Source organism: Sinohyriopsis cumingii, chromosome 16 (genome assembly GCF_028554795.1).
Source record: "Sinohyriopsis cumingii isolate HCF-2022 chromosome 16, ASM2855479v2, whole genome shotgun sequence".
In the NCBI taxonomy this organism is placed as follows: Eukaryota; Metazoa; Mollusca; class Bivalvia; order Unionida; family Unionidae; genus Sinohyriopsis; species Sinohyriopsis cumingii.
Window position 1 is genome coordinate 32,834,010 of NC_142976.1, and position 139,677 is coordinate 32,973,686.

A 139,677-nucleotide genomic window follows, 5' to 3' on the forward strand; every position below is an offset into this window, starting at 1 on the left:
TGACTACAGTATAAGTCATTGCCTTCCATTTTGAATTTTCGTCGTGACTCGAACTCAAATTCATTAGAACATTTTATTAATAGGACTTCTAATTATTATTTCTGGGATTATTCTTGGATTATTTTTGGATTTGATTCTTAAAACCGTAAGTTCTTTTCCTCATTTTTACTTTGTGTTTCTAGGGAAATAAATTATTTGTTACATTTTTTCAAAGCTTGTTCTCTTCACTCTTTTCTTGTTGCATTTATTAAAAGCTTAAACGTAACACTTCGTGTGTTTAACATTGTAATAACGATCACGTGTAGGTTGGAGATCCAAAGAATATATGATGAAAAATTTCATAGTGAAAGTTTCATTGCAAGACACTTACTGGGGCCCCGAGTGACCGAGTGGTCTAAAGCGCTCACCGTTCCGGATCACTGCCATCTCACCTCTGTCTGCGTGGGTTCAAGTCCAAGGCTCGGCTAGCGTGGGTACGTGGGAAAGCCTGCCAGTAGCTTCTCGTGGGTCGGTGGTTCTTCCCTGAGTTTTCCAGGGTTTTTCCTCCACCATTTATACTGGCCGCCATGTATAGCCTATCTTGTGCTGAAAAATGGCGTTAAACCCTACAACAGCAGCAACAGCAACAGCAAGACACTTACTCTGGTGGGTCTGAACCGGTTGATATGTATGAGTGGGTTAAATACGTATGACAAATGCTATTCTTGCAATGACTACCACGTTCGTACGCAACATTCTGCTCTTTCTTTAGAGGATTAAATGTTCTTGGCTGCGTATTTATCATGTGCAAAATTTACTTAATCGCTCACAAATTAAATTAAGTCTGAAGGACTCGATGTTTACTTTGTGAGCGATTAGGGAACAGTTTACACGTCGATAATTAACCAATCATGATCATTTAATCCTTATAATTCAATTTTATTTCCTTACTGTCATCATGTAGGCGGATATCATCAACAAAACATTCTCTTTTACGTAACTCATAGTTTTCTTTCATTATTATCTTCACTGCACCAGAATACATAGCCCCATCTTCGCTAGCCAAGTATCGTCGACTCATATAGGATTACTGGGTAGAATATCAGAGCGAGTCATACCAGATCTAAGGAACTTGGTATGGTCATATTTTTAAAATTAGTTGGATGGTGTTGTTTAAACCAGATTCTACCTTTTTTCAACATTACACTTGCAGATGGCACGAGTAGTTGTAGCATTCGTAGTTATTGCTTTCTACGCATTTCGATCTTTCATTGTGTCAATTTTCAGTGAGATCGCATGCTCGTCATTTGACCATGACCTTTAATAACAGCTGCTGGAATATATTGTCGAAGCAAAATGCAACGATTTCTAAAGATTAGCTTGTAAAACCTGCCATTTGCTTTCTTTGTGTAAAGGGAATGTGTTTTGGAATGCAGTAATGACTATTCGATTACACTGTTGTAACTTCTAATGAGCGATTTTACTCAGGGGGTTGCAAATTTTGATCGGAAATCACGGAAGAGGGCGGGTGGTAGCTTGTTGTTATTATTACTATAAGGTGTTGGTATTGATAAAGCTTCACATAAAATTACCTGGAAATGGGGAACCAAATGTAGTCCACAGAATTTACCGAATTTTCAAGCAATCCAGACCAGTATCACATGACTATGTATGTCCAATCTGATTGCAGAAAACTCAGTCGATTCTTCACAAATGGAATTTTTACCTTTAATACCGACATAGCTGGGTAACCAGCAGTATATTATATTGTGAGAGGTGCATAATTCGGTATGTTTAATGACAATATTGGTCAATAATTGGTTTTCCAACTCCAACGGAAGATCTGATAGTGAATCAAAGAAGTCAGTCACTTTTCTTACTGCAATCCCCTGACCAGCATCCTTCAGAAGCTCCAATGAAATGACCACCACTAATATGCTGTTCATGATATGTTGTTTATACAGACAAGTAGCAAAGTATCGAATCAGAAAGTTACTTACCTCTTGTCATACAATAGAACAATCCAGCATGAACAGTAATCAGGGTAGCTTCGTTGCTCAGAGTGAACAAAACTCGAACAGGTAATCCTGGTTGAAGGTTGCCTAAATGGCTAAATATGTGTAAGATGCGAATAACACAATAACTGCAACTGATAACTTTATCTCACTCATCAACGAACATTAATGACATGAAAAATAGCATGCCTACTTCTGACTAATTAAAACATGAATATATAAAATTATAAAATATATGATCCTATGTTTGATTTCGATACATTTCAGGGCATGGACTATTACCCTGATTTCGGCTGAAAATATTGATAAACCATCTGGCAAGCGAACGTTTTTTTAGTGTGATTTACATTCGTGAAGGTTGTAGAAACTTCTTCTCCCTCATTGAGCTGACAGAGTAAATTATTGTGTAGTTCTTAAAATTGGGGAGACGTTTCTTATAAGAGTTATGAAAGCTGGAAAGATTTGCTTTGGATTTCTTTCGGTCGTGCAGCGCAAAAAAAGCTTTTCGGGATGTTTTAGACGCCAGAGAGGTGATACAAATACAAACAACATTTGGATTTTTTTAAAGGTCACTTTTTGTATTGTCGAGGCTGAAATATATTCTAGTGCCGGAAAATGGAATGGCATTTGCTTTATTTGCTTTATTTCGGTATAATGTTTTGTATTAGGGTTGGAAAACAAATGCGAATGCAGCATGAAAGTATTACATCTTAATTGTATCGTATTTTGCTAAGATAATGTTTCTGTACCATGTGGGTCTAATAAACGTTCTGTATAGGTTGGAAACAGCTGTACTATCAGCACCCCAATCAGTGTGCATTACTACTTTGAGTAAATAAAAGGCTGTCAAGCATTTAGCTTTTAGTTTCCTAATGTGTGGACTGAAAGTGAGTTTTCTGTCAAAGACAATACCTAAACGCTTTCTTTCCTCCACAACCGATATAGTTGGTCCGTCCAACGTGAGTTTAGGATCATTATGTTGTCTTTGTAACTAACATAAACGCATGAATAACCACGCGATTAGAAATGTTACTAATTTGTATGTTAGAAAACGTATTAGATAAAATACTGTTCCCTGAGGCACACTCATCTAGAAAATAAAGCTACTACCACTCATTCTATCAAACGATGTATTCTGTAAAACAATAAGAGGGTTCAAAAAAAATTGATTTGCACAAATTCCTGTCAAAGACATATTCTACGTTCTATCATACACGTAAGAAAATCGTTAAAAAGTTTGTAAATTTAAGAGCTGGCATTCGGTTCTTAAGATGGATTATCAGCAGTATTATAATTGACAGAAATAACATTGTGACATAGTATGAGCAAATAAATACCATTAAGAAGATTTGTTCTGCATAGATTACTCTTGATGCATTGTCACTTCTTGTATCCTTTTTCACAAAAGAAAATGTTTTTTTAAAGCGTCGTTTTTGTCATCACTTTGATATGGCTCATTATTCTAAAATGGCGCAAAGCTTTCATAGCTCGGCGGCAGATCTGGGCATAGTTACTTTGTTATACTTAATGTTGATGTGGTCGAGTAGTTGTATTGACCCAACTTAAATTAATAATTGTTGTTCTAAGATTTAATTTTGACATTGTTTAACCAAAGTCTATTCAATCATGATTGTAACTGATATGTACCTTAAATGTCATCAAAACGTATCCAAACGAAAATTATTGATCGCAGTGGACTTTTACACTGGTGGTCGGACACTAAGATGGGTCATGAAAAGAGGACGTGGGGGTCTATCATAATAAATAACAGGTAGAATGAAGTTTTGTTAAAACTCGTGGAGTTTACATTGTGACATCGCAGAGTGCGACTTTCAGTCCGACTTGTATAGAATCTAACCTTTAGGTGGATCTCGTCAGAAAATGTATTTTAACATTGAAAACGTCCACATTGATTTTGTCGTATGTATTTATCAGGGCGTGTATATAATGATTATCCAAGGAATATCGCTGTATTAAGTTTGAAATAAAGTGAATAATCGCCATTTAGATTTATCTGTAATAAGATGCTTAAAAGTTACACCCACCACTGAAGTAGTCGGCATGAACGCATGCTTGACCTCTATGACTTATCCTTTAGTTGTAGTCAGTAGGACAAACACAGTACAGAATCTGCAGGCGCATTATGCGCAGTTGGACACCATTTATAAGCGAGTTTATGTAATATTACCGTTCGATTCTGTAATACACCATTTACAGATTTGCCGTGAATAAAGAAAGGAAAAGAACTCTGCCAGTCTTATCGTAAAGGTATTTCTTCTGGGGTGTGATGGGATTTTTAACAAGCTGTATTTGTTGAAACATTTGATGCCTTGTTGGTATCATTTATTTACTCCTTGTTTTATAGAGCGTGTGGGATACACGTAATCGTGATCATAAAACTTGTATTATAATTATTTAGTTTCGATGTTATTGTTGTAGCTGGTGCGTCATTTGGCACTGTGAACCAAAAGTTTGTTTCACTTGGAATTGTTATTCTAGGTCGGGCTTTGTATACTACTAGGACAAGATGCGGTTACATCTTGTGCATCTTATTGCGCTGTGACCAGAATATTTGCTTCACTGAGAACTGCTGTTCGAGTGTGTTGTTGACTGTGGTTAAAATTAGAAGAAACAGCCTCACGTTTACAATTCAGCTGAACCAAGGACATCACAACATGTGTTAGGTGTCTTAGGTGGAACCATCATTCTTGCCGAAAGTTCCATATAAATCTTCTTCTGTTTATAGGTACATGATGTGGAGCTGAACGACTGACTCGATATGTCATTATGTGCTTAGTTTAGTATGATGTTGGACGTTGTAGAAATTAATGCTTGACCTGAGTTGCAGCATTTGTTTGAAATTATATGTATATATTTCGATGCTACATTGATTTAAATCTTACACGAATGTCTTCAACGTATAACTGAAAACTGGAGCATATTCGTAAGATGCATCAAAATTGTTCAGTTTAGTTTTCAGACTATGCTGACACGAGATTTTAAAATGCTAAAGTTTATACAACGTCCATGTCAAATTGTCATGAAGCATGTAGTTTAGACAGTGCGTGTCTATAATGAATATACGTATTGGGTCGTAAGCGCTCGGCGAGAAAAGGGTCTGCACATGAAGGGGTTCAATCAATGATAAAGTAAGAACATTTGTAGTTATTCAGATTCTTTAATAAGTGAAGACCAAATTCATTCTAATTCTCGTACAAGTTACGATACCAATGGCAGTGCCGTTGTTGTCCTTGAGCTCTCAATGGCGATGACATACAGAATGGTCAGGACCTTTAAAAAACACACAAAAACGTATTTTCTCCATCATTCATTACCTCCAGCTCCCTCCCCCCGTTTCCAACATGCAACGCAGACAACACACAATTCTAGCCACTAGCCCACTCTTTCTCCCCTTCTTGGGTGCATAGAATATTCTGAAACCCTTACGCGTTCTGCTGATCACTTACAAACGTCAATATCTGTAGTGCGAGAGGAGGAAGCATAATCTCTCAATTGATTATTTGATTTGTGTCACACAACGTTCACCTTTACGACAGTCATTACGTAAGGTCATAAATATTTTACGACACCCAGTGATATATAGACACACAGTGATTATATATATATATATATATATATATATATATATATATATATATATATATATATATATATATATATATATATATATATATAGATGGATAGATAGATATAGCAATGCCCATATTGCAACATTTTTGAATAATGCATAATATTGAATGCTGTATGATAAACAGATTGGCTAGCTCGGGTTCATTTAACACGGAATCAAAAACTATTTAAATAATGTAACCTTCAGCTACCTGAAGGCACTTTGTGGCACATAATTTCATTGAACATTATTCATAAATTGCATATTGTTATGTGTATTTAATTTGAATTATGTGATCGACCTGTGTCCATAATTGAGGGTAGGGGTTTGGACCTACATGACTAATGACATGCTTTGTAAACATGTCTACTTGGTTTTGAGCTCTAGATGCAGCCTTGATTCTGACTCAAGAAGATATCAAAAACGAAGTTTCTTTACAGTTTGATGGAAATTTCCATTAATATCATAGTCCGCTCGTCAGAGGTTTTTATATCAAGGGGAATTATTCGTTTACTTGGGTTCATTTTTAGCTTGGGAAGATTTATTTATTTAAATAATTCATTACAATTACAAAGTGCCCATTGATCCTCTTCGTACAAAATTACTATTTTCGAATTGTTGCGAATTTATTAAAGGACACTTTATATTTTATCATTGTGAAAGATCAAGACTGTTAGTACGTTAACACTAATCCAATGTGTTGGTACATCAGCACATTCAAGATTGGAATCCTTTCCGAACATCACTGGAATTCATTCGGAATGCTCTATACCTTCAAACTTGCTAGAGAACGTGTAGGGTAAACACACACACACACACACACACACACACACACATATACAGAGGAGTCATAATTGGAAAATGTAATCATATTGATACCATAATTTTACACCGTAGAAACATAAATAAAATAGTTGCGTTAATGTAATACAGTGGGCATGTTCTGGGAGACCACCCATTCTGCCCAAAATAACATGGCCTCTCAAAACATGGCCTCTCAAAACTTGTCTCTCATCTTAGTGGTCTCCAAAACAGGTCTTAATGTCAAACTACTAATGCTACTGCAGATACTACTACTACTATTATTATTACTACTACTACGACTAATAATAATAGCAATAATAATAATGATAATAATAATAATAATATAAAATAACTCGACTTTCAAAGTAAAAACTGTTTGATAGACAAGGACCTACCTCTGTGAAGTATGCCTTGAACTCCGTTTCGTCAACAAGGTGATCGTCTGGAGAAAAAAAAAAGCAAATTCACCAGACCATAATTAAGCATAAATGTTGAAGTTCTTTTCTTTTTAAAAACTACTTTAATTTCCTTCGCACTAATCATAATCTCAGTTACATTGGCAAAATATCAAGGATTTAAAATGGTTTTGAATATTCTTATCGTTGGAGTAGAAAATCGCGTCTGATCGTTATGGTTTGATTTATATGCTTTATCGAACACGTATCGTCTTTTTCAACGTGTGAAAAGATTTTTCTGCTATTTTTAATTAACGTTTATTTTATTCCAGGAATGCCAAACTCGTTAGCGTATTCATGTGAGACAATGATATTATTGTGATATTTCTCCTAACCATTGAAATACCATCATTATAAATTCTGAATTGGAATTTTATTTCTATTCAAATTTATCCATGAAAAGACTGTTTCAGAGACTGGCGTGTTGTATTTATTCCAGTGGCGTAGCTATGAATTATACCCTGATTCACAAACACTTTATTCTGGGGCCTCTTCCCAATATAAAAAGGTCGTTTGATGAAAGTTTTGGCCCGTAACCAAATCACCATGCAGTTGTGGCGGTTGTTTGTGCATTGATACACCGCTGTATTATTTCCTATATGTTGAATTCATTTTGTGTGTATAATTTGTAATCTGTTCTTCGTAATGTTTTTATACAATAAAGTGACCAACTGATTTATTGATATCCCAAACACCTTTAAATTTGGATATTAATGTCATGTTCATAATTTCACGCTCGGCAATAATAATAATAATAATAATAATAATAAGTATTAGTAGCATTGATTCCGAAACAATATTGTCTAATTAGTTACGATCGGTTCACACATTTCTGAATCTCTTTCGAAAATATCGTGAGAACTTGTAACCTGATCATTTTTTGCATAATTTAGTGAATAAAATATGCTTAAATCAGTTCATATCACACAAAGAGGTAATGAATATGATACACTTTACGTTATACGTTGTATCTATGAAATATTAATGCTATATAATTGTCAGGTTAGTTAGAATTGGCACATTCGTTATACGTTGTGTATATAAAGTTTAATCCTAGCTGTCGACATTTTAGTTAGAAATGGTATTAGTGTATCTGCGTTAAACTTTGAAAGTGAACAAAAGTATCACGAGGCGTTCTGTTTAAACATCAACAAGAGAAGATCTGTGTTACCATTTGTGTCAATCTTGTTATAGTAAAGTTGCAGGTCGTGCTGATTGATACATCCACTTCTATCCATGTCCAATTCTAAGAAGAGTCCCTTTGCAACCAGATTCAGACCTGGCTCATTGTGTGTAAACTGCGACACAAACTCATTCTCACAAACTTGGTGGTTATCTAGAACAACAGAGGTCAAAACACGTCTGAATGCACAAAAAAAATGTATTATCTGACGTCAAGTATATAACGTTCGGGCAACTTTGGTCTGGATAAGTTGCAAAATCTCAGCCTATCTTGGCTGAGCTCGCTATAACGCTTCAAATAGCGTAACATTTATATGAATTAACAAATCTGGCGTGGAAATAATTAAGGGAAACTTTACAGAGAGTGTGCACTTCTGAGACAATGACAGGTGTAAGGTAAAATTGTCTTTGTGGATATTGTAATTCTGGAAATTGTACCTGCTCTAAACACACGGCTAACCAATATGCCCACCCCCATGTGCACGAAATATCAGCCGGTGTTTGTCTAAAGTACAATATATTTAGATTTATTAAAATATTGAAAGTTTTGCCCGACTAGACAATACCAGCTTCTGAAAGTGCAATGAATGAATTACCAGATATGTAAAACGTTTGAAAAAAGTTATTGCCCCTTTTTTTTACACTTTACATCTAATGTCCAGGAAGTGAAAACGAGCAAGCGGAGCTAGTAGTTTTTGGAAAGATCTACATCTGAAGTAAGGCCATGCTGTATACTCTATAATCCAAATAACACCCATCAATCATACACCAAAAGAAAGAAAATTAAAAGTTCTTTTAACAATACCTAATGTATGAAATGTGTTTTTTTTTTAAATACAGTCTTTATAACCAGTTAGAAATATCTGGAAAAAATTTTTTCTTTAAAAATCTAACTATATGCAAAATACAAAACTGTAGAGATCTGCTAATAAGCATTTCTGAGAGTTTGTTTGAGCTTGAGATTTTGTGAAAGCCAGTGAAAAGAAATTTCATTTGCTACGTCATTTCTGATTGGATGCCAATGAAAATTCAATCTCAGGTTCAAGCTCAGTTTCTATGATTTCCAGGTCAGGACATTTTGTTAACCTTAAACAACTCAAAATTGTGTAAAGATTCAACAAAAGTGTCAAGGTATTTCGCTTGAAAAAAACTTATATTCGAGATAAAATTTTGCTTATTGAATTAGACGAATAATCCTTTGCCTAGATAGGAAGAGATACTGCGAATAAATGAAGTACACTTCATAGATATGAGTTCCAGCTTTAGCACTCTAATCCCGAATATCTGCAATGACTCTACGTTATCCCTCACATTAAATCAAACAAAAGTTTCTAGTTCATGTTAGCCTGACACCTTTGTCCAACATACTATCGTCATTGCGGATAGTATATCCAGAATGATAGGTCCTGGGTGGATTCATTCGTTTCTAGAAAAGATTATCTACTGCGTGTTTCTCCTTTTATATCATTGAATGTTGCGACTAATACAATCCATTTATAGCACAACAACTGTGTTAAGACTAAAATGTATAGATCAAAAGCAGTCGAAAATTGGTTTTAAACTCAAATGTATAGATCAAAGCAATCAAATATTGATCTTTTACTCAAATGTATAGACCAAAGCGGGTCAAAAATTGGTTTTATACTCAGATGTATAGACCAAAGCAGTCAATAATTGGTTTTAGATTAAATTGCATGGACCAATACAGTTAAAGATTGGTTTTAGACTTAAATGAATAGACCAAAGCAGTCACAAATTGGTTTTAGACCAAAATGTACAGATCAAAGCAGTCAAAGATTGGTTTTAGACTAAAATGCATAGACCAAAGCAGTCAAAGATTGGTTTTAGACTAAATTGTATGGACCAATACAGATAAAGATTGGTTTTAGACTTAAATGTATAGACCAAAGCAGTCAAAAATTGGTTTAGACAAAAATGCATAGACCAAAGGAGTCAAAAAGTGGTTTTAGACACACCCATATAGACCAAAGCAGTCACAGTTTGGTTTTAGACTAAATGTATAGACCAAAGCAGTCAAAGATTGGTTTTAGACTAAAATGTATAGACCAAAGCAGTCAAAGATTGGTTTTAGACTAAAATGCATAGACCAATGCAGTGAAAGATTGATATTAGACTAAAAGGGATAGACCAATGTAGTCAAAATTGATTTTAGACTGTTTTAGCCTAAAATATATCGACCAAAGCAGCCAAATATTGGTTTTAGACTAAATTGTAAAGACCAATGCAGTGAAACATTTGTGTTATCAAGCTTCTTGAAGATTAATTTTTGTGATTCTCTGATTAAAGCATTTGATAATATGTGTCACGGAATTTTATAAATCCTTTTATTTATTAAATACATGTACTCGGGTTTAGTTTCTCGTGTACAACGATACCCGAGGGTGATTTATGTATATTGTGCAATATTTAGAAACAGTGGGTTCGGTTTATCCTATGCCACACGTGCGAAGTGCTTTCGATGGAAAAAAACCGAATGCTTCCAGCGTACAGACGATGTATAGCTGCATCGTCTGTGTATAAATGCCTAACCTTAAGGGTAAATTTACACATTACGGAACGTCTTGTCAGTGAGCGCTCTATTGTAAGGATTTGCACATCTTCAGCTGTAGGGTTATGTGAGTTATTTGTTAATTTCTTGTGTATTAGTTATAATTAGTGTACTACCACGTTTAGTTTTGTATATTCTCTATGTAACTTCGATTTACGTAGTGTAATGCAAATATTTTCCATTCTTGTTTGTGATTTAGCAAGATATTTATATTAGCAATATAAAGTTGCATCTTTAAGAAACGTTTAGTACCGTATGATTCTTATCGGGCACGGGTATCTTCACTTCTGAACCTGTGTATTGTTTTGTAATTATTGTGCCGATAATGCAATCTATAGAGCTTATTGTATATAACGTCATTACGTTTTATCGTATATGTCCGTGTCATGCATAGTACAGTGTTAGATGTATTTTTAGCTGATCGGAGTCGACGTGGTACCAGCTGTAGAGCTAACCATAGAAGCTGACCATAGCAGCTGTAAAGCTGAACCGTAGCAGCCGTAGAGCTGAGTGAACAGTGTTGCTGGACGAGTAGCAGGTGATTGGGCGTTGCTGATCAATTGCTTGGTGCTGATTGCTTGATTGGCCAAGGAACTGAGTGGTGGTCGGTGACTATCTGGAATACAGACTGATTGATTTACCAGTGTGACTGGTAGCCAAGTGTGCTGGTGACGGAATATGTAACTCCATACATGTACTCTTTTAGCCGTGGTCTAATTTTGGGGTTTATAATACCCAGTGTTTTTCGGATTGTAAAGATATTTTGTACTATATCTGTCCTTTTGTTTTCATCATTTTACTATTTAAGTAAAATACCTCATTTTTCACTATTTGAGTGAATTTATTATTACTTTTTGAGTAAAACACATCATTCTTTTCGTCGTGTGAAATTAATGTGAATCATTCACTTTCGTCCTTGTACTATGTAAGGTTATTTATTTGTAATATAATTTGTTTCATTATTTAATTTGTGCGGATTATGTTAATTAATCCAATATTTGGATATTGTACGCACGTATTAATCATAATTATTTAGTCATTCAAGTCATTCATCACTAAACATTGTAATTTTATCACCATCAAACGTGTTATGATATCAATCTGAAATCCAAACCAGTTATCTTGTTATAATATGGACTTGCTGAATGGTCACACATTTTTTCGACCAAGGAAATGGAACTCTAGCCTACATGGAAGGGTTGTGAATATAATTTGTGTAATGATATTTTTACGACCCCTTCTTCAGAGGGATTTAATATTCTTTGCAATGCTTTCTACAGACACATTTTTCATTGAGGAATGTATATATTCATGTAATGTTTCTACAGACCCTTTTTCAGAGAGGATGTTAGATACTTTTGTAATTAATTCTACAGACTCCTTATTCAGATAGGATGTTAGATCCTTTGGTAATGCTTTACCCTGACCCTTCTTTAAAGGGGATGCTATATCATTTTGTCTGACATGTAGGAAGCACTCAGAATTAGATTGAAACAAATTTTCGAAGCATTATTTCAAGATTTTAGAAATAAAGCTACCACTTATATCAAATAGTTCATGCAGCACTAAACGCCAACGCACAGATATTTCGTCTTTGCATAAAGCTACATGTATATTGTTGTTCCAGACTCTCGAGAAAAAGAAAACCACTTTGATATGATCAGAGGTAGTGTTAGACCCAGATATTACGTTGCTTTAACCATTTCAAGCAAATGTTTATTAAAAAACAACAAAAACAAATAAAATCTTTATTGTTTAGTATTTATATGATACCTGTTTACTAATCTAAACAAAATACGTACAGTCTGAATGGAATATAGCTGAGTATATTCGGGATTTGTAAAAGTCATTTATGTGGGAGTGAACATACCCAACCATGGACTTAAGCTGTATTACATTAGTTATTTTTCTAGACCATAATCAAAGTTAATAATACTCACCTGTGTTGACAAAGCAAACAGAACAAATGGATCAAACGAAAGGACCATCACTGATCTCTTATATGTAAACTCAATTTGTATTATGTTGAATACCATCCAACTCAATTTGAATGATGTTGAGTGCCATTAAACTCAATTTGTATGATGCAAAATACCATTCAACTCACTTTGTATATGTTAGATACCATTAAACTCAATTTATTTGATGTCAAACATCATTTAACTCAATTTTTATGATCTCAGATATATTGTCATTGTTGTTACAGGGTGCCAAATATGTTGTCTTTGTAGGTGTAACTAGTGCCTATATTAGTCAACTAAATTTATAGGAAGCCAAATATGTGTTCGTCATGGTTGCAACAAGTGCTATTATTATTCAATTTATGGGATGTCGAATACCATTGAACTCAGTTTGTAAGATTACAAAAATGTCTTCCTTGTTGTAGCTAATTCCATAAATTGCACATGCCCTCCCACCCACCCCGAATTTCACCTCTAAGCATGTCTTGACGTACATCCGTAAAACTTAATAGCTGACTTCTACGTGATTCCACCCACCAACAACCGCCCCCCGGAAAACTCTGTGTGTGTGCCCTTGACACTGGAAACGATATCAAAAATTAAATGAGCATATCAAGTGAACTCAATCCGATTTTGACATCACTGCTGCTTGAGTGCTTAGATTCAATATAGCCTTCACTAACCGATGTTATCAACACTTCCCTTTTATCTGGGGAATTCCCATCCTTTGTCAAAACTGTCATTGTTTAGCCCCTGTTGAAGAAATTGACACCTGACCAGAACGATGTAAAGAATTACCTATCTGTTTCTAACCTTTCATTTGTTAAAAACAAATCTTAGCAAATGTTGTTCTATCCCAACTATAAGCTATCTGAATTCCAATAGTCTGCATATCAATGTACAGTCTGCATAGCAATGTACAGTCTGCATATCAATGTACGGTCTGCATATCTCCCTTGTCATAGTGATGAAACGGCCTTTCTGAGAATAGCTTCTGTTTTTCTGTCTGCTTTGGACAGGGTAAAGATTACAATCCTAGCCCTCTTTGACTTGTCTGCGGTATTTAACACAATAGATCATGATATATTACTTCACTGTTTCGAGCATATATTTGGTATTCAAAATACAGCCTTAACTCTAGGTTCAAGTCCTAATCAGTCAACAAGATACAAACTGTGTCCATAAATAGTAAACATTCCAGCCTGTTGGTCAATGTTTGGGCGTTCCACAAGGCTATGTTCTTTGCCCCATTCTCTAAGTTCTATACACTCAGCCACTCTCAAGTGCCATAGATCGACATCTGGTGTCGCACCAATCGTAAATAATATACAGATCTAGCGGCCAAGCTGAAGTTGCGGGTAGCATCCAAGGCGTAGAGAGATGCGTTTTTAATGTGAAGTTATGGATGACGCATAACAAGCTGCAGACGATAGATGACAAAACTGAAGCCATCATATCACAACGCAAAGACGATTTAATTCATATTTCTAAATCAAACAGTCAGTGTCAGCAATGCCAACACCACATTTACATAGTCAGTATCAACCTAGGTGTCACCCTCGACAATAAGCATTATTTACACAAACATTTAATGAACATATGCAAGGCTGTATATCTGTAATTGAGACAACATTTTCTTCCGGTTAATGTCATTAAAGAACATTTGTGTTCGTTAATATTTTCAAGACTGGACTACTTTAATTAACCTCTATCTAGTTCTTCTCGGTATCTACTACAGAAACTTGAAAAATTTTAAAATATGGGTGCTTGGGTCATCCTTATAGTATGAAGAACTGAGCACAACTTCACCCTACACTGTAACCTACCATGGCTACCTGTTCAATCCCGAATAATAAAAAAAAACTGTTCACTATGCTATATTTCGCTGACTGGTTCTAATCCAACAGTCTTATCGGACCTCACACATGTGTTCATTCCATCTAGAAATTTAAGCACATCTTCCAAAACACGCATTATCATTGTGTCCAGTTTTCGAACGATGTCATATGTACAACGTTTTGTTTTTTTTGCGTGCCAGGGACTGCCCATAGATATTAGACACTAGGACACTGTGATTTCATTCAAGACTGCTCATAAAAATCACTTATTCGACTGCAAGAACAGACGTAAAGTCTTAATGTTTTCTTCCTTATGTATCGTCAGCATGTTTTTGTTTTGTAATTTCATGGCGTTTGTTTGTTTGTTTTTTGTTATCTTGCCACTGTATATACTTTTAAATGTTGTATGATATTATAATGTGCTTTGCGATTCAAGCGATTAGGTGCTGTACTAAGTCCACATTAATAATAATAAAAATAATTATAATAATAATAAGATTGTTATTATTATTATTATTTTTTATTATTATTATTATGTGCTAAACGTAAAGATATATATATGGTGAAACAAGAAATTATGTGGACAATGGGAACACTGCATCAAATGTACTATTTGTGTAAAGGGTCTAATGTATTATATTATTTAATGGACCTGCGAAAATAATACGGTATAAATGTACATACGATCTTTGTCATAATCAGTGAAAATGGAGTTCATGTCATCAACGTCAAATCGGTGATTATGGTTTGTATCCGCTCTAGTAAATAGGGTAACCACCTCTTGAGCAATCAGACTGCGGAACTGCGCTAATTGTGCATCCACGCTGTTCGTTGTTTGAGAAGCGCATGCACTGTATAACATAAAATAAGACATTACCAGGAATGCAAAAACGTGTTTTATAACTGGACGCGTTTTCCATTGTCACAACATCATATTAAATTACATTAATTCAATAAAGACCACAAAAGTAACTCTCATTTGAACTAACTTGACCGTTAGATGCCTCGATCCTAGCAGCAGAGGGGGCGAATCGGACATTTTGTCCAATCGTTATTTGGCTTAATTATTACTTTCTGCACTCAACGATCTAGTGTCGTCAGCGCCTGGTAAAAAAAAAACGACGACGTCGTTGGGGGATCGTCGCGTCGTCATTTGGTTTAATTAACACCTTCTGCGCGTAGAATCCCCAGCGTCGTCAGCGTCCGGTAAGCACATCGACGACCGCGTCGATGTCATCGCCCCCTCTGCTGCTAAGAGGTTATTTACAATGATCTTACAAACAGAGTGATCACTAACTCCTCCTCCTGTAGATCAATTAGGTTATTTGACTGATCGGTGAGTTTAAAATTAATTCTCGTTAAAAACCGATCATGGCATCGCATATAGACCGGATTAATCGGATTCTCAACGATTAAAAATCCCGGAGGGGCTGTTGGTGAAAATGAATAAAGGATATATCCCTGTTGAGCTTGATTTGATTGATTGGTATCTACCTGGTAACTCCCTTCGATAACATCACACACTAGATTGATTGCTATCACCGATGCGATATTTACGTTGTATGGAGCAATATGCCTACCATCATCCCCGTTATCGTGTCTGAGGATATAAGTTGATGGACCGATAAAATCATTAAGAGACTTTCTTAGTTCTGGCGTGTTGTATCTTGGAAACTTAAAATCGGGTAAATCGGCTTCTGCGATATTATACTCGGTTAGGAATTTTTGTTTATTATCAATTCTGCTAGTGGATATTACCCCGATGATTCTTTCATTGATATATTCCATGTCTGATATAAGTTGATTTAACACCTCAACGTGTTTTTGTGCTTTTGTTTCCCGTAGCTGTTCTAGTTGTGATTGGTAAATACGATTAATCTCGATAAAAAACCTATCGATATCATTTAAATTAACTTCGGCCTCGACGACCGATCCAGGAGTTTTCTCGTACCTAAAATACCAATACATGGTATTCCTGTCTTGAAATGTAAACCAGTCGGGGGGTGACGAGTTTTTCATAACAAACAAAACATCTCGATAATTGGGATTAATCTCATGATACGATTGTTTGCCCTCGGGGTTTTCATAAGGTGGATTCTTAGGCCAACCTAGTATGGTTCTTATTGAACTGTTATAGATATCAACCATATACCCCGGTGTGCTTATTTCAATCGTCGACGATAACGTCGGTTCATGAACCGTAATAGCGATTTTTGATTCTTTTCCTGTGATCGATTTTATCCTGCGTTGAAATTCTTTATTGATTTGTTCTATTTGGTATGACCCAGTTGGTATTGTAACCTCCTCCCAGTTTGGGGTTCCATCGGGTTTATTTGTCCGTGCAAAAACCAGCGAGTTATTAGGTTGTTGTCCGTTAAATGCGTCCGCTCGAATATTAGGCCAACTGTGATATACTCGCAATTTTGCCAGCGCTATTTCCTTCACTGGAACCGGCGACGGGAAGTTCACACTGAATTCGGGTTTCGTTGACGTTATTGATATCATATTTGTTTGTACCGGAGTGGTGTTCTCCGCGATCCGCTGAAGTAATTGAAACCCTTCGGGGTTCAGCGACATTATTATTATTCGTTGTTTTTAGTGTCTAATTTTAACAACCAGGTGGTTTCGGCTTCCAGTTGAAAATCCTCGATTTTTGACATCGCGGAGCTATATAACTGGACCATCGTGGAGAATTCAACATCGGATACGAACAAATTATCAATCGATAACGAGATCAACCCGGATAATTTCGAGTATGCGTCGGATACTATTTGATGTTTTACTGTATACTCGTTGAGTTTTTTCTGAAAACACGATGATATCTTCCTAGTGATTGCGTTGGCAACTCCAGCAACTGTTGTCATTGCGGAGACAGCGATTGGAACAGCGATCGGGGTTATCGTGGTCACCGTGGATAAAATAACACCGGCGCCAGCTACTATACCCGACACCGAGTACACGACCGCGTCGATGGCGGTTATTTTTCGGCGGTATTTTTTTATTTTTGCACGGTATTGTTCGGAAAGCGTTTTCAAGTTCGCGGAAAATTCTTTTGCGGTATCGAATCGATATTGATGTGACGTCGGTGATACCTCTGATTCAATTTCCTTGGTGGTCATTTTTATTTTAAAAGAGCTAGTGTTTTTAATTACTTAGATTCGCTACAAATTCCACATACCATGTAATGTTTGCCCGGGTTAGATTTCTATCAACGGCATAAATTGTAAACTGTTCAGTTGCGTTCCTGTCTATAATTGTTGATATTGTATTGTTAAACCCGGATGAACTCGACGATAATATATTAAACTGCATCATTGAAACCAGTGTCAGTCGATAAATGCCCTTAACAGTTGCGGTAATATTTACTGTATTCTGTGTAGGAGTCCAATCGAATGATCCATGCCGAATTGTGTATACTGTGTTGATGATGTTCTCATGAGGGATTTTTATTTTTTCGAATTGCTCTGCTACTCTCGGTAGTCCGTCTTTAATCGCTTCAACATCAGTTTTAATCGTTCCTATTTCCTGTATATGCGTGTCCACATCTTTTTTGTTCGCTGCAACCCTAGTAATGAGTGTATTTATTTCCTGTATATGCGTGTCTATACTTTTTTTGTTCGCTATAACATTAATTTTGAGTACTTCTATTTCCCCTTCATGCACGTCTATACTTTTTTTGCTCGCTATAGCATTAGTGTTAATTGTTTCTATTCTCTGTCCATGCGCGTCTACATTATTTATGATCGTTACAACATTAGTTTTGATTGTTTCTATTTCCCGTGTATTCTCGGTCATACTTTTTTTGTTCGCCGCAACATCAAGTTTGATTGTTCCTATTTCATATGTATGCACGTCTATGCTTTTTTTGTTCGCTGCAACATCAGTTTTGATTATTCCTATTCCCCGCCAATACGCGTCTACATTTTTTTTGTTCGCTTCAACATCAGTTTTGATTGTTCCTATTTCCTGTGTATGCGCGTCTACACTCTTTTTGTTCGCTTCAATATCAGTTTTGATTGTTCCTATTTCCTGTGTATGCGCGTCCATATTATTTATGATCGTTGTAACATCAGTTCTGATTGTTTCTATTTTCCGTCCATGCGAGTCTACATTATTTATGATCGTTGCAACATTAGCGCCGATTATTTCTATTTCCCGTTCATGCGCGTCTACACTCTTTTTGTTCGTTGCAACATCAGTTTTGATTGTTTCTATTTCCTGTCTATACGCAGTGATATCATTTATAGTTATTGTGATTTCATCCGGTTTGGTATTTTTTTTACCAAGGAATTTATCAACGGCGCTATCAACCCTGTTAAAATTTTTTCGTAACGTGTAAAATTGGCCCGACAGCGTCGTAAACTCCGAAATAGTATTTTTTATTGTTGCAAGATTTGGTTCGGTTACCGTCGGGGTTCCAAAAAAACTAGCGGTAGTGAGTTGTATATCGGCGACAGATTTTTTCACCTGCGCGTCAAGTTCGGTCACCGATCTATCTAACCTTGTAAAACCGTTCTGGACTAATGTTACCCTATCCTCTATCTCCAATATATGTTTACCCGGTTTGAGTCGTCCGTCGCTGGTATACAGCGCGATAGTGCCATCGTCGGCATCACGCTGTCGTGTTAAAACGTCATTCAGTGACATATTACTGGATTTCAATTTACCCTGGCGGTCTTGAAATACAACTATTTCGCCTGGGTCAACACTTGTTAAATTCAACATATCAGCGATTTCATCCTCAATTAGTTTTTTTATGTCGGCGTCGGCCGTTTCCGTGGATTCTTTCAGCGCCGAAACCGGTCGTCCCCAAATATCAATCATCGTTATTGTAAATGTTATTCTCTAAAATCCGTTGAGCTTCTACGACCCCACTAGTGTATTCGTTTACAACCACATGAGGTGGTTTCCGCGATGATGAAATCGCCGCGAGTACGTTCAATACCTCACGGCCACATATCGGTGGGTCACTTAATCGCTGCGTTGGCAGCGTGGAATAAAAAACCCGGGCTGAACACGCCCGGGCTAAACACGCCCGGATATACCGCATAAACTCTTTCGGCGGAGCTAACCCGTATGAATCAAAATAGACGATTGCACGCGGATCAATCGCGTATGCAACCCAATGAGTTCCCGCTCCGGAGGACCCATCGAGGTTAATTATGCCGGTTTCAATATTCCTTGGTGCCGCCGGTAATTGATCCCTCATAAAAACACCTCTGAAGTTTTTTATCGCTAACGCGTTTGCGGCGTCTATTAAATCAAAATTAGACATTGGAGTCATAGACTCAGGAGTCATTGACTCCCGAGTCAATAAACGGTTCCCGGTAGTCTTAGACCCTTTCCCGAATACCATGAATACGGGGTTCCCGGTAGTCTTAGACCCTTTCCGGCTACGGGTCGTTTTTTTTTGTAGCCTTTCCCGGTTGCCTTCTTCAATGCCATCCCCGCCGCGGTACCAACGGCTCCTAACGCCGCCGCCTTAGCCACTGCTGGTGCGGCCGCGGCAATTAATGCCGGAATCGCAGCTAACAGCGGAAATATCCCACCGGTCTTTTCCATGTTTTTAATTGCTGCGGCGGAAAAATCTATTTGAACACCCTTTTTATTCTTCATCGCATCATTGAAATGTTTTATTTGACGCGCCGTCAACGATATCTTATGATTACCACCCGCCATCTGCGACGGCTTCAGCGTTATTGTGGTTCCGCATTGTTTAGCCGACTTTGATCGTAATTTCTTGACTTGACCATCAGTCAACTCTACACTGACGACACTATACGACATTTATTGTAAACGCGTTTTGTGCTTTCAATTACATGTTTTCCACTGGCGCATCAACGATTCTCATTCGTCCACCAACACCTTCTAGCAGCATTGATTTATCGCTGAGAATGACAGCAACCGCTCTATAATTAACACCACCCGGGGCTATACGAGCTCGGAAGTGTATATCAACGACGGATTGTCTCGTTAAATCAAGATGTTCCAGTGAAAAATAATAAATCGGATACAGGTTTTTAAAATCAAGTTGTGATATTTGCAAACCAGTGTCGACGTTTTGATCACGACCCATATACGACAGCAATCGATGGTACACACGTGCGATATGGTTGTCGCCGTAATTAAGCTGTATATCCTCGGATGGTTCCTGTTGTCCGTTTATTCTCAGCGAAACATCCCTGACTCCTAATTGATCAAATATCATATGGCTGCGTTCTTGACTGCCCAATCGTTCCCTATTCTGTAGCGCTATGAATATATGACGCGGGGCTGAAACACCCTGTTTTGATGCCAGGTGCCATGTAAACGTATCGGCGACGTTATCCTCTTTAGCATCAGTTGTTACCGCTAGCCAACTCAACAACGATTTCCCTCCCTGTTCCATAAATGCTAACAATCGTGCTTCCGTGGTAACTGATGGAGTCAGCACCGGCATCCACAATGCCATTTTAGTTAAAATGACTTTACCGGCAGCGACGCCAGCAGCACGCCATATTGCATTGTTATCATCGCCCCTTCGCGTCAGCGCGATTGTATGCTTAGCCCCATAGACAACTTTTCTGACATTTCTGCAGAATCCAAATATGTGATGGAGTGGAATCGCGCATGAAAACTGTCGGCGTGGTCCTTGCAACATTCCTACTCGTGCTGCGAATCCTAGATTGTAATCATTGTTGGTGCTTTTTATAATATTAAAATTAGCACCTGGTCTTGCTCTGCGGTCTGGATTGGCTGCTTCAGCCTGTGGGTCAGTTGCGGTATCTCTTTCCGCCAGCACGTTGATGTACTGAATATGGTCAGCGTTATTGGTGGTGTCCTTCGCAAACATCATAGATGGGCCCGCCGATCTTGTATAATCATCCGAGTATCTCGCCAACCCAATTATCGTCGTTGCAACATCAACCTCGCGTTCTATTGATTCAATTTCTCGCCCGTCAATAAGATATCTGGCGCTCTCAAATAACGCCATGATACCGTTGTTGACGAAGCCAACTCGAACACGATGGTCATCTGCGTATGGTGCATTATCGGCGGCATTTGTCACGAGTTCTCCCTCGATTTCGATAAACGCTTCACACGGCAAAAAATATTTACTGGTATCTTGGACTTGAAGTTCAATTCGCGATCGTAGGTCAGGTTGCGCTGCATAATAAGAATAATATTGATAATCACGGACAGAATCATCCCTGCGTACTGGGGCGTCCATATCAAACGCGGGATCAGCGGTACGCGCAAACATTCTATTATTTATCATGTTGATGTTTTCAATTGCGATTTTTTCGTCGTAAATTCTTTGAATTTAAACCACTCCCCGCTATCGCGTTCATGAGCGCGTTGGTTGCCGCATCGGCGGATGGCTCAGCCATTGATGGCTTCGTCGCCAACGACTGAGTCGTCGCCAACGACTCTAATTTTTCTTCCACGGCGTTATTTATTACTTTACTGACATTTGCAGGCATCACTGTCGTTGATGGCATCTGTTTTCTTTTTGAAAATCTCTTAGATTTCACCAATGACATTAGTTTGTCTCGTGCGGCAGAAAACGCCCTTCCGGCAACATCTCCAATGGCACTAATACCCTTATCACGAATAACATCAATAGCCTTCATTCCTAATTGTTTGGCTAACGGCGCTACTTTTGGAGCCATTCTTGTAAATAACCCCGCAATGGTGCTACCAAGACCATCTCCATAGTACGCGCGGTAAACAGGCAATCGCGAGTTTACCACGTAGACGAGTACTGGTTTATCGTGGTTGTAGTGTATGATCATCCTTATTAAAAACACCAGTTTTCCAATTAATCATCCACGAGCTCGTCTATGAGCGTTCGATATGCATTAATGTCCATAATACCGCCTGCAAATAAACGCTTGCAAATATCAGCAGCCTCATTGATTATTTCCGGAGAGTTATTTCCGGCTCGTTTTCCTCCAATTAGTACCTCTAGCCGTGATATATCACTGAGAACACTATTAGGGCAGGTAACGCCGTAGGATTCTTTACCAACAGGGTATCCTTTTCCTTTTTTTGGTGTTATACTCTTAACTTCCTTGTGGAATGCGTCGTAATCGGATTTACTACGATGTGGTAATGCATCTTTATGTTTACTTGCTAAATACACTATTCTTGCCCAGTCCTTTAACGACTTTATATTTTTCTCGTAACCGCTATTGATATGCTTCTTATCTCGTATGTTCTTAGCAAAATTGTTGGCAGTAAAATTAATTAATTCTTCCCTGTTGCTGAAGCCTCTAATTTGATCTATTGTGCTCTTCTTGAGTACAATACGGGGTATATTCCCCTCTTTTTCTTCCGGTATTTCTTCTTCTGGTATTTCTTCTTCCGGTATTTCTTCTTCTGGTTCTCTTGCGGTGGCGCCTAGTTCTTCTTCATCGGCCATTGTAACATAGGGTTCTTGTGGTTCGGTTATAGCGAGTGGTGGTGGCCTCCGTGTTGTAGCAGCCGCTATTTTTGCAGGGAGTGTTTCAATAGACCTTTTTGTTTGTTTTGTCTCTGCCGCTATCTTTTCAAGCGCACCAAGAACGGGTACAGTTGCCGCCGTAACATCCTTAGTCGCTTTAGTTACCGGGGCAAATAACTGTTCACTTCCAACAGCAAAATCAGTTTGCATTTGTTGTCGCGTTTGAAGTTTCTCTCTCACTCTATCTCGTAACGGTATAAACTTTTTAAGCGCCGCTAGCCGCTCTCTGGCTAGCCGAGTAGTAAGTGATTCGCCTACCATTATTGTAAATTGATCCGCAATTTTCTAATTTTCCGCCGAGTGTACCATCGGGAGCTCCACGGAGTTTTCGTCTATAATCCTTCTAATGTTTTTGATCTTACTAGAAATCTCCCGGCGTCGTTCATAAACACGTCCGAGTTTTTTTCGTATTATTTCAACGGCAGTAAATAGTCCAATGAATGCATTTGCGTCATTGTGGTACAGGTTCTCATTAATCGTATGTTGTAATCGTTTTATAAAAAAATACTCGCGGGCCAGGGTAAAACGCCCCCGTTTCGACTGTTCGTTAATAATCTCATAATCGGATAATATTTTTTCACTGTCGAGACCATCAGATAATTCAATTCCTTGATTTTTTAATTTTGAAATCTCAGTTAATATATTATTGATGTCTTCGATATTCATTATTCTTATAAAACATCTTATTTCTAATATCAAAAATTTTAATAAAATTATTGGGGCCATTTTTGACCCCGTTTTTTGTATGGACAGTACAATGCCGTAGATCTCCACTCGAGTGTTGTGGCAGATTGCAGGCATACATGGACAGTACAATGCCGTAGATCTCCACTCGAGTGTTGTGGCAGATTACAGGCATATACATATACTTAATTAAGGACATTCACATCTTGGAACCCCAAAGCATACATCTCCGGGAGGGAGGCCTAGGGTGACAAACGTCATCGTAGACCGCCCAGAAGATATGCTTGGGGGACATCACTACATGTACTTAATTAAGGATGAATATATTTACAATGAAATGATTGATGGATGATGGGACGGCACAAGACAGCACAAACATAAAACGGCGGGGCGGAACTCTACGGCCAATTCAACCAATCAAAAGCAACCCAATTAAATTAACCCGGTTGCATGATTGTGAACAAAAGACAACCACACGCCCGGGTCAAGAGCGTGGGTTAGTTTTGATTAGTTGAATTGGCTTTCGAAAGCCCCAGGCTTATAACGAGTCATCTTGTATATAAAGTGACTAATACAGCGGCGTCAGTCACAAGGTGTGTGTTAATTTGAATTCCCTTGAATCGTTTGAATCCTTAAATACTTATTAATGGTGTTTCACGGCATTTAAATGAAACCAAATACTCAAATAAAACATTAAAAAAAAGAATACAGCTGTTAGATAATAGCGTGTATTTCATTAGTTTTCATCGTAAAATGATTAATTAATCGCAACATTAATTGGACTTGAAGGGACGCAACATTAATTAGACTTCAAGGGACGTAACTCTTGTCATGCGACGCTATCACAAAACGAGTTATCTCCCTTTGATGTTATATATGAAAATAGAATTCTATGACCCGTCTTTTTTGAGATCGCTGTTTGATATATTCGTTCTGCAACAAATTGTATTGAGGCGATACAAATGTCAAAATATTTTCCTGCCTCATTCATCGACTGAAATATTTTTTCCTCGTGAGTTGTTGTATCAAATGACTTTACGGGTTTTACTTTCTTTGAGTATTTACCAGTTTGGCCTTTTTTACTATTTTCACTCTGAGAGATGGCTTGCAGATTACACAGTCTATTATTTTGATAATTAGAATCAATGTGATCAATAACGAGAGTATCTTTGATCAATCCGTGGAAACATTCATAGATGATTCTGTGACAGAGATATTTTTTCCCTCCAGCAGTAAACATTAAATACCCGTGATTGTTTTTCCATCCAACCGGCTTCTTCAGTCTACGATTTCTAACAATACCGTCGCGAGATGCCTCGTAATTGACGAGCAGGGGATGCGGCTGAAATTCTTGGTCCATTTGTATAATAATACTACTTGTCTAATTTATTATTTGGTTTAATTATGAATCTTTCAACGTAGTCTTGGGGGGTTTTGATGACGAAGTCGGCGGTGGGGTTAATGACGGCGTTTTTAATTCGCTTGTCATAATAGCGTTTTAGTTCCCTGTATCGCTTTCCGCCACAATTGATACACAACTGTGATTTTCCTCTTACACCGACGTGGCAAACCAAGCACGGGAGGGGGCCAAGAGAACCATTACGAACGCTTTGTAAATGATACCCGCAGAATTCACCTCTACATGATTTATTGCACGGGGTTGTCGACCCAATCATCAACCATTTGCAGTGATTCATTATACTATATTCTTTCATTTAAATACTTGTTTTAATTATATGGATGAGTTCGAGAGATTGGCAGCAATTAAGCCCCGGAAAAATATTAGGTTTAATCTCGATAGAGTCCTCAAGGACACACCAAAAGCGTTAATAAACGATAAAACCCTGTTGAGTAAAATACGCGATTGTATCAATGAATTCAAGCGTGATGGCGCATCTCACAGTTGGTCAACATTTCGAATTGATGGCATTGTTGATGCTACCATGAACGACAACCGCGCAGCAATGATAATATCACAACTTGACGGTAAAAGGTATTTCTTCAGAGTAAAATTCATTGTCCGGGTGGAATCAGGCGATTGGATCATGCGTGATAAATTTGAACCAGTTCTCAGCGACAAGAAAACAGTCACTGTCAGCCGCGACTCCAAGCCGGGGTTGTTAACCGGAATTGACAAACCATACTATGAACGAGCGTATCCTGAAACAGCAGTTGTTTATGGAATATACCCGTTAAATAAGAAACCTGATATCGGAAAACTGAAACCGATGAAACAGTCAACTGGGATAAATTGTGTAGCAGAACGAATAATAGAGCATTTTACAAATGCATGTCGAGGAAACAAATTGACTGATTTACGACGTAGCAAAATCAACCAGTGGGAACTAACCGTAAAAGAGCGTGGAGCAACCATCAGCGACATAGCGAGATTAGAAACATCGCTGAGATTTCCAATAACCGTTACAACGATAACCGGTGAAGTATTATACGAATCGAAGTATAAATCGAAGGGAGCCCCAATCAAAATTATTGATCATAACGAACACGCATGGACGCCCGTGATCACAATATTTCCACGGGATAGAACAGTAAAGTATATCCCGGGGGAATTTTTAGGAGAAGAATTCTCCCGGGATGGTTTTCTCGCGGAGAGGAAACTATTTGATGCTATTGCCTACTTGTGTAAAAACGACCCTGTATCAGTGTGGTTACTTCGCAGCGCTGAAAACGACATGGATACCTTTGATCAGTTTGTAAGACCAAACGGCGAATTATATCGCACTGAAGCATTTCACAACAGGATGAAAAAAACCGCCATAGAATTTGAGGAGCATGATGAACAACTGCTAACAAATTGTTTTACGATTACATCGGTTGTAGCTCATGTTGCAGCAAGGAAAAATGCGTGGAGACCAACGCGCAGGGAATTTCTACCGGATATACAATCCAGTTGTTTGGAATACTATCACGGTGGACTATGGAACACTGAATACAGCCGCGACGCTATGATCTCAGTTGATATGGTTGCCTGTTATCCAGCGAGTTTTCTCGGGTATGGATCCACCGCTGAGTACTTTAGACGATTTGGACACCCTAGTCATGAAATGACTCGTGTTGCTATTAATGGACCACTGCCTGATTTTGATTTAACCGGATTCGCTCGCATAGTATCATTTGAATTCGCGGCAGGACTTCATCGCTGTTGTTATATTTGGATCGGTAGACACATGGCTGAAAAGAAGTGGCTGCCAATAGCGCTGCTACGGTATATGATTGATTGTAGCATGCTAGTTTCGTTGATTGTCAGTGACGCGATTATATCATACCGGGCACAGACTGAAGTCTGGTTACCAGAACCGGAGCGTCTAGATAGCATAATTGACGAGTCCAGAAAAAACATTGATGCCGACGAGGAATATATCATCGAATGGTCCAGGAGGATATTCAACCAACGAAACCACGAGGCAAAAGATCTCGGTAGAAGAATAATTGGTAAGTTTACACAAGGTGGAAAAAACCACGACTACAAACGATATTGCTCACGGCTGATTATAGATGACGCAGAATATGATTTCGTAATCAAGGACGCAGTGGTAAAAAATAGATACGTGAACTGCAAAACAGCTCTGCTGTCCAATGGAACAAAGTTGGGTACAGTTGTTACCTACAGCGACGGAGACAGCCCGGCGTATCCACATTTGAGGGCGTCTATGCTGGGTTATGCCGCTATCAATTTATTCTCGATGATAAATAGATTCCCCGATACCGCGGTTAGAGTAGCCGTTGATTCATTTTATATAGACGTAGCGTATAAGGAAAACGTAGCCGAGTTTACTAGTCCGGACGAGAGTTGGGGTACATGGAGAATTAAAAATGAAATACGACGCGATTATTCCCCGTCAGCAGATGTCACCGTTGAGAACAACTACTTACGCGGTGATAAATTGTCAGAATGGTCTAATGCACCACCGTGTTCTGATCCAATTTGTAGATATAAAACAGTTTATTTAAGCGGCTGTGGCGGGTCAGGAAAGACGACTCGGGCAATTGAATTATTTCGAACGCGGGCAAGTATAATCGTGCTTACACCGACCCATAGACTAGCGCGAGAGATAAAACAACGAAATGTTGACGCCGTTACTTATCACAGCTTTTTTCGATACAGCGGCGGTGAGTGGACTCCTGATCGAATGGGTGAAAAATTTATTCCTGGGGTTATCATTTGGGATGAGATATGTACTGTTTCGTTAGATACTTTACAAATGTTTCTTGATTGGTTGCTGCGCGCGAATACAGCGGTAATCATGTGTGGCGACCATGGCCAACCACCACCATTTGTCGGCGAGGGTCCACATGATTGGTTAAGGGGTTTTGTGGACTATTATGAAGAAACCGATACTGATTACCGAGCACTTGATGAACAACTGCGCGAGGTTAAAAAATTAATCAGATTACAGCCGGATAGAATTCAGTGTGAAATAATCCGCGAGGTGATTCCGGAAACGCCGTTAAATGAATTCTGGGAAACATGGAGACCAAACGATTTGATTGTAGCGAGTAGAAAGATAGTCAGAGACACACTTCAGCGGAGGTTGTTTACTTTGCATAAGGAAAAGTTTCCAACGCGTCCAGTGCCGTTATGTTATAGACCCGCGGACACACGGCGGCAGAACATTGAAGTTGAAATCCCGGGCCGGACAGAAAAACAAATTCTCGTGCTGAATGATATTGTGCTCGTTGATATCAGCGTCGTTGAGGACGCGCTACGTGCTGATAAATCCCCGTGGACGCTAGGATACGCAACAACAATACATTCCTCGCAGGGACTAACCATCACGGACACAATTGTTTGGATGGTTGATAATCGCATCGAATGGTCAAATCTAGTCTATCTTGCAGTGTCCCGAGTACGGAGAATAAATCAGCTTCGAAGAATTGTTATTGACGAAGCCGGTGACGGAGTCACTGACGGAGTCACCAACGACAACGACATTATCGATGCAAGCGTCATTAATAGAAAACTCTCGGGTTACCGCCAACAGGATAAAAAAAAACAGCGGCGTTTTGATATTGATGCCGAATTAATAATTGCGTTACGACAACAACAGAATAATCACTGCGCGAGTTGCAATTGTATAATGAGTTGGCGTTATTCGGATAAAGACGCTCGCCAATTTACCGTGGACAGGATCGATAACAGTCTCGGTCATGTCAAAAACAATGTGAGGTTGACCTGTCTTGAGTGCAATAGACGCAACGGCGCTAGTTAAGGCCACGCGGGGGCAATTGAGTATCGTCAGGTATCACTTGTAGTTGCTCGCGTGTAAATCCGCGCCGAGGAGCAGTTGAATCCAGTCTGTAGATCGGTGGTCTACCAGTTGATCGTGTTATCGTTGATATGTTATGTGTGGTAACACTCCAAATAGGATCGGTAGCCCTTTTTTTACCGCCTTCAAGCTCTCCTGGTTCATATAGATATCTCACGGTGACATTGCCGAGAATCGGCTTGGAAACGCTATTTATTTTTGATTTTCCGGGTATATACTCGTATTTAATCGCGTCGCTGGGCTTCATGTTGATTACTCGGGTAATCTCGTTATTTAACGCTGCAATTACACCTGGCAACCTTTTAACCCATTCACGAGATCGTTTTTCTTGGATGAATTCCTTCGCGTATTGATATCCAAATAACCGTTCAGCGAGAGTCCGATTGAATCGTTCAACAATTGCCTGATCACGATGTAGCGCAGTATGACCTCGTCGTATCGCGACGCTATGATGTTTCAGCGTTGATAAAACAGCGCCGCGAAATTCACTACCAGGATCAACTTGTAATAGATTTGGCCAGCGCAGAGGACCTCTTCGATAAATCCGCTCAAACGCATCGGCTACTTCAGTTGCTGACTTTGTTTTCAATGGTTCCGCTTGTTTGTATCGACTCGCAACATCAACTACGGTTAGCGCGTATTTGTAACCGTTGTCATGCGGCAGAAATAGTATATCAGCCTGATGAACTTCATTAGGTACGCTGACATCAAAGCGCGAGAAGTTGATTTGTTTAGGCGGTGGTAGATAGATTTGCCATATAGCCTGTTTGGATAACCAATTAGCCGCAGTGGTCTTTGTTACCTTTGCAGCGCTTGCAAGCTTACCAATTGCGGCCTTCCCCTTCCAGTATCCTCTCGGAGAATAATAGATGGAATCCATCGTTTTTCTTGGATGATTGTTATTAATTACCAGCGCCAATCATTAATTTACCTTTCATAGCCGATTTTACCAACCATGAGGCCAATTTTTCTTTGACGGATTTATCAGGAATAGCATTTAGCGCGTGAATTAATTTTACATCCGCGATATGACGCTGTTGCAGATCGCTACTTTTGTAAGCAACATCATGAGCATGACACGCCTTATCGATAGCGTTTATTGGATACTCACCGGGTTTGGGCTGATTTTGATCATCGAGTCTAATATCTAATCGTGTTCCGGGGCCACAGTAGTTATATCCTGGGAGGTGTTTTTCTCCTGGATACTTTGCCCACGGTGTTCCGGGGAGTTTTGCCAATTTGGCTGCGATGTCACCTCCTCGCTTTTTTTTAAAACATCTCCGGGTCTAATAGAAATAAATCTAAATTTCTTTGTACCGCATTGTACACACTTACCAGTAAGCGCCGATCTGTTATTTCTTGTCGTAACGGTTGTCATATCATTTGTGCCAGTACGCACTCTACACTTCACACAATATAGATCCATAATTTATGTATAGAGATATGAATATAATTGATTTTTCGGCGACTAAAACAAGAGAACCAGTTAAGCATGTTGCAGCGTTACCAAACTCGATCCGGATGATTATCATCGGACCATCTGGATCCGGCAAGACGCAATTGTTACTCAATTTAATAATGAGATGGATGAAGTGGGATAAGTTGTATTTGGTTGCTCCTAGCGTAGATGATCAACGATGCTACGAGGTGTTGAAAGATTTCAACGAGAATGCATCAGCGATCGCTAAAAAGAATGTTATTGAGTTTATTACGGATATCAATGATGCACCGGGTATTGATGATATTGATGGCGACGTTAACAATCTAGTCGTGTACGATGATGTTATGTTAGACAATCAAAAGAACCCAGCTAGGATATTTTCCAGAGGCAGGCATAAAAACACTGACGTGATATATGTCACTCAACGATACACTCAGATTCCAAAAGTAATCAGAGATAACTGCAATATTCTTGCTGTATTCAACGGCGTTGATACACACACGCTACGAAATATTTGGCAGACATGGTGCGGCGGTGACATGGACTTTAATGTTTTTCGAAACTTTTTTAGTCATGCTCAGTCGACCCCACATGGATTCGTAACGATAAATTTACATGATCCTCGGACACGATATCGTATCGGACTTGACCAAATATTCGGTTAGTTGTAAATAATTTTCATTGTAAATAACCACTTAGCAGCAGAGGGGGCGATGACATCGACGCGGTCGTCGATGTGCTTACCGGACGCTGACGACGCTGGGGATTCTACGCGCAGAAGGTGTTAATTAAACCAAATGACGACGCGACGATCCCCCAACGACGTCGTCGTTTTTTTTTTACCAGGCGCTGACGACACTAGATCGTTGAGTGCAGAAAGTAATAATTAAGCCAAATAACGATTGGACAAAATGTCCGATTCGCCCCCTCTGCTGCTATCCTAATGCCTTTCCGTGCATGACGTTATGACGTCATGGGGTGTTGATACCGTGCTATTATACTTTTTACATATATGAAAATTATGATATGGGCATATAAATGTAAATAACACGGTACTTGTATGATAATTTGGCATATCAATGTAATGAACACGGCAGTGATCGGATAAATTGGCATATTTAACAAGAAGATGCATTTGTAAATGCAAAAAATTTCTTTTCTTACGATAACCTGGCTTTTTGTCCAATGTACATGTGTAACGTTTCGGAAACCCAACCACAACTTTTACTTTCTAGCGATGTCTAAAAATGCAACAACCAAATGAAAATAGCCAATACATATCTTAAACATATTTATTTGTTAAAATTAGCCCCCTGACAGTAAGAAGTGGTGTCTAAGGAGGAGAGTTTTGCATTCGTCACTTGACAAAAGAACATACAATTGAATTAAAGATTATTTGCATTCTATTAAACAAGCATTATAATTTTTTAACAATATTCATTATATAGAGATTAAGAGTATAGGACACGACTATGAATTCTTTTATTTTATTTTTTAATATTTTACTCATAGGTCTTACGAGATTGATGGAGGATATTCAAATCCTAGCAATCAAAATGCTTCATTTGAGCAGCCCTCTTAACTTAAAAGAGATATTGTTTTAAAGAGGTATTTAATCGTTATCACACACACACACATACACACACACACAAAAACTCCTTTGTGTAAACGTGTATCAAGAAATGTTTTCGTTTCGTTATCAGACAGCAAACATGTTCAGTTTGGGACTCTGCCTAAGTGACTAAACTCATTTCCACTGCCCACCCAGGCAACTTCTCGTGCACCCACAATTCGTGCAAGCCATCTGAATAACTGACATGAAGGTGAAATTACCAACAGTTCAGGCAAAGCCATCTGAATAACTGATACGAAGGTGAAATTACCAACAGTTCAGGCAAACCATCTGAATAACTGATATGAAGGTCAAATTACCTTAACGTTATAAATATATGCTATGACGCAACTGTTAAAGCAGATAGAGGGTAGATGATTCATTTCAGCGCACTCCAATCAGTAAACACGATCCAGTACTTTATCCAGTAGAATGTTATGAATTAGGTGAGGCCGGTTGTTTCGAGAATACATGTGACCGGAAATAACATCAACCTGTTTACACGGAGTTCTTGAAACTACGCACTGTTTTTAAGAATATGATCTCATCTTAAGGTACAATCATAAAAAATATTAGCATTTAATATGTTAATTATTAATTGATCCTTGCAATCCATAAACACGAAATTTAGCACACATAATATAGATATACATAACAAAATATAATACGCATAGTCATATGCCATATAATTTAAGGAAAATACGTTTCGAACACAATGCTATTTTTCAATAATACTAAGAACAAAGAAAAGCTCATATCGACAAATTATTCTGTATGTATTTGCTCATGTATCATACACAAAGTTATCAAAGAATTCTATTAGATTTATATATGCCATCCACCTTCTGTTCAATCCATGGATTATAGAAATCTTATTGATGAGAACCCTAAAACTAACCTTACATGCTAACTGCTAACGCATGTTTCGCATTATATATATATATATATATATATATATATATATATATATATATATATATATATATATATATATATATATATATATATATTGAGAGAGAAAGAGAGATAGAGGGAGATTGCAAAACTATAAATTGGGTCAGGAATGAGGATGTAAAATTATTGTTAGGGTTCTCAATATTTTTTTCTCAGCGGTAAACACGAAACTTAGACGACCAAAAACACACAAAAGAGCATTTGAATTATAAACGTTTACATGAGTATGTGGTAGATTAGTTGGTATTGACCTACAAAGGGAGGAACTATAGCACCATCAGTTCTATATGTAAAGTGGAAATTTGTTAAGTCTGGCTACGCCTGCTACAGAATGAAACTGTAGACGGTACCGCCTCTGAATGTTGATCCAGCATGAACAAGTACACTTGGTTTCATCCGGAAAGTACTTTCCGGTGGAACAGGTGGTCAAGCAGATAAATTCATATACCTATTCTAAAAGCAAATGGCAAGAGATGTGTAGATAGCGCAAGGCATCAGGTCATGTACAGTAGGAACTGATGACAATCCACTGCATTCCGACTTCTCTCCAACGTCTCGACATTATATTGCAACTAAGTTCAGACATGCATGTATAAGACAGTGGTGGATAATGGGTGCACCAGTCAATGTGGACCCCAGGATTGGGAGTAGAAGGATGCATCCACATTCGTTTGTACAAACGGAATGGCAACAGACAGAAAATTAACACCATCATGTCATCACCCTGCTGTCAATAGCCAAGAACAATCGGCGACAGAATTATGCAGAATCGTTTTGTGCATCACAATGATCAAGAGCTAATGCCTGAGACTCATTTGGGCTTCACTAACGGACGAGGGACCGTGGACATTATATTTCCAGCTCTTCAACTCGAGGAGAAATACCCCAGGAATACAACTCTAACCTGTACACAATATTCATTAATCTGACAACCTGCCAAAAGACTTTGACACAGTCAGCCGTAGAGTGCTTTTGAAAATCACGGTAAAATTTGGTGGACTAGAAAAATTCATAATGATGGCTCGGCAATGCTATAACGGTATGCATGCTCGTGTCGTGGACGACGGCGACTAATTCTAATCATTCCTATTCACCAATGGTGAGAGAAAAGGCTATGTGTTGGCCCCGATCCTCTTCAGTATGATGTTCACTGCAATGCTAACTCATTCCTTACGTGACTATGCTACCGGAATTGATATCGCATACAGGACTGTCGGCAAGGTCTTCAAAAGACTACAGACGAAGACGAAGTTATAGTAAGTGACCGCTTGTGAACTCATATTTGCTAAAGACTTTTCCCTGAGCCTGACATGCAGTACAGTATCATCTATTTCTCTTCAACTGGTGGTAGTAATTCGGGCTCACAATCAGTATCTCATGGAAAGAGGTGGTGCACCGACCTGCACCAAGAAATCCTTTATTAAGGTCTACCAGAACAGCAAAAGGCTAAACCCTCCTGGCAGTGGACATGTTCAGCCTGTCACGTGAAGTCCACATCCATGATGAAGCCAGCCCTATAATTGTTAATGAAAGTGTGGGAACACAGAAACATCAGCCTACAAATCAAAAGGTCCACAAAGCGACTGTGTTGCCGACCATGTTGTATGCTTGCTAAATCTAGATAGTGTATATATGTCACGCCAAGAATCTGAACCATGTTGCATTGTCTGCCTAATTAAATTGATGAAAATAAAATGCAAGTCAGAGTCATAGATACAGTCCCACACGGGCAGGCATTCAAGCATCCATACTCTACTTATGAAATCACAATAAAAGATGGGAAGGCCATCTCATCAGAATGTTAGACGAGCGACTACCAAAGAAAATATACTGCTCAGCTGGAGGAATAGCGATCTCCGGGTAGTCAGTAGTAACTATTCAACAATTTCATGAGTTCATCCTTGAAACACTTCGACATCGACCTTGAGTGCTAGGAAGATCTCGGACAGGACCACTCTACCTGTCGCAGTCTCATTGATAATGGAGCCAGAGACTTTGAAAGCAGAAGAATTGCAGAGGCAATGCAGAAACTCGATCAGCTTCTTTGAACGGCATTAAATCTTCGATTGAACAAGCAAACCCAAGCGGTATTTTCTGTCACGTGTTTTTCAGACATGTAGTTCAGAACACAAATTTGCCTCGTGGAGCAATCAGGTAGCCAAACCAGTTAGTGTTGTCAGTAGTAAATGGGGTTAGATTAGCGACAATGGGAATTAGCATTACAGAGACCCCTGGGTCAGATTAGCGACAATGGAAATTTAACATGGCGAAAAATCGTGGGTCAGATTAGCGACAAGGGAAATTAACATGGAACTATAGTGTGGGTCTGTCTAGCGACAAGGGGAAATTAACATGGGGAATAGAGTTTGGGCTTGTCTAGGGACAAAGGGAATGGAACAGGGGACTATAGTGTGGGTCTGTCTAGGGACAATGGGAATTTAACATGGGGAATAGATCGTGGGACTGTCTAGGGACAATGGGAAATTTAACATTACGGAAACCCCTGGGGGATATAGCCTCAAGGGAATTTAACATATGGAAATTGAACATGGTGGATCTGTATAGCGTCAAGGGGAATTGAACATGGTGGGACTATCTAGGGACAATGATGGTAGAGGGTCAAACACAACAGAGACAGAAACATACATACACTAGTACAAGCGTGGGATTTATATATAAAGCATTACCAAGACCTGAAATCTTGCTGGGGTGTTCAAAAATTTGCATAATTGTAATGATGCTATAAATAGCTATAATCAAGGAAATGCTCAACGACAAAATGGATGTGACTAAAAGTAACGCTAAAATGACGAAATTGTCCCAGAATTTAAAGGAAAATAAACATATCCCCGAAAATTAAGTTACAATGGTTTAGACTAAAATGGATAAAATTAGTAACTACTTACAATATCAACTTCTGTGACGATCGTGAATAAATACCTATGTATCTATAATCAGCTGAAATTCCTATGAAATCCCACTATCTATTTATAGCTCCAACTTGTGGGTTTTTTCCTTTGGAAAATCCCACTATCTTTTTATAGCCTCAGCTTGAGTGACGCTCCTGTTTATGAATTCTAGTATATATATATATAGCTACAAAATGTGGAAATCCCCAAGTCGATATTTATAGTCTCAAAATTTCCACCGTCAGTGACGTCACTGTACTGAACACTAGGGGATAAATGTCAACAGTGTTGCAAGTGGCTGACCTGAATACACGCTACTGCAGGTAGGTAGGTAGAGTGTATCTGATAGGGATAAAGTGAGTTTTTATAGGGACAAACAGAGACCAATACACACACACACACACACACACACACACACACAACGTACGCGCGCAGACATACGCACACACACACACACACACACACACACAGAGGGAAGAGGAAAAAACAAACCCCAAATATACTATCAATACAGAAGGGAGATAACACAAACCCCAAATAAACTATCAACACAAACGTACGCGAACGCATACAAACCCCAAATATACTATTCACACAACGTCGCTAACGCATACAAACCCCAAATATACAATCCACACTCGGGAGGAAGAAGAAAAAACAACCAAATATACGATCTACACAACGTACGCGAACACACACACACACACACAGACACACACACACACACACACACACACACACTCACACACAGAGGGAAGAGGAAAAAACAAACCCCAAATATACTATCAACACAGAAGGGAGATAATACAAACCCCAAATAAACTATCCACACAAACGTACGCGAACGCATACAAACCACAAATATACTATCAACACAGAAGGGAGATAATACAAACCCCAAATAAACTATCCACACAAACGTACGCGAACGCATACAAACCCCAAATATACTATCAACACAGAAGGGAGATAATACAAACCCCAAATAAACTATCCACACAAACGTACGCGAACGCATACAAACCCCAAATATGCTATCCACACTCGGGAGGAAGAAGAAAAAAACAACCAAATATACGATCTACACAACGTACGCGAACAAACACACACACACACACATACATACACACAGAGGGAAGAGTCAAAAACAAACCCCAAATATACTATCAACACAGAAGGGAGATAATACAAACCCCAAATAAACTATCAACACAAACGTACGCGAACGCATCCAAACCCCAAATATACTATTCACACAACGTCGCTAACGCATACAAACCCCAAATATGCTATCCACACTCGGGAGGAAGAAGAAAAAACAACCAAATATACGATCTACACAACGTACGCGAACACACACACACACACACACACACACACACACTCACACACAGAGGGAAGAGGAAAAAACAAACCCCAAATATACTATCAACACAGAAGGGAGATAATACAAACCCCAAATAAACTATCCACACAAACGTACGCGAACGCATACAAACCACAAATATACTATCACACAGAAGGGAGATAATACAAACCCCAAATAAACTATCCACACAAACGTACGCGAACGCATACAAACCCCAAATATACTATCAACACAGAAGGGAGATAATACAAACCCCAAATAAACTATCCACACAAACGTACGCGAACGCATACAAACCCCAAATATACTATTCACACAACGTCGCTAACGCATACAAACCCCAAATATGCTATCCACACTCGGGAGGAAGAAGAAAAAAAACAACCAAATATACGATCTACACAACGTACGCGAACAAACACACACACACATACACACACACAGAGGGAAGAGGCAAAAACAAACCCCAAATATACTATCAACACAGAAGGGAGATAATACAAACCCCAAATAAACTATCCACACAAACGTACGCGAACGCATACAAACCCCAAATATACTATCAACACAGAGTGAAGAAGAAAAAGTTTTTTGAAAGCACCTAAGCCTTCACCTGCAATGACCAACTCTGCCAAACACCTACACCCCACCCCCACTCCCAACACTACAAAACCCATTTAACCCGTTATTTTATGGCATCAGTGTGTGATTTAGGAAACATCAAGACACAAAATGATGGATGAATAGACTGACTATTGTTTACCGACTTGCATGCCTAAAGAGCGTGCGTGAAGGAAAACATCCTTCCATTTCAATTCTAACTAAAACATGATCCAGAGGGATAGAGAGAGGTGAAAGAGCACAATTTCATAAAGTGTGAGTAAAAACAAAACACGCCATCCTTATTATACAATGTCAAGACCAAGAGACACTTACGTTTTCTTTCTGGTCTATTCTCTTTTAGAAGGTAGTATGAAATTTCACATCAGGGCCAACGCATCGGCTCACATTGTCAATTTTTCCATTTCCATGTCTTTACTGGCACAAGTTCTTCATCGTCTTCAACTTCTTCTTCTTCTGAATCCCTCTTCTCTGTTTCGTCTTGTTTTTGTTTCTTCTCTTTTCTCGTAGGGCACTCTGAATTCCAGTGTCCTTTCTCCTGACAACGATATTAGGTATCTTGACTTTTGTCTCTCTTTCTTAGACGAAGCAGGTATTTTGGAGACAAATACCCATTTACCTTTGCAGATATAGCAAACTTCATTAGCACTTACACACTTTCGTATGACTCTCATCAAATCAACGATCAAAAGAGTAAGTTTTGTTGCCACTTTCGCATGTGAATTATGCTTTCGTATGACTTTTAGCAAATATTTGACCAGCAGGTCGATCTGTGCTGACTCTTCCATCTTCTTGATCGTTTGAGAGCGGAATGAATACTCTGACGCTAAGACACTCTCCTTATATACAGGGACCTGCTGCGTATGAAACCTAGTCAAATGTAATTTTGCAATAAGATGAAACGATTTCATTGAGGAAGTAAAAAGCAATGATGTACCGTATCGCCTCACACAAAACCTGAAGTGTTAGTTCAAATCCGTGTCAGCGATTTCGAAGACGACATAACTGAGCTTTAATCAATGCTCTCCAATTATGCCACAAAACCACGAGTCCTGATTCACGCCAAAAGAAATTTCGTTCGGTCCATAAAAAATAGTATCATATCTGAGAAACGCAAAAAGGAACTTCCAGAAAACTGAGAAAGACGGCTTACACCTACAACGTAAATGTATGAGTTCAAGTAGTGCGTGAAACTTAGTCAAATTAAATTTTTATAGTCAAGACGAAACGATCTCTTTTCGAACAAGAAAGCAGACACCAAGCGACAATGGCGATCCGTGTCACACAACACTTTTCAAAATGTATATTATCAGAGGTTTGTTCTAGCGATCTGCACGGTTAAATTAAATGTTGATGTATTTTGCAATAAGACGGACACAATTTCCATGGGATCGCCCATGGTACGAATGTTCGTGCATTAGTTTAATTTTTAAAAATATTTTTTTTTATATAAATCGCCTATAGGATAGACCCAGTAAAGCATGGCCATTCTCGTCACTGTCTGAATAGCTACTCAAGTCAATTCGAAGCGAACGCGGTAAGAAAATAAGTATAGCCAATGAAATGGCTTACAACGGGTGATGCATTGTTTTGTTCTAGGACTGTGTGGCATAATAATCCCTATGTTCTTGCGTTGTTACCATTACAGTGCAGACAGACTGAAATGTGAACTTACAAGCCCTCTTTGTGTGTGTTGTACCATTTCCTCTTACCACATCAAAATACTGAGCGCACCGTATTGGTTCGCGTTTTCAAACTGACCATTTTTTTATATCTCACTTAAACATTTCGACATAAACACTCACACTCACATCGGTAGAGTCAGAACAGACGTGTTACAGTATTGAGGGGCATGTTATCTTTTCGTTTTCAAACTAATAAATTTGGGGCTTGTATGAAGTAAAGAACCGAAAGTACAGTGAAACTCAAGGATGATGACCCAAACTGTCTGTCTATTGATGCGTGTATTTACTGAAGAAGAAATATGACCTCTAAAACACAAAGAGATACGGCAAGCATGATTAGATCAAACACAACGATGTTTTCCTTCACGCCCGTGTAATTTAGAGTTTCAATCGTCTTTGAAGACAAACTTGGTCTCCTTTTGTAGGGCTTGAAATAATAAAAGAAACTGAAAAATCTTAAGCACTTTGCTATAGATAATTTCATCAACAGACTAAACAACATAAATACCGTTACAACAATAGAAAGCCTTAAATCTTCTATCAAAAAGAAATGCATGAAAAAAATTAAAGATTAACGATAACTAACCAATGAAACCGAATTTAACAAAGGCAATGACATGTGAAGAAATGCCTCTCACTTTGGAAAGGTAGGCGAATGTACTCTGTCATGCACCATCAACTTGAAAAAAATTATAAACAGAGAGAAACCTGAATTCAAAATTCAGTTGTTTCTTTTTCTTCAAAATTGTTTCGTTTCTTTTTTCTCTATATTAGTGCTTAGATTTGTTCAAAAAAAAAAGAAAAAAGAAACGAAACAATTTTGAAGAAAAAGAAACAACGGTACATCATTGCTTTTTACTTCCTCAATGAAATCGTTTCATCTTATTGCAAAATTACATTTGACTAGGTTTCATACGCAGCAGGTCCCTGTATATAAGGAGAGTGTCTTAGCGTCAGAGTATTCATTCCGCTCTCAAACGATCAAGAAGATGGAAGAGTCAGCACAGATCGACCTGCTGGTCAAATATTTGCTAAAAGTCATACGAAAGCATAATTCACATGCGAAAGTGGCAACAAAACTTACTCTTTTGATCGTTGATTTGATGAGAGTCATACGAAAGTGTGTAAGTGCTAATGAAGTTTGCTATATCTGCAAAGGTAAATGGGTATTTGTCTCCAGAATACCTGCTTCGTCTAAGAAAGAGAGACAAAAGTCAAGATACCTAATATCGTTGTCAGGAGAAAGGACACTGGAATTCAGAGTGCCCTACGAGAAAAGAGAAGAAACAAAAACAAGACGAAACAGAGAAGAGGGATTCAGAAGAAGAAGAAATTGAAGACGATGAAGAACTTGTGCCAGTAAAGACATGGAAATGGAAAAATTGACAATGTGAGCCGATGCGTTGGCCCTGATGTGAAATTTCATACTACCTTCTAAAAGAGAATAGACCAGAAAGAAAACGTAAGTGTCTCTTGGTCTTGACATTGTATAATAAGGATGGCGTGTTTTGTTTTTACTCACACTTTATGAAATTGTGCTCTTTCACCTCTCTCTATCCCTCTGGATCATGTTTTAGTTAGAATTGAAATGGAAGGATGTTTTCCTTCACGCACGCTCTTTAGGCATGCAAGTCGGTAAACAATAGTCAGTCTATTCATCCATCATTTTGTGTCTTGATGTTTCCTAAATCACACACTGATGCCATAAAATAACGGGTTAAATGGGTTTTGTAGTGTTGGGAGTGGGGGTGGGGTGTAGGTGTTTGGCAGAGTTGGTCATTGCAGGTGAGGGCTTAGGTGCTTTCAAAAAACTTTTTCTTCTTCACTCTGTGTTGATAGTATATTTGGGGTTTGTATGCGTTCGCGTACGTTTGTGTGGATAGTTTATTTGGGGTTTGTATTATCTCCCTTCTGTGTTGATAGTATATTTGGGGTTTGTTTTTGCCTCTTCCCTCTGTGTGTGTGTATGTGTGTGTGTGTGTTTGTTCGCGTACGTTGTGTAGATCGTATATTTGGTTGTTTTTTTTCTTCTTCCTCCCGAGTGTGGATAGCATATTTGGGGTTTGTATGCGTTAGCGACGTTGTGTGAATAGTATATTTGGGGTTTGTATGCGTTCGCGTACGTTTGTGTGGATAGTTTATTTGGGGTTTGTATTATCTCCCTTCTGTGTTGATAGTATATTTGGGGTTTGTATGCGTTCGCGTACGTTTGTGTGGATAGTTTATTTGGGGTTTGTATTATCTGCCTTCGGTGTGATAGTATATTTGTGGTTTGTGTGCGTTCGCGTACGTTTGTGTGGATAGTTTATTTGGGGTTTGTATTATCTCCCTTCTGTGTTGATAGTATATTTGGGGTTTGTTTTTTCCTCTTCCCTCTGTGTGTGAGTGTGTGTGTGTGTGTGTGTGTGTGTGTTCGCGTACGTTGTGTAGATCGTATATTTGGTTGTTTTTTCTTCTTCCTCCCGAGTGTGGATAGCATATTTGGGGTTTGTATGCGTTAGCGACGTTGTGTGAATAGTATATTTGGGGTTTGGATGCGTTCGCGTACGTTTGTGTTGATAGTTTATTTGGGGTTTGTATTATCTCCCTTCTGTGTTGATAGTATATTTGGGGTTTGTTTTTGACTCTTCCCTCTGTGTGTATGTATGTGTGTGTGTGAGTGTTTGTTCGCGTACGTTGTGTAGATCGTATATTTGGTTGTTTTTTTCTTCTTCCTCCCGAGTGTGGATAGCATATTTGGGGTTTGTATGCGTTCGCGTACGTTTGTGTGGATAGTTTATTTGGGGTTTGTATTATCTCCCTTCTGTGTTGATAGTATATTTGGGGTTTGTATGCGTTCGCGTACGTTTGTGTGGATAGTTTATTTGGGGTTTGTATTATCTCCCTTCTGTGTTGATAGTATATTTGTGGTTTGTATGCGTTCGCGTACGTTTGTGTGGATAGTTTATTTGGGGTTTGTATTATCTCCCTTCTGTGTTGATAGTATATTTGGGGTTTGTTTTTTCCTCTTCCCTCTGTGTGTGAGTGTGTGTGTGTGTGTGTGTGTGTGTGTGTGTGTGTGTGTCTGTGTGTGTGTGTGTGTGTTCGCGTACGTTGTGTAGATCGTATATTTGGTTGTTTTTTTTCTTCTTCCTCCCGAGTGTGGATAGCATATTTGGGGTTTGTATGCGTTAGCGACGTTGTGTGAATAGTATATTTGGGGTTTGTATGCGTTCGCGTACGTTTGTGTGGATAGTTTATTTGGGGTTTGTATTATCTCCCTTCTGTGTTGATAGTATATTTGGGGTTTGTATGCGTTCGCGTACGTTTGTGTTGATAGTTTATTTGGGGTTTGTATTATCTCCCTTCTGTGTGATAGTATATTTGTGGTTTGTATGCGTTCGCGTACGTTTGTGTGGATAGTTTATTTGGGGTTTGTATTATCTCCCTTCTGTGTTGATAGTATATTTGGGGTTTGTTTTTTCCTCTTCCCTCTGTGTGTGAGTGTGTGTGTGTGTGTGTTCGCGTACGTTGTGTAGATCGTATATTTGGTTGTTTTTTCTTCTTCCTCCCGAGTGTGGATAGCATATTTGGGGTTTGTATGCGTTAGCGACGTTGTGTGAATAGTATATTTGGGGTTTGGATGCGATCGCGTACGTTTGTGTTGATAGTTTATTTGGGGTTTGTATTATCTCCCTTCTGTGTTGATAGTATATTTGGGGTTTGTTTTTGACTCTTCCCTCTGTGTGTGTGTATGTGTGTGTGTGTGTGTTTGTTCGCGTACGTTGTGTAGATCGTATATTTTGTTGTTTTTTTCTTCTTCCTCCCGAGTGTGGATAGCATATTTGGGGTTTGTATGCGTTCGCGTACGTTTGTGTGGATAGTTTATTTGGGGTTTGTATTATCTCCCTTCTGTGTTGATAGTATATTTGGGGTTTGTATGCGTTCGCGTACGTTTGTGTGGATAGTTTATTTGGGGTTTGTATTATCTCCCTTCTGTGTTGATAGTATATTTGGGGTTTGTTTTTTCCTCTTCCCTCTGTGTGTGAGTGTGTGTGTGTGTGTGTGTGTCTGTGTGTGTGTGTGTGTGTTCGCGTACGTTGTGTAGATCGTATATTTGGTTGTTTTTTTTTCTTCTTCCTCCCGAGTGTGGATAGCATATTTGGGGTTTGTATGCGTTAGCGACGTTGTGTGAGTAGTATATTTGGAGTTTGTATGCGTTCGCGTACGTTTGTGTGGATAGTTTATTTGGGGTTTGTATTATCTCCCTTCTGTGTGATAGTATATTTGTGGTTTGTATGCGTTCGCGTACGTTTGTGTGGATAGTTTATTTGGGGTTTGTATTATCTCCCTTCTGTGTTGATAGTATATTTGGGGTTTGTTTTTTCCTCTTCCCTCTGTGTGTGAGTGTGTGTGTGTGTGTGTTCGCGTACGTTGTGTAGATCGTATATTTGGTTGTTTTTTCTTCTTCCTCCCGAGTGTGGATAGCATATTTGGGGTTTGTATGCGTTAGCGACGTTGTGTGAATAGTATATTTGGGGTTTGGATGCGTTCGCGTACGTTTGTGTTGATAGTTTATTTGGGGTTTGTATTATCTCCCTTCTGTGTTGATAGTATATTTGGGGTTTGTTTTTGACTCTTCCCTCTGTGTGTGTGTATGTGTGTGTGTGTGTGTTTGTTCGCGTACGTTGTGTAGATCGTATATTTTGTTGTTTTTTTCTTCTTCCTCCCGAGTGTGGATAGCATATTTGGGGTTTGTATGCGTTCGCGTACGTTTGTGTGGATAGTTTATTTGGGGTTTGTATTATCTCCCTTCTGTGTTGATAGTATATTTGGGGTTTGTATGCGTTCGCGTACGTTTGTGTGGATAGTTTATTTGGGGTTTGTATTATCTCCCTTCTGTGTTGATAGTATATTTGGGGTTTGTTTTTTCCTCTTCCCTCTGTGTGTGAGTGTGTGTGTGTGTGTGTGTGTCTGTGTGTGTGTGTGTGTGTTCGCGTACGTTGTGTAGATCGTATATTTGGTTGTTTTTTTTTCTTCTTCCTCCCGAGTGTGGATAGCATATTTGGGGTTTGTATGCGTTAGCGACGTTGTGTGAGTAGTATATTTGGGGTTTGTATGCGTTCGCGTACGTTTGTGTGGATAGTTTATTTGGGGTTTGTATTATCTCCCTTCTGTGTGATAGTATATTTGTGGTTTGTATGCGTTCGCGTACGTTTGTGTGGATAGTTTATTTGGGGTTTGTATTATCTCCCTTCTGTGTTGATAGTATATTTGGGGTTTGTTTTTTCCTCTTCCCTCTGTGTGTGAGTGTGTGTGTGTGTGTGTTCGCGTACGTTGTGTAGATCGTATATTTGGTTGTTTTTTCTTCTTCCTCCCGAGTGTGGATAGCATATTTGGGGTTTGTATGCGTTAGCGACGTTGTGTGAATAGTATATTTGGGGTTTGGATGCGATCGCGTACGTTTGTGTTGATAGTTTATTTGGGGTTTGTATTATCTCCCTTCTGTGTTGATAGTATATTTGGGGTTTGTTTTTGACTCTTCCCTCTGTGTGTGTGTATGTGTGTGTGTGTGTGTTTGTTCGCGTACGTTGTGTAGATCGTATATTTTGTTGTTTTTTTCTTCTTCCTCCCGAGTGTGGATAGCATATTTGGGGTTTGTATGCGTTCGCGTACGTTTGTGTGGATAGTTTATTTGGGGTTTGTATTATCTCCCTTCTGTGTTGATAGTATATTTGGGGTTTGTATGCGTTCGCGTACGTTTGTGTGGATAGTTTATTTGGGGTTTGTATTATCTCCCTTCTGTGTTGATAGTATATTTGGGGTTTGTTTTTTCCTCTTCCCTCTGTGTGTGAGTGTGTGTGTGTGTGTGTGTGTCTGTGTGTGTGTGTGTGTGTTCGCGTACGTTGTGTAGATCGTATATTTGGTTGTTTTTTTTTCTTCTTCCTCCCGAGTGTGGATAGCATATTTGGGGTTTGTATGCGTTAGCGACGTTGTGTGAGTAGTATATTTGGGGTTTGTATGCGTTCGCGTACGTTTGTGTGGATAGTTTATTTGGGGTTTGTATTATCTCCCTTCTGTGTTGATAGTATATTTGGGGTTTGTATGCGTTCGCGTACGTTTGTGTGGATAGTTTATTTGGGGTTTGTATTATCTCCCTTCTGTGTGATAGTATATTTGTGGTTTGTATGCGTTCGCGTACGTTTGTGTGGATAGTTTATTTGGGGTTTGTATTATCTCCCTTCTGTGTTGATAGTATATTTGGGGTTTGTTTTTTCCTCTTCCCTCTGTGTGTGAGTGTGTGTGTGTGTGTGTGTGTGTGTGTGTGTTCGCGTACGTTGTGTAGATCGTATATTTGGTTGTTTTTTCTTCTTCCTCCCGAGTGTGGATAGCATATTTGGGGTTTGTATGCGTTAGCGACGTTGTGTGAATAGTATATTTGGGGTTTGGATGCGTTCGCGTACGTTTGTGTTGATAGTTTATTTGGGGTTTGTATTATCTCCCTTCTGTGTTGATAGTATATTTGGGGTTTGTTTTTGACTCTTCCCTCTGTGTGTGTGTGTGTGTGTGTGTGTGTGTGTGTGTGTTTGTTCGCGTACGTTGTGTAGATCGTATATTTGGTTGTTTTTTTCTTCTTCCTCCCGAGTGTGGATAGCATATTTGGGGTTTGTATGCGTTAGCGACGTTGTGTGAATAGTATATTTGGGGTTTGTATGCGTTCGCGTACGTTTGTGTGGATAGTTTATTTGGGGTTTGTATTATCTCCCTTCTGTGTTGATAGTATATTTGTGGTTTGTATGCGTTCGCGTACGTTTGTGTGGATAGTTTATTTGGGGTTTGTATTATCTCCCTTCTGTGTTGATAGTATATTTGGGGTTTGTTTTTTCCTCTTCCCTCTGTGTGTGAGTGTGTGTGTGTGTGTGTGTGTGTGTGTGTGTGTTCGCGTACGTTGTGTAGATCGTATATTTGGTTGTTTTTTCTTCTTCCTCCCGAGTGTGGATAGCATATTTGGGGTTTGTATGCGTTAGCGACGTTGTGTGAATAGTATATTTGGGGTTTGTATGCGTTCGCGTACGTTTGTGTTGATAGTTTATTTGGAGTTTGTATTATCTCCCTTCTGTGTTGAAAGTATATTTGGGGTTTGTTTTTGACTCTTCCCTCTGTGTGTGTGTATGTGTGTGTGTGTGTGTTTGTTCGCGTACGTTGTGTAGATCGTATATTTGGTTGTTTTTTTCTTCTTCCTCCCGAGTGTGGATAGCATATTTGGGGTTTGTATGCGTTCGCGTACGTTTGTGTGGATAGTTTATTTGGGGTTTGTATTATCTCCCTTCTGTGTTGATAGTATATTTGGGGTTTGTATGCGTTCGCGTACGTTTGTGTGGATAGTTTATTTGGGGTTTGTGTTATCTCCCTTCTGTGTTGATAGTATATTTGGGGTTTGTTTTTTCCTCTTCCCTCTGTGTGTGAGTGTGTGTGTGTGTGTGTGTGTCTGTGTGTGTGTGTGTGTGTGTGTGTGTGTGTGTGTGTGTTCGCGTACGTTGTGTAGATCGTATATTTGGTTGTTTTTTCTTCTTCCTCCCCAGTGTGGATAGTATATTTGGGGTTTGTATGCGTTAGCGACGTTGTGTGAATAGTATATTTGGGGTTTGTATGCGTTCGCGTACGTTTGTGTTGATAGTTTATTTGGGGTTTGTGTTATCTCCCTTCTGTATTGATAGTATATTTGGGGTTTGTTTTTTCCTCTTCCCTCTGTGTGTGTGTGTGTGTGTGTGTGTGTGTGTGCGTATGTCTGCGCGCGTACGTTGTGTGTGTGTTTGCGTGTGTGTGTGTGTGTATTGGTCTCTGTTTGTCCCTATAAAAACTCACTTTATCCCTATCAGATACACTCTACCTACCTACCTGCAGTAGCGTGTATTCAGGTCAGCCACTTGCAACACTGTTGACATTTATCCCCTAGTGTTCAGTACAGTGACGTCACTGAGGGTGGAAATTTTGAGACTATAAATATCGACTTGGGGATTTCCACATTTTGTAGCTATATATATATACTAGAATTCATAAACAGGAACGTCACTCAAGCTGAGGCTATAAAAAGATAGTGGGATTTTCCAAAGGAAAAAACCCACAAGTTGGAGCTATAAATAGATAGTGTGATTTCATAGGAATTTCAGCTGATTATAGATACATAGGTATTTATTCACGATCGTCACAGAAGTTGATATTGTAAGTAGTTACTAATTTTATCCATTTTAGTCTAAACCATTGTAACTTAATTTTCGGGGATATGTTTATTTTCCTTTAAATTCTGGGACAATTTCGTCATTTTAGCGTTACTTTTAGTCACATCCATTTTGTCGTTGAGCATTTCCTTGATTATAGCTATTTATAGCATCATTACAATTATGCAAATTTTTGAACACCCCAGCAAGATTTCAGGTCTTGGTAATGCTTTATATATAAATCCCACGCTTGTACTAGTGTATGTATGTTTCTGTCTCTGTTGTGTTTGACCCTCTACCATCATTGTCCCTAGATAGTCCCACCATGTTCAATTCCCCTTGACGCTATACAGATCCACCATGTTCAATTTCCATATGTTAAATTCCCTTGAGGCTATATCCCCCAGGGGTTTCCGTAATGTTAAATTTCCCATTGTCCCTAGACAGTCCCACGATCTATTCCCCATGTTAAATTCCCATTGTCCCTAGACAGACCCACACTATAGTCCCCTGTTCCATTCCCCTTGTCCCTAGACAAGCCCAAACTCTATTCCCCATGTTAATTTCGCCTTGTCGCTAGACAGACCCACACTATAGTTCCATGTTAATTTCCCTTGTCGCTAATCTGACCCACGATTTTTCGCCATGTTAAATTTCCATTGTCGCTAATCTGACCCAGGGGTCTCTGTAATGCTAATTCCCATTGTCGCTAATCTAACCCCATTTACTACTGTTGTCACTGTCATCTTTGAACTCGAAGGACAATCGCCAGTGTAAAATGGGTGTTCTCGTATATTATATACTGGGCATTTCACTGTTTCTTTAATGTGAGTAATGACCATATCAACAATAACGCAATGAAGAACATCAAAAATTGATAGTAACTGTAGGTGAGTAAGGGAATAATGAGCAAACGGAATGAATTATGTAATCGAAGTAGCGGTGGCTATGCAAAGATAATGACTTTACTTGCGTTTGGATATTCTTTTTTGTAGTCTTATTTGTAGAAAGCAGTTTGGTTTCTATGCAAAGGTGGCGTACCCAGTAAGATTCAAATTTTAGTTCTATTACAAAAAGTCATGAAAACGTTAATTTAAACGCTGTTGTGTCTAGTCTCTGTTTCGACACAGACTCAATGATATTTTAACGCGCATTGGCTTGTTGGGAACTAGTGTTGCAATGTTCAGTATATGTTTGTTGCATTTACTCAATCAGTCCTTCACACACGCGATCACATGCAAAATCCAGTGCACATAAAAGGATTGGTACGTGCCATATCATTTCATTATATATCTAAGATCTTTGCGTTTACGTGCCATATGATTCCATTATATATCTAAGATCTTTGCGTTTACGTGCCATATGATTCCATTATATATCTAAGATCTTTGCGTTTACGTGCCAAATGATTCCATTATATATCTAAGTTATTTACGTTTACGTGCCATATGATTATATATATATATATATATATATATATATATATATATATATATATATATATATATATATATATATATATATATATATATATATATATATATATAATCTTTGCGTTTACGTGCCATATGATTTCATTATATATCTAAGTTTTTTACGTTTACGTGCCATATGATTTCATTATGTATCTAAGATGTTTACGTTTACGTGCCATATGACTTCATTGTATATCTAAGATCTCTGCGTTTACGTGCCATATGATTTCATTATATATCTAAGATCTGTGCGTTTACGTGCCATATGATTCCATTATATATCTAAGAGGTTTACGTTTACGTGCCATATGATTCCATTATATATCTAAGATGTTTACGTTTACGTGCCAAATGATTCCATTATATATCGAAGATCTTTGCGTTTACGTGCCATATGATTCCATTATATATCTAAGATGTTTACGTTTACGTGCCATATGACTTCATTATATATCTAAGATCTTTGCGTTTACGTGCCATATGATTTCATTATATATCTAAGATGTTTACGTTTACGTGCCATATGATTTCATTATGTATCTAAGACCTTTGCGTTTACGTGCCATATGATTTCATTATGTATCTAAGATAGTTACGTTTACGTCACATATGATTTCATTATGTATTTAAGATATTTACGTTTACGTGACATATGATCATATTATGTATCTAATATGTTTACGTTTACGTGACATATGATTTCATTATATATCTAAGATATTTACGTTTACGTGACATATGATTTCATTATGTATTTAAGATATTTACGTTTATGTGACATATGATCATATTATGTATCTAATATATTTACGTTTACGTGACATACGATTTCATTATGTATTTAAGATATTTACGTTTACGTGACATATGATTTCATTATGTATTTAAGATATTTACGTTTACGTGACATATGATTTCATTATATATCTAAGATATTTACGTTTGCGTGACATATGATTTCATTATGTATTTAAGATATTTACGTTTACGTGCCATGTGATTTCATTATGTATCTAAGATGTTTACGTTTACGTGCCATATGATTTCATTATATATCTAAGATATTTACATTTACATGCCATATGATTTCATTATATATATATATGAGATAGTTACGTTTACGTGACATATGATTTCATTATGTATTTAAGATATTTACGTTTACGTGACATATGATTTCATTATGAATTTAAGATATTTACGTTTACGTGACATATGATTATATTATGCATCTAATATATTTACGTTTACGTGACATATGATTTCGTTATATATCTAAGATATTTACGTTTACGTGACATGATTTCATTATATATCTAAGATGTTTACGTTTACGTGCCATATGATTTCATTATGCATCTAAGATATTTACGTTTACGTGACATGATTATATTATGTATCTAATATATTTACGTTTACGTGACATATGATTTCATTATATATCTAATATATTTACGTTTACGTGACATATGATTTCATTATATATCTAATATATTTACGTTTACGTGACATATGATTTCATTATATATCTTAGATTTTTACGTTTACGTGCCATATGATTTCATAAAGTATTTAAGATGTTTACGTTTTATATCAACATCTTACGAAGAGCTTGATTAGCTCAAGATGTTTGGAGACTGTTTCTGTAGTTACGTGTTGGCACAAATATATGTGTGTATATGTGCATATATATAGTTGATGATTTGGACTGAGTTACTGAAAATGTAGAACGTCATTTGCTTAATTTTATCATCAATTACGCAAGGAAGCAGTTTTTGGTTTGAAAGACTAAATCTGTGTACATTTTCATATTTTTTACTAATCATGAATGCAATACCAGTCAAAACGATTGTGTGAAATAACGCTACAAAAAAAAAAGATTAAATGGTTTTCGGCAGCTTACCACAGAAACTAATTTTGTATGATGTACTAATTAGATCTAGCAGATAAAATTACTTTAATTTAGACAGATATTTCCGAATCTTTCTCATCTTTAATTATCCAAACAAGTATGAGGAAGCAAAGACATCTAAAGTTTACTTGCATTTCTTAAGTTCAGTTTATTCATCGAAATTCATACATTGGAGATACCTAGATTTAAAATACCCCAAGAAATCATTATTATCAAGTGGTAACGAACACAGTTAGTGAAAACTGTCAAAATGTAGGAAATTTCAGTTTTCTTCTACTAGTTTATTAATATAATATACTATTATAGAATATTTATTTTTCTCCTTTATTAATATGTGAATTATACCAAATGGTCATTTGTTGGATCTGGAATGTGTCTGACTATTTCGTCCAAGCCTTAAACACTACTACCCAGAATTAGTTCAAACACATTAGGTTCTCAAAATAATTGTCTAAATAGATAGAATGATACTCCTTTTGGACAGGCCATTTTAATATAAGGACGAAAAACACCGTTATCGTACCAGAAATAACAATGGGTTACATATCAGACGCTGGATTTGATTTTTTTTAAATTATGAAATCGGTTATAAATAAGAAATTTTCATCCAAGAGTAAATTAAGAAGGTTGTATGTTCAAGTAAAGAGTTATCAATCGATCGACAAAGTTTCCGGAAAGAGCTCGAAGGGCTAATGATACAAATACGGTGTGATACGTTTTTGTAAAACATGTGAATGTCGATGTGCTTAGTCCTCAAAGGTGGAGGAGAGATAAAGCTATTTCACCAAACAATACTTTCAATTATTTTCATATTTGAAATCACCTGAAAGGTATGTTGATACCTGAATGTTGATACCTGACACAGAAAAAAATCTTTGCCAGATTTATAACCAGAAGTTTGCAGCATTTCTGAGCCTTGTTCAGATATGTTTAACAGTCTTCCCATTTGTGAAAGTGTTACCACCCGACACAAGCTTCATCTCTAGAGAAAAAAAAGCCATAATTAAACAGCTGTGGACATTACAGACCACTACCTCCATAATATACCAGCTTCCAAGATATAACGTGGATTCTTTGTGCGACACTACGCACGCACGCTTGGACGAACATGCATTATTTTATAATCCTTGTCGATTCTTACAAACGCGCAGAGATAAGTAATTTACATTAATTAATTAAAACTAATTCCTGTTATTACTTAATAAAATTAATTAAATTAATTAAATAATTTAAAGTTTTTCAATTTTAAAGTTAATTAATTTAGTTGATTAAATTAATTTACGTTAATTACTTACGTATAACAGATGAATAGAACCGCCAGGAAGAAGATCATTTTTTACCGTATCTGTAAAATTAGACCGAAATCAATTAAAACGGTACATCAAATGTAGGAAAGCACTAAAACCAGTATATCAAATGTAGAATAGCAATGACAACAATGATAAGTAGATGATGAGACCAATAATACGACACAGCGTACGCAATGCAGCCTGTATGGACACTATCTCTCGTCCTCATTGTTCATGTCGTAGAAATGTCGTCTAGTCAATAATACGACACAGCGTACGCAATGCAGCCTGTATGGACACTATCTCTCGTCCTCATTGTTCATGTCGTAGAAATGTGGTCTAGTCCTACCAAGCCTAGCTTTTGCCCGCTATTATTTGTGTACATTTACTGAATAGCTGATGTTATTCAGTCATTTGTGTTTATTACTAAAACAAAAGAAAAACAACAAAAATAGCCAAAAATCACCACGGCTCTTACACATAATTATCGCAGAAAAACGCTAGTATAAATTGGAAAGATGGATAATATTCCAACAAGAGAGCAGTTGAAATACATGTATGTGGGAAGTTATACAGCCACTAGGAAAAATGGTCAGACATACTGACATAAATAACTAGATACAGAGAGAGAGAGAGAGAGAGAGAGAGAGAGAGAGCAAAAGTTATAGCTGGTAGATACAATAAGAAAACGGTTACTCTGCGGAGGTAAAAGTTTATTTCTATATTTTATTTAATATACATTTTCAAGGAATCAGTCTACTTTAATAGAAAAATAGGAGAGATTTAGGGTTACTAAAGGAACTTAATTGCTGATAACAAAGTAATACAAATTTATGCACTTAATATCTACTCGGAAGTACCTTATTGTTTGTAGAATGCGTTCTGCGAATAGATTACCTATAATTGTAAAAATGAGAAGGGTAATTAATTAGCTAACTTACCGTGTTGATTATCCGCCAATATAACTGAATCCTCGCTTCTTTGTGAGACGGTGTTTGGAACTACGACGCAAACAACCTTCGTTTTCAATGACTACTGACCTCTACGTGCAATCTATGGACCTTTAGATGAGGTCTTATCAGTCGGGAGATTTGTCTGGCATTTGACTTTGTGCTGAATTTGTACACGGTGATTTAGGACATATTCAGCATGTCTAATGAATATGTAATTCTCCTAAAATTGGTCACAGTAATAATTTAGAGTACATAAAGATAACTCAATGTGTTTTTTTTTTTTTTTTTTTTTTTTTTTTTTTTTTTTTTTTTTTTTTTGTAGTAATGATTTAAAGAGAACAAACTTTATAAGCTTACGATTGATTACATATCCTTAATACAGTTAGGATAGAAAGACAAACAAAACAATGTATATCCTTATTACAGTAAGGATGGAAACACCAACAAAAAATGAATATCTCTAATAAAGTTAGGATAGAACGTCAATCAGAAAAGTGCTGTATTACAATGTAACTGGCCAGTAGCTTCTCGTGGGTCGGTGGTTCTTTCCGAGGTTTTTCGGGTTCTTCCTCCACCATTAATACTGGTCGCCATGTATAGCCTATCGTGCTGAAAAATGGCGTTAAACCCCACAACAACAACAACAACAACAATGTAACTGAATCTTGATATGGATTTCGTAGCCAGTCAGTCAAACTTTTTGTGTACAAATCCACGGAGTCGATGAACTAAGGCTTAGCTGACATGCGGATCAAAGCATCGTTACGGGAGTATTATATTCTTAAAGAAGACAGCATGTACAAACACCGTTATGGGAGTATTATATTCTTAAAGAAGACAGCATGTACAAACACCGTTACGGCAGTGTTATGTTCTTAAAGAAGACAGCATGAACAAACACCGTTACGGCGGTGTTATATTCTGTAAGGACACAGCATGTACAAACACGTCACAAGTATGACATTTTATCTAGAGGTTATCTCGTGCTTTATATCGTGCAGACTTTCTTTTCAAATAGCTGCCACATTTAAATAATGTTACATACATACATACATACATTGGCATCAGTTTATATTCATAGCAAATTTATAATTATTGATTACTTCATGGATGGGTGTGGCCAAGCCAAATAAAGTCAACTTTGAGAGAGAGGGAGTACTTCCATGTGGCATCTCACATTTCGACTTCTCAGGAAAGGCGATAATTTATAATATGATATCTCTTTTTTTTAAATCGATGGATTGCTAACTTGTTTCCTCTCAAATACCCCCCCCCCCCCCCCGCCAAGTCTACCTTATTAGCTACGCCAATGCCTTCATCAACCATTTCACCTAGGGATCAGCCTCGTTTTGAGTTGCTATCATTTAAGCCTAGAACGCTAGCATAAGAAGATCATCAGTTAACCAGATCAGTCCAGAATCTAATTGTTCGCCGATTAAAATTTCTCTTTCTTCTGAGACTTTTTTTAAAAAAATATTTCAGAAATAACTAAAAGCGACAATAGGGCATTTAGTATTGAAATGTAAATGTTGCTGATATCAAACGTTTCGTGGACGTGACGTTTTGAAAGCTGTGATACCGCCACATGTGAAACATTTTGTTTCCTCTCAGTTGACTCATTTCACAATATGCGTGTCGGAATAATTGCCGTCCCTAACATCGATCACTAAAAATCAAATCAAGGATATGACAGCTGGGTGAAATGTTCTGTATTTTGACTTGGAAGTGGACATCGGCGTTGGAAGGTCTGAACAATATCACGACATCATGTACATGAACTTACAGTACATGAAAGATAAGAGCATTCAGAATACATAGAGTGACTGACGGGGTATTTCAATCATCCATTTATTAATTATACGCGTTCTGCTTGTAAGAACATTTCATTTTTATTATTTCTTCTTTTCATGAATATTTTTATTGTACAAATTTGAAAGTGATAGAGTTAAGAGCCTTTATAATTTAGTTTAACCCTGGTATCAGTCAAACACGTAGAATATATAGTTTAACAGAACAGAATATAACTTTTATTAAACAAAACTGACTCTCAAGCGAGATATAGGTGGCATATGAGAGTACCACAACTGGTACTATATTGTAAGGTGACGTCACTAACATATGGAGATATCAATCACATCATAGGTCAACATTTTTCACTCATTAAAAGACTAAACATTCTGACGTTTATGACATCATTTAGGTGCAACATTCTTTTCGTAGAGCACACTGTCTCTCATGGAGTGTACAAATGTTGTGTTTGTGTGTGTGTGTGTGTGTGTGTGTGTGAGAGAGAGAGAGAGAGAGAGAGAGAGATTATATTGTTGTGATTATGGAATACCTTCGCTTCCACAGATAGCAGAAAGTTTATGATTATTGTGTACTTTATTACAGTAACAAATCTGGCAAGAATTTGGAGAAGTTTGCAATATTTGGTGGCAAATAAAGCTTGTAACTTTACAAAGGATGGTTTGTGGTAATGGAACTATTTTAGAAACATACCGCTTTCTGTGTGAAGTTTGTGACACATAACAAATAATGGTATTCGATGTAATTTGTATCACAATGATCACATTTTATTTCATCAAACGGTATATTGTACCAACGACCGATTTCAACGTGGAGTCTGGGATTAGAAGTCATGAATTCTATCAATGGCAAATACTGATTCCTAGCTAACAGTACAAAGTACTTTTCTTTAAAGCAATTGTAAAATTTCCCCTTGGAAGATAAGCTTACCGACGATTGCCATTCCTGTATATAAAGGTCTTTTAAAGTTTATGTTCATGTTTGTATTCCTTTCGGATTATTAATACATTCCTAATAATAACAATAATAATAATAATAATAATGAGGACTTTGGATAGCGCCTAATCTTTAGAAGCTCTAAGCGATTTACAACATTGGACAACACCTGTTAGATAAGAAACATAATAATATTATTACAAAAACAAACAACATGAAATTAGAAAAACATTAAAAATAAAAAACATGATGAGAATATTTCAGGTAGGAAACATTATCAGGTCTTTAAGTTTGTTCTTGCAGTCGCAATAAGTGAGTTTTGAGAGCCTTCTTGAATGTGATCACTGTGTCGTTGTGTCTAAGTTCAGTGAGCAATTAATTCCACGTTGCTGGGCCCTGGTATGCAAAAGAACACTGTCCATATGACTTTGTTTTCATAGTGGGAATAATGAGTATACGATTGTCAGAATGCCAAATACATGCTGGAGACGATGAAGTAATATATAATGGTCTATTGTGTCAAATGCTGCAGACAAATCAAGGAGGATGAGGACTGTAATCTTTCCGCTATCCAACGCAGAGAGAATGTCATTAACTACTTTTAGAAGAGTAGTTTCAGTACTGTGGCAAGGGCGATATGCAGATTGTACATTGCTAAAAAGATGGTTTGAATTTAGATGAGATACAAGCTGGGATAGAACAACCTTTTCTAAGATGTTTTATATGAATGGGAGATTAAAAACTGGGCGGTAGTTCTTTAAATCGTTATGGTCTAGTGTTGGTTTCTTCAGCAGACGCTTTACAATGGCAGTTTTAACAAATGATGGGAATTCCCCGGATGAGAGAGAGGTAATAATAACATCAGTTAGTGAAGGTAATACTGGATTTAAGCACTCAAGCAGTAGTGATGTTGGAATTGGATCAAGTTCACATGACTTTGGTGCACTCTTCATCACAAGTGTACGTACGAAATCCATCGAGACAGGTTCAAATGTTGCTAATGGTTGCCGCTCAATTCTGTATCCCAAATGTATGGAGACGACGAGTCAATTGAAATTGTAGTGTCATGCTTATCTCTAATGGTTTGTACTTTGTCATGGAAGAAATTTGCAAACATGTCCGGAAGGTCGACTGGAGAGAAGATAGTTGGAAGTGGTGTTGATTTGTTCCTTGACATTAGCTTGTTATTAATCTCGTAGAGATCTTTGCAGCTGGAACTTTACATGATCTTAGTAGTGTAGTGGGCTGATTTCGCTGCATGGACTATATTTGTGACATTTTTCTTAGCAACTTCATAGATTTGCTTATGAATAGTGAGTCTGGTGAAAAGTCGGAGCCTCTCAGCTTTACAGCGGTATCTTTTAGCAGTGCGAAGCTGGTCCCTAACACTGCTATACCAAGAACACTTTTGAACTGATACTCTGCACTTGGTAGCTGGTGCATGTTTGTCAAGTAATGAACGCAGTCAGTTATCGATTTGTTATGCGGTAGGAGATAAGCAAGTTGTTAGGTTAGCTTGGATGTCGTGCATTAGTTTGGTTCTATTTATCATACGGAGGTTTCTCTTAGTAGCAGATAAAGGTGGAAGGTTAGGGACTGATACGTCAAGATGGCATATAATGCAGAGGTGATCTGATGCAAGGTCATGGGATACCTGGGAGGACCGTAGAATGTTATCATCAGGTCTATAAAGAATCCAGTCTAAAATGTGACCATGTTTATGGGTTGGTTGGTTAACTGACTGTTTGAGGTTGAAAACATTAATGGAATCTATGAGTTTTTATGTATCTGAGTTTCCGGGACAGTCAAAGTGAAAGTTGAAATCTCCAAGAATAATCAGGTTGCCCCACCTATTGAATTTCCATAGTCCAGGAGATTCGGAAACTGCTCCAAAAAATGAGAGTCCGCCAGCTTGCTTTTTCTACTAGGAGGAGGGCGGTATAGGCAGAAAAAATGGACTGACCTTTGCTCCAGTGTGAGTGTGGTTTGGACTAGTTCAAACGATGTGTGGTCGAAATTGAATGTTGTGGTGTAGTTAAGACGTGTTATCATGGAGTTCTTTGTGATGACAGCAATTCCACCTCCGCGAGAATTACGGGGGAACGACTTGATGGAGTAACCAGTGGGTGTAAAGGAAGTCAGGTCTCCCAAACTTTATCAGAGCGGTCCTTATGCTATGTATCTATTTATAAGTATTAGTGTTAGCATTGACCTCGTAAAAACGTATTTGATAATGGAGTCTGGACAGTTTGGTCCATTTACCACTGATAATGGACAGTCCTCGTTTATGACCTCTGGTAACTCCCAAAACATCAGAATCTTTCGTCTTTGTCGTGTTTCAAGATCAATTGATTTATAAGCCAATGTTTTGATTTTGTTTGAGTTTATGTCGGCTATATCACAAGCGGCACGTGCAACATGCTCCACAGTAGAGATCCGTTCGTCGGCACGTTTGTATTCTTGTAAATAAGCAAAAATTGTTTATTATTTATTGTCAGTGATATGAGTCTTAAAATGATCGAGATAAATGTTGTTTACATTTGAAATATGCTTACCACTAGTTACTTTGGCGAGCCATTCTCTGGTCTCTTACGTTTATAGCCTAGACGATATCCCTCTCCTGCCAGACCATGTATAATTCGTGACTGTCGCCTCCTAACTACTGTATTCCATCTCACAGGATCAGACGTTTTAGCCATTTCCTCAATTCTAAAAGTCCAAATTATAAGGCTGTTCCAACTTTTGATCAAATAATAACAACAAAGTATTAACTGAAAATTCCACTCCCGTATTCAGATGCAAGTCTAACTACCACCATATTATGGTGTCATCATGGATATGAAACCATGGTATCATTCCGTAAAGCAAACAGACACAAGAACTGTATGTACTACACGTATGGGACCGCTCCAGTGGCTTATTGGTTAGAGCGTCCATCTCCGATGCGGGACGTCGTGGGTTCGATCCCCGGCCGAATCATACCAAAGACTTACGAAGATGGTATTACAGCTGCCTTGCTTGGCGCTCAACAGTAAGAGGTTAATGTTAGGACTGGTTGGCCTGGTGTCAGGATAAAGTGGATGAGTTGGACATTATGCTACATGTCTGCGACATGATGTCCCAATGCTAGACATCACTATAGACTGTCACACTGCAGACATCGTAGCGATATGACTGAATTTTGTTTAGTGTTAAAGCTATGTTTAAAATCCAAATCACACACACACACACACACACACACACACACACACACACACACACACACACAGGGTGTTTCTTAACCTTGGTGTCAGTCCGTAAACCGAATAGAAACATGAACTATATTACACGTAGTGTGTTGCTTAACCTTGGTGTCTGTCATTAAAGAATATATAGATAAATAAGATAAATATTTTTCCGTCTTTATTCAGGTAATCTTACAAATGATTCAGCAGTTGATTAGCTCTTCAACATGTGGTCCCTTCTGGAGTGTGGAGATGTATCACAAATAGGAGGGTTAATACCTTAAAAGAAAATTTAGTAGTGGTCACTAGAAATAATATATATATATATATATATATATATATATATATATATATATATATATATATATATATATATATATATATATATATAAGCTGTCAGTTTGTCTGTCCATTTGTTGGAAACTAATCCGTATGAGAAATAAACTATCATTTTACATCTCTAATTCAATTGCTTGAAAGTTTCATTGAAAAGAAATAAGTGCATCATTAATGTGGCCTCACTAACTTTGATCATTTTGGTTTAAATTTACATCCAAAAATGCGTCAGTATTTGACAAGTTTTAAATGAAAAGGATAAATTTGGAAAATCTTTGACCTTTTAATTTTTACAAACCTCAGACCAGTACTGTTTGAACTCGTGCTTTTCAACATGTCCGTCTTCTGTAAAAACAAAAATATACATGGGTGTTACTTTACATAAACCGACTTTTTCTTAATGAATTAATTCTTTTTGAAACGTACATGAAGTAATTTGCAATTGCGAAATTATACGGCTGCGAAAACCTATTTTTAGACCAATATATACACGAAGAGCATTATATATACAAAATCAGACGTTTATGACGTTTGAGAGTGTGTGTGTTTGATTTGGATTTTTAACGTAGCTTTAAACAATTTTCAGTCATATAGCTACGATATCTGCAGTGTGGCATTTTATAGTGATGTCAAGCATTGGAGCATCATGCCGCAGACATGTAACATGATGTCCCACCTAGTCACGTTTTCCTGACACCAGGCCGACCAGTCCTAACACAAACCTCTTAATGCTGAGCGCCAAGCGATGCAGCTGTTAGCACCATTTTTATAAGTCTTAGGTATGACTCGGCCGGGGTTCGAATCCGCAACTTCCTGCATCTGAGACGAACGCTCTAATCACTAGGCCACCGGAATGGTATGACGTCTGAGAGAGAGAGAGAGATCGATCATCTGTTTGACGGTAATCATCCTGCAATGGTTTGCATATCACCATACAACACGTATGAAATAGCACAAAGTGGTGATTACGCTTGGTTGTTTTCCTTAGCAATATTTTTGAAAGCTACTGCCACATTTATGTCACGCTGTCCTATCTCTTCAAGTGGACAGAAAATGTGTTTGCTTAAAATATGTCTTGAAAAAGAATGCGATTCTTGAAGGATAATTGGGGCATTGTATCTAGCTAACTAATCTGCACTGTTTGTAATATATTCTCTCTCTCTCTCTCTCTCTCTCTCTCTCTCTCTCTCCGTACTGTGATATAAAAAATGTTTTAAAGTGAGCATTATACCAACAAAAAACAGAAATTGTTACATTCATTAATTATTACAAATATACTGAAAGTAAGTATAAACTAACTGTTAATGTCCACTTTGTTGTATGAAGCCGTCAAGTCAATATCATCCACGAATCCATCCATATTTGAATCAAGTTCTGTAAAGAGACCGTCGGCAACCATGCAAAGGGAAGGATCATCATGGGTCCAGTGGGTTTTAAACTCCGCCTTGGTCACCTCGCCATCATCTTATATATATATATATATATATATATATATATATATATATATATATATATATATATATATATATATATATATATATATATATATATTCTTGAAGTGACACACACATACACACACACACACATATATGTGTGTGTGTGTGTGTGTGTGTGTGTTCATTTCTAAAGACGATATTTGTTTCATTTCATATATGTAAATGATGTTTACTTAATCTGTATTTGATAACAATGTATACTTTGAAGAATGAGCTCAGCTGGGGTAAGGGTAGAGCCAATAAGGAGGCAGATACATTTTCTCCTTTGAGAGTAATATTTTCTTCCTGGTGTCACCAGTTTTACTTCGGTTAGCTTCCATTATAATGTACCGTCTCCCTAGACCACTGTATCGATTATCATGATTTGTCCTTCACACTCATCCACGCAGCTATATATGTATGTATGTATGTATGTATGTATGTATGTATGTATGTATGTATGTATGTATGTATGTTTGTATGTATGTATGTATGTATGTATGTATGTATGTATGTATGTATGTATGTATGTTTGTATGTATGTATGTATGTATGTATGTATGTATGTATGTTTGGTGGGTCCTCGGGTGGCCAGGTAATCTTGGGCACACTCACCTATACACGTCACAATATCTCACCTCGGTTCGTGTAGGTTCGCGTCTTAGGCAAGAAAAACCTGTGTATATGAGAAAGCTTGCCATATTTTTCCCGTCTGTCGGTGATTCTTCACTGGCACTTCCTGCAACAAAATATATTGGCCACTATGTATGGCCTATCACATGCTAAAAGTGGCTCTTCACGCCACCCACCCAACCCTGAAAAAAGCATATCAACTAGTTTCAAGTGGCAATAATGAATGCATTCATAATCCCCTATTATAAGTTAAGCAAATTTTATGAAACCTATTTATTTGTATTGTTTTGTTTGTTGCTTTCGTTTTGTATTGAGGGTGTGCCAAGAGGAGAGGGGGGCGACATAGGGATGATAAAACATACGATTGGTATCGTAATCATGAATAAAGTGCTGCAGATCATCTATGCCAAAGTTGCCGTCGTGGTTGAAGTCCATATGTTGCCACAGTTTCTCAGTCTCCAAATGAAGGTGGTGCTGGAATGCCGCCACGGGGTCATGGTGACCATGTGTGGCGTTATGAACGGTCTGGCGAATACTTGCACTGCAATATAATAACACAACTTATAATTATGGTTTGACAAACAGACAAAGAATATGCATACACAAACACACAATGATAAATACAATCATACAAGAACACACACAGTATCGCATACACTTATTCATTGCACGCACAAATACACAAACTCACACATTCACACACAGTCTCTTTTCATATGGGAAAATAATACTAGAATCTGGCTGAAGTCCTTGCTAGGAATATAATGGAGTCATCACTGTACTTTGTATTGACTCGTATAGACTAACACTATACTTTGGATTTACTAATATAGACGAATCTTATATTTTGGATTGACTCATATAGACTAACACCATACTTTGGATTGACTCATACAGACTAACAATATACTTTGGACTGACTCCTATTGACTAACACTATACTTTGGATTGACTCATGTTGACTCACACTGTACTTTGGATTGACTCATACAGACTAACACTATACTTCGTATTGACTCCCATAGACTAACACTATACTTTGGATTTACTCCTATAGACTAATATTATATTTTTGGACTGACTCCTATGGACTAACACTATACTTTGGATTTACTCCTATAGACTAACACTATATTTTGGACTGACTCCTATGGACTAATACTATACTTTGGATTGACTCCATAAAGTAACATTATACTTTGAACTGGTTGTAATCATAGAGGTTCAAGTCTTTCTATGTATCTATATATCTTCTGGAACATACAATGTCCATCTACCAAGAAACAGACTACAATACAGTCACTATAAGTAGTCATTTTAAGGACTGCAATATAAACAATAACTCTGGTCATTTTAAGGACTGCAATATAGAAAATAAATGTGGTCATTTTAAGGACTGCTATAAGGACAATAAATGTGGTCATTTTAAGGATTGTAATATATACACTATATGTAGCCATTGACTACATTTTCGACAATACATGTAGTCATTTTAAGGACTACGTTATAGAGGATACGTTTATTCATTTTAAGAACTACAGTATAGACAATACATCTAGTCCTTTTAATGGCTTCAATATATACACTATATGTAGTCATTGTAAAGACTACATCATCGAGAATACATGTAATCATCTTAGGTACTACATTATAGACAGTGCATGTAATCATTTTAAGGACTATAGTATAGACAATAAATGTAGTCATTTTAAGGACTACGTATAGATCAATACATGTAGACATTTTAAGGACTACATTATCGACAATGCATGTAGTCATTCTAAATACTACTTTATAGACAATACATGTATTCATTTTAAGGACTACGTATAAATCAATACATGTAATCATTTTAAGGACTACATTATCGACAATACAAGTAGACATATTAAGGACTACATTATCGACAATACATTTAGCCATTTAAGGACTACATTGTAGACAATACATGTCGTCATTTTAAGGACTACGTATAGATTAATACATGTGATCATTTTAAGGACTACATTATCGACAATACATGCAGCCATTTTAAGGACTATATTATCGACAATACAAATAGTCATTTTAAGGACTACATCATAGACAATACATGCAGTCATTTTAAGGACTACGTATAGATTAACACATGTAGTCATTTTAAGGACTGCATTATCGACAAGACATGCAGCCATTGTAAGGACTACATTATCGACAATACATATAGTCATTTTAAGGCTTGATAATTCAAGAAGTTTTGAATGGATCTAAGAGAAGACGTTTGCTTATATTTATACCGAACAGGATGAGAAAAACTAATACCACTGAATCCGTATTTTTTATATTTGTAAGTACTTTTTGATAGAGTGATTTATTTTCTGCTAATCATAGCTTAGAAATGTAGACTGGTTTTCTGAAGCTTCTTAAATAGTATAAAGTACCTGAACAAATACTGTGACAGTCTGATGTCGAAGTGGACCTGTTCAGCGCCCATTTTGCGTGGGGGTTGTAGAAATCATTAGTATTTGATGCAAACTAAATTAAGCCGTTTTTAGCACATCCGAAACAAAATATGTTGCGGGCTTTCTGATGCACACCAGTAAATAAGGGTTGGTACGCTGTGACTAGCTCATACGTAGATGTTTTGATGCTTCCCTAGTTCAAACGTTTGGGTCGTTCTTCATGGCGAGTAATGGTCTAAGGTTATACTATGTGTAGCATAGGAATTCTATGCAGTCCCCGTACATTTGCATGACACTGCAATCGACATGCACATGACGCGGCTGATGACATTTCCAATATTAACCGCCACTTGTCCAAAGAACAATGATCATTTTCACGTTACTTATATATTGACTATAGTAACGACGGTTGTCTAAAAAACAAACGCAAATTCAAACCTTTCATTTTGCAATGCAAAGCAGGGTGGACTACCCTTGGATCAAATAATACTATCTTGCGTCAATCGGATTACAATCATATATCCACTTCCCTACGTGACGATCTGACAGCGACCGATTAGGAGTCATGTTCTGGTGAAACATGTTATTACCATAATCGCTATGTTATCAGCCAATCAGATGAAATCTTACACCTTCTCGTTTGTGAGACTGAGCAGCATGGTTTGAAAAACATCAATATGTGCCGAACGATTTGATTCACTTTCAAATTTCTAAAAGTTGCATTTTTCATGGCTAATTCAATAGTGACCAGTACATGACCCCTAAGCGATCACTGTCAGATCTTCAATTAGAACATTGGAGATCTGATTTTAATCCGATTGATATAGCATTGGCTAAATTGTGACTTCTGCTTTACACTTCAGCTTTTCGCATTAAATAATAACTGACAAAAATAGGTAAGAAAATATCTCACCATAAAGCTGCTGGCAGAATGAAGAACAAAAGACAATTCATTTTCGGATCACAAGATATGTCTAGAAAACAAGAGGGTTTTAAATAGAGAGATAAAATAAGCAAATCTGATATTTGTTTCAAATAACAATAACAAAATGGATACACCTGAAATTAAAATTTTAAAATCCCATTTAAACATTTAATATTGGTAATACTGGAAAAACCAATCATCGGTATACATCATCTAGTGCCTAGAGAAACGAAACACAGGAAATTTAACCAAACAATGCAGCAGAGTTTTCTCAAATTTATACAAGCACATAGTATTCACGTCAAACATGTATGAGTAAATGGAGGTAATGGATCTACCGATCCACCTACCGACCATCCCACCAACCTATCTACCGTTTTACTTTCTTGTACGCATGCGTCTACATGCGCATTGTCATTGGTACATCCTATTATACGTCAAAGTACTGTGCAATTTGCAAACATTTTCCGTTTATATGTCTGCCTAACGAAATTTTCGTCTTTTCCGTTTACTGCTTCTCTTGTGAATCCTAGTGTACTTAGGGAGAAAATCATAATCAATTCAACGTTTAGATTTCACTGCTTTGTGTTTTGCAGGTGAACCTTTACACCACTCGGCCGTGGACACAACTAAAGCAGTTTCATATAAATGACCGTATATGCTGGTTTAATTTTTTTTAAAAATGTTTTTGCTTTTAACGGCACATCGTCATTTCGAAAGTTGTATCGCCCTTCTGGTCAGGGATTCAGTGCTATGAAACTACCGCAGATGCTGGTTTGAATACATTATGTATTCAACCATAAATTAATCGTATCGATTGAAAAGACATTTTTCTAAAGACTCATTCTGAAGTTCTGTTAATTTCAATCAATGCATGTACTAGTCGTCCTTTGCTTTTTAAAGTCCAAATAGTTCAGTGTGTGATGTGATTTTGATTGTTGACGTAGCTTTAACAATTTTTAAGTCATGTCGCTACGATGTCTGCAATGTGGCAGTTTATAGTGACGTCTAGCACTGGGTCATCATGCCGCACACATGTATCATGATGTCCCACCCAGTCACATTATCTTGACACCAGGCCGACCAATCCTAACACTAACCTCTTAATGCTGAGCGCAAAGCGAGGTAGCTGTTAATACCATTTTGTAAGTCTTTGGTATGACTCGGCCGGAGATCGAACCCACGATCTCCCGCATCCGTGGCGGACGCTCTAACCACTAGGCCACCGGACAGGTCTCCAAATAGTTCAAAAGCTTTTAAAGATGAAAGAGACGATAATCTCAAGGTTTAGACTAAACGTCAAATTAGAAGAAACTTTGTTTCATAATAGCATTTTTGTAAGCAGTGTATCTCGACAGTGATCTAGTTGACAGCAGTATCAAACGAATTATCACAGGCTTTAAAAGTACCTTGCTGTATTTGGTACGCAGTGCAGAGAGACCGTGATACTCGTCAGTAGTATTATTACAGCTTTTATCTTTCCAATTGACACTTGTTCAGCCTCCATGATTCATTTTCATCAAGCGCGAGGGGCGAATGTTCTAGCTTTACAGACAGCACTTCTCTGACCACGTGGGTTCCAGTCTCACCTTGGCCAATGAGAGTATGTGAGAAAGCTAGCCAGTAGCTTCAAGTGGGTCGCCGGTTCTTACCGCTATTCTTTCTCCACCTAATAAACTGACCGCCATGATGATAATCCCGACAGGATATTGCTATTTTTGACAATTGATCTATTATCATTTGTGGTGACTAGAGAATTGGAAAGTGAAACATAAAATTATTCTTGATAAAAAAAAATTGATCGGACAACAGTTGAGGATATCAGGAATCATTATTTATACTTCCCAGAGGTCATGGTTACTCGAGTTCCGTGCTGGACTCATCAGACCAAAACGGAATACACCATTTCAGTTAAAATATAACCACTGCTTAATAATATCACATTGAGGGTGATAAGACTGATTTACTACAATTAAGACTAACCTTGAGGGTGATAAGACTGATTTACTACAATTAAGACTAGCATGTAATGATTGGTTCTTTTTTAAACTCATAGACTTAACTGACACAACTGAATATTCAGAGACAACTACAAAACAAGAAAAATAAGACACCAAAGAGTTGAAGCTGAAATAAATGTTAAACTTATTACGTATTCAAATAATTGATATAGAGACTATAACCAAATATTTGATATAGAGACTATAACCAAATAATTGATATAGAGGCTATAACCAAATAATTGATATAGAGACTATAAGCAAATAATTGATATAGAGAATATAACCAAATAATTGATATAGAGACTATAAGCAAATAATTGATATAGAGACTATAACCAAACAATTGATATAGAGACTATAACCAAATAATTGATATAGAGACTATAACCAAATAATTGATATAGAGACTATAACCAAATAATTGATATAGAGACTATAACCAAAGTCAATTAAAAAAAAACGAACGAGAAGAAATGAAAAGAAAATGTAGAAGGAGTAACGCTAATATAAAAAACAAACATGGTTTGACTTTGTTGAAAAATAATTCAAAATACTTTCGTCATCTAGAAAAGATAAACATCAATAACAAAAGAGAGAAGGAATTAATTTTGGTTGATGTGGAGAAGTTAACAGATCAAAATGAAATACTGAATCAACAAAAATTATTTCTATAAAAAAATTAATAAGGGAAGAAAAGACACATAACAATATTGAAACTAATAAAGTACTGCTGCAAAAAAAAAAGCTCGTGTGAGGGTAGGCAGATATTTTTAAAAGACTTTTTTTATACAAAAAAAAGAAACTCCTGGTTTGCTGGATGAGGAGAAATCTCCCCCTTATCGGGAAAATTACTTCGATCAAACCACTGATTTTGCCAAAATGTATTCAATTATTTTCGGCTTTACCAAGTTCTCATTATATATAGAAAAAGAATTGAATAAAATAGTTGTAAAAATTTATTTGGAGAGGTTAAGTCGAAAGGGTTGTAATATATATATATATATATATATATATATATATATATATATATATATATATATATATATATATATATATATATATATATATATATATATATATGTCCCCGGTAGCACCAATATACCTTTTAGAAAACATCAGGCATAACCCAAATAAAAGAGACACAGAAAGTGATTAACCTAAATAAAATCCTTAATTTATGCAAAAAAGTTCATCAAAGACACAAACTTAATTACCTTTCAGTTTAACTTCGACACCTGATCATTGTAACAAAAATCAATTATTTTAAAAATAATAAATTTCATTAATGACGATACAAGTACTTTTTGTAAACAAGAAGGTGAAACTATTGAATACATATCTGACAACTGTTTAGTGATTGAAGCATTTTGAAAATCCTTTTTTGCTTGGATTAAGAATTGCATATAGAATTTGATTTAAAAAGACACATTTTCTTTGGAAATAACAAGTTTGGTAATCAGATTGCTTTTTCATTTTAATGCACAATATTTAATTTAGAGGTCTCGCCGAACAAGAAAAATAATTAACTTGACAAAAATAAAACCCCACAGAAAAATGTTTAGAAAAGTTGTATAATAAAACGTACACGTTTGAGAAAAAGTGAACTTTTTTTTTTGGGGGGGGGGGGAGATCGGCAACAGTTTGTAGAATACTGAAGACAAATATTGTATCTGGTACTGGGTTCGTCATTTTTGAATTTTTAACATAGCTGTAACAATTTTAATTTAAATCATATTGCAATGATATCTGCAGTGTGGCAGTTTCATGCGATGTCTAGCACTTGGGCATGATGTTGCAGACATGTTACATGATATCTCGCCCAGTAGCATTATCCTGACACAAGGCCGAACAGTCATAACACTAACTTCTTAATAATGAGCGCCATGCAAGACAGCTGTAATAATAATAGTAATAATAATAAGAAGAAGAAGAAGAGGAAGAAGAAGAAGAAGAAATAATAATGATGATAATAATAATAATAATAATAGCAATAATAATAATAATCATATTATTTTGACCGCCATAATTCACACACACACACACACACACACACACACACAACAACAACAACAACAACCAAAAGAAAACACGTTCACACAGACCCGCAGTAGCTCAGTCGTTATAACCGTAGGGTCGCTACTATATGAGTGTATGTTTGAATCTTACCTTTGGATCAACCCTGGTTGGCTACCGTTGTGTCCCTGGCAAGGCACTTTGCCCGAATTGCTCTGGCACTAACTAGCCTACTTGTATTTTTCTGCAGTAAAGCAAATTAGGCCATTCTTCTAAACATTCTCACAAAGATACGTGATTTTTAGGTACCTCACGAAGATACCAACGTGTGTACATGACTTTCAGTTACTTCACAAAGATACCAACGTTTGTACATGACTTTCAGTTACTTCACAAAGATACCAACGTTTGTACATGACTTTCAGTTACTTCACGAAGATACCAACGTTTGTACATGACTTTCAGTTACTTCACGAAGATACCAACGTTTGTACATGACTTTAAGTTACTTCACAAAGATACAAACGTATGTACATGAATTTCGGGTACTTCAAAACAGTTTCCCTGACATGCAATTTAGTATTGTTCGTCAAGATCTGAAAAGAAAAGTACAATCAAAACTTTAACTTTCAATTTCTAAACTAGCACCTTACCTGATCAGCAAAGACTTGGGAAGGACTATCGTTCTTCCCTTTGAACTGGTTTACCTATTACCTGTTATCTACAGATCTGATCTTTACGTGGCTTATCAATTGTGACTTCAAATTTGAAGAATATCTACATTTTTCTTTTTGTTTATAATATATCTTTACTAAATTATGTTTTAGTACCTTGTATCGTGTTCGTAACGTGTTCATTATGATTTTCTTTAAAACGTATTCTTAAAATATTGTAATTCATACCTTGAAAAGGATGTTACAAAGTCGGTGGTATAGGAATTAGGTATTAGGAATCGGGAGAACGAATGTGTACAGATGAGAATTAATGACTAAACGACTTGTGGGCGTGTCTGCTATGCACGGATACCTATACCACATACTCTGTCACGTCATTTTTGGTGATGTGCGCATGATCGAGATGGTATGGAGGTCGATGCTTACAGGCAAGGTAATAGATGCTGTTTTCCCGCGGACCCGGGTTCGAATTTCCGTAGAGAACGAATATATATATATATATATATATATATATATATATATATATATATATATATATATATATATATATATATATATATATATATATATATATATATATAAGGGAAGCACCTCACACAAGAATAAAGTTGAGACAAACATATGTTACTTCCCTTGTAATATAGCTAGCACTAGCCAAAACGTGAATGTGGCAAGCACGATATGATTTTGTTTTGTATTTAACAGACGTCGTAAGTCCAGATGAACGAGAAAGATAATCACATTTGCGTTCCCTTGAAGCTGTATGCATCAGTCTGAATAATATATTATATCTTTATACTCATACCACCCCATTTGCAAAAATGTCCACAGGTAAGTAATGCAATGTTTAATTTATGATTCTTTAAGCGTTACATTTTGGCATTATCAATGATGGCGCGAAGATGTTGCTGGGTGTTAGGGGTGGGAGTGGGCAAATGCCACCCCATCCCCCTTTCATTTTGTTGGGCGAAGATGGCGCGGGCTACATTTTTCTTCTGTTTTAATGCCGCTTAAGTCTTCATAGTATTTCACCTGCACCTTTATGTAACGGGGTGAATTGTTCATCACATTAACCTGGGGTTGGTGGGTTGGGGTGTAATAAGGACAATGACCATAAAGATGTTCCCTGAAACAAGGTATGTGTCGCAAATTAAGAGCATTACCCCTGGGCGCCTCGAACCCTCTCATCGGCACTGGGCATTATTTTCTTAATGTAAAATTAGCGCTTACAAGATGCACCTTTGGTGAACGATAAGAAACATGTCGATAATAAAATGGATAATATATGTCGATAATAAAAAGGATAATAGATGTACTCAGTATAATCTGTAATTTTACACATATCTATACTCAAAAATATAGGAATGTTCTAGTAGGAATAAGAAAGCCTGATACAATTGTTGTGGTTCATAATCCACTCACAAACGTATCGTAGCCCTACACATATCAGCTAAGTTTTTTGTAAACCATAGTATTGTTTGACTTGATGTAAAGACTCGATGAAAATGTCACAAAATAAAATCTGATAGTTATCAGTTTAATTTACTCGATATATATATATATATATATATATATATATATATATATATATATATATATATAAAATAATAATAATAATAATAATGAGGACTTTGTATAGCGCCTAATATTTAGAAGCTCTAAGCGCTTTACAACATTAGACAACACCTATAAGATAAGAAACATAATAATAATATTACTACAACAAACAATATGAAATTTGAAAAACATTAAACAATTAAAAAAAAAACATGCTGAGAATATTTCAGGTAGGAAACATTATCAGGTCTTTACGTTTGTTATTGCAGTCGAAATAAGTGAGTTTTGAGAGCTCTCTTGAATGTGATCACAGTGTCTTTGTGTCTACGTTCAGTGGGCAATTCATTCCCACTATATATATATAAACAAGACAAAAAAAATAGCAGGTTACTAGAAAGTATATTTGTTTGAATTGTATCTAAAACTGTAAATGTTACATTTTCAGTATAGTTCCCATAGAGGAAAGTAACGGCCTATAACAATTATAAAGTTACGGAGATTCGAACCCTAGGGAATATGGGCTCGTGTGTGTAGGCGAGGCAATGGGTGCCGTTTACCCGCGAACCTGGGTTCGAATCTCCGTAGAGTATAAATGAAAAATTCTCTAACCGATATGATAGTATTATTTGTATTAGTTATTAGTTATCTTGAAAATACACATGCAAACGATTTTCTTTTTCTATTCTCGATTTTCTCTCGTCTTTATTACCTTCCTTCATCCTCTATCTCATCCTTGCGTCTTACTGTGAGGAGACATAAATGGATAGATTTTATGCATGCTTGACTTAAGATTGAATATTGTACAAAGATATAATATAAAACCATTTTACACAGTATTTCACCAGATGTTACTGCCAGGAAAATATTTAAAGCATGAAGAAGCTGTACTCTCTATTTTCAATTGTACTCAAGATTAGTTGTATCAGCCATTAAACATTAACCGCACATAGACCCTTTTATGACCGGATAGTTAATGAACCACAGCCTTTTCCGCCTAATTACTGATGTGTATTATTCCTCGAAAGAAACTAGTGCACTGTTTAAAAATGAAATTGCAATTGTTTTAAACCCAAATTAATATTTTCACATACTTTATTACAGCTGTTTAATATTTATACTTGTTTATTTAATAAATATCAAGCATCTAAATTCTTTTCAAAAAATGTGAACTGATGGTTCAAGCGGAAATGCGGTGTACGGTCTTTTTCATTGATTTACGTCGAGGTGAGTGAACCATGTGGTTCGATGAGTGAAATACAAACCCCTAATCTTCCTCAATATTGACTTTTATAATCCTTATTTAGTATCTAAGTAATATGCTCCAAATGTTTAGGGTGTTCAGCTGCGTAATTCAATGAAGTACACGTTTTCTTCTAAAAATCGGCTGATGATGTGTTGCGCATCATAATTTCGCTAGATATCTAGCAGATTTTTTTTTTTATCCACATGAATTGTTTCTGACCTTGACGTTGCACCTATTTTTGACATGGAGCCGTCGAATATAGTCCTGAATATGTGTTCCTTTTCATCTACAGTATCTTTTTTTTTCTCGAATTATCGGAGTGCTGGGACACGAATGAGGTGGTGTAATTCAGATTATGGTCAGTGCACCTATTTTCGGTATATCAATTGAGTCTTACTATTGGGGTGGGCGTGGGCCATTGTATTATTGTAATATAATACAATGCAATATATCAATGTTACGTTTGCTTAGATGTGTTGGTTGGAAGCCAGTTGTTGACACAGTTGTATAGATCAAGAAATCCATTGCTTTATTTGGGTGAATAGGATAACTGGACTGGAATGTACATGGAATTGTGCATGTGTTTGGTACTCGCTTTTAGTTGTCTATTAGTTCATAATTATAGATTCTAAATAATTACAAATCACTTGTCCATCTTGTGAGTCAGCTTTACCAGTTCAGCCATGCCAGTAGCTTGCCATGTGTTTGTCTGAAGTATGTCACTAAACCCCACAAAAACCAAGCAATCTAAATGAGTACAATTAAACCCCACAAAAACCAAGCAATCTAAATGAGTACAATACTACAATACTTGATCTTTACCAGAAGTCATGCTAATGTAAAGAGTTGCCCAAGTTTACATGCACATTTAATCTAGCTGATATTCTATTTGCCCTTGGGTTTAGCATAATTTTTCAGCACATGGTAAGCTATACATGGTGGCCGATATAACTGTTGGAGAAAGAACCCAAGAAAATCCAGTCTGCCAGAGGTCTCGGAAACATTTAATGACGTGTATTTGGATGCAAACTGTTTTATCTGGGATGCAGAAAATCAAACAGGAGTCCTCCATATGCAACTTTTGCTGGTGGGACTCCTAATTTTACCAAAATAGGATTCCTGGACTCGTAGTTGTAACATCGTAGTGAGACCTTTGGTTTACCAACACATGGAAAGCAGCTGGCAAGCTTTCTCCTATACATGCATTGACTGACCCAGAGACTTGAATCTACATGGACAAAGGTGAGATGGCAGTGATGAGTAAAAACGAACACTTTAGGGGGCCCCGAGTGGTCTAAAGTGCTCACAGTGCCGGATCACTGCCATCTCACCTGTCTGCGTCAGTTCGTGTCCAAGGCTCGGTACGTGGGAAAGCCTGCCAGTAGCTTCTCATGGGTCAATGGTTCTTCCCTGGGTTTTTCAGATTTCTTCCTCCACCAGTTATACTGGCCGCCATGTATAGCCTATCTTGTGCTGAAAAATGGCGTTAAACCCTAGAACAACAATGAACATTTTAGACCACTTTGCCACCTGGAGCGCTATATGAGATTAACAAATAATTGATAACCAACTTCCTATTCTGACATTGCCATTTAACCTTAGGCTTAGTAGTTTTCCATTCCATCATTGAGAATAAGCTTGTCCATGTTTATATTTATCCAAAGTTACATAATTATTTCATGTATCTTTAATCCACCACTGTTAATCTGATGTTAAAACTCGTTAAGCTGGTAACATTCCACAGAAGCTTTTGTATATTCATTGCTCAACAAGTCAGTCCAATGTAATATGCAGCAAAAATTGAGTGTTATTTTTTCAAATCCATGTTCTTCTAGCTAAAGTAACTGCTACATGTTCTGCAGCAAGTGCCCATATCTTAAAAAGAACAAAGAGAAAGTAACTACACTCATTAGCACCCTCCAACTCCATAATTGTAATATGATCACTACACATTCTGCATTCTTTACATGGATACAGACTTCTTTAACAAAAAAATCTCTAAATGTAAAATCCATCATCAATCTCTCCTTTTTGTGCAATAAAAATGCTTCTTATATCTGCTTTATTCAGAGGTCTTGCTAGGATTTTAAAAGTAGGAGTCCAAGACTCCCATATTGGTAAAAATAGGAGTCTCACCAGCCAAAGTTGCAGTCCCCTCCCAGAAACTATGCAGATTGGAAGAAATACTGGTTGCCATAGAGTTTAATTTCTACATTCTTTATAACATTGACATAGCTCTTGTTTGTCCATCAGAGTGAGACTGAATTTTTGTCAATCCAAGGAAGGTCTTATTCCAAGCACTAAGCTAGGCATCACACTTTTCTTACACTTGGCTACTGTCCCGTCCCATCTGAACTTTCAGTTTTAGCAACTTTAGCTCGCTTCAGGATCTCATTACATTCTTCATCAGTTTGCCGTTTAACTACAAAATGCTGTCCAAGTTTGTGAATGGCATTTTGTCTCAGTCTCTTGATTCCGAGGTCACATGCACTGATTATTCTGCTACACTCGGATATGAACAGAATTACGAAAGCTAAAGTTTATTTGATGAACTCTTATAATTGAGCACAAGTACGTATCTGCCTCTGAATTCAATCACAGTAAATATCAGTATATTTTCCCACCCATCTGCCAGTCTCGCAGCCTATTGAACCAAAGACTTACCAAAATGGTACTAACAGCTGCTTCACTTTGCTCTCGGCATGAAGAGGTTAGTGTTAGGACTGGCCGGCCTGGTGTCAGGATAATGTGACTGGGTGGGACATCATGCTACATGTCTGTGGCATGATGCCCCAGTGCTAGACATCAGTTTAAACTGCCACAATGCAGACATCATAGCATGTCTGCACCATGATGCATCAAAGTGATTTGATTGATTTTTTTTTTTTAAAGCTACGTTAAAAATCCAAATTACACACACACTTGTCACCCAGCTTTTGCATCATGTTCTTTTGATGTACTCTTTTAATTGCAGCATGCACATCAGGGCGTGTTTCAACCACTGAATTCTGTCATTGTCAATATCGGCACATTTTCCCACCCTAACACCAGTGTTTGAGCTTGCTGCCCAGTTATTGCATCATGTTCTTTTGAGGTACTCTTATGACAACATGTACATCAAGGGGTCTTTCAGCCACTGAATTCTGTCATTGTAACAATCGGCATATTTTCCCACCCTAACACCAGTCAGTGTTTGAGCTTGCTGCCCAGTTAATGCATCATGTTCTTTTGAGGTACTCTTGTGACAACATGTACATCAAGGGGTCTTTCAGCCACTGAATTCTGTCATTGTAAATATCAGCACATTTTCCCACCCTAACACCAGTCAGTGTTTGAGCTTGCTGCCCAGTTATTGCATCATGTTCTTTTGATGTACTCTTATGACAAAATGTACATTAAGGGGTCTTTCAGCCACTGAATTCTGTCATTGTAAATATCAGCACAGCTATACATTTTCTCACAAAGCATGTGGCTGAAGCAGGACTGGCAAGTCTTTGAAATTTGCTGCTCACCTATTACATGCAGAGGACTCCGCCTAAGTGATCTTCAGCAGCCCACATAAAAAAATTGGCATCCAAATACACATGATTAAGAATTTCCGAGACATTTGTTTATTCTTGTTTTGGGGATTGGTGGGAAGGATATGTGTACTGCACATCAAGACAGCACATCTTTAAGGGAAAAAATGACAAAAACAAGGTTCCAACACTAATGGGAAATAGGAAAAGCCTGGAGAAATGATAAATGTTATCTTGAACATGAAAAGTCCTTGAATGTTGCAAATATTAATGAAAGTCCGGAAAATCCAGGAATTTCCTGCCACCACTTGATAGAAACAGTTATATAATCGAGTCATAACCAAACTGTTCGAGTTCTTACCAGAATATTCGGAGGTTGCATTATAGATCATTTGGATACTTGCATACACATATTTGTATAGTAAGTCCAGATGCTCAGTGGAATTGATTTGACTTATTGACTGGCTGCTTCATATACAAGCTAGCTATCAGTATCTTACATGAAGGGTATGAAAACCAGTCATGCATCACAATAAGCCAACATGGTGGTGGAATTGGATAGTCACATGCCAGGTGACCTAGAAAACTTGAATGCTGTTAAATCGAATTATACCAGCATGAAATTGATAGAAAAATTATTGATATCATGGGTCCAGTAGTCTTCATAGTATCAACAATAACCCGTTTCAAATGTTGTAGAAAAAATAGAACATATTAAATGACAGTTCATACTGTTTGTAATTTTAAAAAATCCCCATGATAACAAAATTCTCTATATCAATTTATTTTGAAAACAACTACCTGTGTAAGATTCATGAAACATCTTTTGATTTTAAAAATGCATGTTTTATAAGCTAAAATGAGCTTTAATTAAGTAGGGGTTATTTGTGTACCTTGAGCAAATAAATTTCATCCTGGAAATGACCTATAAGGTTGTCTTTAAAAAGGCGGGGGTGCCATGAGAAAGAAACCGAGACTGATATTTAAACATACTAGCAGTAGATTCTAAAAAGTAATTCAATGCCGGCAGAGACAGGAAAGCAACAATCCATCTTACAAATTTAGGCACAAGTTTAAAACTATTTGAAACAATAAAATGCCTTGTTTGTTCAAGGAAATGGAACCCTTTTTCAATGTTCATTGCATAACTGAGGTTGGGAGAGAATTTTCACATGCTTATGGCTGGTTTTAAACTTTAAATGCTGCAATGAATTTAGATAAAGCATTGAATTTCAAATCTGTGCTGCTCAAAACATGAGATTATTGGCTTCTGGAAAGTAAAGCAAGGTGACAACAAACCCCATAAGATATAATTCAAGCTTATATTTTCGTTTATGATGCTTAGTTAAAGTTTGAAGCCAATCTTGCTTCAAAATTTAATTTTTTGATGGGATAACAATGGCATCGGTTAATTTTTTATTATTTTTTTTAAATCTGTATCTTCATTCTAGGATTCCATCATGTCGGCCGATGTCCAGTGGATGATTATGAGAAACAACTCCAGCTTTCTGCTGAAGGGAAATGGCCAAACATACAGTAGAGTGAGTACTTATTTAGGTGTCATTCATTTTTCAAGTTGAAGGGGATCTAAGAATTAGATGTGGTGTGGGGGGAGGTATGCGGTTTTCAGGATCAGCAGCTATCAGGAAAAAAAAACTTGTTAATACTACTCTAAACTACATAGAGGATTGTCCTGAGTTTTTGTTTAGCGGTTCATTCCAAGATTGGTCTGTGTGCCAAAATCTCGTTATTGCTACTCGTTCTAAACAGAATGTCCAGTCAAATGAGCTTAAAATACTTCTGATATATTGCTGGACATATTTGAAAATGATGGAGATCTGACATCCAACATGGATGCTGTGGTGGTCATTTGAATTAAGTCCTGTTTCATTTCCAGTTGTTGTAATTGTTTAGATATAGCAGTATAATTTCTGGCAAATGTAATAATTTAGATGGGGGATGGCATGAATTTCCTTGTTCTTGGTTGTTCATGCACTGTTTGGGGAAGGGCATTGGAACAAAAGGGGATGGGGGTATGGCATGAGACTTTTTATCTAAACATCACTTGGGAATGGACCCAGTAGATCGGTTACTGCTGCTGAGACTTGAAATTTTTATCCAAATATCCCTTGATAGTGGACCCAGCATATCTGTTTCTGCTTCTGCTTTCTGTAACACTGGGAGGGTTGTTATAAAACTAACACACATTTCATGCTAAGATCTGGCTGATCCTGAAAATGATGGCTTGTGCATTCAGTTGCGTAGCTTTTGATACTCTTTCTGCTTCGTTGATAATCTGTAGACACTGGGTTATCATTAAAACTAATTTTTCCAACTTGTAGTTCGTAGTCAAAAATGGTGCAGATTAGACATTCGGCATGCTTGTCACTACTGACGTTTTGAAGATTGTGGGGACACTTCTAAACATATACATGCAGGGATGGTCCTGGCTTTTAAAAAGCTGTCGCCAAAAAAATCGCCAACCTCAATATTTTGTCGCCAATTTTCAAAAAGTGTCGCCAGAACAAGTAGTGTACATTTTTTCAAGTGTTAATTTAGTCTATTAATGTAACAGGCAATGAAAATTACAAAAGATGGGTTAGTTAATACTCTAATTACAACAAGCATTAACAAAATGTTACAAAGTGTTACATGAAGATCCGTTGCGATTTTAGGACTGCCCACTTGTTGAATGCAGTTTCAAAGTCTAATTTTTCACATCTGTACATGCTGATTCTCATTAAATTCTCGAGAGATGAGATGCAGAGTTTATTTCTGATGAAAGTTTTGATGAGGTTCATCTTATTGAATCCACATTCACAGTCTACAGTGCTGACAGATGACACCAGTAGTCTCTCAGCAGCCGCCCCCCCCCCCCCCCCCCCCCATGGCTAACTTCACAAAGCTTGTAGTGAATTGCTTCCTAAATCCCAAGAATGATCACTGAATGCTGTATAAATTTTCTCGACAAACAAAATAGGATCTCCATTCCCACGAATGAAACTTACATGAGTCAACACCTGGCAATATTGGACCGTATATATAAGCATAAATTCACACCCAATTTAGGTATTCTTTCACTCCTGTATTTTGAGAAATAAATAATTATTATTAATTATACAAAAGTGTTTGGGTTTTTTTTGCTATTTTTTGTTGCGGAGTTTAAGTCTCTGCAGCCGTAACACGGGATTGATGGCAAAAGGAAAAGATCAATGAGTAAAATGCTGCACTGGCGACAGATATAATTGTGATTGAGATTTTTCCATTTGCTTTGTATTTATATGCAGTAGTCGGTACTTCAAAGGTTATCAGTTTTCTATGAAGGTTCAACAAAACTATTGTATTGGTATATGTAAAAAAAAAAAAAAAAAATAACAGAAGGATTAGCCATTCAATTAATTGTATCTGTTCTATTCGCGTCTTCAGAAGTCGGTCAGTTGTAGGTATAGTTCGGTGGCATGATTGGCTGTATCACAGCATACAGTACTCAGCCCAGATGTCAGCATAAGCAGATTATGATGTAACAATGCACTGTAAAGATGGGGTTGTCAATACGAACAAAGGATCGTTTGTGTAACAGATTGATTCCAATGCATTGCTTAGTCAAGTTTGTGGCTTCCTTTCATTCTCCCTTTTAATTTATCCAGTCCAAATCCATGATTGTATGTACAAATTAAATAACCAAAAAGTCTGTCGCCAAAAAAATCGCCAGATGGGATATTTTTGTCGCCAATAAGGAAAAAAAATCGCAATTTGCGACATTGGCGAAGCCCAGGACGATCCCTGACATGTACTGACATGGGACTTAAACACTTCTCACACCTGGCAGTTGGTCTTTTCTGAATATGGAGCTGATCAGTTGTCCCATGAAGGCCGGCTTGAAAATCATGTTATTAAGTTAGCATCAGTTTGATACTACTGCCCCTGTTGTTTTGGTAGAATTGCCATGAAACTTTGTACCCACATTCATTCCAAGGACTTTTTGGTTGTAAGAAAAAATTGGCCATCACCTTGTTAGGGAAAATTGCTATTACATGTTGAACACTCATCCTGATTGGGCCTAAGTTAAACTAGGACATCGTACGGTATTTTTATATGATATCTTTGGTGGCCATGTGAATAACAGTTCCTCTGTAACTGTTGCCAGGATTATCTTGAACTTTGACATGTACATTCAAACTCAAGTCTGTTTTGTATTAATTGGAATTTGTGCCCTGAAAGCTGCAGTTTTAATGTTTATTTATTTTTCATATCGGAAACCATAATGCTACAGATAACTCCTTGATATGATCTCATCATGCTTAGAATGAAGTATGATGATGAGATACTTCATTTTGCAACACCCTTTTGCCTTGGAGTCAGAGTCACTGTCATAGAAAATTTGCATAAAGGTTTAAAGTTTTATTTCAGTCACTTACATTTCCTATAACCATGCCGACACCCCCCCCCCCATAGGCTTAAGATGGAGATCTACTCAAAAGTTGATCTGATGGGCACATGTACAAGTAATTTTTAATTTTACTTGTTCTTTGAAACAACAAATACAATGTGACCAATTCTTCAGTTTTGTAATAAAATTAAAATTACCCATTCTTGCCATTTGCCCATTGACAAGATGAAGGGATCAGGGTGTTTTTCCAGAAATGTTTATTGATGAAATTCAAGATAAAGAAGACTGTTGATAAAAGGTCAGCTTTCTTCCATCAATTATCGACACAGATGAATTTCACTTTTTATGTCCCGATTTACATTATGCCTGTGTGATCATCTAATGCAGTATGTATATTTTCTCTGGATAGGAACCCAATAATCTGAAGGCAAAGAATTCATACCGCTATAATGGCCTGATTCACAAAAAGACTGTGGGTGTTGAGCCAACAAAAGACAACAAAGGTGTTGTCCTGGTTGTTAGAAAGTCGACAGGTATGTATTGAAAGAACCATCCAGAAAATGAAACGTTTTCTCTAATGTTTTTTAGAAAATGCATTGAAATTTTTAAAATATATTTCAACTCTCATTTCTTACTCATATGTAACCTTTCTGCAATATTCATATACTTTTGATTAGTGCAAGCTTGTTATTGCTACTCCACCTCCTTAATCTACTTAGAGGATTGCCATGAAACTTTACACACATGTTCATCCCAAGGTCCTGAATGAAATGTAGCTACACCATCCAGTATGCCACAACAGCAGCTAGCATCGAAATCTTGTTTTTCCTGTTCTTCAGAATGGATGGTCTTGTCAATCTGGTTTTTTCTTGTAGAAGACTTGTGTTGTCGAATTGGTCCTAAATGGAAATGGTGCAGATTAGATGTCCATTGGTCCTAAAAGGAAATGCTGCTGAAGTCCGTTATTACTACCACAGTAGCCATCTTGAAAATATACTTATTAATGCTCCTCTTGAACAGAAACATATAGAAGACTTCACATGATGCCTGCTTGGGTTCTAAATAAAAAATAGTGCTGTCCAGACGTCCAATATGGGTCACAAAAGTGTCCATCTACAAAACCTTGTTATCACTACTGCTCCTGAATTGGAGGATGGTCTTGTTGATGGGGTTTAAACTAGAAGGCTTTCATGATGTAATGTTCGTGATATCTGAAAACGTGTATTTCAGACATCCAGTATGGCCACCACAGCTGTCATCTTGAAAATTGAGTTACTGCTACTCCTCCTGAACATAGTCTTATCGCCAGGGGGTTTCACTGAAGACTTCTTGTGGTGTCTAGCTTATCTTAAATTACAGTTGTGCCTGTTTGGAATCCAATATGGTCACCATAGCAACAGTTTTGAAAGTTGAATCACTGCCTTTCCTAGGTGCAGTGTTTCCCTTTACCCTCATTTGCGCTTCAGGGACCCCTCCACATTTTCAAATTGACCCCCAGTTTTGACGCCAAAGAGATTTTTCACTCAGTAGTGCACCCCTAAGGGATACACTATAGACATTTATATGGTAATTTTTCCAGAATGCTTCACATAACGTCTTGTTCAAACTAAATGAAAATGATTTGACTTCCAGAATGACCCCCATGACAGCCATTTTCAGAATCTTGTTATTGTTACTCCTGAATGGAATGTCATATTTTCACCAGAAGACTAATCATGACATGTGGTTTTTCCAGAATTAAATGGACCTGCCTTGATCTCAAATATGGCTGTAATGGTGGCAGAAATCTTTTGTTCCTCCGCCTAAATGCAAAGTTGCCTCAACTTGGTTGTTTTCACTGGAAGATTTCTTACGGTGTCTAGTTAGTCCGGAGTGAGAATGATACTAATCTGACATCCACTATGGCCATAGTGGTAGCCATTGTTGGAATATTTTTATTGCTAATCTTGAATTAAAAGTCATGTCGAGATGTGATTGTCACCAAATTGTTTTGGGGGGATGGCCTGTTTGTTCTCAAAACGGTGCACAGAAGACATCCAATATGGCTGCTGACTTGAACCTACCAAAACTCTTGTCACTAATTCTCCAGAATGGATTGTCATATTCACCATAAATATCTTAAACAGGCTTAGTTTGTCCTAAATGGAAAATGCCAATAATAGATTATGACTGCCAAGCAGATAATTTGAAAGTACTATCACTCAAGAATATCAGATGTGGTTTTGCCCCATAGCAAGCATTTTAAAGTATGCAATCTATATTTAGAACAGAAGTTTTACAAATGATCATGAACAAAACCATGGCCCAACTGATTTTTTTTTTCAATTTTATTGCTCGTGTACATACTCTGAGCAACTGTAATTTTAAATAATAAGAAACACATGATGACAGCTTTATTCTAGTGGAGGAGTTTTTGTGATATGGAAAGCTTGGCATATATCATAATTTGGTTGAGTTCATATCTTGCTGCAACCACACCACTAATCGTTCGACGTTTCGTCTTCAGGATTAATACTGTTTCATAATTGGGCTACACTAAAAAAAATTAAAATTTGTTCACCTCCAAGGCAGAAGATATGTATTCCACAAAAAGTAAAGTATATATTGAATTACACCAAGAATTGGCCTTGCATTCAGCCATGAAACATTGATGGACATAATGCTAGTTGCACATTAGTGTCACGAGTGTTAGAATTGGAAATGTACACGAGGGCTTGTATCATTGCTTACAATTTAACTGTCATACATGTACTGTATAATAATATATATGTGGGAATATGGCAGAATCATGTGAAAAAGCACATTGCTAGGAAAAAGCCTGTAGACATTGGGAAAATTAAAGGTGCCCACAGCTGTTTTCAGCTCTAGGGTACTTTAAGCCACCTACTCAAGTCCTGCAAGCTACCAGTGCTGAAGAATTGTTTGTGAGTTTTCTTGTTAATATATCCTGCCTTTCTCAGTTGGAGATCAGCAAAAATGACAGTGAAAGAGTATTTCCTATTGTTCGGAAAAATCAGACAAACTTTAGTTCCTCTTTAGGTGCAGAATATTTGCAACAATTTTAGTCACCAAGATTAAACAACCCTGAACTGTTTTGAAATTAAAAATTGACGATGGCCTAATTGAGGAAGTCTGCCACAGCATCATATTATGACAAATAGGGTGAAGTTTGTCTATATCAGTAAATTTGTGCCAAATGTGTCTGTATAGTGTCCTATGAAGCTATTATGAGCTACACTGTGTTGCTGGGTAATTTGACTTGTCCCATGATAGTATCATTAGCAGTAAGTAATTTTAGGTGTGTAGCGCTTGTACACAAACTGGCTATGTAGAATCTCATGAGGTTGAGTTGAGTGAAAACTACCTTAGAAAAGGGATGTACAGCTAGAGATTTCACATGCATAGTTCACTGAACTAAGCTAGATGGCACCTTTCAATAATGCTAGTAAAATAAGGTCAGTACACATTGTGTATACTATGCCAAAAGATCTAAGCCAGATGACACAATTCTCATCATTCCAGAAGTAGGCTGACAAATTTATTAAATATCTAGATTTGAATATATGGTTTGTGCCTTGAAATAAGCAGAAACATTGTAAAAGTTGTGTCTCTTTTAATTCTGGTGCTTTAGTCTGATTCCTCTTGCAACCCATGTTGCATTTTCTTCCCACAATCCAACAACTTATTTAGTTTAGTCCAAAATATTTTTACATAAGTGCATTCATGTATTAACTGAGTTTTTCATTCTTTTTATCTTCATACAATTGGCCAGAAATGCTTTATGTAATTGTGGAACGAGTATTAACATGCACCAGATTTATCCCCATACCATTTTTACAAATAACTACGTTGCTAACTTTAATCTGGAACTGACTGATGTTGAGGGTGAACCATCAAGTCGTGATCAGATTGTGCAGTAATTTAGTAATGGATTATGTCAGAAGCAAAGAGGATCCACACAAATGTTTAAATCGCAGAATGTCTTCTTCATGATCATTATATAGTGTATTCACAAACATTAATTTGTTCATGTATAGCAAAAGAAACGCATTTCGCCATATATAGGTTTTAATTAGCTTTATAGGTTATATCAGATTATTTATGGAATGGTCTGTTGTCTGCCGTCTATCTGTCCGTTTAGCACAAGTCTGTTTTCGCTACTCCTTAGTTACTTGGAACCTTGCCATGAAACTTTTGCAAGCGCATTCATTCGATGGTCTGATTGGTGCTGTGCTGCACATATATAGCTACTACGGTGTTCATCTTGAAATATGGCTACTTCACTCCTTACATTGATGGTCCTATCAAGTTTGCCTGATGGATCACGCTGATGAAACGAGTAGATGTACTTTAAAGTGTTGACATACATGCCATAACCTAAATCAGATTACTACTGTCCTACATGAAATTTAGGTCTGATTTTAATCAAATGAAAGCTTTGCTTAAAATATGATTTTGTTCTCCCAAACCCCCTAACACAGTCATTTGACTGTTTTGAGAAAACACAATTTCAGTAACTTAACCCTTCCCAACCCAATCTATGCCTGTTACATGTAGTACGTATTAAAGGTAATTTGTAGTGATTGGAACTGCTATAAAATTATCCCTAGGGCAGTTTAAAAAGCAGCAATTAAAGGAAAAGAGGTCAGGTATAAAATCAAAGTTTCACAAAGAAAGTTGCAGTGATTGTACCCATTGTGCTGGGGCCCCGGGTGGTCTAAAGCGCTATCCATTACGGATCACTACCATCACACCTCTGTCTCCGTGGGTTCGAGTCTCTGATTCAGCCTATATATGTATGTGAGAAAGCTTGCCAGTAGCTTCTCGTGGGTCGGTGGTTCTTTCCGGGGTTGTACCAGGATTCTTCCTCCGCCATTAATACTGGCCGCCATGTATAGCCTATCGTGTGCTGAAAAAATGGCATTAAACCCTACAATAACAACAGCCCGTTGTGCTAGTTTGTATATGTAGGATCAGGAAGTGGAACAACTCAATTTACACAGCATTCATGGGATTGCAACTAATGGTGATTTTTTTAAATATACTATAGTACTGTTGTATGGATTTTAAAAAATCTGAAATTTATGTAAATAATGTTTATTCTTAACATGGGGGCCCCGAGTGGTCAAAAGTGCTTTCCGTTACGGATCGCTGCCATCTCACCTCTGCCTGTGTGGATTCGGCCAATGTGGGTATGTGTGAAAGTTAGCCAGTAGCTTCTCGTGTATCTGTGGGGTTTTCCCAGGTTCCTCCTCCACCATTAATACTGGCCGCAATATATAGCCTATCATGTGCTGAAAAATGTCATTAAACCCAACAACAACAATATTCTTAACATCCTTTTTACAAAAGAAAAAGCTTTGTTGTGTGATATTAATTATTTCATCACAACATCATTCACAAGTGATCAAATAGAATATGGCATCTGGATTGCATACAGTATATCTATTTATGTATGGGTTTTTTTTCCTGAGAAATGAAAATTGACAGACATAATGTAATAATCGGGAGTTCTCTACACAAAATTGGGAGATACTGTGAGATTGGGAATTAGGTTTGGTAATATGTGTACCCCAAAATCAGGTTTTTCTCCAGACTTGAGAGTTGACAGGTACTAACTGTCTGAGCATGTGGAATTTTAGTCATGGCTTCTGAGTTTATTTAAGTGCTTAATAAAAAATTCTTTCAGCACTGTCATATTAACATCGGTATTGTATTAAACAGCTTGTGATATTGAGTTGGTCCGGTTGGTACCATTTAGACATTGAATGTCTCAGGGGTCATCCAGAAAATCTTGTAACTTTTGAATGAAGAGGGTACAGATTGCTAAACGAAATATAAACGATCAAGAAAATTGCTTTCTATGTAAAGGTTGGAGGCATCCAATACTTTGTGGCTGACTAATACCCAATTCTAAACAGTGGATTTATACTTTTGATTTTAGTAATACCATGTTACTATTGTTAGTAATACAGTAGCAATCATAAACATTGGATTTATACTTTGTTCTGATTTTAATAAGTACGGTTAGTAATACAGGAGTCACATTCTAAACAATGGATCTGTACTTTGTTCTGGTTTTAGAAATACTCTGTTACTATTAGTAGTGATACTGTTGTCGGAAGCATTTACAGTGAGAATTTTGAAGGTCTGCTGCAACAAAATGATTTTTATACAATTTCAAATGCCAGTCAAATGAATCAAGTGGACACAAACCTATCACTTAATGTTTTATTACATGACAGGGTCAAAATTAGAGGTTTACATTTGCATGCAACTGTTAAAAAGATTGTGTCGAGACTTCTTTGTGATATTTGTTTATTATCTTTTATCTGCAGGATGGAGGAAGCCATCAAGGTCATTGACCAAGATTGAGCTTAAGAGAGACCCTAGACGGGTGTTGTCCACCATCCGCAAGGTCATCAGAAAAAACAGATACAGGAAGGATCTGAAGATGGTGGGTCTTTTATCACATATGCAGGATTTGAAGGAAAATTGAAATAGTGTTAATTTTAACCTTGATAACAAAAGTCATGCTTCTAATTAATGGCCTAAAGTCACAGGCCTGTTTCAGCTTTTTGTCTTCAGTATTTATTTACAAGTTTACTTTTATATTTTTGATGGTGCAAGCATAATGTTAAATAGCAAAACACAGTTATCATTGAAAGTAGGAGAGTATGAACTTGTCATTGCATGCATAATGCAGATTTTGCATAATCCATGCCCAGAATTGAACAATTTCGATGTAGTTGGAAGGACTGAATGATTGATGAATTCACCGTCACATCTCCAGATTAGCACTTTATTTCTTATATATCAGTCATTTCTAGTCTTGCTTCACAAAGTCACCACATTTATTTGAAACGATCCACTACAAGTTCTCAAGAAAAACAATGACCGATTCTGGTGAAATTATCAGTAAATATTAATGACTCTAAACATTTATTAGAGCCATGTTATTGGAAGAAAGAATAAAAGAACACTTAAGAGAAAAAGGTTAAGAATTCCTTCCTGCTGGACACTACATGTCATAACTCCATTTAAGGCAGTAAGCATTCCTTCCTGCTGGACACTACATGTCATAACTCCATTTAAGGCAGTAAGCATTCCTTCCTGCTGGACACTACATGTCATAACTCCATTTAAGGCAGTAAGCATTCCTTCCTGCTGGACACTACATGTCATAACTCCATTTAAGGCAGTAAGCATTCCTTCCTGCTGGACACTACATGTCATAACTCCATTTAAGGCAGTAAGCATTCCTTCCTGCTGGACACTACATGTCATAACTCCATTTAAGGCAGTAAGCATTTTGCTACAGTGAAAGCAGGGCGAGAACTTATCTCATTAGAAGCAGTGTAGACACTGTACAGGTTTTCACAACGGTTATGAATCTTTAAACAAAATGCTTCTTTGTGATGCCATTCCATTAAAGATGGAATGGTTAATAATAATATGGAATTTCAATGGCCAAGACATTACAGTGACTGTTTGACAAGTTTATATGTTTAGTTTACAATCTTTGATTTTGCCTCATCTTAGGTACTCTTACATTTATGTTGGTAGGGAGGGTGATGTCTGAGCTCATTGCCCATCAAAAATTGTTATTTGCTGAAATCACATTGCCTGCATATGGTAGCTTCTTACTGTCTTAGCATACTTAAATGACTTTGTATCAAGTCCTGTCTGCTAAAAATTCATAGAAACAGGGTCTGTTATTTTTAACAAAAATGCAAATATAACGTTCATTATGTCTTTATTTCCATAACCGGTTTTCTTGCAGAGCACGTGTCAAAATATTTTGCTTGGTGGTTCACAGAATACATTATATCTTTTATCGTTATCAATCGATGTCGTGGATATGTATGTTATGATATTTTGGAAAGTCCCATATCTGTTGTTGAATTAAAGACACAGCAAATGTTAGACTTGCAATTTCTGAGAAGGTAAATCATCTTTGTCAATTTCATATGGCTAAGACTCTATGTATGGTAGTACAGGTTTTCTAGGCCTGGTAGTAGTCGCTGGCCTATTTTGACACATGATTTTGGCAAATTTCAACTTCTCAGTGGGCAGTGTGTGGTCTGATGCCACTAGAATGAGGAAACCGACTAACTGTCTTTATTACCATATAAATCTAACAAAACTGGTAAAGGTTATACAGTCTCCTTTTGAAATATGATTTGTTCTAACCTTTTAGATGAGCAAAAGAATCTTGGGGATTTAGGGAATTAACTCAGATTTTCAACGATTATGAAAATTATTAATCTAAAAGGAAATTTACTAGCCTTTGGCTAGTGGACTACTCCAATTTATGTCCCTGTAATCCAAGAGATTATAGTTACCTGCAAGTAGCAGCATATTTTCTCCTTCCTATCAGGTGAAGTACATAAATATTTGCTTGCTTATGGAAAATACTTTTGATGTTGTAAATTGACAGTTTTCAAAGTCTAGGCTTTTTGTCCCCTGTATAATGATGTGTATATTGGTGGTGGTGTGGGGACTTTAGTAACATGTGCCTTCAGTCTGTCTGGCCATCTTTTGGATATTCTATTATGCATGGTATCATTTAGGTACTTTAAAGCCATGGTACTTTTTAATATTTTGTTTAACAATTATTTTTACCTTTCATCTCTTATAGGAACACATTATTTTATTGAAAAGATACATTTATTATTTAGGCAGTATTAGTTTTTTTAATTTAAACTGTTTGCTCAGCACTGTAACGCGAGTCTGTTATTATGATGCTCAGTCTTAAACTAAATTTTAAAAGACTAGGTGAATTAAATCCCAATTAAGCCTTATTTTCATATCACAGGTTCAAAGGTATATGATATTCCAAATGAATTCCAATAGTATTGAATGTCCTGATATAATTCTAAATGTCTTTGAACGAGTTCTCAGTAATCCCAAAATAGTGTTTTAGTCCTAAAAGTCATTGAGCACATTGTAATTCCATTGAATAATTTAAATATATGATTCTTCTCAAATTATATCTGAACAAATGTTAAACTGTGATCAAGATTTGCAATGGCTGATATGAAACAAATTAATAATTGCTTGCCAAATCCTTTTTATATGCATAACTACTTATGAGATAGTAGATTGCACTGGAAACCTGAATTTCCAATGGTAAATTCCACCAGATTGTTACCAAAGTTTCTTCCAGGTCAGGCCTTGAACTTGAATTTTAGTAAATATCTTAAGAAAATGACAAAAGGAATGTAGGCAAAAACTCCATCCTCTATCACAGACCAAAGTCAAGCACACAGTATAAATTAAATTTGCAGAACATAATGAATACAACATACATTGACAAATGTTACAGAATGTGCATAAAAGAAAAGAGCTACCTGGGGATGGATGGTGTTTACATTGTTAGGGCTGTTCCATTTAAATCTACATGGTACCCAGGGAAGGCAGTTTTTTGAAAATATGTGCCAGGGTAATTTGATTTCATTGAGTTTACATTAAAATTCTAAATTGCATCTATCAGTGAGTACCCTACAATAACAGTGCGTTCCCTGGGTCCCAGGTATGTTCTACTGGAACAGCCCTTGAGAGAGTGTTGGGAAATTCTGTAGCAATTTTAGGTGAGTTATGAATACACATTTTTAAACTTTTTCAGACTTCATCGAGAAAACTTATTAACTTGATTAAGTATTTACAATTTATCTCAGACAAATAAAATTTGATTTGCATATTTTTAGCTGTGTCTAATGATCTGATTAGTTTTTGTTGTCATTACTGCAACTCTTGACTTGTTTATGTTTTAACATATATGGTTTTGTTGTCAGCATTGATGGTTTACCTGTTGTACATGTGTATTTCATTTAAAAATAAATAATTTTTATGGTTTGCACGGTAATTATGTGCCTAATTATTACAATTATTTTATTTTTTCATTTGCAGGCAGCAGTCAGGAGAGCAAGTGCTATTCTCCGTAGCCAGAAGACAGTTCCTATCAAGAAAACTGTTCGCAAAAGGAAAGAATAAATAATGACCATTGTCTAGTATCAAATAAAGTGATTTGAGAAGAAATATGTTTAGCTTTTGCATATTAATTTGTTTTTACAGTTATTTGCATGTAAGCTTCAGTATAGTTTTGTGACTGAAGTGTGATATCTGACTATATTCTTTGTTAAAAGTCTATATATATATATTAAATTATACAAAGAAAAATATAAATACTTTACTGCTACTCTGCAGTAAATAGAATTCACTTTACAGTCCATCTGTCTGTCTACATTGGTCTTTATTATACCTGTATATTGGTCCCTGTCAGGCTCTTACATGCATCTAAACGAGGCAGGCCTGCTAACCCATATGCTTTAAATGTAAGACCCCTTAAATTAAAGATCTACAGAATAATTTTAAAAAAATTATGCAAATGTTCATGTCAGATATAAAATGCCTGCATGATCAAACCGTTGCTGAAGTTTTTTAAAATTGTATCCAACAAGTGACATGTCAGGATGAAAGGGACAATAAACCTTGTAAAAAGTTTTATTAATGCTGAGGAATAAAAGGGAATATTCAGGTTCTTTGGGGAAAAGGCAGGAATGGCAATAATTAAATTTAGAGGACACCATGTGTTGATTTGGATATGTCACATTGCAGGAAAGATAATTTTGTTACCACAGCTAGTGTGAAATTTAATTATTTTATAAGGATTACGTAAAGTTGAGGACTATCTAGAAACCATTGCACTCAATAGGGTTTGTAGTTGCAGTTTGTGAAACTGAACTAAGGTAATTAACACATTATCCCCTAGCGACGACTTTACGGGGCAGGAGGTAGTAGCCTACTGACGAGCTCTGTAGCGTCATGGTCATGTATGATACACTAACGTGGATGGTATTATAGAAAGGTAGAAAGATGTAGCTCTACAATGATACCAAATAATCGGGAATATCTAGTTGCACTACAAAATACTGATAGAAAAACCTCATTTTTGGACCAGACTTTTTTTAACGCAAAATTTGTCCGTGGTCGGAATCCCATTTTGTTTCCGGATTTTAGACTTTTTGGTCTCTGATCTAAGGCAAAACAGTATGAACTGCAAACAGACAGATGAGCCTTTGCAAAAAGTAGGATACGATGGGCGTTTGGAATAAAGAGTGGTCTCCATACAAAAGTAATGGCTCCGTTAGCAAAAAAAAGTTCCAACTTGTACCCTTCTGCTCATGCACGAGTCAAACAGCCAACGAAAATGATGTTTCTAACACAACTAGGCAGTATGTTATTGAAAGATGACCGGAGATTTGGTGTTTTCGAGTCTATTGAGAAATAGCTTTAAAATGTGTTTCCTACTCAATTTTCTGGCAAAAACCTCCAGGGGTTAAGGTTCAATGAAACTTGACAAACTTTGTATTTACTGTTGCATCCTTCACTTGGTAATCACACTTCTGGTCTTTTAAATGCTTGTTTTCTAGCATGGCAATGGCAGTATATGATATTTTGTTTCACATTACTGAAAACTTAAAACTTGCAGAAAATAATCTACTGCCTTACTGAAGTCGTTAGGGTTGGCAGGTTTGCATTGAAGACAAAAGTTGCAATAAGCCTCTTAACAAGCTCAAATAATCTGCACAGAAGTGTAAAAAGAAAAGAAATTTTCAGATATTTGGAAAATATAGCATGAATGGTAACAATTATTTGACATTTTAAAAAATATGATTACATCTTTTTGAGATCTTGCAAGAAACCTTTTGAGTTCCTTTGGGGTAGGAACTGTGGTTTCTGAAACTATACTGGAGGTGATGAATAATTTAGTTAACATATTGGTTGCTTTCATCATCATCACTCTTGGATCTCGCTTTTGGATGGTTGAAATACATGCTTCCATGTCTTCAATAGCAGCAAATGATATTTCATTACCCCTTACTGGAAATTGATCCAACACGTGACGTAACGGAGGTGTGTATAGGACACCTCAAGAAAGCTGTAAAATGGGGGGGGGATTGACTTGAAATTTGGAGGATCTTCATGGACCCTTTTTTAGTACGCAACTGGTTTAAAATTGCAACTTTATTAAAATATGCACATCACATCATTCCATTCATAGGAACTTTTTGCCTTTCATACATGAAAGCACAAGCCTTTTCAATCTTTCACAGTAGCTCAATGCCTGAATTAAATGTGTCAGTCTTCAGCACTGTTGATTTCTATGCTTGGGAGCTGAAACGTCATTAATGTACCCAGGTTTCCTCAAGAGTCGTTCTGAATTTTCCTTGGGATGGAAAATGTCTTTCCATTGTCAGCATCAAAATGTTGCAACAGTAGTCCATCAAGAAGTTAATTGTTTTCTGCTTTTGGGCAGATTTAGGTTGCTGACTGCCTGCCAGAATTTCCCAAGATTGGTTAAGTTGGGGTCAAATTTAGGATATTCTTAAAATCAATTTTGCAGGAAGGGCAGAATGCAAATTTATGTCTTGTGTGTGAAGTTCCTGTTTCCATTCACTATTGAATGTCATGAGATAAGTAATATCAGTTCTTTAGATTCTGGCATTTTAGTATTGGGAGATACCTCCTGTGTGAAATTCAGTAAACTTTAGATGTTGATGCGAAACCAAGCTCTTGAGTAACGTCTGATCCAGCTATAATTCACTGACATCTTCGATGCTTTTTAAATGAATTCTGGTCACACAGTACAATCAGTTCACAAAGTTTAACATTTAGAAATAAAGTTTCCAAAGCCAAACTGACCCTGCTGAAAGAATTCCAGTAATAATTGTTTTATACTGCTTGATCCATTTAGTGATCCAATCATAATACATTAACGTCTTTAATCCTATTTGAAAAGCTACTGAGCACATATAGTATAATCCAACAAGTTTTTGGATTTTATGTTGAATTGGCAATTCAGGTGTCATACTCGAAGTTAACCATTATATGATCACGTAAGTCTTTACTGGAAATATACCCCACTGGAAGCAAGTTGTGCGGAACAAAAATTGAAAATGTTCCAGAATATTTATTGAGTACATGGGAGATGAGATTCCAGTGAGGGATGGGAGACCCACCTTGTCTCTGGAGAAAAACCTCTGTTAGGAAGTTCACTTAAGCTTATGGAAAAATGTCTACTGTCTTACTGATATCTTGTTAGGGTTGGCAGATCAGTATGAGCTGAACTTGCAGTACTGATACATCTTGAGAGGAAATGTGTATCACTAAAACCTGGGTTAATGTGACCTACTAGCCACGGTTGATTTCGAGTTTTATTTAGGAATTCTAGGCTCCAATTCTGATTCTCTATTCACCTACTGTCATGAAAAGTTGAAAGGTCAGTAGATCAGGAAATGAACTTCATGAAAAAACATGAATGTTATCTCCATTCTGTGATTTTCAGATTGTCTCATATTGCAGAAGAGGTTTTGGGGTGGACTTTTGTCCGTTATCCATAGGGGGCCCCGAGTGGCCGAGTGGTCTAAAACATATCTCTTTATTATTGCTACTTATGCTTGACTTGGAGGATTTCAAAGAAACTTGAATGTTTATCCCAAGATCTAGTTGGTCCTAGCTGAAAATGGTGGCACCCGAGACATTTGATATGGCCTCCATGTCACCAGTAACCATAATAATCATATTATTACCACACTTAAACTGATGGTCTGGGGTTTCCACTAAGAGTTTTTATGTTGTCTAGTTTGTCCTAGATGAAAATGCTGTTATGACAACCATGGCAGCTATTTTGATAATCATGTTATGTCTACTTCTGCGTAGAAAGTAATTTTTACAGTGTTTTTATACTCATTTTTATTGTTTTCACAGTTCTCAAATTCTCATGTCTACTTGGTCTTAAATGAAAATCTGACTTTAAATATGGCCATCTTAAAAATATTGTCATCACTTCTTTTCTTGGATGGACGTTCGTAGCATTATGGAATTTACATCCAAGGAAAATATATTATGAGGGTCCTAAATGGAATTGAGGGTTGTGGTGAAGCAGTAATCATGCCAAAGGGTATGGGTTTTCAATCCTATCTGAGTAGGACAAAATTCATGGGGCCACAATGGTCAAGGGGCCCACCACCATCACATTTTGTAATTCATTAAGACCTACTGGGGAATTTCTCCTAGTACCCACAAATCCTGTTGGCGGCCCAGCCTGCTTAGTTCTGCCTTAATGAAACGGTTTCCACGACTGCCCTACATTGCATGAAAAATGTAATCATCTTAAAATGGCATCAGGAATTAATTTTTATAAATTCTTCACTTGCACAATATTTCATAATTTAACTAGTTGATCATAAAAGTGGTGCCTATCTGACTTCATCTTGTAAATCTTACAACTAAGTTTCCTAATGGATGGCCATATCAGCCTGGAATTTTATCAGAAGACGATGATACCTAATTGGTCCCAAATGAGACTAAGAACTGTGGTGGAGCAGTAAGTATCATGCTAAACTTGCAATTGAAAGAATCTAGGTTCGAATCCTACCAGCAGATATGCCTTGCTTAGATATCGTGGTGTCCCTTAGGCAAAGATGCCCCACCCAGTCACATGATCTTGACATCAGGCGAAACAGACAACACTAAGCTCTAAATGTCGAGCGCCAAGCGAGGCAGCTGCTAGTACCATTTTTATTAGTCTTTAGTATGACTGCCTGGGTTTCGAATATGCCGCATCCAAGGCGAACGCTCTAACCACTATGCCATCTTTTTGTCTTGAATAAAATCGGTGCCAATGGGAGGTCCACTACGAGTGCCACCGTGGCAATCTTGAAAATCTTGTTCTTGCTACTTCTATATGGAAAGTCGTATTGACATAGGGGTTTCACTTCTATAATGTGACGCTTTACCTAAATGAAAATGGGGTCCAATATGGCTGCTACATCTTATCACTGCTCCTGAATGGATGCTCACATGAGGTTGGAAATTTCACTAATAGACTTCCTGAAATGCTTTTTCAATCTTAAATTAATAAGGTAATTTGCTTTGTTTCTTTGTTAGTTTTTTTATTCAATTTCATTATATGTTGTGGGTAACCAACATTGTTTATTGTATCTAGTTGCTGACCTTGTCCAAAATCAGTTAAAATTTGGTAAAAACATTTTTTCTGAGTGAGGATCAGATCTTGCATGTTTTACATGTACGGGGTTCCAGTGGAATCATTCATGAAATCTGCTCCCATGACGAAGCATTTGTCAAGGGCAACTAAGAAATATAGAAAATGGTTTAACATGGATGTGGTTAAAATTAAGTTTGCAGCTAACGCAACTTCGAAGTAAAATATTCTGATGTCATAATCAAGGAATGTTGGGAAAATTACCTAAGAAAAAGAAAACCCTGGAGATTCCTGTATCACTCATGCAGACTGGAACTGAATATGGTGATCCCTGATATAGCCAGTACCAAGCACTTGTCTATTTGATGAAATGTAAGAATGGAACGTTCATTTCTTTCTGTTTAGTAGCTTTTGTCTTACCTAATTTAATGAAATCCGCAGACTTTCCATATTGGGATCAAGTTAAATTGTTTTAAAATGTTCACTTTCTTCGCATTGAAACTATATGCGCCTACAAGTTACTTATTTTGCGATTATCACATTTTCGATATTGTAGGTAACAATCTTTGTACGGAAACTAAAAGCCATAATGTTAAAGTCTGCATTAAATTTATTCTATGTAGGTAACAAGTTGTATAATTCTGAGAATTTGAAGTAATGCTCATAACTGTGAACTATGCTTTGTAAATAGATTACAACACCCCTGACATGAAAGCTTCCTTTTATAAATGTTTCGTTTTACATTTATTTGCCAATGTTGTCGTGATCATGTTTTACATTATCAACGATTATTTTGCGCTCTTCACTTGGAGGATCATGAAGTTTAAAGTGCACATCCAATGTATCAAGACCAACCATGCAGTGCTAAATTAGATTATAAAAGAATTAATGTTTATTTAAAATTTTTGCTGATGTGGATTTTACATTTCTGTCATAAATGGTTGGTGTACATTCATATATTTTTATGGCCAGTTCAGAATCATCATAATAAATGAAGAGCACTGTGACTTCTTTTCAGTCCTTACCATGTTTTAATAATTCTAAAATTATGACCTAGTTACTCCGATACTCTGACTACTTGGGGCATGTGCCTGGATACTAGATAACAATTTGGTAAAATTTAAATGATCATGACCTGTTTTATATTTTATATTAAGTTCAGTATATTTACACTCTTTTTTTTTTTTTGTCTGCGTGGGTTGGAGTCCAAGGCTCGGCTAGCGTGGGTACGTGGGAAAGCCTGCAAGTAGCTTCTCGTGGGTCGGTGGTTCTTCCCTGGGGTTTTCCAGGGTTCTTCCTCCACCAGCTATACTGGCCACCATGTATAGCCTATCTTGTGCTGAAAAATGGCGTTAAACCCTAGAGCAACAACAACACTCTTTTTTATGTGAAAAGTAACAACATATCTCCCATTGTAAAGGGCGTTTGTGTTGCTCCATTTTTAGCATTACCGAAGCTCAAGTCCAGAATGACTGATTAACTTGTTCCCATCAGAAAAGCTCTTCTGTCAAACGAGCTTCAATAATGGTTATTTTTACTTATAAAGAAAACAAAATAGCTTTCCTAACTGATTTTTGTTTTAAAGTTAGTGACTTGCTTACTATGGGAATTCTTTTATGACATTGTTCAACAGCTCTCTTCCCCAAAACACTCGATCTTCGTACTGGTGTATTATCAAAAGATACCCGTTACTCCATACATGAAAGATTGAATTTTACTGATTATCTTATTAGACTCAATATAACTTAATTTGACCAGTGTATTTTCCTCTCAGAATATTTCCAGTGACTGCAACGAAAGTTCAATACATACAGTAATACTAAAATATGCATAAAGTGTTTTCAAAATCACACCAATAGGCCTTTTCAATAAGTTACTTACTTCCCTTAGTTAGGGGGCGCTGTCATCACTTAATAAACTTCCGGGGGTATGTTTATCGATTTTGATTACTCGCTACAATGAGCTATTTAAACGATGACGCTTCGGAAAGGTGTAAAATCCCGGAACTTAAATCTTACCAGAGACAGCATGGGCGGAATGTTAGTGGGAGCACAGGAGTCTGACGTTTTATTAATGAAGTACGGCGAAATCTCTCACAATATGAAATCCCCTTATCGGTAATATAAATAAACACAAGAAGTGTAAGCGAGACCACAACCCTTCGCTCGATTCGACTTTTTCTCACGCGTCTTTTATCACTTCAGAATCGCAAGAAGACTGGAAAAACTACACATATACATTCAAAAGAAAGTAACGTACCAACGCATATCTCTTAAATGACCATGTCCTGAATCCAATCCGGCGAATTAACCTTTATTTTCACCACTTTGGTCAAAATCACTTTCTAGCAAAATCGGCTGGACGGAAATAGCGCATTCTACCAGTTTCTACCCTGCAGTAAATATGCGTTAGGGTCTAATATGTGTACCGAACACGGCGCAGAATCTTTGAATATTAGGGAAATTGATGACATCATCAACCGTTATTTCTACTATCTGATAGTTCGTACGGTCTTTGAAGGTCTTTGAGAGTTTGGGAAAAATGAGGTAGCATTTTCAAGGCCTTGAAAGTTTGGGAAAATCGAGCATATTACCCTGAGGTCTTTAAAAGTCTTTGAAAATTGAAATAAACCTAAAAATTTGTAATTTCTTTCCAGAATCACAAATAAAATTATCCGAGGTTGTTAGATTCGGATGTAATCTAGTTATCGTGGTTATGTTCTTTTGATGACCCGTTCAGTTTCATTGCCGCCGCAATAACAAAAGAGGCTTTGTTTGGCCATCCAAAGTTGGCCTCGTCGGCGACTTCAATAACACATGCACTCTTCATCAAAGCAAGACGGCTACACACTTCGTTAAAGGAAGTCAGAAATAAAATTGCGTAAGGTCGTTAGCTTCGGATGTAGCTGGTTTTCCTGGCTTCTTTCTTTTGACGAATCGTTCAATTTGATTGGACGAGTCCGTCAGTTTTGGCCAATCAAAATGTTCATTACAGTAATTGACTCTACGTAGAAAGTGCGCGAAAGTATTACGCTCGAGCATTCAAAATTTGTTCAGTCGATTTACATCTTCATTGTTTAAAAATGCCAGGTCTTTGCTCTTTCAACGATATCAGGCTTGAACAAGAGAAATACAAGGAATGGCTGCAAAAGGATAAATGATGTAAACGAAAGGCGTTTTGTACATTGTGTAAAAAGATGATCAACTTGGCTTCAATGGGAGAAGGAGCCCGTACAAGTCATGCCAAAGGTAGTTGCAAATTAGTAACTACATACTGTTCATTTAGTGGAACAAAGATGCAGAAATATAAGCTATTGGTAGTTTTGGGCAAAATAATGGTAACTCATTACTTTTCGGGTATAAAATAAGATATTGTTTAGTTTGATGATTTGGGAGATATGGCAAAAGAGGGTCCGTTTAAATTTACTTATACCGTCGGTTTATTTAACACGTTTGAGGGACAAAAATCATTTTCGAAAATTTTGTTCTGCATAATAATGTTCCTTGGTTTAGTATAGAAACAAATTCAATTCATGGATAAACAGTTTCAAAGTGCGCATGCGTACACTATAGTAGAGTTAAGCAAGAGTTGTTGTTCTTGAATTGCGAGTAAAAATATATAAAACAATGGCGTTAACGTGTGCTGTGAAGCTTTAACTGTAGGAAGTCAAGTCATTTGATTAGGCAAATAAAAAAAAAAAAGAATGAAAAAATGTGTTTCCAGTTGACGGAATGTCCCCGTTTCTCATTGCCAACCGTCGACCTTTTCCCCCAGTGGTATATAAAAATTTTTTTTAAAAAATCACATTGCGAAATTGATTTTTGTATCTATAGTCTGACTATATATCCCCGTTTGTTTGTACCTCTATATTTTATTTCACTTTTTCAGAAGCCATTTTTTAAATGGTAATTTGTGTCTAAATAGCGTTTCTTACTTGTATGTAAAACCGAATTAAAAATTACTTTCATACATCATGAAGTTATTTGTTTTCATTTAGATTCATTAAAATTCTTGCAATGATAATTTTGTTTCGTTTCTAGGATATAAGCACCAAGAAAATAAAAAATCTGCAGAACAAGTCGCACCAGAAAAAAAAAGCAAATATAATAATGCATTTAAAGCAGTGCTGATGTCTGTTAAGAGAACAATTTATTTTGTATTAAATCTGACACGTATGTTACATATTTCTGAAAAAATAACAAATGTTAACCTATTTTCCAGATCATTATAATGCTACTTTAGGAAATTAATTATAGTTTGATTTTAATCAGTAAACAGTATTGTAGTATTTGGCATTTGTTGTTTTCTCATACAACCTGTATACACAATGTTAGCAAAAATAGGTCTTGAAAATCTCTGTTTGTGGTCTTTGAAAGTTTGGGAAAAGTCTTTGAATTTATCATTCATAGTTCAGTATTACTGTAGTAAATATTTTATTTTAAAAATGTATGGTCTTGCTGATGATCTTATTTATCAGTGTCATGCTAAGTACTGCTCTTTCGGGCTCCATGAGACAAGTATTGCTGTAAAAAGCGCATTCAAATCGTATTGTCTGTTCTTGCGTTATTACCAGAAGCACATAACCCTAACCCTAAGTCACACGAATCCGATTTTCTAACGAATGCATCGACCGGTTCTCACCAACGAGGTATTGTTGGGTTACTCTCATGAAGACGCATCTTTGGACATAAGTATCACAGAATTCCGACGATCCGTCCGCTACCTTAGTACCAAACACTCATTTTTTATTATGGGGGCATTGTAGGTCGCAGACAGGCGGACGAACCATTCTTATGTTTGTCTCACCAAGGCCGATCTAGCAAAGCAAACCGCATGTCTAAATTCCATGGCGGTATCGAGATAATCAGAAAATAGTGATGTGGCAACTTTGCCAATTGACCTCAAGCAGACTGTCTTACGGTGCTAGTTTCGAAGACGGGCTTTATTCAAATTTATGTCTTACAGGGTCTGTTTGTCACTCAAATCCAAATAACTCCATAAGCCCTCAAGCTACCTTCATAGGCTAGGTGTCTCAGCATGCGTCTTTACCGAGCTCAATTAGTAGGGCCAATGTCAGCAAGCAATTCAAAGGGGTTACCAAGATATTCACCGAAAAAGACAAAATTCACCTAAAAACGACGCAGTCAACATTTTATTAGAAAGGCTATAACTTAGAAGGAAAAAAAAATCAAGCTCTCTATCTCAACAAAGTATCAATACATTTATCTCCTGAAGGTCCGTATTTGGATACAGGTATCATAAAACTCCGATGATCCGTCTGCTCACTATAATACCAAACACTCATTTCACATTATAATGGGTGCTTCAGGTCGCAGAAAGGCATACGCACCATCTTTACATAGGTTTACCCAAGACAGATCAAGCAAAGCACACCGCATGAAAAATTACCAAGATCTTGAGAAAATAGTTACTTCATGGGTAACCCTAATTCCTAACACATGACAAAAAAATAAAAAAAATTGCTCCAAAATCTCTCGACCGATTTTCATGAACCATGTACCTATCTATCGGGCTCCATAAGACACGTATTGCAGTGAAAAGACCATAAAAATCATCGGGTCCATTCTTACGTATTACCATAAAGCTGCAACACTAACTCTAACCTATGATAAACATAAGGGAAATCACAAGAATCCAGTTTTCTCCCAAAGCACTTGACCGATTTTCATGAAAGAAATACCTATCTATTGGGCTCTATGACACACGTACTGCAGCAAAAAGCGCATCAGAATTGCCAGGTCCATTTGTACATTAATACCAGAAAACCGTAACCGTAACAATAACCTATATAAATAAATGAGAAATCACAAGAATTCAATTTCTCATAAACCACTCGACCGATTTTCATGAACGAAATATCTTTCTATCGGACTCCATGAGACAAATATTTCAGTGAGTATGGTATCCAAAATGGCACTATCTGTTCGGAAAACTGTAACCCTAACCCTGTCACAAGAACACAATTTTCTCACAAATGCCTCAACTGATTTTTATCAACTAGGTATCATTGGATTCGTCTCCTCAAGATGCATCTTTACATTATAAATTCTATACTTGATTATTTTGATTCCAGTCTCTCTGATTTTACCCCAGTACACAGTAAAAAAATAAATATGAAAAAGGTGCAAAATGCTCGTTATTTTGTCAATGAATTCCTATCAGTGAGTACTTATTTTCTATGTGTAGCATCCTTAACAAGCTTCTGATTATATCAAGGATTAATTAAAATGTGACTTCTTTGTTACAACATTTTTAATATGTCAAACCCTAAGTATATTGTTGAGTTCATCATGTATACACACTTTCCAGACAATTGCACTCCTCTCCTGTATTCATATCATCATTATTCCCAATGTTAGATTAAAATACATTGGAAAGCATCCTTTGATTACCAGGGCCCAACTTTCTGGAATAGTCTGTCTCTTCATCTTAATCATAATGTAACTGCAACACGATTCATGAAAGCTCAGAAAACTCACCTTTTCTGCAGTGAATCAACTTGAGCTATTTTTCACCCGTATTCTTTTCTTAAGCATTTTTGTCTCAGTATGTGGTATTTTCCATTGATACATTTATCCAGACTATACTAATACTTGGATTTCAATTATTATTATATTATTATTATTAGTAGTAGTAGTACTTGTGTATAATACTTAACCTTTCTGTTTTGCATTGTACGTGTCTTTTACAGGTTACATTGTTATCTTGTGTATAATGTAATTTTTTTTGCTTATTTAACAAGATCTTAATGGAACTAATTGTCATCTTGTTTATGTTAAATTTCTGTTTAGATTAAAAGAGATTTTTATAATTGGAAGATGATTTATGTATCCATTCAAAACCTCTTCTCTGCTTAACCACTAATGTCATTATTAGTACAAGGGTAGCTCACCATTTAGTGTATTACTTGTTTTGAAGGAAAGATGTAAGCCTTCTTCTTTAAGTCAATGCAAACACGGATGAGACTGAACTTTGGCTGCATGTGTCCCAGTTAAATATTAATGTTTTACGCAGATGCTGTAAGAAATATTAAAGAATCTGTCGTCCCCGAATCATGTGGACGTTTATGCGTTTATGGCAACTTTTTTCCATTAGATGTGTTACATCAAAACGCACATGAAGTTCAACTTAAAATTCAGGATATATATATATATATATATATATATATATATATATATATATATATATATATATATATGTATATATATATATATATATAGTAGAGCCAGACTTGAGTGTTACACAACAACATGGCATTAGTTCTACGAAACATTTAGTTTGCTGAATAAATCGTCAAGCCTCTTTCAGTTAACAAATAACCACAATTGTTTGTTCTATTTGACTGATATTAATGTCATTAACTTAGTCAACAAATAATATTTTCTCAATCTTAAGTCAGTTAGCATGTTGTTTGCCTTCATGTTTGAGTCATTCTCCTGTTCTCACCATGAAAGTAAGACAGCATATATACATTGTATGAAGCTGCTGAAATAGACAACTTATTTTCCTCAATACATGACCTGCACTTGGGAGAATTAGACAGTTAAGGTTTTGAAGTTTCAACTTGGGGGTTGTGGTTGGGAAAAGAGTGACAAATGCAGTTACTGTCGTTGAATTTAGCATGGGAATTTTGCTTATAGTCATGCATGCCGACTACCAGTCAAACATAATGCAAGAAATTATTTGTCAAAAGACTTTCTATGAAGTGCCAGTTGGGGTGGGGTGGGGAATAGAAACAATAATGGTAGAATGATATGCGAGAAGGTCAAGAAATCAGATGAGGATCTCACTCCAATAATTTAGAATTCTTTATTTACCATAATTCCTCTGAAACAAATGTAGGAATTGAATACTGATGGAATATAATTACAGAGTTACCCGGGTTTCTTTGAGTTATTAGGGTTTCTGTAGCTTTATGGGCTTTACGTGTTGGTAATATTAATGAGAGTGTATAAACCCAGAGCTTGTATGGTGATGTCTTCAAGCAAACAGCCACCTGAGGGGCCTGTTTATAGTGGTGTCAAGCACTGGGGCATCACAGTCACATTATCCTGACACTGGGCAACCAGACCACCAGAGTAGTCTGAGAAAATAGTAGTCTTGTAACACACACACACACACACACACACATACATACACACATCTCCTTAAAATGGAAAATAATTTAACAAAAGTAAATTATTTTGCCTTAATTATCATTTCCCATTAGTAATTTTATTTCTTGTACTGTGCACTATAGTGACTAATACTTATTTTAATTTTGATGATAAAAATACATTTGATAATTGTGAGAAGGTAATTGTGAGAAGATAGTAGATATACAATCTAGAATGGAAACAGATAATTCAAAGAAAATAATTTCTTTTGAGTCAATTATTTCCCTATCTGAAGAAACATATTGTGGATGCTTAGAATTATGACAATGTGTGGCCTATATGTATGGTCGTATGAACAAGCAAGTAATAAAGAAATATCATATAATGTTAATTGTTTTATTAATTTTTTTTATTTCCCACAGAAACATTAAAGACCACAACATCTGAATACAAAATGAATTTGAAATCATGCAATTAAAAAGATTCCAAATGTGTGACGTTCTGTCGTATTGGGGTGGGGTTCTCCCAATATAATTTAATTAAATTAAATTGAAAGCTCCACCCTGGCTCGTTAGGTTAGAAAGTTAAATTAGTGATGATGTAGATTTACAGCTCTGAGCCCCCAGTTAGCAATGCCGACGGTTAAATTATAGAGAACACAAAGATGAAATTCAATCAATAACAATTTAATAAATGTGATAATTTAGAACGATAACTTCCAATCACTCGTCTTTCCCACGACCAAGTGACAGCCTAATTCATCCCGTGATTTACAGTGTGAGTTCGATTTTCCCCCTGTCCTTGCATCTACTCATCTATTTCTTCCCGCTGATTCTTCCTTCTTTCCGTTCCTCTGACTCCTTCTTTGTCTCTGTTTCCTCTCTACTATCTCCTCCAGCTTCGCTCCAGACTTCAGCTTCTCCTTTCTCCTCCTTTTATTATCTCCTCCTTTTATTATCTCCTCCTCCAATTCCGCTCCCAGACTTCAACTTCTCCCTCTTCTTCCCTCCTTTCCTCTGTCTCTCTATCCGAGACAACGGGACCAAACTTTAACTGGTCTGTCCCTCAAAGCTTCCTGTGAAAAACCACAAGGCGTTAACAAATGTTTAATCGAACCTCACCTCACACTATAACGACAATTAACCATCAGACAGCTGTCACTGTTTCGGCCACGCATGCATACACATCGAAATTCCCACACACTTCTTGTTGGGTAAACAATGGCGTAATAACACAGTATCAGCGAATTGTTATACAGACATCAATACATTGCGTCACGTCAGTATATACACATATATATTTAATCTCATCGTACTACAATCTGACAAAATCAGATGCATGTCTGTACATTACAAATATTCAACAATGGCAAAATCTATAATCATATGAACATATGTGTTAGTCTACTATAAAATACCCACATAGTAAATTACAATATTAACTCTTACGACGGCTAGCAAGCTATATAATTCTTTACAAATATCAACTCATTTCTTCAAAATATGCAAACATATTAACAAAACAAAGTAATTCTTCGTACTACGATTCTAGTACTAATAAAGTATACATACGACCTACAATTAAAATGCAGTCGCATTCCACAAAGACCGAACAAATATCTACTGACCTTTTGAAGCTTTCTGTACTTAGACCTTCCCGCTCTAAGCTTTTTCCCGCCAATAACGAATGGCTATTCGGAGTTACGCTAACCTCTTCTCTGGGTAATTTCTCTCAGCGAACTAACTTTTGCCGGAAAACTCAGGGATATCATTCTACCCAAATCAAGGTCTCCCCCCATCTCGATTCTGATTAGGTGGCGCTGTGCCCCTGTCCAATCGTCTTAGCGGCCAGTTCAACCTGTCTGTCTGTTTGCAGGGGAAAGAAGTTAGGACACTCCCACTTCTTCATGCAATTTCTTTTGATCTTGGAAACATTTCGACACCTAGGTGATAACTGGCTATCGGGCGCCTCGCAACTCCGATGTCCGGTTTTTCGATTCTAGCCACAACAGTCTTACGTAACGGATTAGTGCTAGCCTTCGGCAATGTTCGACATCAAACAATGACCCGTCAGAATTACCTTGATTATACATGTTTCAAACTGGGCTACTCTGGGTCGGGGTAAACATGACAAAATGTAACTAAGACAGACATTGCTATTTGCTATTTTTTCATTTCTTTCCTTAATACTTATTGCAAGACCTCTTAACATGTGAAAAAAGTCTTTATTTAAATGCAAAAGCTCAAGCACCAAAACTGCAACTTCTTAGTATATAAATTTTAATTATGATTACAATGAAATTAATGGTGTTTACAAATCACAATATAACTCGTACACTCGTCAGAGGCTGTCCAGGTGTGTAAATTATTGAATAAGATTTGGGACACAATGGTGTTCAATGGAGGTGTAAGACTGGTAAAAAGTTTTTGAAAATTAGGACATCTTTTATGTATAGCATCTTACCTACTTGAAAACATTATTAAAGCATTTACTGAATGAAATGGTAGGAAATTATGAAGAACACAGTACAACTTGCCATTCAAATAGATCACTGTTGTAGACCTAAAGGACAGATATGGTATGCATTTGTAGGCTGGGAAAAAGCCTTTCATAGTTGCTGTTGTTATTATAGGGTTTAATGCCATTTTTCAGCACAAGATAGGCTATACGTGGCGGCCAGTATTAATGGTGGAGGAAGAACCCAGGAAAACCCTGGAAAGAACCACCGACCCACGAGAAGCTACCGGCAAGCTTTCTCACATATCCACATTGGCCGAGCCCGAGTCTCGAACCTACGCAGATAGAGGTGAGATGACAGTGATCCGTGACAGAGGGCGCTTTAGACCACTCGGCCACTCGAGGCCCCGCCTTTCACAGTGTCCAGGGAAGCCATATAATGGTGGCTATGACAAAAAGCCAATTCTTAATATTTCTAATCATAAAATTGGAGTACAGCTTCTTTATTTATTGGGTATAAATATTGTATGCCTAATTCCTCAATTATTCGTTTGCAAACACTCACTGTAACTTTCACTGCATCACTGTGCAGAGATTTAAAATCTATAAAGCAATTAAAAGCCAAATACTGTATACTTACTGAAAAGAAAATTTACACTTACAATGAATGTACCTCAATAATTTTAATCTGCACACGTTTTTTGTTTGCAGAGGTATATTGTACCATTATTTAAAAAGTTCAGTCAAAACACTTAACACGTATACTGTACTCTTACATTAAAGAACTGTACAATATGCGATTGCAAATGGCTTGCAGTCACGATTAGAAAATCTCAATGAAATTGTTTGGACTGAATACAGAAAATATATACATTTCAAAACATGTTAAACTAGGTAAGTAAATTATGAAACAACAGTGTACGTGTTTTATACACAACTGATTTTTGTTACCAAAAGAACAATTTTTCTGGGAAATTCATCAGACTAAATTTTCACCATGAAATGTTGGTCATTTGAATGTCATTTTTCTATAAAATCAATAAATGAAATTTATGGTATCCAAAAGTGGTTTACTGTTGCATAGGCAACATTCTATCATGCATGTACATATTGTTCACTTTGTTACTTGACAGGAGGAACACATCCACTACCCTCTGTTTTGTGTCCATAGGCAACTACTTTCTACCCAGATAGTCACCAAAATATTTTATGTGAATACTCTTTGGACAAACAATTATTGCCCATGGTTTGATGCCTGTTCATGTTTCATATATTTATGAACATATATACATATTTAGTGCTTTATGCAAATTACTGACACAAGTATAAGATATAAAGCATGCAAATATAATAATCTAAATATTTAAATAATGGAGCTTCCCCCCCCCCCCCCCGATTCTTTCAAGTTTAGCTTATTCACTATATGTTCCATATTTGTAAGCTTTGCTTTTAGGGCTGTTCCATTTAAACATACATAGTACCCAGGGAAGGCAGCTTAAAACAAAATATATGTACACTGATTTCACAGATATCATATTAAAATGATAAGAAAATTCTAAACTGCATTAATGGGTGAGTATCCCACTTTGAAAGTGCCTTTCTGTGTCCCATGTATGTTTTAATGGAACAGTCGTTAATCTGGCTGCCATCATTTAAGTTTAATCAGCAATCAAAAGCAATCTGTAATATGTGTTTACATTTCCTTTACTTTCTTTACCAAGCTGAAATAATGAGCAACATCTTAACCATTATTCAATAACACAATAATGTCAAACAGTTGAAGCAGATGCCTTTGCTAAACAAGAAAGGTAAACAATAATGAAAAGTGGAGCTCTATTAATTGCTCTTGCAAAAGAGCAACATTATAACATGAGTAAACCAGTACTGCTTTGTGAAGAGTGAAATCATGGGAACAACAGAAAGTGTGGTCAGAAATGTACATCCCTTTCAGTATTACTGCATATTGAATTAGCAATACAAATAACATGTTTAGTACTAAATATTGGTGATTCTTGGAAATATGTGCTGTGGAAGACTTTAGAAATCTGCTTGTGCTCTGACAGACATAGTAGAGGTCACATTCTCTGTAAATCTGCAATCTGTAGCAGGTACATGGATTTCAGTGGAGCATAACTTTGTTCCTCTCAACCATGAGAATGACATTCAGCACTGGATCTGAAAGATAAACCTACAATATTTAATGACAAATAATGCACTTAGCAGCCAGAAGAAATCATTAATCCATAAGCAAATTTACTGTATCGCTTGCCATATTTCCAAGACAAGAATAAATTTTCAAAGAATCCGTGAACTTGAAAGTTTTGGAGGGTCTTTTATACATGGGGTAATTTTATAATCAATACTAAGAACAACACATGTCAAACAGTTTCACCTGGGGTAATTTTACAATCAATACTAAGGACAACACATGTCACAGTTTCACCTCCTCCAAAGAAAAGGAGAGTTATATACGATAGTGACACAGATCTCTAATTACCCATGAATAATCTAAAGCAAGATGTTACTCTTCGTTACAGCTTGTACTAAGTATAACTACAGTAGAGCTGAGTAGCCATTATCATTTCATTATTTACAATAGAACTTTTCACAATTGAAACTGATGAAAATGAAAGTATCTTGTAATAAATATTAATTATTTATTTTAAATTTCACATAACATCTGCACAAACTGTACTTTGGATGCAATTGTCACACCACACCCCTCATTAACATATTTGTATTAATGAGCCACATGTAAACATTTGCACAAGAACTATATTACACTAATGAAGAGCTCTTTTTAAAGGAAAATATTGGGTGAGAAAAATAATCTACATTGGGGTTTGGACCGAGACAAGGAAATCCCAGTTGCAGGGTTACATTATATGTCTCCCCACTCGGCAAACCTTGTAGGGAGACAAATAATGTAACCCCTGGACTGGGATTTACTTGTCACAGATAAAGCCATAACATATATTTTATATCTATTTCCCAGAAAAGAGGAATGGATGGGTGAAAATAATGTGAACGAAGTAAGAATGATTTTATTTAGCAAACAGAAAATGAATTTCTTTTTTCTGAATTTCTATGAAGGAATCTCAATTTAAAATATTTTTTTCAAATAATTCCAGAACAGTTTTCTTTTTAAAAATATCATAATAAATGGAAAAAGTTATGACAATTAACATTTCAGATGAAATGTTACTATTAGGAATTTGTATGTTAATAGATTTTAGTGTGGATTTCATCAAGAGAAGGAAAAACATTTTTTTCTGCAGTATAATTGCAGCAACTTTTTTTTCCTTCACTTTTGGAAACATTTTGGTGTAATTTTATTTACAGTTATAGAGCTTAGTGAACTGCATCAAAGTGTGTTGAAAAATCAATTTTATGCTGCCAAATAATAATATAAAGATCATGAAATAAATATATCACTCTTTAAATGACTAGCAAACAATTCATACAGTGACAATAGCATTGATATTTGTATGTAAGAGCATGGAAGCATTATGGCAATTTCACTTACATTCAGCTATGAAACTCAATCAAAAGTTTGTTATTCATATAAAGTTATATATATTGTTTATGTTGAGACAACATAACTCAATTCTGAATGTATATTTTTGTGCACTGTATGATCTGGGACACATAGTTTCTTTTCCAGTCTTAAGTTGTGAGCACATTTTAAATCATTTGAAAATTACATGTCGGAAAATGCACTCCAACTTAAATTTTTATTTTAAAAAATATAAAACTGTACTTTTTTTAAAATCTATTGCAGCATCATCTCACCCAACCCTTCTCCTGCACATATATGATCCATTCTTTCAGTGCATGAATATCTTTTTAGCTTTGTCATGCAGTGAAAAAATTTTGTTGGAGGCAACACATCTCCTTAAGCAGAAACTGCATGGACTAAAGTCATTTTATTTAAGATCTGCACCAGTCATGCTAATTCTCACACTTTCAACCACCATCTTACTGACAGTCCATATAGGAATGAGATCAAAGCACACTGAAATTTCATCCCTGTTAATGATCTTATTGTCTGCAAAATCATCTTCTCTTCTGGCCTGCACAAATTCATCAAATGATTTTATTTTCTCCAAATCATCTAAGTGACCCTGGATCATCGATGTCCATGCACAAAGTACTATATTATGTCACTTTAAAAATTGTTTCATTTTTTCATTTTATTTTCAAAATTCCTGTGAATACTGGTCAAATGGAAGCAAAGTAGTTTCCCTATGTGCGCTGAATGTGTGTATGTGTGTGTGTGTGTGTATATATATATATATATATATATATATATATATATATAAAATCAGCACACTTAAAAGAATCCAAAGTTGGCTTGCTTTGAAAAAATAACCTTTTTATTGATATCCTTTAAAATATAATTGGCTTAAAAGTATCCAAAGTCGGTTTCCAAGGTCAGCTTGCTTTGCAATAAAAAATAATCCTTGTCTTCAATATCCTGTTGGCAAAATGACAAATAATGATTTTATTTGCAAGATACTGTCATATAATTGAACTGGATATTATATAATCTTGGTTATTTTGTACATAACACTGCGTCATGTGTGAATGGAACATACCTTCAAGCAATCATTTCACTTTTTCACTCTCGTTTGTGATTTTGTTGGATCCAGTTTTCAATCAGATAACACATTTAAACCTCTGAGTACAACCAAACACGATTTGTTTCTCTATGTTCATGTCAGTAAACATTGTGTCTTGTGTAATCTGATGCAAGTGAAACATGCTACAGTATAGATGTCTACGCTACATATATGGACTTTGTGGATACATTTTCATTAATGCTCATGATGGAAAAACAGAGAGGAATAAGTGATAACAATACAATGTTAACTTCTTTCATTTTATTATCAAATAAGCATTTTGTTTATCAATTTTAATGCAACATGGCGGTACAAATTAAACACAAATTTATTTCACTTTTTAAGCCTTGGAACATATGACCTAGGTGTAAAAAAGTTTCACCATAAGTTCTAGTACAGGAAATAATTGTTTTTTTTGGGTCCAATATATACAGTTATTATTAAAAGTCAAGTAGCACTAATTTATAGCAATATTGATAAACAATGAAGCCTCAGCAATAATAATAATGTATATGTTCAAAATAGATCATCCATTTATTAGAACCACCCCAATTTTCTCTCTAAAATGCTGTGAAATGTAGTAGATTTTTCAAATGTTAGTTTAATTTTTTGATTATATAATACTAAGACAAAAAGTTTCCCATAAATATATACCTTGTAATGAAGCAACATTGAATACTGATAAACTGAACTAATTTTTTTCAGCAGTATAAACTGTAAAAATTGATGTAATAAAAGTAAACTAAATGCAAAGTGCTGTCAACAATGCTCCTTACATTGCTATTGAGACAAATGATGCCTCTAACAAGCATAATATAAATTCAGACCAAAACTTGCTTTAATTGCATTCAAATACATGAAATTGGAGTGTTATCCATACAACTGAACCTGAATGATTGCAGTCAAAGTGCAGTATCCAGTGTGTTCAAGAAACAAAAATCTTAACATCCAAATCAACATTCGTCATTCTGATTAACTTACCCAAAAAAATGAATGTAATCTGGTAACGCAGCATTTCACTTTACCTTTGATGATGTAATCCTTCCGAAATTGCCCACTGCCTTTATTGGATCACTGAACAAATGAAAGAAAAAGAAACATTTTGCATTAGATGTCTGAACACCTTGCATACCATTGGTGGAAACAAAAAGGAATCAAAACATACCCATCTTACATAACTTATTTCACCAACATAAAGCAGAGGTCACATTTAATTGCATAAAGAGGTACCAAGTCTATTTGAGATTTTGATTTTTTATGTAGCTTTAACAATTTTTCAGTCATATCGCTACGATGTCTGCAATGTGGCAGTTTACAGTGATGTCTGGCACTGGGGCATCATGCCGCAGACATGTAGCATGATGTCCCACCCAGTCACATTATCCTGACACCAGGCCGACCAGTCCTAACACTAACCTCTTAATGCTGAACGCCAAGCGAGGCAGCTGTTAGTACCATTTTTGTAAGTCTTTGGTATGACTTAGTCGGAGATCGAACCCACGACCTCCTGCATCCGAAGCAGACGCTCTAACCACTAGGCCACCGGAGCGGTACCAAGTCTATTTGTAACTATCAGAAAATTTAGTTGATTAATATTTACATCTGAGTTAACATTAAGTCAGTACTCAGAATTTAGTCCCTACCTTTCTTAACAAATACCCCCCTCCTGCTGGCCCAATAGTGTACTCATATTGTTTGTTTATTGATTGGAAGGTATTTTAGTTACTCTTTGTAACAGTGTCATTTTGGTACAGTTGTCTGTAAGTTAGAAGCTGTGCACTGTCAGTGACAAATCATCATTTTGAATCAAAACTGTGTTGCTACATGAAGTTTTATCACAGTACTTTGTGCTTTGATTTCATTTGGGACTTATTACAATATTGTCTGTTTCAAAGCTTTTTCGACACAGGCCGAGAGAGTTCTTTGTCTCTGGTAGAATTAACACATGATACATTTTCGTGACTGGCAATTGTAAGATTCTTTGGTAGACTGTAGTCTTTTGCGATATATCATACTAAGTTTTTTTCTCAGTAAAGTGCCTGTGAACTAACTCTCTATCTCTCTCTCTCTGTACTTATTACCTACAATGGAAAATTACTTTCACTCCGAACTTTAGGTAAAAGTTTGCTCTACTTGTGATACAGAGGCTATCAACATACTGGAACAGCAGTAATTAAAAGCAACAGCGGTTTATAAACATTCAAACTCATCTGCATACCCAGCATGTAAAGCTCAATATTAAATGATACTAAATCATCACTACGAATACCCCCCCCCCCCAATAAAGATTAAAATCATGACTAGAGATCCTTTTGTAACTGTAGTCAATACAGTGCTTTATAATAGATTTACTAGTAGTTGAAAGATGTACAATAAAATCTTATTATTTGTTCCATCACGTTTACATGATAAGGTTATTAAACTTTCATGCAAGTAATGTGCATGTCACATTAACCTAAGGGGGGGGGATGTGTGAGAGAGAGAGGGGGAGATATATGATATAAATAATGATAACGCTTGTAAATGTATCTAAGTTCCCTCGCCGAATTTTAAAAAACCCTGTCTCACGAAGATAATTGACAGGTGTACAAAATGACCTTTATGAGCACGCTGTTATAAAAAATAAATAATATATTCCACCCCAACATACAATACACACAATGCAGTCACCGAGTGAAATATTGATCAGCCGATCACATCTATTTTGGGCATATCACAAAGCAAGTCCTTCTGCAAACATTGTATTAAGAAAACAGTGTGCTTTCAAACATACAGTAGGAACAAGATATTGAAAAATGGAGAACACTTAGACATCACAGTCACTTGATTCTGGGGAAACTAATGTGTATCACCATATAACACAGACATTGGCTTACCTGTCCAACAACAACTTCGCCATTTCAGTGCCTGATGCCAGTCCAAACTCTTACATCAATGCTCTCCATCGAACAGTGTTTAAACCACTGGTACTTGAATGCTATAAGAGGACTGATTCATGAGAAAGTGTTCCAGTGGTCAGACCTTGTTCAACACTTAGAGGTCGCAAATTATCAACATGTTCATGATTTTGGTTACTTCGAGATCCACCTACTGCAACGAATTGAGGAAGAAGAGTTGAAGGATTACAAAAATCTTTTATGCAACATTTTCCTAGTGGAAGAAGAAACTTCTGTCTGAACTGTAGGTTACAGTTTGAAAGATTTAGATTTCCTACTGGAGAACGAATATCTCTGGGTAGAAAGTACATTTATTGCCTCCCAAAAAAGAGGGTATAAAAACAGGCTGCCATGCCAAGACTTTTATCCAAAATGATTCAACAGATTCCGTGGAAGGAACTCAGTGACAGTATTCAAACCGTGGATGATTACCATCACTTAGTACAAGAACTGTTTCCGTTCAATTTGGGTCGACAAGTGGTGTGTGTCTTAGTAACTTGTTTTCTGGGATTTCGTTTACCAGCCGATTCCTTGTGGACTCTTTACGAACAGTACTTACCACCTGAATGGCCTTAAATGATCACAAGAAACTCATTTTGCTCAAAGCCTTGCGTTTTCATCTTGATACTTCTCGACCTCAACGGGAAAAAAAGATTCGTCAACTTTTAGCTACCGAAGACGTGTATGACGATGTGTGTATAGCTTGTGACTTACACCCTCATTGGACAGATGTCCGTGACCGGAAAAGATGGGATTTTGAGGTTTGGACCCAAGAAGTGGTCCAGTATGCTCAAGAGTTGTCCAAGGAAAAAAGTCACTTTTCAACCTGTGTTAGTGATAGTACCAGAAGAATCCGTGACGGAGGACAGGACTGTCATGGACATTCCTGAAAGGCCCTTTCGGGAGGACACTTGTGTGACCTTACCCTCATTAGAACTTGTCAGAACATTACCCAAAACATGTTGTACAGAGACTTGTTTCTATTCCACATTGATCGTTTTCATGTGCATTTATCGTTGTACTTAAGCCTTTGGCTTTTATGTATTTTTGTCTTTGGTGTTCATTTTTAAAACATCAATAAACGTGTCCTGAAAAAGTATTTAAACTCTTGTCTTGTCTGTTTTCGTGTCACAAGTGACATTCCTGACACTATGGCTACCTCTGCTGTCTCTGCTCCCTCTTCCTCTACTGTCAAAGTCATCGACGAACACTTAGATCGTGCTAGTTGGGAGGCTTTGTATCTTCACCATCCCTTTAACATGCTCATTGCTGGACCTAGTGGTTCAGGCAAAACATAAACATCATTTGATCGATCGTCCACCTCAACGAATCGTGTGGTGTTACAAAGAGTATCAATCGGTGTACAGCCTCTTGCGAGAAAGTCAAGGCGATTCCATCGTGTTTGTGGAAGGCATTCCTAACGAAGACGACGGAATCATGTCTGACCCCCGTCAAACCCATTTGGTCATTTTCGACGACATGTTAGGAGAAGACGAAGAAGAAATTAAACTTTGGTTTATGCGCAAAGGGCATCACCGTAATTCCAGTGTCATTTACATTACTCAAAATTTATTCCAACAAAGTAAAGCCCATCGCACCATCAGTCTCAATGCTCATTACGTGGTCTTGTTTAAAAGCCCTTGAGATAAATCGCAAGTGCAAGTCTTAGCCAAACAGTTAGGAACGCCTTGGCTCACTTAGGCGTACGACGATGCCACTCAAACTCCACACGCCTGTTTACTCGTCGATTTGAAACCTACTACCCCTGATTATTTGCGATTTCGTACCCATTTGTTTCACCACTGGTGTCAGTACGGAGGACCTGTAAAAACCTCAGACACTTTTCGTCTGTCTCACACAGTGTCAACATGACATCCCTTCAGTCTCATCTTCCAGTCAAATTGATTCGTGCCTTGTATGGCACCAGTTGCTAAAAAAATCCACAAATACGTGCTCCTGTTTTTGGTATACCCTGTTTGTAATGGTAAGTCCCTTGTCGCTATAGTGGCCCACTACACTACTGGTATCTGTATTCCTGTAAGGTTTTGAATGTATTTCTGTTAAAGAAAATATACATTGAAATATTTCATTTCTCTTTGTTACAATGTTTATGCCAGACAAAAATTAATTACAGGCTTCAACTTGAGTTGGAAGATATGCGATATCAAATTAATCTTATTAAAGATTTTGACTGAGTTAATATTGAATCACTATGACAATTGTTTGTACTTAGTTACAGTGTGATTTTTTCTTTCTCTTTTGTACTCTATTTTTTAATAAGAGCACTCTGCTTTTATTTGTTAATATCATACCCACTGTGTGCCAAATAATGGTGAAAACATTATGGGTGAAGTTTGCATTTAAACTTTATTTCAATTAGGCAGCAAGCTTTTTCATCGAGTTTATATTGAAAGACAATGCTTTCTCTTTTCGCAACGTTTACTTCTTATTATTTTGTTTCGTTTGGTTTTCGTTATATGAACATCATTAAAATCATTTATTTACTCAGACACTCTGACAACTTGGAACATGTCCCTTGATGTGGGACATGTACCTTGATGATTGGGCGATATTTGTTTAAAATCTAAATAATCATTCCAAAATTAGTGTGCTGTGACATAATGTACACGTTTAACTCTTCTTTTACGTGACAATTAATCATGTATTCCAATTTTAAAAGGCATTATGCATTACCTCTGTATCCATCATTGTCTAAAATTAGTCTATAAAATGTTTGATTAATTATTTTTTTCACCATCAGAAAAGCTATTTGTTAACCAAGTTTCAAATTCATGTCAAAGATGTTAGTATTGTACATTAAAGGTGGTTCATTGCTAATTCAGGAATTATGCTGTCATTCTTGTACAGGTGATGGGTGATGTTTTCTTATATCTATTGTTTGCCCAACACTCCTAGCTTTGTATGGAAGAAGAGAAATATTATAAATATGGAACAAAAAAGTTATACATGTATTTTTAAAATTTGTGAATTTACGTACCAGTTTTCGTCATGCGATTATTGGCCATTCAATGCAATACGGTACTAATGTCTGTAACATTCTGATATGTAATCAGTCGATTTAAGGCACATTAACAAAATGATTTTCAGAAAAAGAGCAGAAAGCTAAAAGATAATTCTTTAACATCACAAGGTTCTTTAAATAGATAAGTAGTTCTGATCACGTAGTTGTTACTAATTTTATCTCTTACCATTTGATTTTGTTTTGTTTTGTCCACACTCGTATATGCGCTTCACTTTATTATAAAATAACCGTGCTTCGTGCATGCATATTTTACGTATGTAAATATTGAATGTCATTGCATATCTTTGCTGAGAGACCAAAGAGTTCTGTCTCCAGTGAATATCCTCAACTTATAAGTCAACTTTAAAAATAGTTCAAACTTCATTGTAAAAAGTTGTTGTGAAGTTTGCATTAATTATAAACATATCAATCGAGCTCAGACAGTTTCGCATTGTAAGTGTAACCTTCGTTAAAATACATTTATCTTTGCTATCTGCATCTAAACGATAAAGTAAGGGAAAATCCGCCTTTTCTGGCAATTAGTCAGTTCTCATAGATAATACTGACTTTAGTCTTCTTATATTATTTGTATGTTACATACTGCATCGATTACTTTGTTTATAATGTTTGTGTCATTTTCTGCTCTTGTGATTGATGAGCTTCATGTTGGATGCAGATAATAATGTCGCTTTGCTGTTACTGACAACTTTCTTTTGCCTTTTTTGTATTACATAGTTGCGTAACTTTAGTCATTTATATTTTATTTGGTTTTGCTTCTATACGTCCTCCTTGTTATGTTTGTCTGTAGATTATCCTCGTGATACTTCTCCCTTGATGATTACTATTACTACTTCTGCTGCTGATAATAATAATAATAATAATATTGCTGATACTACTACTACTACATATATTTTTTAAATAATGATTTTTATCGTTGATGTTGATGGTAGTAGTTGTAGTGACAGTGGCTGTGATTGCATTACAGTCAAGCAATTATAATTCCTTAGAAAAAAAGACTGTGGCAATATCGTTTTTATAGACTTTCTGATGTAATGTTTCTAGATCATGTGGTAATAGAGGTGGAAAATCTCAGATCGCAATGTCGGTGTCGCACTTCATTCAAAGAATTTGGAATTTCAGATAAAATGCTTTATCACCCATATAGCAATGTTGTGTTGCACGGTTTTTAAATTAGGTATTTATTGCATATTTTTTATTTTAGGAGTCGGACATGTAGAGCCGTAAATGTTGGAACAATCAGGAGTTCATCATATGCCTTTGAGTGGACACAAGAGAAGAAACAGAATAAATAAGCTATATGTCAATGCACAATATTTAATACGGGATTAAAATTTAGTTTCTTTAAAGAAACTATGTTGGTTTCCAACAATATAGAACAGTACCCTAGACCAATACCTTCCGAACTTGGCTTACTTATTTATAATGCTACACTGCATGCAACAGTTAACATTAGCCAGTCGTTTAAACCATATGCAAGGACAATGGGATGATTCAGACTCATAACCATGCCAGAAGAAAAACTTTCCTTATGCAGTATTTGAGGCACAATAACTTGGAACCTCGACTCAAAAGAAAAAGCGAACATCAGTATAAACAATAAGAAATTCTCAAGTTGATCCTTCAAAATTTGTTAAATCCGTATAAGGTGCTCCATAATATTACCCTTGTGCGTTTTGTTTCCATGATGTCAAAGAGACTCGCTAATATACAGGACTTTTCCTTGTTCATGGAAAGGGTTTTGAACAACATGGGATACAGTAACGAGGAAGTTCAAAATCGTATAGTATTGAACGAACTATCAAATGAATTAGACCTGGCAATACACAAAACGTTTCTTTCTGACATGGTCTGTCCACCTCAAATAGTAGGAAGCAAAATAACTGGACTGTCACTCACACGAGAAGGAGATATTGATGTTATGAGTCTACTAACCAAGACACAAGTCACTGGAGACCATAAACCAGATGCTAATAAGAGCATAACCGTTCTAGAAATGGAGCATAACGATTGTCCTCCGGGATATGTTAGACTTCGCGTCATGAGAATCGGAAACAGTATTTCAGCTGCGGATAAACATATTATCAATCCCCAAAATTTCTGTTTGGTTCCAAAGAAGGGAACATATCTCTCTAGCTCGAGTGCAATGTTAGCTAAAGGTTCATTTTATGAGGACTACTGTCGCATGCTTTGCAACCGGAATATTGGGAATAAAGGACCTGCACATACTCATTCAGTAAATAGTAATCATCTTCTTGTAGATGAGCTAGATGCTATACCTGTGGTTACCGTACCTGAGCCCATGGCCAAATGGAGTTTAAGAAATAGACACTGGCCAGACAAAACAATGCTAACAAATATCATGAAACAAAATTGCGAAGTTGTGCCTGTGGGATACAGAGGAAGTGAGAAAGAATACTTGCAGTGGAGACTGTCTTTCTCGACACCTGAAAGGATGCTCATGCAGAATTTAAATGGCACACAAAGAAAACTCTATGTTCTTCTAAAAAAATTCATTGAAGAAGTTTTAAATAAGATAAAAATCATCTTTCAAATGCTCGACAAAAAGATCCTTTCTTCATATCACGCCAAAAATCTGATGTTGTGGATGTATGAGAAGCTGCCCCTTCTGCTATGGAAAGAAAATCTTTTGATGGCACGTTTTATAGATGCATTACATTTTCTGAAACAATTCGTAGAGGCAAATTTCTTTCCTCATTATTTCATTGTAGAAAGGAACCTGTTTGCCGATCGTATGACAGTGAGGGAACAATCGCTTCTCTTTTCTTTGTTATCGCAATATCTGGATAGTGGTCCATCATGTGTTGTGCTATGTAAATCAATATTAAAGGAGATATATAAGTGTTGTCAGCATGACCTCGGTTTCAAACTAAACTATGCTAAAGAAGTTGATAGAAAGCGTGCAGCTGAAAGAACTGATCTGAAGCTCAGAATTTTGGGTGCAATTACATCCACTTATCAGTCTGTCATGATCCATTCCAGGAATGAACCTGTGCACATCAATTCCATCTCTAATGAAGTACGCTGCATACTGACATTTGTAGAAAATGTAAAATCTTTCTATAAACTAATGGATGAAATGACAAAAAATCATTATGCAGGTTGTGATGGATACCGATCAGATAAAGACATTTCAAACTTACTTATTTCTCCTTATGCGACTACTGTGCCTGGGAAAGTACAAACGGCTATGGTGATGTATGCTTTAGGGGACGTTTACAATGCTTATGAAACACTTCATCGTGTCATTGGAGAAGTTGAGTCACGGCTCAACTCCTGGATTGTTATAATTAGAAGATATCGAAGTGACAGGGAATGGAAACCCTCCATAATCCCAAACGAGCCGATTTCGTTGTTATTAGCAACAAAATGTATACCAGAAATCATTTTTACACCGGATAGCATGCTCTTTGTACCGCAGGGTTTGAGATACGATTGGTATCGCTGCTCTGAGATATGCGCTGACGATCCTATATATTGCCTAAGAGTTGACTGCATGATATTGGCATACTATCTTCACGTCCTCGTGTGCAATCAGATCGGAAAAATGGAGGAGGCTGAACAATCCATGGCAAAGCTTATTCTGGGATCTTTGGAAGGAAGGCTTTACTCGCCAAGGATCTTTGAATACAGAGAAACGGCAATGAATTGTGTGGGTCATGTATACATGGCAAAAGGAAACTATCGTTCAGCTTTTATTGCAATTAAGCGTTCTATTTTTGTTGGAATGGGGATGGGAGTACAAGTCAACCCTAGTATCCTTCAAATGGCAACCCTAATAAACAAAGTCTTAGAAGCGAAGAGAATCCTTAACCAGCTGAAATTCACACTTACTGAGCAATTGGATTAAGAATGTTTCCCTATATGAACACGGGTCCAAATGTAATGGTTCTTGAACTATAAATTTTAAGTATTGGTTTACATTATGAATACAGACAATTTATCTCATCAAAGGGTCGTACATGTAATGCTTTTTAAAATAAAAAGGTTATAATGAAATTGCCATAAGCAAGACATAGAGATTATAACACTGTTAAGTATTGTTCACCTTATCAAATTATTAGAACTATATGTTCTGCCGTTAGTTCTCCGGCAGCTACACTCTTCAAATGATGATGTGTATGGCTGTGAATTTGGTTATAATAAATATTAACCGTAAATCACACGAGTAAGCTACTAGTAGTGCCAAAAGTTTATATTGTTTTAGAAAAAAGTAGAAAAAGCATTGGACATGCATCATATAGGATTATAAACCAATACTGGTTTTGGTTCTTATGACATCAACTATACCTGAACAAGCTGACTGGTTCAAGGTTTTATGAATTATTAGTTGGAAGTGACTTAATGGGACCGAACACATTGCTAATCAGTAAAGTTAGTTTTCTGTAGCTGATGATTGTAATCTGTGGTATGTTATAACCAATGTTATGAGTTCAATCAATTTGTAAAGATTGTTTACAGTATAGTTTACATTTTGATATGAAAAGCATTCTTAGAATCCAACGTGCATCATATACTATACAAATATTTATCTTGGACATTTATAAACAAGTATGTTGGGCTTCTACTTATTTGACAGTATGTCATATCGATATACAATGCATTAAAACATTATCACTCATTACATTTACATAGCAAATATCATGGCAGTTTTCTTGTGTTGTTTGAAATGTCTTGCAGTATATCCACACATGCATTTTGAGCAAAGTTTCTTCCTCCTTAAATGTATTTCATCATATCTAATGACTATTTTATTAAATAATATTATAATGGAACATTGTGTATTGGTGTTAACCTTGTCCAAAATCAAGTTTATTTCCTTCTTGACTTGGATTACTGATAGCTTTTATTCTGTAAACAACTAATACATAGCAATCATGATCATTATGAATAGAAGTAAATATGTTTGTTTGGGTCTGTTTCCATGTTATTGGAATTCCCTTACAATGTACCTGGTGTACCTGACATAGTCCCGGTTATCTGTCTGTCTGCCTGTCTATCTATCCATCCATCCATCCATCTATCTAATTTTAGTAACAGACTTTCCAATTATAACTAGTAGTAGTATATTTAGTAGAGCACTAAAAAATCTTTTTACTTGAAATTGTATTCATTCATGCGTTAATATCCAAACATAATCAAGTTATTGTTGTGTACAGTGATTGATTTAAAGTTATTCAAATTATTTACGCTCTGGAAATACTGAAGTGCTGTGATAACATTTTTGGAAATAAAGACTTGAAATTATAGTGAAATTTCAACAAAAAAATTTCTTCTTGGATTGTATGATTGTGATTAAAAAAAAGACTGTTGGGACATCAACACTTTAGGACTTGCGTCTGTAATTTTTGGGATTTAATTCACAATACCATAAGTTGCCTATTTTCATTTTCACTTTGTATTCTAGTGAAATAAATTGTTTGTTGAACTTTACAAATCTTGTTGCGTTCACTTTTTATGTTACTTTTTTAAGAGCATATACTCGTAACACTAAGCACATGCTTGTTCAGCAAATGGCAATTAGACATCAGTCGGATACAAAATATTTAAACATAATTCATTCACCTATGTAATGTCTATTTATTTATTCCAAGTGTTAAACAAATGGATTCTAAAATATACGATAGTCAAGAGGGTAGATTCTGCATAGTATGAAACTAGCATCATATGCAAAAATGTTTGACAAAAAGACAAATGGTCCATATGAGAACAAACAAAAACACAAAATTAACTTAATAAAAGATGTATGCAGCAACGGAAGAAACATAGGCTTTTAAAATGTTTCATTTATGTTTAGACTAAAATCTGTGCAACAAATTGGTGATTTATTATAGTTATAGCGATATGACAGAAAAATTGTTAAAACTACATTAAAAATCGAAAACACATCACACAACACACACTTCTTCTAAACTACTTATTGTCGTCTATGCTGCCGAAAATACAAGTTTTGTAGCCCGAATTAATAATTGCATCGTCCCAATTACCAACATGCGCTTAACTAAAAAACTGCGGCTACACGGTACAGCGGTGTCATCGAGTAAGGTCAGCTGAGGTCAAATGTCTACTACCGATTTTAATACATCGCCACAAAGTCAGTTAAATATACACTGTTATAAAAATGATGTCATTAAACAATTATGTCTGAACAGTAGATGGTTTAATAATACGGTTCAACCAATAAAAGATAAGAGATCCTAATGTGTTATGCAGATGTATGTGATTTTACCATTGGTACTGCAGTCTGGATTCACGTGCATGTACTACCCAATGCATACCGACATAGTGGTTCAATGGGATCATTTACATGAAATGACATGGCATGTTTTATCCACTGCTTTCCTAGTTTCATGTCTCTATGAACTAAATTAAGTTGTCTACTACTACTACTACTACTGATAATAATAATAATAATAATAAAGAATCTCACATATGAGTAATCGATGATCATGTTACACGGTCACGTGATTAATTAATTGCAGTTCATAGAATGCTCTGTAAGAGATTCTAAACACCATACTGAGTACAAAGATATTTTTTTTTAACTGACGAAAATATTAGTAACAGTTTCCATTTTCTCTGCATTCTTTCTCACTGCTATGACCATCTGAGTAGGGTATAATATGCACAATGTGTCCTCATTTGTTTGAAAGCATGATCGCCCCTGTTGAATTTTCAAAAGCATTCTCTTTTTACATCAAGAATAGATTAACAACAGTAAAGGTTTTTTTTTTTAAAATTAAACCATAAACCATTAGATTTCTCCACTATTTACACAAATGTGGAACAAAGTGTAAAAACCCCAATAAAATAATAACTTAAAACTTAATAATTAGTATTTAGTTAGTGATATACGAGCATTCCAATTTCAGTTATGCAGTGTTCTGTCCTTTTATACTATTTCCATAAGGACATTTAACAGCCTTCCCAGACGTATTTTATTTCACCTGCATGCACTAGTTTCTAATTCTCTTTAATTGACCGCACGTTGGTAAGATTCCCCGGGAATCTGTAATCTGAAGATTTTCGTAGCTTTTGGCAATTTTTGCTTGACCTGGGCTGAAGACTTGGGGATTTTTTTCCGAGTGAAGGATGATTTCTGAACTGCTGGTGAGAAATTTGGAGATACAAGCTTCAATTGTACAATGTACACATTCAGCAGATCAAGCCTGACGACAACCGCTGAATATACATTGATATCTAAAAATTCGTTATTATTTTAATAGATTTGTCTAGAGTACTGGGTATATGAATCAAGGATACTTTCCGTTTTTCAAGTTCTGATTTTCAACAAGGCAGCTGAGCGCTGAGCTTGATCAACAAGTATGTAAAGACGTTCGAATCTGAGGATCCGGATTGCTATTTCATATTGCGGGTTCTACGTCAGAGATAAATGTAGATCGACCGAAGTAGATAAATATCTACTAAGGTTAGATCCCACCAGGTCAGACAAGATGTTGACTATTGCCAGATTCGTAGACCTTAAAGTATCAAATGGTTCATCTCCGAAGCTAAATGTCTCATTTGGAAGATGTCATACTGGACTACCCATAGCAAAAGGGCTATAATAATATGCTGCTGATGATGACAGGCAAAGGTAGCTTGTTTACTATTAATGGCAACAGCAGAGGTTGACAAGTTGATTGTTCTTTCTGTATATTGTGAGGTCTCTTTGGAAGGGGCTTTCAAACTGTGTGCGGTAGAACTGATTTGTCGCTGCACACCTCCGATTTGGCTTTCAGAGATTACATGTGGTGGTGTAGCAATTGTATTACTAAATCTTATTATTCCAAACCTTATCGGACTCCTCTGTGACAATGAAAAGAAATCACAGTTGATAGTAAGAATCTTTACTTGCTTTCAGCGCGGTCATTTCTTCATGCAGATACGTAGTGTTCTTCATGGCTTTAAGACTCAGCTTGTGCTCTTATTGCATACTGCATTCATTTAGATGGGTTGCCATATTCAAAGCGTTTAAACTCTTAATTCCTTCTTCCCCTAGCTGACTTTTGTAATTAAAATCATACAGCGTTTAGAAAACTAAAAATGAACCAATATAGACTAACTGTAATTTGGAGCAAGTTTTGAAAAAGTTTCTTACGGTTCCACAATGGCTCTTAACGTTTGCAACTATTTAATGGTTATGGTGAATGGTTCGGCGTGTCTCTTTCACCTGGTGTTTAGGGAAGTAGCTATTGTTCCAATGACCTACAAACCTGTTAAAACTCTTACTTTCAATTTGTCTTCCTTGTTCAGAAAGTAAACTTAAAAGCAATATATAAGTATTCAGTATATTTTAAGTACCAACAGTAGTGGATTGGTCCTGTATAGCACAATTATAACATATTTATCTACACTTTGATGTCTTCTCTCACGCAAAACCAGTACAAACTTTAAACTAGATTTTTATTAGTCCCCCCCCCCCCCGGGTATTATGCATCTGACATAAGACACCATGTTTAATTTAGAGAGTTTAGGAACTAATCATAATCAACAAACACATTCATTATGTAAAATAATTTAAACAATAATTCTTTCTTGATATTTAAATAATTCTAAGGTAACAAATATTTTCTGGTCACAGGACTGCGTAAATCTAGATCTGAATTATTTAGGTGACTACTAGCTTCACCCTCGTGCATACTGATCCCCTGTCATAATCTGTTCCTGTAAACTGCGAATATGTTTCTTATTGTAAGCAGAATCCAATGGTGTCACAATTCCTGGCTCTCAGTATTCTGTGTCCTATTCTCTTATTGTAAGCACAATTCATTGGTGTGACAATTCCTGGCTCTCAGTATTCTGTGTCCTATTCTCTTGTTGTAAGCACAATCCAATGGTGTGACAATTCCTGGCTCTCAGTATTCTGTGTCCTGTTCTCTTGTTGTAAGCACAATCCATTGGTGTCACAATTCCTGGCTCTCAGTATTCTGTGTCCTGTTCCCTTGTTTTAACTGCTCTAAGGTCATCAGGTTTTTCTGACAGTCCCACAAACATTCCTGTCGTAATGTAATTCTCGTCTGCGTTTTCAATGGTTCCTTTCATATTATATGATTGCAGCTTTCTGTTGATTCGATTATACGCTATGGATTCTGTATTATTACCTGTCACTTTTATTTCATCTCTTGTGTTATCAGGTTGCTAGGTATGCCATTGCAGATTAACTTGATAATTTGAGCCTTAGCTATAATATATTTATAGCTTAATGTCTGCTTTCAGACAATGGCATGGATATCAAACAATTCAAGTGACACTGGTGGATGACTGAAGGTGCGCCCTGGACAACGCGTCCAGCAATGAAACTGTCCTACTCCTTATATAATCTTCTGCACAGCTTCATCATTTAAATAAACAAAGTCTATAACCTTGATATAAACTCGATCAAACTAATTAAAAGACTGGTTCTAAAATCGAAAACAATGCGTAGTTTGAGATCCTTATATAATAATTGGTGTATAACAGCCTAAGGTGTAGTGCAAGGCCCAATACTATGACCATTCATTTAATGTATTCATAACAGTATTTTCTATGTTAAAAGAAACAAAACAAACAAACTGTAATTACGCAGATGACAACGTCATATCGTACAGACATAAACATCCAAAAAATATAATATGTGTTCACTAAAACGAGATCAAGATTCTGACTGACTGGTTTACCTCCAATGCAATGAAAGCAAAGCCACATAAATCCCAAGTCATTGTGCCTGGCAAAAGCTCCCTAAATGTAGCAACTTTTCCCATGCAATGCTAAGAATAACGTTGTGATGACTGTGAGAAACTCCATGGAGTAGATATTGATATTCAGTTAAGTTTTCTCACTCTAAGATCTGTCAAAAATCAGCAACACTTCAACTACTATTCTTCTGTTAACACCAAGGTACTGATCTACAAATGACTTATTAGGACAACCTTCAAGTAATGTCCACTTGTTTGATCTTTATGTGGGAAACAAAACTCTGACAAAATGTGGATAAGACACTAACATTAAAATCTGACAACATTACCAAAGGTAAAAATCACAAGTCGTGATATATTCTCTTTCAAATTTGACTTCCTCAATGTCTGGATCACCGTGCTCAATAAACCGAGAAAAATCCATAATTTCAAAGAATAAAGCAGGGTGATTCGCACGTAATCTAGTCCGCGCAGTAAATGTGATTTATGTCTCTTAAATTAGCGATCAGCGGCAATTCAACTGTATGTACTAAACTTCTATACTCATAAAGCCTATTTTCATTAAACTTGTTTTCTTATGTATATATTGTTACGACTGTGTGGCTTTAAGATACGTAAAATATCAGAGCGAAAACCAGCAATTTTATAACTGTAAGCAAATAATTTAGTTTCCTTGAATACAAATTGAAAATTAAAAAGAACTTACATAATTATGAATTAAATCCCAAATAGTTAAAATAAATTATATCATATAATAAAGAGCTATTTAAATTTCTTAGGTGTTCCTAAAAGGAGCTTCAACTCTGAATGTGTTGTGGCCAAGAGCTTGGAAATGTACCAACAGTCGTTTGGCGAATAACAATAATATAACCCAAGATTTCTTTGTATATATTTACTATAAATCCAAATTAATGTTTGTGTCCAAGAATATTATTGAGCACATTGTAATTCCAGTGCATATTTTACAAAATTAAATTAATTCAAATTAAAACCTGAACACAACAATAAGAAAAAATCTGATTCAGCTATTATAGCAAAGATGAATACTATTTCAAGGAAACAAGATGTTATAAAATAAACAACGACACAATGTTAGAACCAGGATGAGGTTCAGAACTTCATTTCTAGAAAATTCTAGATTGTAAACAAAATAAAATCTATTGCTAAAATTATAATACAAAATACGATAAACATCAATTACAACAGGTGTATTGATGGGGAATATCAATGTCCTTGCCTCAGATTAAGATAATAATCCTAATAGTTAGCCTACTCTCACAGAGAAATATAAACAATGTATTGTGTTTTCTATAAAACGAATGACCCATGTCAGGTGCACAATGAACTTGATTTTGGACCAGGTCAATTACCAATTACAATTATACATCACAAAATGATTTAAAAAAATCTAAGATCCAGTCATTTCGCTTGATATCACATTTCTTATCCGATGTACGCATTTGTTTTTGCATGACATATTCTGTTGTCGTGTCTTTAAATTGGTTGTTATCGCTGACACTGTGAATGCTTTCAACAATAAAATTGCCACATTCCCTACTTACATTATTCACAGTATACCTTTCTGTGACGTGTCATATATGTTCATGCGTATACAAAAATTAAATTTTCGTTTATAATTTCATGTTACTCTGGACAGTACTCTCACATTGCACCAACATGTCATGAACATATGCAAGGCTGCATATCTTGAGCTGAGACGCATCAGCTCAATTCGCAAATATCTTTCAGTTGATGCCACTAAAACACTTGTGTGTTCATTAGTACTTTCAAGACTGGACTATTGTAACTCAATTCTGTCTGCTTCATCTCAATATCTACTCCAGAAACTTCAAAAAGTTCAAAACACAGCTGCTCGGATCATACTTAGAGTACCACGATCAGAGCACACATCCCCGCTGCTCTGTACCCTACACTGGCTATCCATTCGATCCAGAATAAAACATAAAATTTGTTCTATGTGCTACATTTCACTGTCGGACTCTAGTCCAACATACCTATACTCATGTGTACACACCAGCAAGATACTTACGTTCCTCTTCTGACAATCGTATACTCATTATTCCAAGTATGAAAACAAAGTCATATGGACAGCGTTCTTTTGCATACCAGGGCCCAGCAACGTGGAATGAATTGCCCACTGAACTTAGACACAAAGACACAGCGATCACATTCAAGAGGGCTCTCAAAACTCACTTATTTCGACTGCAAGAACAAACTTAAAGACCTAATAATGTTTCCTATCTGAAATATTCTCAGCATGTTTTTTATTTTTTAAATGTTTTTCTAATTTCATGTTGATTGTTTTTGTAATAATATTATTATGTTTCTTATCTTATAGGTGTTGTCTGAAGTTGTAAAGCGCTTAAAGCTTCTAAAGATTAGGCGCTATACAAAGACCTCATTATTATTATTATTATTATTATTATGTATTGTTGTTTCATGTAATTTTGTTTCATCTTTTAACTGCTGTTACCGTAGGAATTGTAAGGTTTACTTGTGTATTGTTTTCACCGTAAATATAAATTCTCTAATTGTCTGCTGACTTATGAAATCACCTTGTTATGTATGTCAGTGAAATAGTCCTAACAGAGCCAGTGTTTTTGTTTCTTCTATGTAAGTTATATAGACAAACGGCAACAAACACAATACTGTCTCTTGAATCTTGTATGGGCGTTTTCATACGAAAATGAAAGTTTGTCACTTTTCTCTTTCTTCATTCAATTGTCCCTTGGCTTTCTCCCTTTATTTATTCCGTTATTTTTCTTCTCTTTTTATTGTGGATATAAATATTTTATTATTTCAATTCTTCAGTTGAAACTCCAGTTTTCAATTATTCTTTATCTCTTATTGTGCCATTCCAATTTACGGCTGGAAAAAATACTACACACGAGTTTTTAGATGCAGATATCATTGATCAACTGATGCCATTACCTTTTTCCCAAAGAAGACAGATTTTGTATAGTAATGAAGGCTGAACAATAGTTTTTCCTTACCATATACACATGATCTACCACATTCAACTTCAAGTTAGGTTATCTCCTTCTTCCTACAGACCCAAGAAGAAGTTTTGCCAGCGCGTCGTTAGCTTATTTTTCCTTTCCGAGCTGTTCGCAAACTAAAGTTTGAAGATAGTATGCCAGTGCCATGAAATCAATCATTATCACCTTACGTGGAATTTATATCATTAGAAAATAATTCAAATTGTACCTTAATCCTTTGGGTACCAATTGCAAGTTGCACGGTCCTCTAGTCCTGCTAGTAGGTGTCTCAACGCATTCAAATAGTTCGCTCTTTGAATAAACACAAACCAAACCCATGGCTGTGATTTCACTCGTGTTATTCGCCTATGGAGAATATCTTAGACCAACCAGCTGCTAATCAAAACACCCCCTATCGTTACCATCAAACATTTCCTTATAATATGACCAGCCTTCAGTGCCAATTTCACTCGGCCTGACACGCTAGTCATATTTGGATTGTCTCTGGCAGGTTTAACAAGGTATGAGTAATCGCCGAACGATCACGACGAATTTCTAACATCCTGGCAATTCCACAACATTTTTGCTCTGATGCTTTCCTCATTAATCAGATACTGCGAAATAACTTCCTCGACTGAACACTTTGCATTTGCATCCAAAATCTCATTTGAAATCCTGCAAGAACTCGTAGCTATATTAACTTCGTTCAAATCAGTAGTGTACAGAAAATATCGCTCTTGAAAATCGTTTGATGCAACTATTTCGCCATTGCCCTGGGCCAGACAACAGTCCCATAAGAGACTTTTCCATAGTTAATTGGCTAGAGACGGGCAGTCAAGCCAACGTGGCAAAATCGAGTCAATACATTTAGGTAAGAATATATTCAGACAAGATTTATCTTTCTCGTCATTGAACCTGCCAGCATGTTCCTTTCTGTACTAAAGTGTCTTCCTTTAACCGACTGCTTCAACCATTTTAAACCATCAAGGAATCTCTCGACCACAATATTATCTATCCTGAGGTTGATTTTCACACATCCACAATGTCAGCATCTTTAACATGTATGTGGAAAGATCCTTAGTTTGAAAGAATTTCTGTAAGCATTCTTTAAAATAAATCTTAAGGACATACGTCTTGCTTTGTGTACTATTTAAACTTTGCATAAATATTTCTCTGCTGTCGAGAACAACAGTCCCCACTGTAGGTCCCCTCCATTACTTCTGAGAAATCCAACGGGTACAACCTCACATTCTGTCTTAGCAATCTCCCTGACCATACTCTTGTTCGGCCAGTTTTTATTTCTCGAAAACCGTTTATTCATAGATATTGGTAAAATAAATGATGATATTGAGTACATGTGACCCGTGTTAAGCCTTACAGGTTCCTCGCTACGAGTATTGGCTGGTCCGCTACCCCTGATAGTGTTCCTACCGATATAGGGATCCAATGCAGAATGCTCATAACATGCAACTAATTTGACCTTGTCGCTGGAGATGTACACTTTACCATTCCGAAGACAACAAAAGTTATCTACGCCAGCGTAAAGATCCTCAAACAGTGGAATATATGTAATTTAAGTATGAAGCTGAACGTTTCAAAATCCTGGTGGACAATTATTGTGCTCCATCAGAAAAAAACGTTTGTGTCTTTGGGCATATCTATTATAGTGTCCTCTGTAATAAATGATTTATGTGCACATATCATCCAGTCGACATGTCCCTCTGCATGGTTGATAATCCTGTGATCTTACTTCCTGCTGATTTCCTACCTTCAGAATTGACTATCGGTATGTTCCCCAGAAAATCAGATCTCGCAAACATGTATACAATGTTGGACATCGTTATCGTTGTACCCCATGTCATTTAGCATATCAAAAAGCATGAGAGAGAGAGAGAGAGAGAGAGAGAGAGAGAGAGAGAGAGAGAGAGAGACTTTTTACTTAGTTCTTCTATGCCATTCATAAACACTGTAATAGTCTTCCTTAATTCATACCAGTTTTCAAATACGTAGACAGTTAAAATTATGGTCCACCATATTAAACGTTTCATATGAGTACATATTATATGAATGTTAATTGTGTTTGTCAAGGATTTCGCAAGGTACCTTTTGGCAAGAAGATGTTAGTGACTTTATAATATCTTAGTTAACGATCCTGACCGCGTAGGAAATTATTAGTCTCGCATCACTATGCATGGATTGCGTAGTTATCCCCGATAATGGAGTGTCATACAAATGAAGGTCTCCAGTCATCAAACCTAAAATTAACAAAAATACTTTAATATTTCAAACATAAAACCAAAGTTATTCATATATGAGATAACAAATAATTAGTGTGCAGATATATAATAATAGCACTGCACCCATTCACTTTCCAAAAATGAGATGACGATGATGATGATTATTATTAACATCATTATTGCAAGATGTGTCTGAAAGACAGAGAGAAGGCATTACTCAACAGACCACGAAAATCATCATTATTTTTATGAGCAGTAGGTACTTATTATTAGAGTAACAATAATAGTTGGACACCATTTTAGCGGTACTATAAGACAGAGAAATTAGCATTAATTTACCTTTTTATGACTTTCTGAAGACAAGGGAAAATCGTATTTTAGAAACCGCACACAGAAATTCAACTGTTATAATGCCTTTTAGATAATGCAAGATAGTGTTAGAGTGTTAGAAAATTTTACAAATGCTGCATTATATAATTCTCACATGCAAATCCATTCAACATTCTGCATTAGGTTGGTAATGTTTCATTGATCTGTTTCTTTAAAAAAAAACAGTTTTATATTTCTATATTGTAGAATGAATGCAGTAAAATTGGGTGTGTGCTAAATTTATGGTTAACTTTTGCCAGAGGCTCTCCAACAGTCTTCCTTAACGCCTATTTTGCTTTAGGTTGAAGACAATAAAATGCACTTTTTGCATTCTATTGTCTCAAGCCAATTTTTTTATAAAGATATCTTAAACTGGAACATATGCTATTATGATTTAAATTATATCATTCTACAAGAAACTTCTGTGTGTGTGTGTGTGTAAAACATAGATCAAGTACTTTTATTATTATTATTATTATTATTATTATTTAGGACCAACTGGAAACAATAGGAATTCATCAGGTCAAACCCCCATGTTGAAATGCCATTCCATTTAGGAGGATCAGTAATGAACAAATTTCAAGAAAGCTGCCATGGTGGCGAAGTTAGATATCAGACCGGGACCATTTTCATTTGGGACCGCCTAAACCTCATAACACTTCTTTTGGCGAATGTATGATATCGATATATCCATATAGCCTATCATCCTGGAGAAAAATATCAATAGTAAAATTTTGACGATGGCACTCAGGCTGCAATATTGGAGGCCAGCTCATTATATTCAGTTAGAACAGGCTAGACAACTCTTTCGGTGAAAGCCAAAGGTCGATATGACTTTCCGTTCAGTAGGAGTAGCAATAACACGATTTGCAAGGCAGACAAGGTGATGGCCATGTTGGATATCTGATCGATGCCATTTTCTTCTTTTTTGGGGGGGAAGGGGGAGGATTAATGTAATAGTAAGTCTTTCATACAATCCGTTTAGGAAGATAAGATGAATGCAGCGAAATCTCTACTGGACGTCAGATTGACACCCTTTTCTTTCGGAATCAACAAAGTATCATAAAAGGTCTTTTATTGAAGAGAGCATGCTGAGATAGCCATCCACTCAGGAGGCTTAGCAAATCGAAGAATTTCAAAATGGTCCCTGTAACGGTCATATTGGTTATCCATGTAGTACCATTTTCACTTAGGATCAACTAGACCATGAAATAAATTTATCCGTAAATTTTCATTGCAATTCTCCAAGAACAGACAGTAACTCTCCTGGTCTATCATCAATAGTGCTAAAGCAATGAAACGACAAACAATATACATATGTTATGGTTCAGCATTACTCACTAACATAAATACAAAAAAGAAATGTTAAGCGGTGAGACGAGTTTGTCAACCCTAAATTTCTAACTCTATACCCAGAGCCGTTTTAAGGAGTTTGGGGGCCCTAGGTACAAACGATAACCTTAAACGTAACCCAATTTCCGCCTCAGTCTCTCAGTCTCAGATATAGAGTATTGCATTGCATTTCCATGTGCATGTGTGTCATTTTGTTAAATTTATTAATATAGTACTAATCTACTAACACAGCTAACATGGCGAAATGAGTAGGCCTACTACGAGTGTAAAACAAATAAAAGTTTAGTTAAACAAACGCTAAAGTTTTCTTGTTAAATAAATTGAAAGAGAGATTGTATTATTGTAATGAGTAAATATTTGCTTACTTTACTATACTCTGTCAGGACATTTTCTTACAAACATCGCTTTCGTGTTGTGCTCTCAGCAACGTCTCTGATAATATGATCGAAATCAAAGACTCCAACACATCTGATTCTATGCTCATGACAGACAGGCAGTTTAGTCGTTCTTGCATCATACGGCTGCGAACCTCGTTCTTGATTAATTTAAGTTTTGAGAAAGAACGTTCACCGGTACAATTTTTCACCATCATTGACAGAAACATTCTTATTGCAATTTCTATGTTTGGAAACGTTGATTCCAGATTGTCATTCTTTATCATGGCATAGATTACTGACATAGATGGCACTGCTGTTATTGCACATGACACTGACATATAGTGTTTCAGGTGTACACATTCTGATATTAGTTCGTGTTGGTCAAGATCTTGAGGATAGAACTTTGCAAGCTTTCCACTGTATTATGTTATTTGTTCAGCATTCTATTGGTCCAGTTTAATTAAGATTGTAAATCGGCCGCTGATTTTTTTTCATAACCTTCATCACGTTTGTTTAGTTCAGTGATTAATGAGTCGATGATTGGCAAGTAGGTTTGAATTCTAAATTTTGTGCTCGCATCCATAACAGTGTCAATTGCAGGATCTTCCAGAAATGTAATTCGCATATTTCTTTTAGTCACTCGTCTTTGACTGTCGTAGTACTCTGCGTTGTGGTTTGTGTTTTGGCTCTGCGTTCATATTCTTCAAAATAATTATTGTCTCTAAGTGCATCAACATAAAGCTTCAGTGATTGAATCAGATTGACGACGATTGATAAATCCATGTCTTCTTTTTATAAAGTCTTGCTTGTTTCGTTGAAGCGTCCAAAGATCATTCCAGAGAATGGTGAGGAGTGCAATTTCCAACTTATCCATCTTTTTGCTTACAGCTGCTACTTCATATAAAGCGTCTCTAGGTTGGTCTTTGTCCTGTGCAATCCTATCAAGAGCTGCTTGAACTTATTTGTACCCATGACACAGAGTCTTAACAGCATCAGCATGAACGGAACATCGCGTATCTGATAAGCGTTTCACTACTTTGTGTTCATGTCCTAAAGATGTCTCCAGGACATGCCAACGATGCGTTGGTGCCACGAAAAAGGCATATAGTTTTTGTAGAAAGTCGAAGTAGGCTATGACTTGCGTGCAATATTCAACAGCCGTCATGCCAACTAAAGTCAAGGAAAGTATACAGCTAATTCGTTTTTTCCTTTTATTCTAGCTTGCACGCTGAGTATTGACCGGACATATTAGAGGCATTATCATAGGACTGTTCACGGCAATCTGCTATACTGATGTTGTTTTCTTCCAAAAGGTTAACGATGGTGTCCGCAAGATATTCTGCTCTATGACCGCGGATACATACAAATCCTAAGAACTGTTCCTCTGATGATAAATCTTTCACATATCTCACGGTCACTGTCAGTTGATCGGTGTGACTCACATCCGGGTTTGAGTCCACACTAAGAGAGAAATATTTTGCTTGTCTTAGTTCTGAAAGGAATGGGCGGACAACTTTGGTGCCGATCAATGCGATACACTCTTCCCATGTAGTTTTCCTGTAGATAGGACGGGTTACCTTTTCCAGCATTGCCGTAACTCTTCAAATGCTCACTGAGAAATGGATCGAATTTGCTAATTAATTCCAAGCTTCCCAAATAATTTCCATTGTGCTGTGAACCTAGAATCTGATTGTCACCTCTAAAAGACAAGCCCCTGGATGTCAATAACTTCACTACAGCCACAACCCCTGCAGGACATCACGCCAAATTTGCTGTTCCACTTTTAACTGCTTCATTAATTGTGTATCAATGTGACCAGCTTCTCTAGCACGCTCAGTTTAAATAAGCATGCACTTTCGATGACCCTCGCCATTTTCATGTTCACTGAAACGTGTCATTAAAGCCAGCTGTGCATAGAGCAGATTGATGACCCATCGAAGTTGCTGAATACAAGCGACACACAAAGCAATACACGGAATTCTGTGATGGAGAATAAAGTAGCCACTAGCGACAAACTGATTCACCATTTCGCAGCTCACGGCGGAAACAGGAATCAGTTAAGCAACGTCTCTGCAACTTATCTCCAGTTCTATACTATTTCTGCTAGCAACTAGCAAGACCTCTGCGAATCTAATAAGATCGTAATTCCTCAGTGATTGGACTCCATAAGGCTACATCTGTTGGATAGCCCGCCGAGCTGACACCTTGTGGAATTTTCTCGACTGTTGGTGTTATGACAATATCTGAATTTTCAACGGGTAGACTATCATCTTGCACTTGCAGTGACACTAACTGTTCATCTTTATCACAGACAATGTCATCAGTAGACGAGCAAGACGACTTAAGAGTATCTTGCGTCTCAACGATGTCGGACTGCAATGATGATTGTGCTTTCTGACTTTGAAAAAAAAAGAAGATACGTTTGGATGTTTAGACAACCTATCCAATATTGCTGCTTCATTCTTTCTCTTCGCAGCACCACTCATATAATTTCTACTCATTCTTGGTGGGTTGTCTAATGGTTCGTTTAATAGATCGTAGTTAGTGAAAATTGACAAAATGGCAAATCGGTGATAACTGACAATTACAATCTGAATCTGCATAAAAGTCTTGTGTCTACAGGTTACTGTCAGTCATTATATCCAGACATACATAGAAGTCTTGTGTCTACATGTTACTGTCAGTCATTATATCCAGACATACATAAAAGTCTTGTGTCTACAGGTTACTGTCAGTCATTATATCCTGACATACATAGGAGTTCTGTGTCTACAGGTTACTGTCAGTCATTATATCCAGACATACATAGAAGTCTTGTGTCTACAGGTTACTGTCAGTCATTATATCCAGACATACATAGGAGTCTTGTGTCTACAGGTTACTGTCAGACATACATACATAGGATTCTTGTGTCTACAGGTTACTGTCAGACATACATAGACAGACATACATAGGAGTCTTGTGTCTACAGGTTACTGTCAGTCATTATATCTAGACATACATAGGAGTCTGCCGAAAGATGCAATTTAACTTTCGGCCGAAACCGAGACTACACCGAAAGCAACAATTTTGTTACTTTCTGCTCCGACACCGAAACCGACACCGAAATTTTGTTTTTGGGCCGAAGCAGGGCCCCCTGCTGCGCAGGGCCCTTGGCACGTGCCTCGCATACATAAGCCTTAAAGCGGCTTTGTCTAGACCTTCAACAAAACTAAGTTAATTCCCTTACAGCTAGTGACGCTGTAATACACTGACTTTGTGCACTATTATTGCCATGCATAGTCTCTAAATATGTCTCCCAATGCTGATTTATTTCCAGTGTGTCAAAATCCAATAAATAAGATGTTCGGAATAGTCTAAAAATAGATAAGGACTGCACTCGTAATAACTGTGAACTTAGTTATAGTGGAGGAGAAGCTTTCTATCAAAATAGAAATTAATTTTATCAATATGATGCAATAAATGTGTTTAAAATATGACTGTAAAGTTTCCATGAATTGTTGTAGCAACGTGTTTCCTTCTATCATCATTGTTTTAAAACAGCAAGGAAAATCTATTTGACTGTCAAATATTCAAGAAAAGTTTAAGTTTAGTTGTGAATTTGTTCTTTAGGATAAGGATTCCAAATAAACTGTAAGCAGCTACATAATTAAAAAATTGCTATAATATACACACGCAGAAGTAATTATAAATTATTCCTACTATGTAAAACATGAACATTTTGTGTGAATTGCATGGCGAATCTGTACGGGGAAGTACCAACTAATCTTGGACGTTGTAAATGCATGCGGTTTATACGAGAAATTTTAGCCACCTTGTTCGGATTTTATATGTTACATTGAGCTGTTATTTTGTTTTAATACTTGTCACATAATTTTAAAATGATATATTTTATGTTGCTTTGTTTGACTTGATTATACAGTTACAGACTACAACGAACGAGTAGTACGGTTAATAAGACTAAACAAATGCGCCGTTGTTAAATGGACAGAAATATCTATACATATGCCCTACATGAGGAAGGCGCGCCATTCGGTGTTTGAACCAATAACATTTGAAAAGAAAGATCTAGGCTAATGTATAATAATATTTACTTAATAATGTATTGTTTTTTACATTAGAAAACAGCCTTTAATTTCTCAATTTTACCGACACAGGACGTTCCCCGCTTTGTCATATAAGGCGATACATTTGTAACATCTAACTAGCACTTCCTCTTTTTACCGTGGTCACACTGTCAGATCCATTGAACTCAATCCGATTGTCATTTGTGTGAGGGGTTCGGGGGTGTAGGTGAATACGAGAGAGAGAGAGAGAGAGAGAGTGAGATAGTGCGATTAACTTACCGGCATGCACGAATATATGCCAAAAATATGAATGTATTTGCGTACTGATGTATAAAGAGACAATTGAAATGAGCTGATTGATAATCCTTATTTTCTTCCAGCACATCTCTCCATTAACCCCCGCCCCTGTATAGGTATGAAATATGCAGGTGACGAATATGTACCTGTTCCAAGATACCCTGAGACGATGATTATATAATATTAAAATGCTTAAAAGACGATGATGATATTCAGAACATGTATGGAAATTAATCCCTTCTCTCCTTTACAGTGTGGTAGAAATGAAATTTAAATAATTCATATAATCATAGAAGGAGAGAGGAAAGCAAATAAATAGTGCATCTCATTTGTTTCTTATTGGCTCTTATTATTTTCAAGGTACAAATAAGTATAGACAACTTGCCAAATGGACCTATTCCTCAAAAAAAACAATTCGTAAAAATTACAATGAATCAAATGCACCATCATAATCATAGTTTTTTCATTATTGTTACACGTCATCTCATTGTCCTCTCATTTCTCTCATTTATCTCATTTATCTCATTTCTCTTTTCCAATCATACACAGCTTCTCCTACTATACTTATAATAAAATAAAATGTGATGTTACTATACTATTAAAAATAGAATACTAATAACTACTAATACTACCAATACTATTATAGCTTCTTTGTGTAGTACTCATTGTTATTCATACAGATAAATCAAATGTTCTTTTGTGTCTGAAGAAAATAGACTGGATAGAAAGCTGACCAGTGTGAAAAGTTAATCAGAATGACATTCTGTTATTATTTTTTTGTGTAAAAGTTTTCAGAATTTTCTCCATATTAGTTATGCTGCTGCAAACTCTGTGTCATGCCTAAATGTAATATGCTTCTGTTTTATACATGTCTTACGGCTGCGATATAGTCGGATTTAATGACAGATTAGAAGGCAACAAGTATCTACTTTGATAAACAGATTCCATTATTTTCTTTCTAGACTTTATAATTTAAGAACATTTTTACATCTGACGTGTTTTCACGCACTTCAGACATCACATTAGTTGATTTATGGTAGTAATGTTAGTGTATGCAATGAATCACCGTCATAATCTTGCATTAGCAAATTTACAATGCATACTGCATACAAATACAGTATGTTCGCACTTATTATATTTTGTTTCTCCAACCTTAATACCCTATCCCCAGCAAGATGTGTTTTTTTATTATTTTAATCCTATGACATGACCCCCTTTTTATTTTGTTGAAATATCAAAATGCCGCATAATACCACACACCCATATTATGCTAAAATTTACAATTGTTTATTGCACTCCGTAATATATATATATATATATATATATATATATATATATAAGCAATACAAAAAATAGAAAATAACTTTATATGAATAAAAAGCTCTTAGGTTGTATAATTTTCACCCATTCACAACATAGTGGGTCTTTTTTTCTTCATCCCAGTTGTCCCATAATTTTGTAAAGAGTAAGTAATTTATACCCCCCTAAAACCGATATTTGATATTTGACAATTTATGTTTGATTAATGTCAATTTATATTACTCAATACGATCACATTTTATCAATAATAACTACAAATAAAGATAATAACGTACATTGAATGAAAATGAGATTA

General features: G+C 36.5%; 4 protein-coding genes across 5 annotated transcripts; 2 read left to right on the forward strand and 2 right to left on the reverse strand.

Annotated features, from left to right (window-relative positions):
* Window positions 1-5,152: 5,152 nt before the first annotated feature.
* LOC149780171 (uncharacterized) lies at window positions 5,153-53,453 on the reverse strand. The gene is made up of 6 exons (XM_089936916.1): window positions 53,298-53,453; window positions 52,363-52,412; window positions 15,119-15,285; window positions 8,056-8,220; window positions 6,825-6,871; window positions 5,153-5,285 (listed from the first exon to the last, which is right to left on the reverse strand). The coding sequence occupies exons 2-6, from the start codon at window positions 52,398-52,400 to the stop codon at window positions 5,214-5,216; spliced, it is 489 nt and encodes a 162-aa protein (XP_089793042.1). The 5' UTR covers window positions 52,401-52,412; window positions 53,298-53,453; the 3' UTR covers window positions 5,153-5,213.
* Window positions 53,454-59,440: 5,987 nt separating this feature from the next.
* Window positions 59,441-69,843, reverse strand: LOC149780172 (uncharacterized). Of its 2 annotated transcripts, none has more exons than XM_089936341.1 (6): window positions 69,755-69,843; window positions 65,074-65,134; window positions 62,082-62,260; window positions 60,911-61,075; window positions 59,910-59,956; window positions 59,441-59,554 (listed from the first exon to the last, which is right to left on the reverse strand). In XM_089936341.1, the coding sequence occupies exons 2-6, from the start codon at window positions 65,112-65,114 to the stop codon at window positions 59,498-59,500; spliced, it is 489 nt and encodes a 162-aa protein (XP_089792467.1). In that variant the 5' UTR covers window positions 65,115-65,134; window positions 69,755-69,843; the 3' UTR covers window positions 59,441-59,497. The 2 variants fall into 2 exon arrangements, with proteins under 2 accessions (XP_089792467.1, XP_089792468.1); XM_089936342.1 differs by lacking the exon at window positions 69,755-69,843 and adding an exon at window positions 69,255-69,397.
* A 2,688-nt stretch (window positions 69,844-72,531) lies between these two features.
* On the forward strand, window positions 72,532-90,526 carry LOC149780173 (large ribosomal subunit protein eL28-like). Its single transcript, XM_089936917.1, has 5 exons — window positions 72,532-72,556; window positions 77,545-77,634; window positions 80,893-81,016; window positions 86,822-86,940; window positions 90,396-90,526. Exons 2-5 carry the CDS (start codon window positions 77,554-77,556, stop codon window positions 90,477-90,479), a joined length of 408 nt encoding a protein of 135 aa, XP_089793043.1. The 5' UTR covers window positions 72,532-72,556; window positions 77,545-77,553; the 3' UTR covers window positions 90,480-90,526.
* Window positions 90,527-117,886: 27,360 nt separating this feature from the next.
* Window positions 117,887-122,109, forward strand: LOC149780174 (uncharacterized). The gene has a single exon (XM_089936918.1). It carries the CDS (start codon window positions 118,350-118,352, stop codon window positions 120,534-120,536), a length of 2,187 nt encoding a protein of 728 aa, XP_089793044.1. The 5' UTR covers window positions 117,887-118,349; the 3' UTR covers window positions 120,537-122,109.
* The last annotated feature ends 17,568 nt before the right edge of the window (window positions 122,110-139,677 follow it).

Excerpts from the sequence above, each read along its gene's own strand:
- LOC149780174 (XM_089936918.1), top strand. The coding sequence starts at position 118,350 with ATGATGTCAAAGAGACTCGCTAATATACAGGACTTTTCCTTGTTCATG.
- LOC149780171 (XM_089936916.1), bottom strand. The coding sequence starts at position 52,400 with ATGATCTTCTTCCTGGCGGTTCTATTCATCTGTTATAC. Across the intron at positions 15,286-52,362 it reads GTTCTATTCATCTGTTATAC|TGCATGCGCTTCTCAAACAA; the intron begins GTAAGTAATTAA and ends TATGTTATACAG. Across the intron at positions 5,286-6,824 it reads TCAAGGCATACTTCACAGAG|GTCCTGACCATTCTGTATGT; the intron begins GTAGGTCCTTGT and ends TGTTTTTTAAAG.
- LOC149780173 (XM_089936917.1), top strand. The coding sequence starts at position 77,554 with ATGTCGGCCGATGTCCAGTGGATGATTATGAGAAACAACTCCAGCTTT. Across the intron at positions 77,635-80,892 it reads ATGGCCAAACATACAGTAGA|GAACCCAATAATCTGAAGGC; the intron begins GTGAGTACTTAT and ends TTCTCTGGATAG. Across the intron at positions 81,017-86,821 it reads GGTTGTTAGAAAGTCGACAG|GATGGAGGAAGCCATCAAGG; the intron begins GTATGTATTGAA and ends TTTTATCTGCAG.
- LOC149780172 (XM_089936341.1), bottom strand. The coding sequence starts at position 65,114 with ATGAATTGTCTTTTGTTCTTCATTCTGCCAGCAGCTTTATG. Across the intron at positions 62,261-65,073 it reads ATTCTGCCAGCAGCTTTATG|TGCAAGTATTCGCCAGACCG; the intron begins GTGAGATATTTT and ends ATTATATTGCAG. Across the intron at positions 59,957-60,910 it reads CAACAAAGTGGACATTAACA|AAGACGGACATGTTGAAAAG; the intron begins GTTAGTTTATAC and ends TTGTTTTTACAG.